This window comes from Microchirus variegatus (genome assembly GCF_963457635.1).
Source record: "Microchirus variegatus genome assembly, chromosome: 13".
Lineage (NCBI taxonomy): Eukaryota > Metazoa > Chordata > Actinopteri > Pleuronectiformes > Soleidae > Microchirus > Microchirus variegatus.
This window is the reverse complement of record NC_139814.1, coordinates 27,633,335-27,755,230: the sequence shown is the minus strand read 5'-3', so window position 1 is coordinate 27,755,230 and position 121,896 is coordinate 27,633,335. Positions and strand designations below refer to the sequence as shown.

Sequence of the window (121,896 nt, the reverse complement as noted above, 5' to 3'; positions counted from 1 at the left end):
AGCCAGAAAAGAATAGATAATACCAAATAAAAATAGAAACATAACTAGAAATAACTAAGTTAGCCAGAAGGAAAGATTGATAACTAGCAATAGGGAGTGATCCTGAAAGCTAGCTAACAAGCTAGCAACTTTGATAGATAGATACAAACAAAATATACATGTATAAATACAGTCAAATATTATGTATTATGTATGTATTTTACCTTCTGGTGATTATTTAATCCGTTTTGGTCTAAATGTTTAAGATTTAAACCAAAAATTATTATTCTGATTCGCTGCACAACTCAACTTTATTGACACACGCGATCATGAACAATGACAGTAAATACATGTAACTGTCTGTGTGGATGTTCAGTGACGAGGTTTTGCCACTAGGTGTCGTCCACTCCCATCAGAGTCAGATCAAGTCATCGTCCTCAGATTATAATCTGCAGTTTAAAAGAAAACTGAACTAAACAAAGATGTGTCAGTAAATTAAATTAAATTAAACATTTCCTGATATTCCAACAAATCTGTGTGAAATAAAATGTAGAAAAATGAAGTTTAAATAAGAAGCAGAACATATAAAGACATGAGATAAATAGCGTTGGTGTTTTATTTTCTCTGGGACTTTTTCTCCAAACAGCCACTGGGGGGCGCTGCAGTTTGAAATATCTGAGTGATAAAAAACATTAAAGGAGATTTTCATCATGAATCTGACATGAAATGATAAAAATGACAAAATAACTTTTCTCAAATTTCTATAAATTGTTTTTCTGAGTGACTCTTTTTCTGTAATAATATTATTATTATTTAAATTTCAGAATAATGTAACTATATTTTACATATATTATATGTTTACATATATTTTGTGAGCAGCTGCCGTTTTCTTTATTTTAATTTAATTTAATTCTAATTATTTCCTTTGATTTAATTTTTTTAGAATAAATAAGTCATAATTATGAAAATAATAGTTATTTGTTTTTTTCTCAAGAATAAAAAAAACGGTTCCTCCGTGGTGGGCGTGGCCAGGTGGATCCGCGTGCACGTCGCTCCTCTTTGCGCGCTCCCGGGTCGGTGTGTATGTGTGTGTGTGTGTCTCCTCCTCCTCCTCCTCCTCTCCGGTTCTCCTGTTGTTCTTCCAGTCCTCTCCCCCGGCCTCTGTGCTCTCCGTGTGGCCGAACATGCCTCTCCTCCCTCGGTCATGTCGCCGCGGTTCTCCCGCCGGACACTGAGCTCGTCAGCGGGCTGTGCCGCTGCCTGTGCCCGCCCTCTGCGCTCCTTCAGCGGGGGAAAGTCCGCAGCAGCCGCCGCCGCAGCAGCTTCGCTTTGAGCCTCTTTTTTTCTTCTGTTTTTGAATCAAAACGTTTCGTTAATTCATTTTTTTTCCCGCCGTCGCTTCGTTCATGGAGGAGACGAAGTGAGAGAGTGACGCAGCTGTCGGACATTTCCGTCATTTGAGCCGAAAATGGAGACGGTGATGGAGAGAGAGTGCAGCGCTCTGGGGGGGCTGTTCCAGACCGTCATAGCAGACATGAAGGTAGCACTCACTCATTCACTCATTAATTCACTCATTTATTCATTCATTCATTCATTCATTCATTCACTCATTTATTTATATATTCATTCATTCATTCATTCATTCATTCACTAATTTATTCATTCGTTCATTAGCTGCAGGTTCGCTGCAGTAAACGCCTTCATTAGATATAAACACCGACCGATGTGAGTTGTTTTAGGCCGATAATTCCAGCTTGTGTGTGTGTGTGTGTGTGTGTGTGATTAACACTTCCATGAGCATCACCAGAATGTTCAGTGAACGAGTTCTGCTCCTTTTTTTCTAAGATAACGTTCACTTTTTTGATATTATATTATATTATATTGACGGTTATTCAATCGTTACCGTAACCGTAACACAGTGCTGGTGAAGCTCGTCTGTGATTGGACGCTCGTTCCTCTGAAGTCCCGAGGTTCTGGCGTAATGACGATGGAGTACTTGTGCGCAATTAAAGCTCGATTTCGCTGTTTTTACGACATTTAACATGGCAGGGCTGTAGAGGGTGCTGTTGTACCAGTTTATGCATGAAATATTGGTATTTATCGGTATTCAAATCACAGGCTAAGAACTTAACTTAACTCTGGTCATAATATCTTAGCTAACTCTGGTCGTAATATCTTAGCTGACTCTGGTCTTAATAGGTTAGCTAACTCTGGTCGTATTGTTTTAGCTAACTGGTCGTAATAGCTTAGCTAACGCAGGTCGTAATAGGTTAGCTAACTCTGGTCATAATATTTAAGCTAACTGGTCGTAATATCTTAGCTAACTCTGGTCATAATATCTTAGCGAACTGGTCGTAATATCTTAGCTAACTGGTCGTAATATCTTAGCTAACTCTGGTCGTAATATTTTAGCTAACTGGTCATAATATATTAGCTAACAGGTCGTAATAGGTTAGCTAAATCTGGTCGTAACATCTTAGCTAAATCTGGTCGTAATATCTTAGCTAACTCTGGTTGTAACATCTTAGCTAACTCTGGTGGTAATAGCTTAGCTAACTCTGGTTTAACACCTTAGCTAACTCTGGTTGTAACGTCTTAGCTAACTCTGGTAGTAACATCTTAGCTAACTCTGGTTGTAACATCTTAGCTAACTCTGGTAGTAACATCTTAGCTAACTCTGGTAGTAACATCTTAGCTAACTCTGGTAGTAACACCATAGCTAACTCTGGTTGTAACATCTTAGCTAACTCTGGTAGTAACATCTTAGCTAACTCTGGTTGTAACATCTTAGCTAACTCTGGTAGTAACATCTTAGCTAACTCTGGTTGTAACATCTTAGCTAACTCTGGTAGTAACACCATAGCTAACTCTGGTTGTAACATCTTAGCTAACTCTGGTAGTAACATCTTAGCTAACTCTGGTTGTAACATCTTAGCTAACTCTGGTAGTAACACCATAGCTAACTCTGGTTGTAACATCTTAGCTAACTCTGGTAGTAACACCATAGCTAAAATCACTGGTTTTCTCTGTGGGCTTTGGTGTGGGAGAGTGAGTGAGTTCTTCTGTGTTCACTCGTTCATAGAGCAGTGGATTCCTGAAGGACATGATGATGATGATGATGATGATGATGAAGATGCTGTCACCTCCAGGTTGTTGCCACGGTGACAATTTATGTCCTCAGTGACTGATTGATGCATGTGTGTGTGTGTGTGTGTGTGTGTGTGTACTGTGTGTATAAATACAGTATGTATGTACTGCATGATATTAGTACATCAGGAAGATGGATGTGTGTGTGTGTGTGTGTGTGTGTTTGACCCTCCCCTCTGTCTCTGTCTGAAGCCTCTGCAGCAGCAGCAGCGTTACCATGGCAACGGTAGCCAGGCGATGACGCTGGGCATCATCCTCACACACACACACACACACATCCTCACACACACACACACACATCCTCACACACACACACACACACACATCCTCACACACACACACACACACACACACACACACACACACACACACACACACACACACACACACACACACACACACACACACACACACACACACACACACAGCTGCAGAGAGAGAGATTGATTTATTGATCACTTCAGATTATCAGCTGTATTTTATATCCACATATATATTATATCTATAATGATGTTATCTTGACAGTTTTTAGGCTTTTGTTTGTTTGTTTGTTTGTTTGTTTGTTTGTTCGTTTTGGCCTCTGGCCGGAGCTGGAGTGGGCGGAGTCAGTGCGGATCAATGTTATTGATCTGTCTCCTTGTTGTCTGTCGGCTCAACTTCATCATCATCATCATCATCATCATCGTACACAAACAAACTTTAGTTGTAGATGCTTTTATTGTGAGTTCACAAATGTCCACACCAAAGTCACTCACTCTCCCACACCAAAGTCACTCACTCTCCCGCACCAAAGTCACTCACTCTCTCGCACCAAAGTCACTCACTCTCTCACACCAAAGTCACTCACTCTCCCACACCAAAGTCACTCACTCTCCCACACCAAAGTCACTCACTCTCTCACACCAAAGTCACTCACTCTCTCACACCAAAGTCACTCACTCTCCCACACCAAAGTCACTCACTCTCTCACACCAAAGTCACTCACTCTCTCACACCAAAGTCACTCACTCTCCCACACCAAAGTCACCCACTCTCTCACACCAAAGTCACTCACTCTCTCACACCAAAGTCACTCACTCTCCCACACCAAAGTCACTCACTCTCCCACACCAAAGTCACTCACTCTCCCACACCAAAGTCACTCACTCTCCCACACCAAAGTCACTCACTCTCCCACACCAAAGTCACTCACTCTCCCACACCAAAGTCACTCACTCTCCCACACCAAAGTCACTCACTCTCTCACACTAAAGTCACTCACTCTCCCACATCAAAGACTGATTATAGTGAATTCGGCTTTTAAAATATTTACTTCAGTCTTAACTCAGTGACACAAAGTGACCACACGAGGCAGCAGAGGACCAGCAGCTCCTGTGTCCCTGTGAGCTAAAATCACTGGTTTTCTCTATGGGCTTTGGTGTGGGAGAGTGAGTGGTTCATAAACTTCAGTTTCCTGTTTGAAGATCGACTCAAACTGACACAGAATTTATGAAATATTTATTTTATATTTATTATTTATATTTTTACTTATCACATTTTTCATTTAATTTCTTTTATTGACTTGTTCTTCTTTCGTCATGATCAGGGCAGTTACCCTGTGTGGGACGACTTCATCAGCAAGGCCAGCAAACTGCAGTCACAGCTGAGGTAACACACACACACACACACACACACACACACACACACACACACACACACACACACACACACACACACACACACACACTCAAATTGTTTCCCTGCTGTGTTCCTCAGGATGACGGTCGTGGTCGTCGCCGCTTTCCTGGACGCTTTTCAGAAGGTGGCAGACCTGGCAACCAACAGCCGAGGTAGGAGAGCATCCTGTGTGTGTGTGTGTGTGTGTGTGTGTGTGCGTGTGTGTGCGCGCGTGTGTGTGTGTGCGCGCTGTGGTTGTTGCCGTAGCAACCAGCTTCCAGCTGTCACTGTTGGGATTCTCATTGGCTCTTAAAGGGCCGACGCTCTGACAAGAGACGTCAAGATGTCAACACCTGGTTACTGAGAGAGGAAGAGGAGGAGGAAAGGGAAGGAAGGAAGGAAAGGAAGGAAAGGAAGTGTGACAAAGAAGGGATGAAAGGAAGCGGCCGACATGGAAATACTGAAGAGCAGCAGGAATAAGAGTAAGGATGGAAGAGGAGGAAAGGATGGGAAAATATGAAAGAAGAGAAGGAGGTGGTGGTGTGTTCAGGTGCAGCTGGGAAATGTAATATCAGGGCTAGTTTAAACTAGCAGTTTAAGTCTACGATGTTCACGTCTTTATCTTCACTGTTAGACAGACTTTAACAACAGGAAACTGAAGTTTGTAAACCACTCACTCTCCCACACCAAAGCCCATAGAGAAAACCAGTGATTTTAGCTCACAGGGACACAGGAGCTGCTGGTCCTCTGCTGCCTCGTGTGGTCACTTTGTGTCACTGATGTCAATCTGAACAAAGATTTTCAAATGCCAAATTTATTTAATCAGTCATTGTAAGTTAGTGATGGAGGCAGCAGTGATGTTAAAATCACTGGTTTACTCTATGGACTTTGGTGTGAGAGAGTGAGTGACTTTGGTGTGGGACAGTGAGTGACTTTGGTGTGGGAGAGTGAGTAACTTTGGTGTGGGAGAGTGAGTGACTTTGGTGTGGGAGAGTAACTTTGGTGTGGGAGAGTGAGTGACTTTGGTGTGAGTGAGTCACTCACTCTTGGTGTGGGAGAGTGAGTGACTTTGGTGTGGGAGAGTGAGTGGTTTACAGACTTCAGGTGTGTTGTGTCAGAACAGGTGTTTTTAATAATCAGGATTCCTGTAAAAACAGTTAAATGAATGACGGTGTCCCTCAAGGCTCAGTTTTCAGTCCACTGCTTTTTTGGTCTCACTGACACTGAAGAAGCAGAGCAGCAGAAATGAGTGGAGGTCAAAGGTCACAGCAGCTGACAGCCACAGCAACAACTGTCAATCATTCTGTGACTGCATGTGCCCCCCCCCCCCCCCCCCAGGACACATGCAGTCACAGTAAAGGGTTCATGAACGTTTGGACTAAATTAAGTCTGAATGATCGTCTTATAAATAAAATAATAATATGTGTATATGTTTGAGTCTGATATAAGAGACATATGTGGATATAAAGCTGCAAACAAGCTGTAAATACACTGTAAATACATGCTAAATACATGCTAAATACATTATTAAATACATAGTAAAATACACTGTAAATTACACTGAAAATACACTGTAAAATGCACTATTAAATACACTGTAAATACATTATTAAATATAATATAAAATACATGGTAATTATGCTGTAAAAAGCACTGTGAATACACTGTAAATGCATGGTAAATACACTGAAATACACTCTTAAATATGCTGTAAATATGGTGAAATTACACTTTAACACAAATAATTAGGACTTAAAATGAAAGAAGTGACTTTTTAAAAATGTAATGCCGTTGATGTCGCATCTCTTTAGTCTGATAAATCTGATGATGATCAATGAAACAAACCTTTACTGATTATTATGATGAGATCACGTCCAGGTGTTAACTCTAAATAATAAAATAATCATCTGGGTTAGGATCAGGATCAGGATCAGGATCAGGATCAGGGAGGAGAAGTCCTGACATTCCTGAGAACCAAAGCCACAGTGTTAGCATGCCTGTGTGTGTGTGTGTGTGTGTGTGTGTGTGTGTGTGTGTGTGTGTGTGTGTTCTTTAAATAGAGCCATATTCCTGGTTTTCCGTCTCTCTTTCCTCTAAACTGTGACGATCGATCACTGATCAAATATTTAAACACTTTATCTCAGCATCTGTGAGGACTTTTCCTGCTTTTAATGAGAATAATCATCATATTTATTACATCAAATACACTAAATATAACATATATATAATTAAAATACTTGAGAAACGAGAAAATCTTCACACTTAAGAAGCTGATGCTGCACTTTTTAAAAATAGGACAAAAGCTGAGCTGACAGTGATTTACTGTGTGTGTGTGTGTGTGTGTGTGTGTGTGTGTGTGTGTGTGTGTGACATCACAGTCAGATTGTGGGCGGCGGCTTCACATTTAAATTCCTCTCTGAGATTCCAGGTCACTCCCTCGATGTCGTGGTTTTGATCTTTTATCGATCGATCACTTCCTGGTTTGTCATGTGATCACAACTTCCTGTTCCTGTGTGAGTGTCGGAGCGGGTCGTGTTCGGTCAGAGGAGTGAAGCTGCAACTGGGTCACACACACACACACACACACACACACACACACACACACACACACACACACACACACACACACACACACACACACACACACACAGCAGAATTGAACAGGAAGTCATTGATCATCAGTGACCTGTAAACCACAGTAAAACAAAACTATATTTACTCTGCTTTATCATATACAGGGTTCCATGGGTCTGTGAAGTCCTTGAAGGTTTTTGAATTTTAACCTTTTTTCTTTCAAGTTCCTTGAAAGTTTTGGAAAACAGACGTGGGTCATGGAAAGTGCTTGAATTTTGTCTAAGAAAGAAGTGAAGTTGATATTTTAGGTGAATGTCTCCTGACTCTGGTGTGTCCTCCAGGCTTCCCAAGGGTCCTTGAAGTCCTTGAAAGTTTGTGAATTAGAAAACATGGTTTTCAAGGCCCTTGAACGTTTCGGAAAACCATCTGAAACAAACATGGTCCCTTGAAGTCCTTGAAAGTTGTGAATTTTTTTCAAGGTCCTTGACAGTTGTTGAAAATGGCCCTAAACAGACGTGGATCCTTGAAATCCATGAAAGTTTGTGATTTTTTTTCAAGGCCCTCCCTTGAAAGCTTTTGAAAACTGTCTTAAACAGGCATGGGTCCTTGACATCAAAAAAATGTCTTTTCAAGATCCTTCAAAGTTTTGGAAAACTGTCTTAATTGACAGAGGTCCTTGAAATCCTTGAAAGTTTGTGAATACATTTTTTTTTCAAGGCCCTCCCTTGAAAATTGTTGGAAAATGTCCCGAGATAGACATGGGTCCTTGAAATCCTTGAAAGTTTGTGAATTATTTTTTTCAAGGTCCTTGAAAGTTTTGGAAAACCATCCCAAACAGACATGGGTCCTTGAAAACCTTGAAACATTTGAAAAAAATGTTTTTCAAGGTCCTTGAAAGTTTTGGAAAACCATCTTAAACAGACAGTTTTAACGGTTTGACAAAACATCATGACTCTTTACCTTAAACATGACTCAGCTGTTGTTTCTCAGTTTAACCACAGTTGTGATGTTAGTTATGGGATGTTGACGTTTGTGAGGAAAAAGAGGAGGAAAAAGAGGAGGAAAAAGAGGAGGAAAGGGAACATGAAGACATGAGAGGAGGGAAGAGCAGAGGAGGAGGAGGAGTCAGTGGTGCAATGCAGTGTTCTCTACCCCACCCAACACACACACACACACACACAACATGTTTAAGATAAAAATTGCAGTTTATAATCCACTCACTCTCCCACACCAAAGTCACTCACTCTCCCACACCAAAGTCACTCACTCTCCCACACCAAAGTCACTCACTCTCCCACACCAAAGTCACTCACTCTCTCACACCAAAGTCACTCACTCTCTCACACCAAAGTCACTCACTCTCCCACACCAAAGTCACTCACTCTCCCACACCAAAGTCACTCACTCTCTCACACCAAAGTCACTCACTCTCCCACACCAAAGTCACTCACTCTCTCACACCAAAGTCACTCACTCTCCCACACCAAAGTCACTCACTCTCTCACACCAAAGTCACTCACTCTCCCACACCAAAGTCACTCACTCTCCCACACCAAAGTCACTCACTCTCCCACACCAAAGTCACTCACTCTCCCACACCAAAGTCACTCACTCTCCCACACCAAACTCACTTACTCTCCCACACCAAAGTCACTCACTCTCCCACACCAAAGTCACTCACTCTCTCACACCAAAGTCACTCACTCTCCCACACCAAAGTCACTCACTCTCCCATACCAAAGTCACTCACTCTCCCACACCAAAGTCGCTCACTCTCCCACACCAAAGTCACTGACTCTGCCACACCATAGTCACTCACTCTCTCACACCAAAGTCACTCACTCTCCCACACCAAAGTCCATAGAGTAAACCAGTGATTTTAACATCACAGCACACAGGAGTTCACAGGAGTTGTTGATCCACTGCTGCCTCCATCACTTACTTACAATGACTGATTTTAGTGAATTCAGCTTTTAAAATTTTGACTTAACTCAGTGACACAAAGTGACCACACGAGGCAGCAGAGGACCAGCAGCTCCTGTGTCCCTGTGAGTTAAAATCACTGGTTTTCTCTATGGGCTTCCTGTTGTTAAAGTCTGTCTAACAGTGAAGATAAAGACGTGATCGTGTTCTTAAAGACGTCGCAGACTTAAATTTACGTATATATTTTATAAATTATAATAAAATCATATTCATAATTCATAATCTGATCTCAGGTCAGGACGACGACGATCGCTGCATCGATATTTTGCTGCAGCTCTGTTTATGAAGCCACAGTAACCTCATTTTTATGTCCTTCTGTTCGTGTGTGTGTGTGTGTGTGTGTGTGTGTGTGTTTGTGTGTGTGTGTGTGTGTGTGTGCAGGAGGGACCAGGGACATCGGCTCAGCTCTCACCAGGATGTGCATGAGGCACCGAAGCATCGAGGCCAAACTACGCCAGTTCTCCATGTGAGTGTGTGTGTGTGTGTATGTGTGTGTGTCTCCTCCCTCCTCGCCATGGCAACAAGCCCCTCCCTCTCCGTCCTCCATCTTTCTCTGTTCAGTCTTTAAATAAATGTGACTCATGATCACTCATTATAATGACTTCTGTTATTATTATTATTATTGATCACATGATTAACTCACTCTGTGTGTGTGTGTGTGTGTGTGTGTGTGTGTGTGCAGGGTGTTTCTGGATTGTTTGATCAATCCTCTGCAGGAGCAGATGGAGGAGTGGAAGAGAGTCGCCAACACTCTGGACAAAGACCACGCCAAAGGTACACACACACACACACACACACACACACACACACACACACACACACACGCACACACGCACACACACACACACACTGTGTCTCTTTTGTCCTCAGAATATAAAAAGGCTCGTCAGGAGATAAAGAAGCGCTCGTCGGACACTCTGAAGCTGCAGAAAAAAGCAAAGAAAGGTGATCGATCGACTCATTGATTGTCAATAATGACTTTATTTAAAACGCTCACGTGGACATTTTTAATAACAAACTGTGTAAGAAGTTAAATCTGCTGTGACGGCAGGAAAAACCTGACATTATTAAGAAAATTAAATAAAATGAATGACAGGTTTTTTTTTTTGTCACCTTTGCTCCGCCCCCCTGTCTCTGCTGTCCTGTTGGCTCCGCCCAGCTGATGTTTTTGGTAAGTTCACACTTACAAACAAAATCATCTTTATCTTCACTGTTAGACAGACTTTAACAACAGGAAACTGACGTTTATAAACCACTCACTCTCCCACACCAAAGTCCATAGAGAAAATCAGTGATTTTAGCTCACAGGGACACAGGAGCTGCTGGTCCTCTGCTGCCTCGTGTGGTCACTTTGTGTCACTGAGTTAAGTCTAAATTAAATATTTTAAAAGCAGAATTCACTAAAATCAACAACTCCTGTGTGCTGTGATGTAAAAATCACTGATTTACTCTATGGACTTTGGTGTGGGAGAGTGAGTGGTTTACAAACTTCAGTTTACACAGAGAAAACACATTTAAGTCACTTTATAAAAGTCACTTTAAGTCTACAACATCTTAAGAACATGTTCTCGTCTTTATCTTCACTGTTAGACAGACTTTTCCTTGTGTAAACTGAAGTTTGTAAACCACTCACTCTCCTACACCAAAGTCACTCACTCTCCTACACCAAAGTCACTCACTCTCCCACACTAAAGTCACTCACTCTCCCACACCAAAGCCCATAGAGAAAATCAGTGATTTTAACATCACAGCACACAGGAGTTGTAAATTATAGTGAATTCTGCTTTTAAAATATTTAATTTAGACTTAACTCAGTGACACAAAGTGACCACACGAGGCAGCAGAGGACCAGCAGCTCCTGTGTCCCTGTGAGCTAAAATCACTGATTTTCTCTATGGACTTTGGTGTGGGAGAGTGAGTGGTTTACAAACTTCAGTTTCCTTTTGTTAAAGTCACGTGAACGTGAGCGGCGTAGATGCAGATTTAATGAGCTGAGCTGGTTGTGGGCAGTATGTGACACTCGTGTGTGTGTGTGTGTGTGTGTGTGTGTGTGTGTGTGTGTGTGTGTGTGTGCAGGTCGCGGTGACCTTCAGCCTCAGCTGGACAGCGCTCTGCAGGACGTCAGCGATAAGTTTCTTCTTCTGGAGGAGACGGAGAAGCAGGCGGTGAGGAAGGCTCTGGTGGAGGAGAGGAGTCGCTTCTGCTGCTTTGTGACCATGTTGAAGCCGGTGGTGGTCAGTGATGCGTTCAAAGACACATTGAAAAAGAAGGAAAAACCATCAAAACACACACACACACACACACACACCATGTATTTCACGCATGTGTTTTTCAGGAGGAGGAGATGTCCATGTTGGGGGAGATCACTCACCTTCAGACTCTCACTGACGACCTGAAGACGTTGACCATGGACCCGCACAAGCTGCCGGCCTCCAGTGAGCAGGTAATAACGTCCTTTAATGTGTAAACAAACACAAACATGACGATAAATCCACTGAATCCGCGTGGAGAACACAGCCCTTCACAATAAGAGCTCTCCAGCAGCTCATTTTACTTTTTGAAAAGACAAAACCACCTCGTGTAACTTCCTGTTCCTGCAGGTGATCGTGGACCTGAAAAGCTCCGACTGCGCCTGGTCCTACCAGACTCCGCCCTCCTCGCCCAGCACCACTGCATCCAGGAAGTCCAGCATGTGCAGGTTGGTTACCGTGACGACAAACGCCCTCACAGAAAGCATTTAGAAGCAACAATGTAACAATATAAGTCAGTTTTATTTTATTTAGGTTCAGTGTTTTTATTTCACTGATTTGAAGACCTCATTTATTTTTTGGGGCTGTACTGCCTCCCTGTGGTTCAGTGTGGGAACTGCAGCTCTCATTGAGACCAGAGAATCGGTTCATTTTTTTTTTTTTTTTAAATGAAAGTGTTTTCTTCTTCTATTCTTTTATTTGTCAAAGTGTTTGCTCACATCAGGAAGTTTTAGAAAAACTGTCAAATCATCAGAAATAATCAGAATATCTGTGAAGTTTCTCTGAAAACATCACTGGAAACATTTTCTCTCAGTCACATGATCTTGTTTAAAAAAGGACTAGTGTAGTCTAAATTTAGAATGTCATCCAAAAAGTCAAAGAAATGAAAACATTTTGTATGTATGTATGTACGTTTTTGTCAAATTTTTGACCAAAATATTATTTTCCAGAAAATTAGTAGACTTTATTAGACCTCAGTGTAGTATTAGATTGAGGTCTACAACATAGTATACCATGATGTGTTGGTCACATTTTGGGCAAACATTTTTTTCAAAAAAATTGTCCAATTTTTGACGTTTTTGTCAAATTTTGGACCAAAATCTTTTTTTCCCAAAACAATGGTCGGATTTTGGACGAAATAGTGTAGTATGACATTGAGGTCTACGACATAGTTTACTATGATGTTTTGGCCACATTTTGGGCAAAATTCTTTTTCAAAAAAATTGTCCAATTTTGGACGACATAGTATGACGTTTTGGTCAAATTTTGGACAAAATTATTTTTTCCAAAAAAATGGTCAGATTTTGGACGAAATAGTCTAGTATGACATTGAGGTCGACGACATAGTATAGTATGACATTTTGGGCAAAACATTTTTTTCAAAAGAATTGTCCAATTATGACGTTTTGGTCAAAATGTGGACCAAACAAGTTTCTTGAAAAAACTGTCAGATTTTGTATGAAACTGAGGTCAACGACACAGTATAGTATGATGTTTTTGGACCAATATGCTTTTTTTTCTCTATTACTTTTGATGGCTTATTATCAGTCATTGTATATAAACATAGAGGATGATGTGTGACCTCAGAAATGTGCTGCCGAAACCCGGGATTGAACCAGGGAACTTCAGATCTTCAGTCTGACGCTCTCCCAACTTTTTGAAAAAAAATTGTTGACATTTTGGACCAAATTATATTTTTCAAAAAAATGGTCAGATTTTGGACGAAATAGTGTAGTATGACATTGAGGTCGACGACATAGTATAGTATGACGTTTTAGTCACATTTTGGACATTTTTTTCCCCAAAAAAATGGTCAGATTTTTGACAAAATAGTGTAGTATGACATTGTGGTTGACAACATAGTATAGTATGATGTTTTGGTCACATTTTGGGTAAAAAAAAATTAAAAATTTCTTTCCGATTTTGGATGACAGTATATAGTATGATGTTTTTGTCAAATTCTGGACCAAATTCTTTTTTTTCCAAAGAAATTGTCAGATTTTGAACGAAATAGTGTAGTATGACTTTTTGGTCTACGACATAGTATAGTATGACGTTTTGGTCACATTTTGGACTTTAAAAAAAAAATTCTAAATTTTTTCTGATTTTGGACGACATAGTATAGTATGACGTTTTTGTCAAATTTTGGACCAAAATTCTTTTTTTTAAAAAAATGGTCAGATTTTGGACGAAATAGTGTAGTATGACATTGAGGTCGACGACATAGTATAGTAAGACGTTTTGGTCACATTTTGGGCTAAAAAAAAAATTTCAAATATTTTTCCCGATTTTGGACGACATAGTATAGTATGACCATTTTGTCCAATTTTGGACAAAATGTTTTTTTTCATAAAAATGGTCAGATTTTGGACGAAATAGTGTAGTATGACATTGAGGTTGACGACATAGTATAGTATGACGTTTTAGTCACATTTCGGCCAAAAGAAAATTAAAAAAAAAAAATCCGAATTTGGACGACATAGGAAAGTATGTCGTTTTTGTCCAATTTTGGACCAAATTTTTTTTTTTCAAAAAAATTGTCAGATTTTGGACGAAATAGTGTAGTATGACATTGAGGTTTAAGACATAGTATAGTAAGACGTTTTGGTCACATTTTGGGCAAAACAATTTTTCAAAAATATTATCCAATTTTGGACGACATAGTATAGTATGACGTTTTTGTCAAATTTTGCACCAAAATGTTTTTTTCAAAAAAATGGTCAGATTTTGGACAAAATAGTGTAGTATGACATTGTGGTTGACAACATAGTATAGTATGACGTTTTGGTCACATTTTGGGGAAATTTTTTTTTTAAATTTCTTTCCGATTTTGGACGACATAGTATATAGTATGATGTTTTTGTCAAATTCTGGACCAAATTCTTTTTTTTCCAAAGAAATTGTCAGATTTTGGACGAAATAGTGTAGTATGACTTTTTGGTCTACGACATAGTATAGTATGACGTTTTGGTCACATTTTGGACTTTAAAAAAAAAATTCTACATTTTTTTCTGATTTTGGACGACATAGTATAGTATGACGTTTTTGTCAAATTTTGGACCAAAATTCTTTTTTTCAAAAAAATGGTCAGGTTTTGGACGAAATAGTGTAGTATGACATTGAGGTCGACGACATAGTATAGTATGATGTTTTGGTCACATTTTGGGCTAAAAAAAAAAAGTAAAATATTTTTCACGATTTTGGACGACATAGTATAGTATGACCTTTTTGTCCAATTTTGGACAAAATGTTTTTTTTCATAAAAATGGTCAGATTTTGGACGAAATAGTGTAGTATTTCGTCTACACTATGTAGTCGACCTCAGTTTCATACAAAATCTGACGATGTTTTTGGACCAATATGCCTTTTTTTCTCTATTACTTTTGATGGCTTATTATCAGTCATTGTATATAAATATAGAGGATGATGTGTGACCTCAGAAATGTGCTGCCGCAACCCGGGATTGAACCAGGGACCTTCAGATCTTCAGTCTGACGCTCTCCCAACTGAGTTATTTCGGCACATTTGGGTGTTTCGTTGTGAGCTATTTTGTGACTCTTTTTTTTACAATTTTGGACAGAAAAATTGTTGACATAGTATAGTATGACGTTTTGGTCAAATTTTGGACATTTTTTTTTCCAAAAAAATGGTCAGATTATGGAAGAAATAGTGTAGTATGACATTGAGGTCGACGACATAGTATAGTATGACGTTTTGGTCACATTTTGGACTAAAAAAATAAATTCTACATTTTTTTCCGATTTTGGACGACATAGTATAGTATGACCTTTTTGTCAAATTTTGGACCAAATTTTTTTTTTTCAAACAAATTGTCAGATTTTGGACGAAATAGTGTAGTATGACATTGAGGTTTAAGACATAGTATAGTAAGACGTTTTGGTCACATTTTGGGCAAAACACTATTTTTCAAAAATATTATCCAATTTTGGACGACATAGTATAGTATGACATTTTTGTCAAATTTTGCACCAAAATGTTTTTTTCAAAAAAATGGTCAGATTTTGGACAAAATAGTGTAGTATGACATTGTGGTTGACAACATAGTATAGTATGACGTTTTGGTCACATTTTGGGTAAAAAAATATTTTTAAATTTCTTTCCGATTTTGGACGACATAGTATATAGTATGATGTTTTTGTCAAATTCTGGACCAAATTTTTTTTTTCCGAAGAAATTGTCAGATTTTGGACGAAATAGTTTAGTATGACTTTTTGGTCTACGACATAGTATAGTATGACGTTTTGGTCACATTTTGGACTTTAAAAAAAAATTCTAAATTTTTTTCTGATTTTGGACGACATAGTATAGTATGACGTTTTTGTCAAATTTTGGACCAAAATTCTTTTTTTCAAAAAAATGGTCAGATTTTGGACGAAATAGTGTAGTATGACTTTTTGGTCTACGACATAGTATAGTATGACGTTTTGGTCACATTTTGGACTTTAAAAAAAAATTCTACATTTTTTTCTGATTTTGGACGACATAGTATAGTATGACGTTTTTGTCCAATTTTGGACCAAAATTCTTTTTTTCAAAAAAATGGTCAGATTTTGGACGAAATAGTGTAGTATGACATTGAGGTCGACGACATAGTATAGTAAGATGTTTTGGTCACATTTTGGGCTAAAAAAAAAAATTCAAATATTTTTCCCGATTTTGGACGACATAGTATAGTTTGACCTTTTTGTCCAATTTTGGACAAAATTCTTTTTTTCAAAAAAATGGTCAGATTTTGGACGAAATAGTGTAGTATGACTTTTTGGTCTACGACATAGTATAGTATGACGTTTTGGTCACATTTTGGACTTTAAAAAAAAAATTCTAAATTTTTTTCTGATTTTGGACGACATAGTATAGTATGACGTTTTTGTCAAATTTTGGACCAAAATTCTTTTTTTCAAAAAAATGGTCAGGTTTTGGACGAAATAGTGTAGTATGACATTGAGGTCGACGACATAGTATAGTATGATGTTTTGGTCACATTTTGGGCTAAAAAAAAAAAAAGTAAAATATTTTTCACGATTTTGGACGACATAGTATAGTATGACCTTTTTGTCCAATTTTGGACAAAATGTTTTTTTTCATAAAAATGGTCAGATTTTGGACGAAATAGTGTAGTATTTCGTCTACACTATGTAGTCGACCTCAGTTTCATACAAAATCTGACGATGTTTTTGGACCAATATGCCTTTTTTTCTCTATTACTTTTGATGGCTTATTATCAGTCATTGTATATAAATATAGAGGATGATGTGTGACCTCAGAAATGTGCTGCCGCAACCCGGGATTGAACCAGGGACCTTCAGATCTTCAGTCTGACGCTCTCCCAACTGAGTTAATTCGGCACATTTGGGTGTTTCGTTGTGAGCTATTTTGTGACTCTTTTTTTTACAATTTTGGACAGAAAAATTGTTGACATAGTATAGTATGACGTTTTGGTCAAATTTTGGACATTTTTTTTTCCAAAAAAATGGTCAGATTATGGAAGAAATAGTGTAGTATGACATTGAGGTCGACGACATAGTATAGTATGACGTTTTGGTCACATTTTGGACTAAAAAAAATAAATTCTACATTTTTTTCCGATTTTGGACGACATAGTATAGTATGACCTTTTTGTCAAATTTTGGACCAAATTTTTTTTTTCAAAAAAATGGTCAGATTTTGGACGAAATAGTGTAGTATGACATTGAGGTTTAAGACATAGTATAGTAAGACATTTTGGTCACATTTTGGGCAAAACACTATTTTTCAAAAATATTATCCAATTTTGGACGACATAGTATAGTATGACATTTTTGTCAAATTTTGCACCAAAATGTTTTTTTCAAAAAAATGGTCAGATTTTGGACAAAATAGTGTAGTATGACATTGTGGTTGACAACATAGTATAGTATGACGTTTTGGTCACATTTTGGGTAAAAAAATATTTTTAAATTTCTTTCCGATTTTGGACGACATAGTATATAGTATGATGTTTTTGTCAAATTCTGGACCAAATTTTTTTTTTCCAAAGAAATTGTCAGATTTTGGACGAAATAGTTTAGTATGACTTTTTGGTCTACGACATAGTATAGTATGACGTTTTGGTCACATTTTGGACTTTAAAAAAAAATTCTAAATTTTTTTCTGATTTTGGACGACATAGTATAGTATGACGTTTTTGTCAAATTTTGGACCAAAATTCTTTTTTTCAAAAAAATGGTCAGATTTTGGACGAAATAGTGTAGTATGACTTTTTGGTCTACGACATAGTATAGTATGACGTTTTGGTCACATTTTGGACTTTAAAAAAAAATTCTACATTTTTTTCTGATTTTGGACGACATAGTATAGTATGACGTTTTTGTCAAATTTTGGACCAAAATTCTTTTTTTCAAAAAAATGGTCAGATTTTGGACGAAATAGTGTAGTATGACATTGAGGTCGACGACATAGTATAGTAAGATGTTTTGGTCACATTTTGGGCTAAAAAAAAAAATTCAAATATTTTTCCCGATTTTGGACGACATAGTATAGTTTGACCTTTTTGTCCAATTTTGGACAAAATGTTTTTTTTCATAAAAATGGTCAGATTTTGGACAAAATAGTGTAGTATGACATTGAGGTTGACGACATAGTATAGTATGAAGTTTTGGTCACATTTTGGGTAAAAATTTTTTTTTAAATTTCTTTCCGATTTTGGACGGCATAGTATATAGTATGATGTTTTTGTCAAATTCTGGACCAAATTTTTTTTTTCCAAAGAAATTGTCAGATTTTGGACGAAATAGTGTAGTATGACTTTTTGGTCTATGACATAGTATAGTATGACGTTTTGGTCACATTTTGGACTTTAAAAAAAAATTCTAAATTTTTTCTGATTTTGGAGGACATAGTATAGTATGACGTTTTTGTCAAATTTTGGACCAAAATTCTTTTTCTCAAAAAAATGGTCAGATTTTGGAAGAAATAGTGTAGTATGACATTGAGGTCTACGACATAGTATAGTATGACGTTTTGGTCACATTTTGTACTAAAAAAAAAAATTCTACATTTTTTTCCGATTTTGGACGACATAGTATAGTATGACCTTTTTGTCCAATTTTGGACCAAATTTCTTTTTTTCAACAAAATGGTCAGATTTTGGACGAAATAGTGTAGTATGACATTGAGGTTGACGACATAGTATAGTATGACATTTTAGTCACATTTCGGCCAAAAGAAAATTACAAAAAAAAAATCCGAATTTGGACGACATAGTATAGTATGTCGTTTTTGTCAAATTTTGGACCAAATCTTTTTTTTTTCAAAAAAATTGTCAGATTTTGGATGAAATAGTGTAGTATGACATTGAGGTTTAAGACATAGTATAGTAAGACGTTTTGGTCACATTTTGGGCAAAACAATTTTTTCAAAAATATTATCCAATTTTGGACGACATAGTATAGTATGACGTTTTTGTCAAATTTTGCACCAAAATGTTTTTTTTCAAAAAAATGGTCAGATTTTGGACAAAATAGTGTAGTATGACATTGTGGTTGACAACATAGTATAGTATGACGTTTTGGTCACATTTTGGGTAAAAAAAAAATTAAAAATTTCTTTCCGATTTTGGACGACATAGTATATAGTATGATGTTTTTGTCAAATTCTGGACCAAATTTTTTTTTTCCAAAGAAATTGTCAGATTTTGGACGAAATAGTGTAGTATGACTTTTTGGTCTACGACATAGTATAGTATGACGTTTTGGTCACATTTTGGACTTTAAAAAAAAATTCTAAATTTTTTTCTGATTTTGGACGACATAGTATAGTATGATGTTTTTGTCAAATTTTGGTCCAAAATTCTTTTTCTCAAAAAAATGGTCAGATTTTGGACGAAATAGTGTGGTATGACATTGAGGTTGACGACATAGTATAGTATGACGTTTTAGTCACATTTCGGCCAAAAGAAAATTTCAAAAAAAAAATCCGAATTTGGACAACATAGTATAGTATGTCGTTTTTGTCAAATTTTGGACCAAATCTTTTTTTTTTCAAAAAAATGGTCAGATTTTGGACAAAATAGTGTAGTATGACATTGTGGTTGACAACATAGTATAGTATGACGTTTTGGTCACATTTCGGCCAAAAGAAAATTTCAAAAAAAAAATCCGAATTTGGACCACATAGAATAGTATGTCGTTTTTGTCCAATTTTGGACCAAATATTTTTTTTTTCAAAAAAATTGTCAGATTTTGGACGAAATAGTGTAGTATGACATTGAGGTCGACGACATAGTATAGTATGACGTTTTGGTCACATTTTGGACTAAAAAAAAAAATTCCACATTTTTTTCCGATTTTGGACGACATCGTATAGTATGACCTTTTTGTCAAATGTTGGACCAAATTTTTTTTTTTCAAAAAAATTGTCAGATTTTGGACGAAATAGTGTAGTATGACATTGAGGTTTAAGACATAGTATAGTAAGACGTTTTGGTCACATTTTGGGCAAAACAATTTTTTCAAAAATATTATCCAATTTTGGACGACATAGTAAAGTATGACGTTTTTGTCAAATTTTGCACCAAAATGTTTTTTTCAAAAAAATGGTCAGATTTTGGACAAAATAGTGTAGTATGACATTGAGGTCGACGACATAGTATAGTATGACGTTTTGGTCACATTTTGGACCAAATTTCTTTTTTTCCAAAGAAATTGTCAGATTTTGGACGAAATAGTGTAGTATGACCTTTTGGTCTATGACATAGTATAGTATGACGTTTTGGTCACATGTTGGACTTTAAAAAAAAATTCTAAATTTTTTTCTGATTTTGGAGGACATAGTATAGTATGACCTTTTTGTCCAATTTTGGACCAAATTTTTTTTTTTCAAAAAATTGTCAAATTTTGGACGAAATAGTGTAGTATGACATTGAGGTTTAAGACATAGTATAGTAAGACGTTTTGGTCACATTTTGGGCAAAACAATTTTTTCAAAAATATTATCCAATTTTGGACGACATAGTAAAGTATGACGTTTTTGTCAAATTTTGCACCAAAATGTTTTTTTCAAAAAAATGGTCAGATTTTGGACAAAATAGTGTAGTATGACATTGTGGTTGACAACATAGTATAGTATGACGTTTTGGTCACATTTTGGACTAAAAAAAAAAATTCTACGTTTTTTTCCGATTTTGGACGACATAGTATAGTATGACCTTTTTGTCAAATTTTGGACCAAAATTCTTTTTCTCAAAAAAATGGTCAGATTTTGGACGAAATAGTGTAGTATGACATTGAGGTCGACGACATAGTATAGTATGACGTTTTGGTCACATTTTGGACTAAAAAAAAAAATTCTAAATTTCTTTCCGATTTTGGACGACATAGTATAGTATGACCTTTTTGTCCAATTTTGGACCAAATTTTTTTTTTCAAAAAAATTGTCAGATTTTGGACGAAATAGTGTAGTATGACATTGAGGTTTAAGACATAGTATAGTAAGACGTTTTGGTCACATTTTGGGCAAAACAATTTTTTCAAAAATATTATCCAATTTTGGACGACATAGTTAAGTATGACGTTTTTGTCAAATTTTGCACCAAAATGTTTTTTTCAAAAAAATGGTCAGATTTTGGACAAAATAGTGTAGTATGACGACATTGTGGTTGACAACATAGTATAGTATGACGTTTTGGTCACATTTTGGACTAAAAAAAAAAATTCTACATTTTTTTCCGATTTTGGACGACATAGTATAGTATGACCTTTTTGTCAAATTTTGGACCAAAATTCTTTTTCTCAAAAAAATGGTCAGATTTTGGACGAAATAGTGTAGTATGACATTGAGGTTGACGACATAGTAAAGTATGACGTTTTAGTCACATTTCGGCCAAAAGAAAATTTCAAAAAAAAAATCCGAATTTGGACGACATAGTATAGTATGACCTTTTTGTCAAATTTTGGACCAAAATTCTTTTTCTCAAAAAAATGGTCAGATTTTGGACGAAATAGTGTAGTATGACATTGAGGTTGACGACATAGTAAAGTATGACGTTTTAGTCACATTTCGGCCAAAAGAAAATTTCAAAAAAAAAATCCGAATTTGGACGACATAGTATAGTATGACCTTTTTGTCAAATTTTGGACCAAAATTCTTTTTCTCAAAAAAATTGTCAGATTTTGGACGAAATAGTGTAGTATGACATTGAGGTCGACGACATAGTATAGTATGACGTTTTGGTCACATTTTGGACTAAAAAAAAAAATTCTACATTTTTTTCCGATTTTGGACGACATAGTATAGTTTGACCTTTTTGTCAAATTTTGGACCAAAATTCTTTTTCTCAAAAAAATGGTCAGATTTTGGACGAAATAGTGTAGTATGACATTGAGGTTGACGATATAGTAAAGTATGACGTTTTAGTCACATTTCGGCCAAAAGAAAATTTCAAAAAAAAAATCCGAATTTGGACGACATAGTATAGTATGACCTTTTTGTCAAATTTTGGACCAAAATTCTTTTTCTCAAAAAAATGGTCAGATTTTGGACGAAATAGTGTAGTATGACATTGAGGTCGACGACATAGTATAGTATGACGTTTTGGTCACATTTTGGACTAAAAAAAAAAATTCTACATTTTTTTCCGATTTTGGACGACATAGTATAGTATGACCTTTTTGTCCAATTTTGGACCAAATTTTTTTTTTTCTAAAAAATTGTCAGATTTTGGACGAAATAGTGAAGTATGACATTGAGGTTTAAGACATATTATAGTAAGACGTTTTGGTCACATTTTGGGCAAAACAATTTTTTCAAAAATATTATCCAATTTTGGACGACATAGTAAAGTATGACGTTTTTGTCAAATTTTGGACCAAAATGTTTTTTTCAAAAAAATGGTCAGATTTTGGACAAAATAGTGTAGTATGACATTGTGGTTGATAACATAGTATAGTATGACGTTTTGGTCACATTTTGGACTAAAAAAAAAATTCTACATTTTTTTCCGATTTTGGACGACATAGTATAGTATGACCTTTTTGTCAAATTCTGGACCAAATTTTTTTTTTCCAAAGAAATTGTCAGATTTTGGGACGAAATAGTGTAGTATGACTTTTTGGTCTATGACATAGTATAGTATGACGTTTTGGTCACATTTTGGACTTTAAAAAAAAATTCTAAATTTTTTTCTGATTTTGGACGACATAGTATAGTATGACCTTTTTGTCCAATTTTGGACCAAATTTTTTTTTTTCTAAAAAATTGTCAGATTTTGGACGAAATAGTGAAGTATGACATTGAGGTTTAAGACATATTATAGTAAGACGTTTTGGTCACATTTTGGGCAAAACAATTTTTTCAAAAATATTATCCAATTTTGGACGACATAGTAAAGTATGACGTTTTTGTCAAATTTTGGACCAAAATGTTTTTTTCAAAAAAATGGTCAGATTTTGGACAAAATAGTGTAGTATGACATTGTGGTTGATAACATAGTATAGTATGACGTTTTGGTCACATTTTGGACTAAAAAAAAAATTCTACATTTTTTTCCGATTTTGGACGACATAGTATAGTATGACCTTTTTGTCAAATTCTGGACCAAATTTTTTTTTTCCAAAGAAATTGTCAGATTTTGGGACGAAATAGTGTAGTATGACTTTTTGGTCTATGACATAGTATAGTATGACGTTTTGGTCACATTTTGGACTTTAAAAAAAAATTCTAAATTTTTTTCTGATTTTGGACGACATAGTATAGTATGACGTTTTTGTCCAATTTTGGACCAAAATTCTTTTTCTCAAAAAAATGGTCAGATTTTGGACGAAATAGTGTAGTATGACATTGAGGTCTACGACATAGTATAGTATGACGTTTTGGTCACATTTTGGACTAAAAAAAAAATTCTACATTTTTTTCCGATTTTGGACGACATAGTATAGTATGACCTTTTTGTCCAATTTTGGACCAAATTTCTTTTTTTCAACAAAATGGTCAGATTTTGGACGAAATAGTGTAGTATGACATTGAGGTCGACGACATAGTATAGTATGACGTTTTGGTCACATTTTGGACAAAAAAAAAAAATTATACATTTTTTTCCGATTTTGGACGACATAGTATAGTAAGACCTTTTTGTCCAATTTTGGACCAAATTTCTTTTTTTTCAAAAAAATTGTCAGATTTTGAACGAAATAGTGTAGTATGACATTGAGGTTTAAGACATAGTATAGAAAGACGTTTTGGTCACATTTTGGGCAAAACAATTTTTTCAAAAATATTATCCAATTTTGGACGACATATTTAAGTATGACGTTTTTGTCAAATTTTGCACCAAAATGTTTTTTTCAAAAAAATGGTCAGATTTTGGACAAAATAGTGTAGTATGACATTGTGGTTGACAACATAGTATAGTATGACGTTTTGGTCACATTTTGGACTAAAAAAAAAAATTCTACATTTTTTTCCGATTTTGGACGACATAGTATAGTATGACCTTTTTGTCAAATTTTGGACCAAAATTCTTTTTCTCAAAAAAATTGTCAGATTTTGGACGAAATAGTGTAGTATGACATTGAGGTTGACGACATAGTATAGTATGACGTTTTAGTCACATTTCGGCCAAAAGAAAATTAAAAAAAAAAAATCCGAATTTGGACGACAAAGTATAGTATGTCGTTTTTGTCAAATTTTGGACCAAATCTTTTTTTTTTCAAAAAAATGGTCAGATTTTGGACGAAATAGTGTAGTATGACATTGAGGTCGACGACATAGTATAGTATGACGTTTTAGTCACATTTCGGCCAAAAGAAAATTACAAAAAAAAAATCCGAATTTGGACGACATAGTATAGTATGACGTTTTTGTCAAATTTTGGACCAAAATTCTTTTTTCCAAAAAAATGGTCAGATTTTGGACGAAATAGTGTAGTATGACATTGAGGTCGACGACATAGTATAGTATGACGTTTTGGTCACATTTTGGACAAAAAAAAAAAATTCTACATTTTTTTCTGATTTTGGACGACATAGTATAGTATGACCTTTTTGTCCAATTTTGGACCAAATTTTTTTTTTTCAAAAAAATTGTCAGATTTTGGACGAAATAGTGTAGTATGACATTGAGGTTTAAGACATAGTATAGTAAGACGTTTTGGTCACATTTTGGGCAAAACAATTTTTTCAAAAATATTATCCAATTTTGGACGACATAGTAAAGTATGACGTTTTTGTCAAATTTTGCACCAAAATGTTTTTTTCAAAAAAATGGTCAGATTTTGGACAAAATAGTGTAGTATGACATTGTGGTTGACAACATAGTAAAGTATGACGTTTTGGTCACATTTCGGCCAAAAGAAAATTTCAAAAAAAAAATCCGAATTTGGACCACATAGTATAGTATGTCGTTTTTGTCAAATTTTGGACCAAATTTTTTTTTTTCCAAAGAAATTGTCAGATTTTGGACGAAATAGTGTAGTATGACCTTCTGGTCTATGACATAGTATAGTATGACGTTTTGGTCACATTTTGGACTTTAAAAAAAAATTCTAAATTTTTTTCCGATTTTGGACGACATAGTATAGTATGACCTTTTTGTAAAATTCTGGACCAAATTTTTTTTTTCCAAAGAAATTGTCAGATTTTGGACGAAATAGTGTAGTATGACCTTTTGGTCTATGACATAGTATAGTATGACGTTTTGGTCACATTTTGGACTTTAAAAAGAAATTCTAAATTTTTTTCTGATTTTGGAGGACATAGTATAGTATGACCTTTTTGTCCAATTTTGGACCAAATTTTTTTTTTTCAAAAAAATTGTCAGATTTTGGACGAAATAGTGTAGTATGACATTGAGGTTTAAGACATAGTATAGTAAGACGTTTTGGTCACATTTTGGGCAAAACAATTTTTTCAAAAATATTATCCAATTTTGGACGACATAGTAAAGTATGACGTTTTTGTCAAATTTTGCACCAAAATGTTTTTTTCAAAAAAATGGTCAGATTTTGGACGAAATAGTGTAGTATGACATTGAGGTCTACGACATAGTATAGTATGACGTTTTGGTCACATTTTGGACTAAAAAAAAAAATTCTACATTTTTTTCCGATTTTGGACGACATAGTATAGTATGACCTTTTTGTCCAATTTTGGACCAAATTTCTTTTTTTCAACAAAATGGTCAGATTTTGGACGAAATAGTGTAGTATGACATTGAGGTCGACGACATAGTATAGTATGACGTTTTAGTCACATTTCGGCCAAAAGAAAATTACAAAAAAAAAATCCGAATTTGGACGACATAGTATAGTATGTCGTTTTTGTCAAATTTTTCTCTATTACTTTTGATGGCATATTATCAGTCATTGTATATAAACACAGATGATGATGATGTGTGACCTCAGAAATGTGCTGCCGAAACCCGGGATTGAACCAGGGACCTTCAGATCTTCAGTCTGACGCTCTCCCAACTGAGCTATTTCGGCACGTTGGATAATTTGTTGTGAGCTACTTTGTCACTCTTTTTTTACAATTTTGGACAGAAAAATTGTTGACATAGTATAGTATGACGTTTTGGTCCAATTTTGGACCAAAATTCTTTTTTTCAAAAAAATGGTCAGATTTTGGACGAAATAGTGTAGTATGACATTGAGGTCGACGACATAGTATAGTATGACGTTTTGGTCACATTTTGGACAAAAAAAAAAAATTCTACATTTTTTTCTGATTTTGGACGACATAGTATAGTATGACCTTTTTGTCCAATTTTGGACCAAATTTTTTTTTTTCAAAAAAATTGTCAGATTTTGGACGAAATAGTGTAGTATGACATTGAGGTTTAAGACATAGTATAGTAAGACGTTTTGGTCACATTTTGGGCAAAACAATTTTTTCAAAAATATTATCCAATTTTGGACGACAAAGTAAAGTATGACGTTTTTGTCAAATTTTGCACCAAAATGTTTTTTTCAAAAAAATGGTCAGATTTTGGACAAAATAGTGTAGTATGACATTGTGGTTGACAACATAGTATAGTATGACGTTTTGGTCACATCTCGGCCAAAAGAAAATTTCAAAAAAAAAATCCGAATTTGGACCACATAGTATAGTATGTCGTTTTTGTCAAATTTTGGACCAAATTTTTTTTTTCCAAAGAAATCGTCAGATTTTGGACGAAATAGTGTAGTATGACATTGTGGTTGATAACATAGTATAGTATGACGTTTTGGTCACATTTTGGACTAAAAAAAAAATTCTACATTTGTTTCCAATTTGGGCGAAATAGTATAGTATGACCTTTTTGTCAAATTCTGGACCAAATTTTTTTTTTCAAGAGAAATTGTCAGATTTTGGACGAAATAGTGTAGTATGACTTTTTGGTCTATGACATAGTATAGTATGACGTTTTGGTCACATTTTGGACTTTAAAAAGAAATTCTAAATTTTTTTCTGATTTTGGAGGACATAGTATAGTATGACCTTTTTGTCCAATTTTGGACCAAGTTTTTTTTTTTCAAAAAAATTTTCAGATTTTGGACGAAATAGTGTTGTATGACATTGAGGTTTAAGACATAGTATAGTAAGACGTTTTGGTCACATTTTGGGCAAAACAATTTTTTCAAAAATATTATCCAATTTTGGACGACATAGTAAAGTATGACGTTTTTGTCAAATTTTGCACCAAAATGTTTTTTTCAAAAAAATGGTCAGATTTTGGACAAAATAGTGTAGTATGACATTGTGGTTGACAACATAGTATAGTATGACGTTTTGGTCACATTTTGGACTAAAAAAAAAAATTCTACATTTTTTTCCGATTTTGGACGACATAGTATAGTATGACCTTTTTGTCAAATTTTGGACCAAAATTCTTTTTCTCAAAAAAATGGTCAGATTTTGGACGAAATAGTGTAGTATGACATTGAGGTTGACGACATAGTATAGTATGACGTTTTAGTCACATTTCGGCCAAAAGAAAATTTCAAAAAAAAATCCGAATTTGGACGACATAGTATAGTATGTCGTTTTTGTCAAATTTTGGACCAAATCTTTTTTTTTTTTCAAAAAAATGGTCAGATTTTGGACAAAATAGTGTAGTATGACATTGAGGTCGACGACATAGTATAGTATGACGTTTTGGTCACATTTTGGACTAAAAAAAAAAATTCTACATTTTTTTCCGATTTTGGACGACATAGTATAGTATGACCTTTTTGTCCAATTTTGGACCAAATTTATTTTTTTCAAAGAAATTGTCAGATTTTGGACGAAATAGTGAAGTATGACATTGAGGTTTAAGACATATTATAGTAAGACGTTTTGGTCACATTTTGGGCAAAACAATTTTTTCAAAAATATTATCCAATTTTGGACGACATAGTAAAGTATGACGTTTTTGTCAAATTTTGGACCAAAATGTTTTTTTCAAAAAAATGGTCAGATTTTGGACAAAATAGTGTAGTATGACATTGTGGTTGATAACATAGTATAGTATGACGTTTTGGTCACATTTTGGACTAAAAAAAAAATTCTACATTTGTTTCCGATTTTGGACGACATAGTATAGTATGACCTTTTTGTCAAATTCTGGACCAAAGTTTTTTTTTTCAAGAGAAATTGTCAGATTTTGGACGAAATAGTGTAGTATGACTTTTTGGTCTATGACATAGTATAGTATGACGTTTTGGTCACATTTTGGACTTTAAAAAAAAAATCTAAATCTTTTTTCTGATTTTGGACGACATAGTATAGTATGACGTTTTTGTCAAATTTTGGACCAAAATTCTTTTTCTCAAAAAAATGGTCAGATTTTGGACGAAATAGTGTAGTATGACATTGAGGTCTACGACATAGTATAGTATGACGTTTTGGTCAAATTTTGGACTAAAAAAAAAAATTCTACATTTTTTTCCGATTTTGGACGACATAGTATAGTATGACCTTTTTGTCCAATTTTGGACCAAATTTCTTTTTTTCAACAAAATGGTCAGATTTTGGACGAAATAGTGTAGTATGACATTGAGGTCGACGACATAGTATAGTATGACGTTTTAGTCACATTTCGGCCAAAAGAAAATTACAAAAAAAAAATCCGAATTTGGACGACATAGTATAGTATGTCGTTTTTGTCAAATTTTTCTCTATTACTTTTGATGGCTTATTATCAGTCATTGTATATAAACACAGATGATGATGATGTGTGACCTCAGAAATGTGCTGCCGAAATCCGGGATTGAACCAGGGACCGTCAGATCTTCGGTCTGACGCTCTCCCAACTGAGCTATTTCGGCACGTTGGTAGTTTGTTGTGAGCTAGTTTGTCACTCTTTTTTTACAATTTTGGACAGAAAAATTGTTGACATAGTATAGTATGACGTTTTGGTCCAATTTTGGACCAAAATTCTTTTTTTCAAAAAAATGGTCAGATTTTGGACGAAATAGTGTAGTATGACATTGAGGTCGACGACATAGTATAGTATGACGTTTTGGTCACATTTTGGACAAAAAAAAAAAATTCTACATTTTTTTCTGATTTTGGACGACATAGTATAGTATGACCTTTTTGTCCAATTTTGGACCAAATTTTTTTTTTTCAAAAAAATTGTCAGATTTTGGACGAAATAGTGTAGTATGACATTGAGGTTTAAGACATAGTATAGTAAGACGTTTTGGTCACATTTTGGGCAAAACAATTTTTTCAAAAATATTATCCAATTTTGGACGACATAGTAAAGTATGACGTTTTTGTCAAATTTTGCACCAAAATGTTTTTTTCAAAAAAATGGTCAGATTTTGGACAAAATAGTGTAGTATGACATTGTGGTTGACAACATAGTATAGTATGACGTTTTGGTCACATTTCGGCCAAAAGAAAATTTCAAAAAAAAAATCCGAATTTGGACCACATAGTATAGTATGTCGTTTTTGTCAAATTTTGGACCAAATTTTTTTTTTCCAAAGAAATTGTCAGATTTTGGACGAAATAGTGTAGTATGACCTTTTGGTCTATGACATAGTATAGTATGACGTTTTGGTCACATTTTGGACTTTAAAAAAAAATTCTAAATTTTTTTCCGATTTTGGACGACATAGTATAGTATGACCTTTTTGTCAAATTCTGGACCAAATTTTTTTTTTCCAAAGAAATTGTCAGATTTTGGACGAAATAGTGTAGTATGACCTTTTGGTCTATGACATAGTATAGTATGACGTTTTGGTCACATTTTGGACTTTAAAAAGAAATTCTAAATTTTTTTCTGATTTTGGAGGACATAGTATAGTATGACCTTTTTGTCCAATTTTGGACCAAATTTTTTTTTTTCAAAAAAATTGTCAGATTTTGGACGAAATAGTGTAGTATGACATTGAGGTTTAAGACATAGTATAGTAAGACGTTTTGGTCACATTTTGGGCAAAACAATTTTTTCAAAAATATTATCCAATTTTGGACGACATAGTAAAGTATGACGTTTTTGTGAAATTTTGCACCAAAATGTTTTTTTCAAAAAAATGGTCAGATTTTGGACAAAATAGTGTAGTATGACATTGTGGTTGACAACATAGTATAGTATGACGTTTTGGTCACATTTTGGACTAAAAAAAAAAATTCTACATTTTTTTCCGATTTTGGACTACATAGTATAGTATGACCTTTTTGTCAAATTTTGGACCAAAATTCTTTTTCTCAAAAAAATGGTCAGATTTTGGACGAAATAGTGTAGTATGACATTGAGGTTGACGACGTAGTATAGTATGACGTTTTAGTCACATTTCGGCCAAAAGAAAATTTCAAAAAAAAAATCCGAATTTGGACGACATAGTATAGTATGTCGTTTTTGTCAAATTTTGGACCAAATCTTTTTTTTTTCTTCAAAAAAATGGTCAGATTTTGGACAAAATAGTGTAGTATGACATTGAGGTCGACGACATAGTATAGTATGACGTTTTGGTCACATTTTGGACTAAAAAAAAAAATTCTACATTTTTTTCCGATTTTGGACGACATAGTATAGTATGACCTTTTTGTCCAATTTTGGACCAAATTTTTTTTTTTCAAAGAAATTGTCAGATTTTGGACGAAATAGTGAAGTATGACATTGAGGTTTAAGACATATTATAGTAAGACGTTTTGGTCACATTTTGGGCAAAACAATTTTTTCAAAAATATTATCCAATTTTGGACGACATAGTAAAGTATGACGTTTTTGTCAAATTTTGGACCAAAATGTTTTTTTCAAAAAAATGGTCAGATTTTGGACAAAATAGTGTAGTATGACATTGTGGTTGACAACATAGTATAGTATGACGTTTTGGTCACATTTTGGACTAAAAAAAAAAATTCTACATTTTTTTCCGATTTTGGACGACATAGTATAGTATGACCTTTTTGTCAAATTTTGGACCAAAATTCTTTTTCTCAAAAAAATGGTCAGATTTTGGACGAAATAGTGTAGTATGACATTGAGGTTGACGACATAGTAAAGTATGACGTTTTAGTCACATTTCGGCCAAAAGAAAATTTCAAAAAAAAAATCCGAATTTGGACGACATAGTATAGTATGACCTTTTTGTCAAATTTTGGACCAAAATTCTTTTTCTCAAAAAAATGGTCAGATTTTGGACGAAATAGTGTAGTATGACATTGAGGTCGACGACATAGTATAGTATGACGTTTTGGTCACATTTTGGACTAAAAAAAAAAATTCTACATTTTTTTCCGATTTTGGACGACATAGTATAGTATGACCTTTTTGTCCAATTTTGGACCAAATTTTTTTTTTTCAAAAAAATTGTCAGATTTTGGACGAAATAGTGAAGTATGACATTGAGGTTTAAGACATATTATAGTAAGACGTTTTGGTCACATTTTGGGCAAAACAATTTTTTCAAAAATATTATCCAATTTTGGACGACATAGTAAAGTATGACGTTTTTGTCAAATTTTGGACCAAAATGTTTTTTTCAAAAAAATGGTCAGATTTTGGACAAAATAGTGTAGTATGACATTGTGGTTGATAACATAGTATAGTATGACGTTTTGGTCACATTTTGAACTAAAAAAAAAATTCTACATTTTTTTCCGATTTTGGACGACATAGTATAGTATGACCTTTTTGTCCAATTTTGGACCAAATTTCTTTTTTTCAACAAAATGGTCAGATTTTGGACGAAATAGTGTAGTATGACATTGAGGTCGACGACATAGTATAGTATGACGTTTTGGTCACATTTTGGACAAAAAAAAAAAATTCTACATTTTTTTCTGATTTTGGACGACATAGTATAGTATGACCTTTTTGTCCAATTTTGGACCAAATTTTTTTTTTCAAAAAAATTGTCAGATTTTGGACGAAATAGTGTAGTATGACATTGAGGTTTAAGACATAGTATAGTAAGACGTTTTAGTCACATTTCGGCCAAAAGAAAATTTCAAAAAAAAATCCGAATTTGGACGACATAGTATAGTATGTCGTTTTTGTCAAATTTTGGACCAAATCTTTTTTTTTTTCAAAAAAATGGTCAGATTTTGGACAAAATAGTGTAGTATGACATTGAGGTCGACGACATAGTATAGTATGACGTTTTGGTCACATTTTGGACTAAAAAAAAAAATTCTACATTTTTTTCCGATTTTGGACGACATAGTATAGTATGACCTTTTTGTCCAATTTTGGACCAAATTTATTTTTTTCAAAGAAATTGTCAGATTTTGGACGAAATAGTGAAGTATGACATTGAGGTTTAAGACATATTATAGTAAGACGTTTTGGTCACATTTTGGGCAAAACAATTTTTTCAAAAATATTATCCAATTTTGGACGACATAGTAAAGTATGACGTTTTTGTCAAATTTTGGACCAAAATGTTTTTTTCAAAAAAATGGTCAGATTTTGGACAAAATAGTGTAGTATGACATTGTGGTTGATAACATAGTATAGTATGACGTTTTGGTCACATTTTGGACTAAAAAAAAAATTCTACATTTGTTTCCGATTTTGGACGACATAGTATAGTATGACCTTTTTGTCAAATTCTGGACCAAAGTTTTTTTTTTCAAGAGAAATTGTCAGATTTTGGACGAAATAGTGTAGTATGACTTTTTGGTCTATGACATAGTATAGTATGACGTTTTGGTCACATTTTGGACTTTAAAAAAAAAATCTAAATCTTTTTTCTGATTTTGGACGACATAGTATAGTATGACGTTTTTGTCAAATTTTGGACCAAAATTCTTTTTCTCAAAAAAATGGTCAGATTTTGGACGAAATAGTGTAGTATGACTTGAGGTCTACGACATAGTATAGTATGACGTTTTGGTCAAATTTTGGACTAAAAAAAAAAATTCTACATTTTTTTCCGATTTTGGACGACATAGTATAGTATGACCTTTTTGTCCAATTTTGGACCAAATTTCTTTTTTTCAACAAAATGGTCAGATTTTGGACGAAATAGTGTAGTATGACATTGAGGTCGACGACATAGTATAGTATGACGTTTTAGTCACATTTCGGCCAAAAGAAAATTACAAAAAAAAAATCCGAATTTGGACGACATAGTATAGTATGTCGTTTTTGTCAAATTTTTCTCTATTACTTTTGATGGCTTATTATCAGTCATTGTATATAAACACAGATGATGATGATGTGTGACCTCAGAAATGTGCTGCCGAAATCCGGGATTGAACCAGGGACCGTCAGATCTTCGGTCTGACGCTCTCCCAACTGAGCTATTTCGGCACGTTGGTAGTTTGTTGTGAGCTAGTTTGTCACTCTTTTTTTACAATTTTGGACAGAAAAATTGTTGACATAGTATAGTATGACGTTTTGGTCCAATTTTGGACCAAAATTCTTTTTTTCAAAAAAATGGTCAGATTTTGGACGAAATAGTGTAGTATGACATTGAGGTCGACGACATAGTATAGTATGACGTTTTGGTCACATTTTGGACAAAAAAAAAAAATTCTACATTTTTTTCTGATTTTGGACGACATAGTATAGTATGACCTTTTTGTCCAATTTTGGACCAAATTTTTTTTTTTCAAAAAAATTGTCAGATTTTGGACGAAATAGTGTAGTATGACATTGAGGTTTAAGACATAGTATAGTAAGACGTTTTGGTCACATTTTGGGCAAAACAATTTTTTCAAAAATATTATCCAATTTTGGACGACATAGTAAAGTATGACGTTTTTGTCAAATTTTGCACCAAAATGTTTTTTTCAAAAAAATGGTCAGATTTTGGACAAAATAGTGTAGTATGACATTGTGGTTGACAACATAGTATAGTATGACGTTTTGGTCACATTTCGGCCAAAAGAAAATTTCAAAAAAAAAATCCGAATTTGGACCACATAGTATAGTATGTCGTTTTTGTCAAATTTTGGACCAAATTTTTTTTTTCCAAAGAAATTGTCAGATTTTGGACGAAATAGTGTAGTATGACCTTTTGGTCTATGACATAGTATAGTATGACGTTTTGGTCACATTTTGGACTTTAAAAAAAAATTCTAAATTTTTTTCCGATTTTGGACGACATAGTATAGTATGACCTTTTTGTCAAATTCTGGACCAAATTTTTTTTTTCCAAAGAAATTGTCAGATTTTGGACGAAATAGTGTAGTATGACCTTTTGGTCTATGACATAGTATAGTATGACGTTTTGGTCACATTTTGGACTTTAAAAAGAAATTCTAAATTTTTTTCTGATTTTGGAGGACATAGTATAGTATGACCTTTTTGTCCAATTTTGGACCAAATTTTTTTTTTTCAAAAAAATTGTCAGATTTTGGACGAAATAGTGTAGTATGACATTGAGGTTTAAGACATAGTATAGTAAGACGTTTTGGTCACATTTTGGGCAAAACAATTTTTTCAAAAATATTATCCAATTTTGGACGACATAGTAAAGTATGACGTTTTTGTGAAATTTTGCACCAAAATGTTTTTTTCAAAAAAATGGTCAGATTTTGGACAAAATAGTGTAGTATGACATTGTGGTTGACAACATAGTATAGTATGACGTTTTGGTCACATTTTGGACTAAAAAAAAAAATTCTACATTTTTTTCCGATTTTGGACTACATAGTATAGTATGACCTTTTTGTCAAATTTTGGACCAAAATTCTTTTTCTCAAAAAAATGGTCAGATTTTGGACGAAATAGTGTAGTATGACATTGAGGTTGACGACGTAGTATAGTATGACGTTTTAGTCACATTTCGGCCAAAAGAAAATTTCAAAAAAAAAATCCGAATTTGGACGACATAGTATAGTATGTCGTTTTTGTCAAATTTTGGACCAAATCTTTTTTTTTTCTTCAAAAAAATGGTCAGATTTTGGACAAAATAGTGTAGTATGACATTGAGGTCGACGACATAGTATAGTATGACGTTTTGGTCACATTTTGGACTAAAAAAAAAAATTCTACATTTTTTTCCGATTTTGGACGACATAGTATAGTATGACCTTTTTGTCCAATTTTGGACCAAATTTTTTTTTTTCAAAGAAATTGTCAGATTTTGGACGAAATAGTGAAGTATGACATTGAGGTTTAAGACATATTATAGTAAGACGTTTTGGTCACATTTTGGGCAAAACAATTTTTTCAAAAATATTATCCAATTTTGGACGACATAGTAAAGTATGACGTTTTTGTCAAATTTTGGACCAAAATGTTTTTTTCAAAAAAATGGTCAGATTTTGGACAAAATAGTGTAGTATGACATTGTGGTTGACAACATAGTATAGTATGACGTTTTGGTCACATTTTGGACTAAAAAAAAAAATTCTACATTTTTTTCCGATTTTGGACGACATAGTATAGTATGACCTTTTTGTCAAATTTTGGACCAAAATTCTTTTTCTCAAAAAAATGGTCAGATTTTGGACGAAATAGTGTAGTATGACATTGAGGTTGACGACATAGTAAAGTATGACGTTTTAGTCACATTTCGGCCAAAAGAAAATTTCAAAAAAAAAATCCGAATTTGGACGACATAGTATAGTATGACCTTTTTGTCAAATTTTGGACCAAAATTCTTTTTCTCAAAAAAATGGTCAGATTTTGGACGAAATAGTGTAGTATGACATTGAGGTCGACGACATAGTATAGTATGACGTTTTGGTCACATTTTGGACTAAAAAAAAAAATTCTACATTTTTTTCCGATTTTGGACGACATAGTATAGTATGACCTTTTTGTCCAATTTTGGACCAAATTTTTTTTTTTCAAAAAAATTGTCAGATTTTGGACGAAATAGTGAAGTATGACATTGAGGTTTAAGACATATTATAGTAAGACGTTTTGGTCACATTTTGGGCAAAACAATTTTTTCAAAAATATTATCCAATTTTGGACGACATAGTAAAGTATGACGTTTTTGTCAAATTTTGGACCAAAATGTTTTTTTCAAAAAAATGGTCAGATTTTGGACAAAATAGTGTAGTATGACATTGTGGTTGATAACATAGTATAGTATGACGTTTTGGTCACATTTTGAACTAAAAAAAAAATTCTACATTTTTTTCCGATTTTGGACGACATAGTATAGTATGACCTTTTTGTCCAATTTTGGACCAAATTTCTTTTTTTCAACAAAATGGTCAGATTTTGGACGAAATAGTGTAGTATGACATTGAGGTCGACGACATAGTATAGTATGACGTTTTGGTCACATTTTGGACAAAAAAAAAAAATTCTACATTTTTTTCTGATTTTGGACGACATAGTATAGTATGACCTTTTTGTCCAATTTTGGACCAAATTTTTTTTTTTCAAAAAAATTGTCAGATTTTGGACGAAATAGTGTAGTATGACATTGAGGTTTAAGACATAGTATAGTAAGACGTTTTAGTCACATTTCGGCCAAAAGAAAATTACAAAAAAAAAATCCGAATTTGGACGACATAGTATAGTATGTCGTTTTTGTCAAATTTTTCTAGATTACTTTTGATGGCTTATTATCAGTCATTGTATATAAACACAGATGATGATGATGTGTGACCTCAGAAATGTGCTGCCGAAACCCGGGATTGAACCAGGGACCTTCAGATCTTCAGTCTGACGCTCTCCCAACTGAGCTATTTCGGCACATTTGTGTGTTTTATCGTGCTATTTTGTTACTCTTTTGTCCAATTTTGGACAGAAAAATTGTTGGACTTTACAAGGATGGACAACATTATATAATTCGACGTTTTGGTCACATTTTGGACTAAAAAAAGTTTTTCCCAAAAATTGACACATTTTGGACGACATAGTATCGTGTGACGTGTTTGTCAAATTTTGGACAAATTTATTTTTTGGATTTTTTGGTCTCAATTTTGATGACACACTGACCTTTGACTATTTGGACGACAAACTATGAACGCTCTAAAATGACAGTTTCGTAGGTCGTCTTTGTTGCTGCAGTGTGAACAGTGTGTCGTCTTAGCAGTAACAGCGCCCCCTGTCTGTGTGTTTTGCAGCAGTCTGAACAGCGTGAACAGCAGCGACTCTCGCTCCAGTGGATCTCACTCTCACTCGCCGACGTCTCACTTTCGTTTCCGAGCGTCTTCTTCGTCTTCGTCTCTTCTTCCTCAACAAACTCCCGCTCGACTTTCCTCGGTGTCGTCTCACGACTCGGGCTTCGTGTCGCAGGACGCCTTCCAGTCCAAGTCTCCTTCCCCGATGCCTCCAGAGGCAGCACAGGTGAGCTGTGACCACAGGAGGGCGCTCTGACCTCATCACACTGACTTCACCTGACTTCATATTCTCAACGACAGAACATAGACAGATTTTTCATATAGCAAAAATAACAAAAGTCAATTTTAAATAGTTTAAAAACTTTAAAATAAACATTAAAGTCTAGTATTTTAAGTTAAAAAACTTTATTTCTGTAAGTTTAGCACAGAAACCTGAATTTGTATTTATATACATATATGTATGTATATATTTATGTATATATAAATTCAACAAAAATCGATTTTATATTTTATTAAAACCATAAAATGAAAACTAAATTCAAGTATAATAAACGATCAACTATATCTTTTAGATTTAAACAAAATCCTGAATTGTAAAATCTTGTTAAGAACAAAAATTCTACATTTTGCATTAAAACCGTTAAATTTAAAATCAATGAGAATTTGCAAATTTGCATTAATCTTATCTTATATATGCAAAAATGTATAGCATTTTTAAGTTGTAAAATTAATAAGTTTTTAGAGATTTCATAACCATTAAAACAATTACTGTAAAGTGTTAAAAAGATTGTGGCCAATAGAGGGAGCCACTGCAGCTGATAATCTGTCATAATATTCAGGTATAAATAAATATGTATATATATATATATGTATATATATATGTATATATATATATATGTATATATATATACACATATATATATATAGTGTCTGTATGGATTCGATTTTACATTTTTCAAACAACTTTCGCTTGTGAGAAATGTCTTTAGATGTATTTTTTCAACAAATATAGATTTTATATTTTCTTAAAACCATAAAATAAAAACTACACATAATAAACTCTATATCTTATAGATTTAGACAAAATCCTGAATTTTAAAATCTTGTTAAAAGCAAAAATTATACATTTTACATTGAAACAGTGAAATTAACATAATATTCTAGCCTTATATGTTATAAACTCTGTATTGGTGGGTTAAGGACAAAAACATGAATATTAAAAAAGTCAAATAAGAAATATATAATAACAATGATAATCTCAGAAATGAAGAAAACGTTCTCGTCTGAAATTTTTTAGCCAGAAAACAAAGACTTCAAATTTAATTATTTCTTTCGTTCCTAAATGTATTAAATGTCGACATTTTAAAAGTCACATTTTCACCTTCAGTTACACAATGGTTTCGAGCATTACGCTGCCCTCTGTCTGCACGGAGCAGTACTGCAGGCTCAGGACATGCCCCTCCACCCTCCATCCTTCACCTCCAAGATTTTTCAGTTATAGTAATGATAAGGAACGTAAAGGCTAAAATAATGCAAACACTGTGCAACCTCATTAGGCACAACGCAAATGTGTTAAATTGTTTTTTTTGAGAAACTCAGCTCACTGTCAAAGTGCATCAGGGCAAATGGATCATTTCATGATTTTCAAAAATTCATTAAAATGATTCCTTAAAAGATTTGCGAATATTTTCAACTGATCCTTGTTCAGGGTGATGCCGACTATTATGATGGTAAATTTCAAGTCATTCCGAGATACTTTTTGTTTTTTCAAAGAAACTCAGCTCACTGTTTAAGTGCATCAGGACTAATGGATAATTTCCAGATTTTCAAAAATTCATTAAAATTATTCCTTAAGAGATTTGAGAATATTTACAACGGATCCTTGTTCAGGGTGATGTCGACTATTATGATGGTAAATCTCAAGTCATTCCGAGATACTTTTTGTTTTCGAGAAGAAACTCAGCTCACTGTCAAAGTGCATCAGGGCAAATGGATCATTTCAGATTTTCAAAAATTCATTAAAATTATTCCTTAAGAGATTTGCGAATATTTTCAACTGATCCTTGTTCAGGGCGATACCGACTATTATGATGGTAAATTTCAAGTCATTCCAAAATACTTTTTATTTTTTCAAAGAAACTCAGCTCACTGTCAAAGTGCATCAGGACTAATGGATAATTTCCAGATTTTCAAAAATTCATTAAAATTATTCCTTAAGAGGTTTTCAAATATTTTCAACTGATCCTTGTTCAGGGCGATGTCGACTATTATGTTGGTAAATTTCAAGTCATTCCGAGATACTTTTTATTTTTTCAAAGAAACTCAGCTCACTGTCAAAGTGCATCAGGGCTAATGGATCATTTCCTGATTTTCAAAAATTCATTAAAATTATTCCTTAAAAGATTTGCGAATATTTTCAACGGATCTTTGTTCAGAGCGATGCCGACTATTATGATGGTAAATTTCAAGTCATTCCGAGATACTTTTTGTTTTTTCAAAGAAACTCAGCTCACTGTCAAAGTGCATCAGGACTAATGGATAATTTCCAAATTTTCAAAAATTCATTAAAATTATTTCTTAAGAGATTTGAGAATATTTTCAACTGATCCTTGTTCAGGTCGATGTCGACTATTACGATTGTAAATTTCAAGTCATTCTGAGATACTTTTTATTTTTTCAAAGAAACTCAGCTCACTGTCAAAGTGCATCAGGACTAATGGATAATTTCCAGATTTTCAAAAATTCATTAAAATTATTCCTTAAGAGATTTGAGAATATTTTCAACTGATCCTTGTTCAGGGTGATGTCGACTATTACGATGGTAAATTTCAAGTCATTCTGAGATACTTTTTATTTTTTCAAAGAAACAGATCACTGTCAAAGTGCATCAGGGCAAATGGATCATTTCATGATTTTGAAAAATTCATTAAAATTATTCCTTAAGAGATTTGAGAATATTTTCAACGGATCCTTGTTCAGGGTGATGTCGACTATTATGATGGTAAATTTCAAGTCATTCTGAGATACTTTTTATTTTTTCAAAGAAACTCAGCTCACTGTCAAAGTGCATCAGGAATAATGGATAATTTCCAAATTTTCAAAAATTCATTAAAATTATTTCTTAAGAGATTTGAGAATATTTTCAACTGATCCTTGTTCAGGGCGATGTCGACTATTACGATTGTAAATTTCAAGTCATTCTGAGATACTTTTTATTTTTTCAAAGAAACTCAGATCACTGTCAAAGTGCATCAGGGCAAATGGATAATTTCCAGATTTTCAAAAATTCATTAAAATTATTCCTTAAGAGGTTTTCAAATATTTTCAACGGATCCTTGTTCAGGGTGATGTCGACTATTATGATGGTAAATTTCAAGTCATTCCGAGATACTTTTTGTTTTTTCAAAGAAACTCAGCTCACTGTCAAAGTGCATCAGGACTAATGGATAATTTCCAAATTTTCAAAAATTCATTAAAATTATTTCTTAAGAGATTTGAGAATATTTTCAACTGATCCTTGTTCAGGGCGATGTCGACTATTACGATTGTAAATTTCAAGTCATTCTGAGATACTTTTTATTTTTTCAAAGAAACTCAGATCACTGTCAAAGTGCATCAGGGCAAATGGATAATTTCCAGATTTTCAAAAATTCATTAAAATTATTCCTTAAGAGGTTTTCAAATATTTTCAACGGATCCTTGTTCAGGGTGATGTCGACTATTATGATGGTAAATTTCAAGTCATTCCGAAATACTTTTTATTTTTTCAAAGAAACTCAGCTCACTGTCAAAGTGCATCAGGACTAATGGATAATTTCCAGATTTTCAAAAATTCATTAAAATTATTCCTTAAGAGATTTGAGAATATTTTCAACACATCCTTGTTCAGGGCGATGTCGACTATTATGTTGGTAAATTTCAAGTCATTCCGAGATACTTTTTATTTTTTCAAAGAAACTCAGCTCACTGTCAAAGTGCATCAGGGCAAATGGATAATTTCCAGATTTTCAAAAATTCATTAAAATTATTCCTTAAGAGGTTTTCAAATATTTTCAACTGATCCTTGTTCAGGGTGATGTCGACTATTATGATGCTAAATTTCAAGTCATTCTGAGATACTTTTTGTTTTCGAGAGGAAAGTCAGCTCACTGTCAAAGTGCATCAGGGCAAATGGATCATTTTGTGATTTTCAAAAATTCATTAAAATTATTCCTTAAGAGGTTTTCAAATATTTTCAACTGATCCTTGTTCAGAGCGATGAAGACTATTATGATGGTAAATTTCAAGTCATTCTGAGATACTTTTTATTTTTTCAAAGAAACTCAGCTCACTGTCAAAGTGCATTAGGGCAAATGGATCATTTCCTGATTTTCAAAAATTCATTAAAATTATTCCTTAAGAGATTTGCGAATATTTTCAACTGATCCTTGTTCAGGGCGATACCGACTATTATGATGGTAAATTTCAAGTCATTCCGAAATACTTTTTATTTTTTCAAAGAAAGTCAGCTCACTGTCAAAGGGCATCAGGACTAATGGATAATTTCCAGATTTTCAAAAATTCATTAAAATTATTCCTTAAGAGATTTGAGAATATTTTCAACGGATCCTTGTTCAGGGCGATGGCGACTATTATGATGGTAAATCTCAAGTCATTCCGAGATACTTTTTGTTTTCGAGAAGAAACTCAGCTCACTGTCAAAGTGCATCAGGGCAAATGGATCATTTCATGATTTTCAAAAATTCATTAAAATTATTCCTTAAGAGATTTGCGAATATTTTCAACTGATCCTTGTTCAGGGCGATACCGACTATTATGATGGTAAATTTCAAGTCATTCCGAAATACTTTTTATTTTTTCAAAGAAACTCAGCTCGCTGTCAAAGTGCATCAGGGCTAATGGATCATTTCCTGATTTTCAAAAATTCATTAAAATTATTCCTCAAAAGATTTGCGAATATTTTCAACGGATCTTTGTTCAGAGCGATGCCGACTATTATGATGGTAAATTTCAAGTCATTCCGAGATACTTTTTGTTTTTTCAAAGAAACTCAGCTCACTGTCAAAGTGCATCAGGACTAATGGATAATTTCCAGATTTTCAAAAATTCATTAAAATTATTCCTTAAGAGATTTGAGAATATTTTCAACTGATCCTTGTTCAGGGTGATGTCGACTATTACGATGGTAAATTTCAAGTCATTCTGAGATACTTTTTATTTTTTCAAAGAAACAGATCACTGTCAAAGTGCATCAGGGCAAATGGATCATTTCATGATTTTGAAAAATTCATTAAAATTATTCCTTAAGAGATTTGAGAATATTTTCAACGGATCCTTGTTCAGGGTGATGTCGACTATTATGATGGTAAATTTCAAGTCATTCTGAGATACTTTTTATTTTTTCAAAGAAACTCAGCTCACTGTCAAAGTGCATCAGGAATAATGGATAATTTCCAAATTTTCAAAAATTCATTAAAATTATTTCTTAAGAGATTTGAGAATATTTTCAACTGATCCTTGTTCAGGGCGATGTCGACTATTACGATTGTAAATTTCAAGTCATTCTGAGATACTTTTTATTTTTTCAAAGAAACTCAGATCACTGTCAAAGTGCATCAGGGCAAATGGATAATTTCCAGATTTTCAAAAATTCATTAAAATTATTCCTTAAGAGGTTTTCAAATATTTTCAACGGATCCTTGTTCAGGGTGATGTCGACTATTATGATGGTAAATTTCAAGTCATTCCGAGATACTTTTTGTTTTTTCAAAGAAACTCAGCTCACTGTCAAAGTGCATCAGGACTAATGGATAATTTCCAAATTTTCAAAAATTCATTAAAATTATTTCTTAAGAGATTTGAGAATATTTTCAACTGATCCTTGTTCAGGGCGATGTCGACTATTACGATTGTAAATTTCAAGTCATTCTGAGATACTTTTTATTTTTTCAAAGAAACTCAGATCACTGTCAAAGTGCATCAGGGCAAATGGATAATTTCCAGATTTTCAAAAATTCATTAAAATTATTCCTTAAGAGGTTTTCAAATATTTTCAACGGATCCTTGTTCAGGGTGATGTCGACTATTATGATGGTAAATTTCAAGTCATTCCGAAATACTTTTTATTTTTTCAAAGAAACTCAGCTCACTGTCAAAGTGCATCAGGACTAATGGATAATTTCCAGATTTTCAAAAATTCATTAAAATTATTCCTTAAGAGATTTGAGAATATTTTCAACACATCCTTGTTCAGGGCGATGTCGACTATTATGTTGGTAAATTTCAAGTCATTCCGAGATACTTTTTATTTTTTCAAAGAAACTCAGCTCACTGTCAAAGTGCATCAGGGCAAATGGATAATTTCCAGATTTTCAAAAATTCATTAAAATTATTCCTTAAGAGGTTTTCAAATATTTTCAACTGATCCTTGTTCAGGGTGATGTCGACTATTATGATGCTAAATTTCAAGTCATTCTGAGATACTTTTTGTTTTCGAGAAGAAAGTCAGCTCACTGTCAAAGTGCATCAGGGCAAATGGATCATTTTGTGATTTTCAAAAATTCATTAAAATTATTCCTTAAGAGGTTTTCAAATATTTTCAACTGATCCTTGTTCAGAGCGATGAAGACTATTATGATGGTAAATTTCAAGTCATTCTGAGATACTTTTTATTTTTTCAAAGAAACTCAGCTCACTGTCAAAGTGCATTAGGGCAAATGGATCATTTCCTGATTTTCAAAAATTCATTAAAATTATTCCTTAAGAGATTTGCGAATATTTTCAACTGATCCTTGTTCAGGGCGATACCGACTATTATGATGGTAAATTTCAAGTCATTCCGAAATACTTTTTATTTTTTCAAAGAAAGTCAGCTCACTGTCAAAGGGCATCAGGACTAATGGATAATTTCCAGATTTTCAAAAATTCATTAAAATTATTCCTTAAGAGATTTGAGAATATTTTCAACGGATCCTTGTTCAGGGCGATGGCGACTATTATGATGGTAAATCTCAAGTCATTCCGAGATACTTTTTGTTTTCGAGAAGAAACTCAGCTCACTGTCAAAGTGCATCAGGGCAAATGGATCATTTCATGATTTTCAAAAATTCATTAAAATTATTCCTTAAGAGATATGCAAATATTTTCAACTGATCCTTAATCAGGGCAATGTCGACTATTATGATGGTAAATTTCAAGTCATTCCGAGATACTTTTTATTTTTTCAAAGAAACTCACCTCACTGTCAAAGTGCATCAGGGCAAATGGATAATTTCCAGATTTTCAAAAATTCATTAAAATTATTCCTTAAGAGGTTTTCAAATATTTTCAACTGATCCTTGTTCAGGGTGATGCTGACTATTATGATGGTAAATCTCAAGTCATTCCGAGATACTTTTTGTTTTCGAGAAGAAACTCAGCTCACTGTCAAAGTGCATCAGGGCAAATGGATAATTTCATGATTTTCAAAAATTCATTAAAATTATTCCTTAAGAGATTTGCAAATATTTTCAACTGATCCTTGTTCAGGGCGATACCGACTATTATGATGGTAAATTTCAAGTCATTCCGAAATACTTTTTATTTTTTCAAAGAAACTCAGCTCACTGTCAAAGTGCATCAGGGCAAATGGATAAATTCCAGATTTTCAAAAATTCATTAAAATTATTCCTTAAGAGATTTGAGAATATTTTCAACTGATCCTTGTTCAGGTCGATGTCGACTATTACGATTGTAAATTTCAAGTCATTCCGAGATACTTTTTGTTTTTTTGAAGAAACTCAGCTCACTGTCAAAGTGCATCAGGGCAAATGGATAATTTCATGATTTTCAAAAATTCATTAAAATTATTCCTTAAGAGATTTGAGAATATTTTCAACTGATCCTTGTTCAGGGCGATGTCGACTATTATGTTGGTAAATCTCAAGTCATTCCGAGATACTTTTTATTTTTTCAAAGAAACTCAGCTCACTGTCAAAGTGCATCAGGGCAAATGGATAATTTCCAGATTTTCAAAAATTCATTAAAATTATTCCTTAAGAGATATGCAAATATTTTCAACTGATCCTTAATCAGGGCAATGTCGACTATTATGATGGTAAATTTCAAGTCATTCCGAGATACTTTTTATTTTTTCAAAGAAACTCACCTCACTGTCAAAGTGCATCAGGGCAAATGGATAATTTCCAGATTTTCAAAAATTCATTAAAATTATTCCTTAAGAGGTTTTCAAATATTTTCAACTGATCCTTGTTCAGGGTGATGCTGACTATTATGATGGTAAATCTCAAGTCATTCCGAGATACTTTTTGTTTTCGAGAAGAAACTCAGCTCACTGTCAAAGTGCATCAGGGCAAATGAATAATTTCATGATTTTCAAAAATTCATTAAAATTATTTCTTAAAAGATTTGCGAATATTTTCAACGGATCCTTGTTCAGGGCGATGGCGACTATTATGATGGTAAATTTCAAGTCATTCCGAAATACTTTTTATTTTTTCAAAGAAACTCAGCTCACTGTCAAAGTGCATCAGGACTAATGGATAATTTCCAGATTTTCAAAAATTCATTAAAATTATTCCTTAAGAGATTTGAGAATATTTTCAACTGATCCTTGTTCAGGGCGATGTCGACTATTACGATGGTAAATTTCAATTCATTCTGAGATACTTTTTGTTTTTTTGAAGAAACTCAACTCACTGTCAAAGTGCATCAGGGCAAATGGATAATTTCCAGATTTTCAAAAATTCATTAAAATTATTCCTTAAGAGGTTTTCAAATATTTTCAACAGATCCTTGTTCAGAGCGATGTCGACTATTATGATGGTAAATCTCAAGTCATTCCGAGATACTTTTTGTTTTCGAGAAGAAACTCAGCTCACTGTCAAAGTGCATCAGGGCAAATGGATCATTTCATGATTTTCAAAAATTCATTAAAATTATTCCTTAAGAGATATGCAAATATTTTCAACTGATCCTTAATCAGGGCAATGTCGACTATTATGATGGTAAATTTCAAGTCATTCCGAGATACTTTTTATTTTTTCAAAGAAACTCACCTCACTGTCAAAGTGCATCAGGGCAAATGGATAATTTCCAGATTTTCAAAAATTCATTAAAATTATTCCTTAAGAGGTTTTCAAATATTTTCAACTGATCCTTGTTCAGGGTGATGCTGACTATTATGATGGTAAATCTCAAGTCATTCCGAGATACTTTTTGTTTTCGAGAAGAAACTCAGCTCACTGTCAAAGTGCATCAGGGCAAATGGATAATTTCATGATTTTCAAAAATTCATTAAAATTATTCCTTAAGAGATTTGCAAATATTTTCAACTGATCCTTGTTCAGGGCGATACCGACTATTATGATGGTAAATTTCAAGTCATTCCGAAATACTTTTTATTTTTTCAAAGAAACTCAGCTCACTGTCAAAGTGCATCAGGGCAAATGGATAAATTCCAGATTTTCAAAAATTCATTAAAATTATTCCTTAAGAGATTTGAGAATATTTTCAACTGATCCTTGTTCAGGTCGATGTCGACTATTACGATTGTAAATTTCAAGTCATTCCGAGATACTTTTTGTTTTTTTGAAGAAACTCAGCTCACTGTCAAAGTGCATCAGGGCAAATGGATAATTTCATGATTTTCAAAAATTCATTAAAATTATTCCTTAAGAGATTTGAGAATATTTTCAACTGATCCTTGTTCAGGGCGATGTCGACTATTATGTTGGTAAATCTCAAGTCATTCCGAGATACTTTTTATTTTTTCAAAGAAACTCAGCTCACTGTCAAAGTGCATCAGGGCAAATGGATAATTTCCAGATTTTCAAAAATTCATTAAAATTATTCCTTAAGAGATATGCAAATATTTTCAACTGATCCTTAATCAGGGCAATGTCGACTATTATGATGGTAAATTTCAAGTCATTCCGAGATACTTTTTATTTTTTCAAAGAAACTCACCTCACTGTCAAAGTGCATCAGGGCAAATGGATAATTTCCAGATTTTCAAAAATTCATTAAAATTATTCCTTAAGAGGTTTTCAAATATTTTCAACTGATCCTTGTTCAGGGTGATGCTGACTATTATGATGGTAAATCTCAAGTCATTCCGAGATACTTTTTGTTTTCGAGAAGAAACTCAGCTCACTGTCAAAGTGCATCAGGGCAAATGAATAATTTCATGATTTTCAAAAATTCATTAAAATTATTTCTTAAAAGATTTGCGAATATTTTCAACGGATCCTTGTTCAGGGCGATGGCGACTATTATGATGGTAAATTTCAAGTCATTCCGAAATACTTTTTATTTTTTCAAAGAAACTCAGCTCACTGTCAAAGTGCATCAGGACTAATGGATAATTTCCAGATTTTCAAAAATTCATTAAAATTATTCCTTAAGAGATTTGAGAATATTTTCAACTGATCCTTGTTCAGGGCGATGTCGACTATTACGATGGTAAATTTCAATTCATTCTGAGATACTTTTTGTTTTTTTGAAGAAACTCAACTCACTGTCAAAGTGCATCAGGGCAAATGGATAATTTCCAGATTTTCAAAAATTCATTAAAATTATTCCTTAAGAGGTTTTCAAATATTTTCAACAGATCCTTGTTCAGAGCGATGTCGACTATTATGATGGTAAATCTCAAGTCATTCCGAGATACTTTTTGTTTTCGAGAAGAAACTCAGCTCACTGTCAAAGTGCATCAGGGCAAATGGATCATTTCATGATTTTCAAAAATTCATTAAAATTATTCCTTTAGAGATTTGCAAATATTTTCAACTGATCCTTGTTCAGGGCGATACCGACTATTATGATGGTAAATTTCAAGTCATTCCGAAATACTTTTTATTTTTTCAAAGAAACTCAGCTCACTGTCAAAGTGCATCAGGGCAAATGGATAAATTCCAGATTTTCAAAAATTCATTAAAATTATTCCTTAAGAGATTTGAGAATATTTTCAATGGATCCTTGTTCAGGGCGATGCCGACTATTATGATGGTAAATTTCAAGTCATTCCGAGATACTTTTTGTTTTTTTGAAGAAACTCAGCTCACTGTCAAAGTGCATCAGGGCAAATGGATAATTTCATGATTTTCAAAAATTCATTAAAATTATTCCTTAAGAGATTTGCGAATATTTTCAACTGATCCTTGTTCAGGGCGATACCGACTATTATGATGGTAAATTTCAAGTCATTCCGAGATACTTTTTGTTTTCGAGAAGAAACTCAGCTCACTGTCAAAGTGCATCAGGGCAAATGGATCATTTCATGATTTTCAAAAATTCATTAAAATTATTCCTTAAGAGATTTGCGAATATTTTCAACTGATCCTTGTTCAGGGCGATACCGACTATTATGATGGTAAATTTCAAGTCATTCCGAAATACTTTTTATTTTTTCAAAGAAAGTCAGCTCACTGTCAAAGGGCATCAGGACTAATGGATAATTTCCAGATTTTCAAAAATTCATTAAAATTATTCCTTAAGAGATTTGAGAATATTTTCAACTGATCCTTGTTCAGGGTGATGTCGACTATTACGATGGTAAATTTCAAGTCATTCTGAGATACTTTTTATTTTTTCAAAGAAACAGATCACTGTCAAAGTGCATCAGGGCAAATGGATCATTTCATGATTTTGAAAAATTCATTAAAATTATTCCTTAAGAGATTTGAGAATATTTTCAACGGATCCTTGTTCAGGGTGATGTCGACTATTATGATGGTAAATTTCAAGTCATTCTGAGATACTTTTTATTTTTTCAAAGAAACTCAGCTCACTGTCAAAGTGCATCAGGACTAATGGATAATTTCCAAATTTTCAAAAATTCATTAAAATTATTTCTTAAGAGATTTGAGAATATTTTCAACTGATCCTTGTTCAGGGCGATGTCGACTATTACGATTGTAAATTTCAAGTCATTCTGAGATACTTTTTATTTTTTCAAAGAAACTCAGATCACTGTCAAAGTGCATCAGGGCAAATGGATAATTTCCAGATTTTCAAAAATTCATTAAAATTATTCCTTAAGAGGTTTTCAAATATTTTCAACGGATCCTTGTTCAGGGTGATGTCGACTATTATGATGGTAAATTTCAAGTCATTCCGAGATACTTTTTGTTTTTTCAAAGAAACTCAGCTCACTGTCAAAGTGCATCAGGACTAATGGATAATTTCCAAATTTTCAAAAATTCATTAAAATTATTTCTTAAGAGATTTGAGAATATTTTCAACTGATCCTTGTTCAGGGCGATGTCGACTATTACGATTGTAAATTTCAAGTCATTCTGAGATACTTTTTATTTTTTCAAAGAAACTCAGATCACTGTCAAAGTGCATCAGGGCAAATGGATAATTTCCAGATTTTCAAAAATTCATTAAAATTATTCCTTAAGAGGTTTTCAAATATTTTCAACGGATCCTTGTTCAGGGTGATGTCGACTATTATGATGGTAAATTTCAAGTCATTCCGAAATACTTTTTATTTTTTCAAAGAAACTCAGCTCACTGTCAAAGTGCATCAGGACTAATGGATAATTTCCAGATTTTCAAAAATTCATTAAAATTATTCCTTAAGAGATTTGAGAATATTTTCAACACATCCTTGTTCAGGGCGATGTCGACTATTATGTTGGTAAATTTCAAGTCATTCCGAGATACTTTTTATTTTTTCAAAGAAACTCAGCTCACTGTCAAAGTGCATCAGGGCAAATGGATAATTTCCAGATTTTCAAAAATTCATTAAAATTATTCCTTAAGAGGTTTTCAAATATTTTCAACTGATCCTTGTTCAGGGTGATGTCGACTATTATGATGCTAAATTTCAAGTCATTCTGAGATACTTTTTGTTTTCGAGAAGAAAGTCAGCTCACTGTCAAAGTGCATCAGGGCAAATGGATCATTTTGTGATTTTCAAAAATTCATTAAAATTATTCCTTAAGAGGTTTTCAAATATTTTCAACTGATCCTTGTTCAGAGCGATGAAGACTATTATGATGGTAAATTTCAAGTCATTCTGAGATACTTTTTATTTTTTCAAAGAAACTCAGCTCACTGTCAAAGTGCATTAGGGCAAATGGATCATTTCCTGATTTTCAAAAATTCATTAAAATTATTCCTTAAGAGATTTGCGAATATTTTCAACTGATCCTTGTTCAGGGCGATACCGACTATTATGATGGTAAATTTCAAGTCATTCCGAAATACTTTTTATTTTTTCAAAGAAAGTCAGCTCACTGTCAAAGGGCATCAGGACTAATGGATAATTTCCAGATTTTCAAAAATTCATTAAAATTATTCCTTAAGAGATTTGAGAATATTTTCAACGGATCCTTGTTCAGGGCGATGGCGACTATTATGATGGTAAATCTCAAGTCATTCCGAGATACTTTTTGTTTTCGAGAAGAAACTCAGCTCACTGTCAAAGTGCATCAGGGCAAATGGATCATTTCATGATTTTCAAAAATTCATTAAAATTATTCCTTAAGAGATTTGCGAATATTTTCAACTGATCCTTGTTCAGGGCGATACCGACTATTATGATGGTAAATTTCAAGTCATTCCGAAATACTTTTTATTTTTTCAAAGAAAGTCAGCTCACTGTCAAAGGGCATCAGGACTAATGGATAATTTCCAGATTTTCAAAAATTCATTAAAATTATTCCTTAAGAGATTTGAGAATATTTTCAACTGATCCTTGTTCAGGGCGATGTCGACTATTATGTTGGTAAATTTCAAGTCATTCCGAGATACTTTTTATTTTTTCAAAGAAACTCAGCTCACTGTCAAAGTGCATCAGGGCAAATGGATAATTTCCAGATTTTCAAAAATTAATTAAAATTATTCCTTAAGAGATATGCAAATATTTTCAACTGATCCTTAATCAGGGCAATGTCGACTATTATGATGGTAAATTTCAAGTCATTCCGAGATACTTTTTATTTTTTCAAAGAAACTCACCTCACTGTCAAAGTGCATCAGGGCAAATGGATAATTTCCAGATTTTCAAAAATTCATTAAAATTATTCCTTAAGAGGTTTTCAAATATTTTCAACTGATCCTTGTTCAGGGTGATGCTGACTATTATGATGGTAAATCTCAAGTCATTCCGAGATACTTTTTGTTTTCGAGAAGAAACTCAGCTCACTGTCAAAGTGCATCAGGGCAAATGGATCATTTCATGATTTTCAAAAATTCATTAAAATTATTCCTTAAGAGATTTGCAAATATTTTCAACTGATCCTTGTTCAGGGCGATACCGACTATTACGATTGTAAATTTCAAGTCATTCCGAGATACTTTTTGTTTTTTTGAAGAAACTCAGCTCACTGTCAAAGTGCATCAGGGCAAATGGATAATTTCATGATTTTCAAAAATTCATTAAAATTATTCCTTAAGAGATTTGAGAATATTTTCAACAGATCCTTGTTCAGGGCGATGTCGACTATTATGTTGGTAAATTTCAAGTCATTCCGAGATACTTTTTATTTTTTCAAAGAAACTCAGCTCACTGTCAAAGTGCATCAGGGCAAATGGATAATTTCCAGATTTTCAAAAATTCATTAAAATTATTCCTTAAGAGATATGCAAATATTTTCAACTGATCCTTAATCAGGGCAATGTCGACTATTATGATGGTAAATTTCAAGTCATTCCGAGATACTTTTTATTTTTTCAAAGAAACTCACCTCACTGTCAAAGTGCATCAGGGCAAATGGATAATTTCCAGATTTTCAAAAATTCATTAAAATTATTCCTTAAGAGGTTTTCAAATATTTTCAACTGATCCTTGTTCAGGGTGATGCTGACTATTATGATGGTAAATCTCAAGTCATTCCGAGATACTTTTTGTTTTCGAGAAGAAACTCAGCTCACTGTCAAAGTGCATCAGGGCAAATGAATAATTTCATGATTTTCAAAAATTCATTAAAATTATTTCTTAAAAGATTTGCGAATATTTTCAACGGATCCTTGTTCAGGGCGATGGCGACTATTATGATGGTAAATTTCAAGTCATTCCGAAATACTTTTTATTTTTTCAAAGAAACTCAGCTCACTGTCAAAGTGCATCAGGACTAATGGATAATTTCCAGATTTTCAAAAATTCATTAAAATTATTCCTTAAGAGATTTGAGAATATTTTCAACTGATCCTTGTTCAGGGCGATGTCGACTATTACGATGGTAAATTTCAATTCATTCTGAGATACTTTTTGTTTTTTTGAAGAAACTCAACTCACTGTCAAAGTGCATCAGGGCAAATGGATAATTTCCAGATTTTCAAAAATTCATTAAAATTATTCCTTAAGAGGTTTTCAAATATTTTCAACTGATCCTTGTTCAGGGTGATGCTGACTATTATGATGGTAAATCTCAAGTCATTCCGAGATACTTTTTGTTTTCGAGAAGAAACTCAGCTCACTGTCAAAGTGCATCAGGGCAAATGGATCATTTCATGATTTTCAAAAATTCATTAAAATTATTCCTTTAGAGATTTGCAAATATTTTCAACTGATCCTTGTTCAGGGCGATACCGACTATTATGATGGTAAATTTCAAGTCATTCCGAAATACTTTTTATTTTTTCAAAGAAACTCAGCTCACTGTCAAAGTGCATCAGGGCAAATGGATAAATTCCAGATTTTCAAAAATTCATTAAAATTATTCCTTAAGAGATTTGAGAATATTTTCAATGGATCCTTGTTCAGGGCGATGCCGACTATTATGATGGTAAATTTCAAGTCATTCCGAGATACTTTTTGTTTTTTTGAAGAAACTCAGCTCACTGTCAAAGTGCATCAGGGCAAATGGATAATTTCATGATTTTCAAAAATTCATTAAAATTATTCCTTAAGAGATTTGCGAATATTTTCAACTGATCCTTGTTCAGGGCGATACCGACTATTATGATGGTAAATTTCAAGTCATTCCGAGATACTTTTTGTTTTCGAGAAGAAACTCAGCTCACTGTCAAAGTGCATCAGGGCAAATGGATCATTTCATGATTTTCAAAAATTCATTAAAATTATTCCTTAAGAGATTTGCGAATATTTTCAACTGATCCTTGTTCAGGGCGATACCGACTATTATGATGGTAAATTTCAAGTCATTCCGAAATACTTTTTATTTTTTCAAAGAAAGTCAGCTCACTGTCAAAGGGCATCAGGACTAATGGATAATTTCCAGATTTTCAAAAATTCATTAAAATTATTCCTTAAGAGATTTGAGAATATTTTCAACTGATCCTTGTTCAGGGCGATGTCGACTATTATGTTGGTAAATTTCAAGTCATTCCGAGATACTTTTTATTTTTTCAAAGAAAGTCAGCTCACTGTCAAAGTGCATCAGGACTAATGGATAATTTCCAGATTTTCAAAAATTCATTAAAATTATTCCTTAAGAGATTTGAGAATATTTTCAACGGATCCTTGTTCAGGGCGATGGCGACTATTATGATGGTAAATTTCAAGTCATTCCGAAATACTTTTTATTTTTTCAAAGAAACTCAGCTCACTGTCAAAGTGCATCAGGACTAATGGATAATTTCCAGATTTTCAAAAATTCATTAAAATTATTCCTTAAGAGATTTGAGAATATTTTCAACTGATCCTTGTTCAGGGCGATGTCGACTATTACGATGGTAAATTTCAATCATTCTGAGATACTTTTTGTTTTTTTGAAGAAACTCAGCTCACTGTCAAAGTGCATCAGGGCAAATGGATAATTTCCAGATTTTCAAAAATTCATTAAAATTATTCCTTAAGAGATATGCAAATATTTTCAACTGATCCTTGTTCAGGGTGATGCTGACTATTATGATGGTAAATTTCAAGTCATTCCGAGATACTTTTTATTTTTTTAAAGAAACTCAGCTCACTGTCAAAGTGCATCAGGGCAAATGGATAATTTCCAGATTTTCAAAAATTCATTAAAATTATTCCTTAAGAGATTTGAGAATATTTTCAACTGATCCTTAATCAGGGCAATGTCGACTATTATGATGGTAAATTTCAAGTCATTCCGAGATACTTTTTATTTTTTCAAAGAAACTCACCTCACTGTCAAAGTGCATCAGGGCAAATGGATAATTTCCAGATTTTCAAAAATTCATTAAAATTATTCCTTAAGAGGTTTTCAAATATTTTCAACTGATCATTGTTCAGGGTGATGCTGACTATTATGATGGTAAATCTCAAGTCATTCCGAGATACTTTTTGTTTTTTTGAAGAAACTCAGCTCACTGTCAAAGTGCATCAGGGCAAATGGATAAATTCCAGATTTTCAAAAATTCATTAAAATTATTCCTTAAGAGATTTGAGAATATTTTCAACGGATCCTTGTTCAGGGCGATGCCGACTATTATGATGGTAAATTTCAAGTCATTCCGAGATACTTTTTGTTTTTTTGAAGAAACTCAGCTCACTGTCAAAGTGCATCAGGGCAAATGGATCATTTCATGATTTTCAAAAATTCATTAAAATTATTTCTTAAAAGATTTGCGAATATTTTTAACGGATCCTTGTTCAGGGCGATGGCGACTATTATGATGGTAAATTTCAAGTCATTCCGAAATACTTTTTATTTTTTCAAAGAAACTCAGCTCACTGTCAAAGTGCATCAGGACTAATGGATAATTTCCAAATTTTCAAAAATTCATTAAAATTATTTCTTAAGAGATTTGAGAATATTTTCAACTGATCCTTGTTCAGGGCGATGTCGACTATTACGATTGTAAATTTCAAGTCATTCTGAGATACTTTTTATTTTTTCAAAGAAACTCAGCTCACTGTCAAAGTGCATCAGGACTAATGGATAATTTCCAGATTTTCAAAAATTCATTAAAATTATTCCTTAAGAGATTTGAGAATATTTTCAACTGATCCTTGTTCAGGGTGATGTCGACTATTACGATGGTAAATTTCAAGTCATTCTGAGATACTTTTTATTTTTTCAAAGAAACAGATCACTGTCAAAGTGCATCAGGGCAAATGGATCATTTCATGATTTTGAAAAATTCATTTAAATTATTCCTTAAGAGATTTGAGAATATTTTCAACGGATCCTTGTTCAGGTTGATGTCGACTATTATGATGGTAAATTTCAAGTCATTCTGAGATACTTTTTATTTTTTCAAAGAAACTCAGATCACTGTCAAAGTGCATCAGGGCAAATGGATCATTTCATGATTTTCAAAAATTCATTCAAATTATTCCTTAAGAGGTTTTCAAATATTTTCAACTGATCCTTGTTCAGGGCGATGTCGACTATTATGTTGGTAAATTTCAAGTCATTCCGAGATACTTTTTATTTTTTCAAAGAAACTCAGCTCACTGTCAAAGTGCATCAGGGCAAATGGATCATTTCATGATTTTCAAAAATTCATTAAAATTATTCCTTAAGAGATTTGCGAATATTTTCAACTGATCCTTGTTCAGGGCGATGTCGACTATTATGATGGTAAATTTCAAGTCATTCCGAGATACTTTTTGTTTTTTCAAAGAAACTCAGCTCACTGTCAAAGTGCATCAGGGCTCATGGATCATTTCCTGATTTTCAAAAATTCATTTAAATTATTCCTTAAAAGATTTGCGAATATTTTCAACGGATCTTTGTTCAGAGCGATGCCGACTATTATGATGGTAAATTTCAAGTCATTCCGAGATACTTTTTGTTTTTTCAAAGAAACTCAGCTCACTGTCAAAGTGCATCAGGACTAATGGATAATTTCCAAATTTTCAAAAATTCATTAAAATTATTTCTTAAGAGATTTGAGAATATTTTCAACTGATCCTTGTTCAGGGCGATGTCGACTATTACGATTGTAAATTTCAAGTCATTCTGAGATACTTTTTATTTTTTCAAAGAAACTCAGCTCACTGTCAAAGTGCATCAGGGCAAATGGATCATTTTGTGATTTTCAAAAATTCATTAAAATTATTCCTTAAGAGGTTTTCAAATATTTTCAACTGATCCTTGTTCAGAGCGATGAAGACTATTATGATGGTAAATTTCAAGTCATTCTGAGATACTTTTTATTTTTTCAAAGAAACTCAGCTCACTGTCAAAGTGCATTAGGGCAAATGGATCATTTCCTGATTTTCAAAAATTCATTAAAATTATTTCTTAAAAGATTTGCGAATATTTTCAACGGATCCTTGTTCAGGGCGATGGCGACTATTATGATGGTAAATCTCAAGTCATTCCGAGATACTTTTTGTTTTCGAGAAGAAACTCAGCTCACTGTCAAAGTGCATCAGGGCAAATGGATCATTTCATGATTTTCAAAAATTCATTAAAATTATTCCTTAAGAGATTTGAGAATATTTTCAACTGATCCTTGTTCAGGGCGATGTCGACTATTATGATGGTAAATTTCAAGTCATTCCGAGATACTTTTTATTTTTTCAAAGAAACTCAGCTCACTGTCAAAGTGCATCAGGGCAAATGGATAATTTCCAGATTTTCAAAAATTCATTAAAATTATTCCTTAAGAGGTTTTCAAATATTTTCAACTGATCCTTGTTCAGGGTGATGTCGACTATTATGATGCTAAATTTCAAGTCATTCTGAGATACTTTTTATTTTTTCAAAGAAACTCAGCTCACTGTCAAAGTGCATCAGGGCAAATGGATAATTTCCAGATTTTCAAAAATTCATTAAAATTATTCCTTAAGAGATATGCAAATATTTTCAACTGATCCTTAATCAGGGCAATGTCGACTATTATGATGGTAAATTTCAAGTCATTCCGAGATACTTTTTATTTTTTCAAAGAAACTCACCTCACTGTCAAAGTGCATCAGGGCAAATGGATAATTTCCAGATTTTCAAAAATTCATTAAAATTATTCCTTAAGAGGTTTTCAAATAATTTCAACTGATCCTTGTTCAGGGTGATGCTGACTATTATGATGGTAAATCTCAAGTCATTCCGAGATACTTTTTGTTTTTTTGAAGAAACTCAGCTCACTGTCAAAGTGCATCAGGGCAAATGGATCATTTCATGATTTTCAAAAATTCATTGAAATTATTCCTTAAGAGATTTGCGAATATTTTCAACTGATCCTTGTTCAGGGCGATACCGACTATTATGATGGTAAATTTCAAGTCATTCCGAAATACTTTTTATTTTTTCAAAGAAACTCAGCTCACTGTCAAAGTGCATCAGGGCAAATGGATCATTTCATGATTTTCAAAAATTCATTAAAATTATTTCTTAAAAGATTTGCGAATATTTTCAACGGATCCTTGTTCAGGGCGATGTCGACTATTATGATGGTAAATTTCAAGTCATTCCGAAATACTTTTTATTTTTTCAAAGAAACTCAGCTCACTGTCAAAGTGCATCAGGACTAATGGATAATTTCCAGATTTTCAAAAATTCATTAAAATTATTCCTTAAGAGATTTGAGAATATTTTCAACTGATCCTTGTTCAGGGCGATGTCGACTATTACGATGGTAAATTTCAAGTCATTCTGAGATACTTTTTATTTTTTCAAAGAAACTCAGATCACTGTCAAAGTGCATCAGGGCAAATGGATCATTTCCTGATTTTCAAAAATTCATTAAAATTATTCCTTAAGAGGTTTTCAAATATTTTCAACTGATCCTTGTTCAGGGCGATGTCGACTATTATGATGGTAAATTTCAAGTCATTCCGAAATACTTTTTATTTTTTCAAAGAAACTCAGCTCACTGTCAAAGTGCATCAGGGCAAATGGATAAATTCCAGATTTTCAAAAATTCATTAAAATTATTCCTTAAGAGATTTGAGAATATTTTCAACTGATCCTTGTTCAGGGTGATGCTGACTATTATGATGGTAAATCTCAAGTCATTCCGAGATACTTTTTGTTTTTTTGAAGAAACTCAGCTCACTGTCAGTGCATCAGGGCAAATGGATCATTTCATGATTTTCAAAAATTCATTAAAATTATTCCTTAAGAGATTTGCGAATATTTTCAACTGATCCTTGTTCAGGGCGATACCGACTATTATGATGGTAAATTTCAAGTCATTCCGAAATACTTTTTATTTTTTCAAAGAAACTCAGCTCACTGTCAAAGTGCATCAGGGCAAATGGATCATTTCATGATTTTCAAAAATTCATTAAAATTATTTCTTAAAAGATTTGCGAATATTTTCAACGGATCCTTGTTCAGGGCGATGTCGACTATTATGATGGTAAATTTCAAGTCATTCCGAAATACTTTTTATTTTTTCAAAGAAACTCAGCTCACTGTCAAAGTGCATCAGGACTAATGGATAATTTCCAGATTTTCAAAAATTCATTAAAATTATTCCTTAAGAGATTTGAGAATATTTTCAACTGATCCTTGTTCAGGGCGATGTCGACTATTACGATGGTAAATTTCAAGTCATTCTGAGATACTTTTTATTTTTTCAAAGAAACTCAGATCACTGTCAAAGTGCATCAGGGCAAATGGATCATTTCATGATTTTCAAAAATTCATTAAAATTATTCCTTAAGAGGTTTTCAAATATTTTCAACTGATCCTTGTTCAGGGCGATGCCGACTATTATGATGGTAAATTTCAAGTCATTCCGAGATACTTTTTGTCCTCAGGCGTCTGTGGACAAAGTTGATTATTGATGTTTAAAGAGGACTGAAGTGGACTCATGTGTTTCTCTGAAGGACTGGACCAAACCAGGTCCATACGACCAGCCCATGGTCAACACTCTGAGGAGGAGCAGAGACAGGAGAGAGACAGCAGAGGGTGCTGATGTCACCACTCCGGGGGAGGAGCCACAAGGGCTGAAGGGAGGTCACGCTCTGACATCAGCAAAGGTCAGATGACGACAGCGTTTGTTAACGTCGATACAGTGAAATATCGCAATATTTTTGATTTATCTTTAAATAAACCATGTTACTTTTTAAATGTACAAATAAACATATAAAAATAAAAATAAGCTTTTTATGGATTAGCATTAAGAAAATTAATAATTGAAGCTTCAGTCCACTCGATGGCGCCAAATACTCACTCTCAGTACAGCTGGTGTGTGAGTAAATCGCAATTTCGCAAAAATATAGTATTGTGCAATCGTTACATCGTGATAATATTAATCGTGATATTTTTTTTTATTTTTTTTTAAATCATAGGCGACTTAATTTTGCGATGAAATTGTATCGCGGCTTAAATATTGTGTGACATCATGATATCGGCGATAATATTGTGATAATATTGTATCATGACTTAAATGTTGCGATATTGTATCCCGACATCGCAACAATATCGTATAAATCTCGAAATAATATTATCGTGACTTAAAAATTGTGACATCACGATAATATCGTAAAAAATATCGTGACTTAAATACCATAATTGTGTTAAACTAGTTGACGATCAATTTAGTAATCGATTAATAATCGTTGCTGTTGACAAACTGCATTGTGGGTCATTTGCTTTTTGTTTGCTCACAATGTGTGAAGTCGAGAAATGACGACGAAGCCCCGCCCACCGTCAACGCATTTAAACGCGACTAAAAAAGTGTTTAAACATCTTCTGTTTTTCTTTGCTGATGATGTCGAGTTTTTCTTCATGGACGTCCAACATGAGACGGATCATTTGTGTCCTCAGGAGGACAGAGACGCCCATGAGGAGTTGGTCAGAGTTCTGGCCCGAGGTCTTCGCCTGGACATCCACGGCTCCTGCAGAGACTCGCTGCAGAGCTCCAGCGGCTACAGCAGCCAGACTAACACCCCCTGCTGTTCGGAGGACGCCATCCCAGCACAAGGTACACGGGCTAATAATGCGGGCGTCGCCACAGGCGTCTTTGAAGGACGCGTCGTTGTCGACGTCACATAATTTTTCCGATGTTCAGCTCCAAAATGTTGTCGTTCTCTTCTTCCCTCTAGTGTCAGACTGCGACTACTACACCATGGCCGTGGATCCGGAGCCGCACTCGTCAGACTACGATAAATCCTGCACCATCCCGAGGAACAGCGACGTCAGCCAGTCGTACCGCCGCATGTTCCAGTCCAAGCGTCCGGCGTCCACGGCCGGTCTGCCGTCCAACCCGTCGGCCGTCGTCACGCCGGGAGTGGCCACCATACGCCGCACGCCGTCCTCCAAACCCAACCTGCGGCGACCCTCCGGAGGCCTGAGCCTGGGCCCGATTCCCATCCGACCTCCCATGATCCCCGTGAAGACCCCGACGGTGCCCGAACACCCCGGCTTCCCCGGCAGGTCCGCGTCGTCGGAGGACGCTAGTTCGCCGCGGACTCCGCTTAGTCCCGTGACGCCCGGCGGCGGCGGCAGCGGGCCGCTGTCGCCAAAGACCGCTCCCTACGACAAGGGCACGGATCCCCCGACTCCGCCCCCGCAGCCTGGGGGGCGGGTGCCCGAGCGCGAGCGCCGGCCTCTGCCGGAACTCCTGGAGGAGACGGAGTACGGCGACGTGGAGGATTATCTGGTGGCCATACGACGAGGAGTGAAGCTCAAGAGGACGACGACCGACGACCGATCGGCGCCGAGGATTCACTGAAAGACGCGCCGGCTCCGCCATTTTGTGTCCCTGCGTGAATTTCGGGATGTGGACTCTTGAAGGGACACAAAATGGCCGCCGACGAGTGAACGTTAACGGGAACTGCGACATCGCTAGGATGAAAAGAATAAGAGGAAGTCGCTGGTTGGATGTCGCAGGATTAGCCACAATGTTCTATTGTTACGGATCAGAACCAAAACCAAAACAAGTACTGGATCAGGAAGTGGACTCAAGGGTTTGTTAACGGTGCCAAAAGCTGTCGGTCAGGATGACGAAGAGCGATCCTGGATTTGAAAGAAACTCGTTTGTCAGGTTTCGCAAGTTGAAAAAATTAGAATTTTAACTTTCGCTTGAAGGTCACGACTGCGATAAAAACGAGAAATGAGCGAAAGATTTTCTCGTTGGACGTCAGCGACGACACACAAGAACTTTTCTTGTAGCAGAACCGACTGAAATTAGACTAAAATTGAAGTGTTGGATAAAAACGTGGAAAACGGTAATTGTAAATACACATATTTATAATTTGACGTGTTTGTACGTTGTTTTTTTTCGGGGTGTCATATTTTACGCCCTGTTGTTCTCCAGTTTTCCACTGAAGGTGCCAAAAGCTCATGTGCCAGAGTTTTTATTTCATAGAAACGATGCTGGATTTTTTTTTATTTCTTTTTTTTTTTAACATAAGTAAAAATAAAAATTAGCCTGAAGAAAAAAAAAGAAACGCAATCTTATAGCGAAGTGAAGAGCGAACTTTTTAAAAGTCGCAGTTGTTAGCGCAACGTACAAGTATTTTTACCTGCGTGTTTTTCGCAGAATCATCGTAAACCGAACAAACTTCCGACGCACCGCGACTTCCTTAAAGTCTGCGTTTAGCTTTACGAAACAAATCAACGTCCTGACGAGGGACGACTAAACGAATTTAAACAAACTTAACGTAAACCGGCAACTTTGTCAACATTATCGGAACGTTATAATTAACTTGATACTCATCCCTCGTCATGACTTTCGTAACCAAGAATCGAAAATATTTTAGCATCTGTTAAAAATCGTCGATCAGTATTTTTTTCACAACAAATTTAAACTAATTTAAACCCGACCAGCGCTAGCTCTCGCGACTTACGATTCTAGATTCTGTGAGTTTGAAAGCGTCGTTCTTCTTCGCAAACACGTCGCAAACTTTCCACCCAACGTAGCAGCTGTACAGAGCGCGTTAGCGTACGTGGTTCGTAATAGAAAACTGTTACGACTTCAGACGTCGTGAATGTGAGTGAAGTTTGTCGTGAAGTTGAAGCCGTGATATCGGGAAAATGTCCCACAATTGCGAATATTTGCTTCTTGTCAAACGTATAGAGGCAAACTCCCCGCTTTTGACGTAGCGTCCAGTCGTGCCTCCGAATTTACGCAAGAAATCAACACGCAAACGTAGAAAACGGTTAAAAAATATAATAAATAAAAAAAAGAGCCACAATTTCTGCTTTATTTTACCAAAATAATTTCTCGTTATTCAATTATAATGAAAAACATTATTTTGATCGGGTTCTAAAAACAAATAAACGTTATATATATTTCGTTAGCCAGTTTATCGTTAGCTTAAAATTTATATTCAAATAAATGTATTTAAAGCAGTTTGTGGATGCTAGCAATGTAGCATATGTCGAATCTTATCCGTTTTGACGTTTGCTAACTGCGATTTTAAGCTAGGTCTCCATTAACGGCGCCCCGTGAAATGCTAGCTGCGGCTAAAGCGACCGTAACAGCGGTGCCTTGTACGAATTACTTGTGTAATAAACGTATATAAAACCCAGTGAGAGCTTGTACGTGCTAAATGTCAAGTAGCCCGTGTTAACGGATTAGCGGCACGGCGCATAGCGAGCTATAGTACACAAAAAAACCCACCACTGTTGCTACTTAGAAACGCGCTAAATATAGACGAGTCATGTCCCCGCCCCCTTGTTGGAGTGAAAACGTAACGTTAAAAGTACGATAAGTCGTACAGCTATCGAGCTAAAATATGGTGGTCGTTCAGGCAAAAAAAAAAAAAAAAAAACGTGACATACAAAATGTCTGCGCTCATTTTTTTAATTAATATATTTATTCAAATTAATGTTAGAACTGATTTTTATTTTTTTGTCGTGAACCACGTTTCTAAAGTGTATTGATCGCGTTCCACATATAAACAAATGTATTTAATACGCATGTTGTTATTAGCATTTTTTAGCAAATCGCAGGTTTTTTTTCTACCGGAATTTTTTTTCCGTCTGCGTCAAAAAAAGACAGACGTTGAAAATCGGCCGTCATCGTTAACGTTTTTCTTAATCTGTACGTGTTTCGTATTCTCGATCTTTGTCGTGACGCTGACGCGTTTATAACGACGCGCGTGAAGCTGAACGTTCGAGTCTGCGACAAATCTGTAACTTGCGTTGTTTTGTTTTTGTTTAAATCGGTGATTTTAAAATGACGCGCGCTAACGCTCGCTGAGAATCACCGGGAATAATTCACTCAATTATTTCAAATTTTTCATTTTAAATTTTGCCATAAGTTGCCATAATTGTTTTTTACAGTGTAAATGCAGAATAAATGCTTATTATGGCTGTTATTATTATTATTATTATTATTATTTTGGAGATTAGTTTTTCCTCATTAGCTTTGTGCCAAATTTTTAATTTTCTCTCTCCAAATTAATAACGTCAGCAGTTTTTCTCCAAATATATTTATTTATTTATTTAATTAATTAATTAAATTGAGCTTAAGTCGTTTACCTTTTTTTTAATTATTCTCATTTCTGATGATAAACTGATCAAATTTTTCGTTAAATCAACGTGAATTTATTTGATTTTTCAAAGACACTTTAGAACCGAAAAGTGAGAGAATCAGAAAATATTAACGTTTACGTCGGCACATGAATGTCAAGTGTTTGTTTTTTGTTGTTATTTTAAAACTTAATCCGAAGAATTTTACTAACGAGAATTAAAACCATCGTCACATTTATGTCGAACTGTTGTTTATGTTTAAACTGTCTCTTATTTTCTATGTAAAGCAACTGTTTTTGTTCAATAATAAAAGTCGTAGCAGACGAAGTGGATCACGTGACCGAGGACACGCCTCTTTTTTTACTCACTAAAAAAATCTGTTCACGATCGTTAAACGACTTAAACTGAAACAGAAGAATTACATTAAAAAACGAAACGTTTGAATGTAACAAAACTAAAAAAAAGATTGCGAACTCTTCGCAACTCTTCAGTTAAATCACGATATTATTTAAATAGCTGTAAAAAATTTCTTTCAGAAAACTGTTGCAAACTTTGACACATTTTTTTTTACGCTTACAAGAAATTTTCTGTTACCAAAAATTTTACCGATGCTTTTCCAATGTTCACGTCAATTGTTGATAAACGTTACATTTACAAAAAGTTAGCCAAGTTACTGTAACAATTACACCGTTTTTTAAATAAAAAACGCTGCTAGCGTCACAAAAAATAGCTTTTGAATTTTTCTAAATTTTTTTATTTTTTTAACTTTGTCAATATTTAAAAAAAAATTTTTTTTAAACTTTTGTTAGATTTTTACCCCCAAATTTAACGCAAAGACAACATGTTGATAAAATTACAAAGAAAAAAATTAAGATTTTTTTTTTTACAAAATGTTAAAACAACAAATGTTAGGTTTTCTTAATTTAAAAAAACCTAAACGTTTTAAATAAACTCTGAAGCCACAAAAATGTGCGATTTCAGCGTCATGTATATATATATATATATATATATATTTATTATTATTTATTTATTAACGCCGCAACAATTTAATCAATAATTAAATTATTTTTCCTTTTCAGATTTTCCAGTTTCTTTTATGTGAATATTTGATGTTTTCCAAGTTTTTTAATTTTAGAAAAACAAAGAAAAAACATCTAAACGAACTTTAAATGAACTAAATCTACTGTGGATCAGTTTTAAAAAGAAAAAAAATCAAATGCTTACTCACCAACACATAGGGGGCGCTCTGACTCTGTTTGCGAGTGGAATGAGGTTCTGAGATGTATCCTGACCACCTGCAAACTCCGCCCCCCACCCCTCCCCCATCCAATGACAAGTGTGGGGGGAGGGGCACACACTCATTTGCATATAGCAATAAAAAAATAACCACATCGTTGTGACACGCCCACATTTTAATTATAATCGTAATTTAAATGACATTTAACGTTTTAACAAAAATACAAACATCAATCTCCCGTGTTAAGCTGCTGCTGTTGCTCACACTGACCACCAGGGGGCAGCACAGCAGCATCTAACAGTTCTTTAAACATGAGACGATTGAGGAAAAACAAAGAGAATCTGAATTCATTCATTAAAAAATCATTGAAACAATAAAATAAAAACATTTGTGTAAAAAAACTTTTGCCACTGTTTTTTTTTTTAATCACATACAGAATATAATTTAGATTTGTTGGTGCAGAAATAAGCAGATTGTTCAGTTCTTCATGCAAAAACCACAGAAATCAACGACGCGGACGTTTTCCCCGTTTGATTTGATTATTATTTACATTTAAATCTTCAGCTGTCAATCAAACGTTAGCGTCTTTAGATTTGAAGATAAATCACGACAACGAATCATCCGTGATTTAATTAAGCGACTATTTTGATCATCGAATAATCACTTTAAGTGTTTGTTTCTTTAACGCCAATATTTCTTGTTTTCTTTGCGACGTACGACGCGATAATGGACGTTTGGCCGATATATAAAATATATACGTTAAATATTATAATTGACTTTATTTATATCAGAAATGGACGAATTAGTGTTTGTGATGAAAATGGACGTCGTCTTCTATACGCATGCATATATGTATGTACCTATATACATATATATATGTATGTACCTATACACATATATATGTATGTATATGTATATGTATGTGTATATATATATATATATATATGTATATACATACTAACATATATCCATACACATATCTATAGACCGATATAAAGACATACATATATACACGTATATATATATATATATATATATATATACATACAAACACATGTATATATATATATATATATATATATATATATATGTATATATATATATACATATATATATATATATACATACAAACACATGTATATATATATATATATATATATACACACACACAAACATACATGTATATAAATATTTATATATACACATACACATACACATATACATGCATACATATATACACACATGTATAGAGGCTAACCTTTACATATTCCTACTTCCTGGTTAGCTTCATCTTGTAAACAGGAAGAAGACGACGCCCACTTTTCATTCGCGCTCATTCGGACGTAAATAAAAATAAAAACATGAAATAGTGTTTGTTTCTAATTGTGTCGGCGTTTCCTGCGGCATCATGGGAAATAAATAAATAAGCACCTGTGTCCACCCGTGGACGTTTGACCCTGTTCTGATTTAGCAGCTAACGCTAACGACGAGCTACGTGCATGTGCAGCATTCACGGGAAGAAAAAAAACCTCCGATTGATTCTTCACATCAAAGACTTGGTGCTTTGTGGTCTGCGAGGGCCACCGTAGTCGTCTGAGTTTAGCTGCAGCAGACGATGCTGCGATGATGGAAAAGCACTCAGCGAGGAGCTAACGCTAACGTTTATTGCTACGAGAAGAGGAAGACGAGGATCGATGTGAAGAATCAATGAGAGCAAAGAGATTTGAATCAGAGTGAGACCTCCTGTCTCTGAGTGTGTGAACGCTGCCATAAATACTTGTTCATAAAGAGCTCGTCTGTCTTTGTTCGTCTTCGTTTGTCTTCAGTGTGAGACGGAGACGACGAAGACGTTAGGACGAGTCAGACGACGACGACTCGCCGTCTTCACAGACTCGCGCTTCTTTTTTCTCGTCTTTGTCGTCGTCCAGAAAAAACAGCGGGAACATTCCCAGGATGCAACCGATGGAGACGCCGATGGCTTTACCCTGTGACGACAAAGAGAAGAGACGTTTGTTTACGTTTAAAAAACCTCTTTATTTCACCGTCAGACAGACTCTCACTCTCCCACACCAAAGTCCAGAGAGAAAACCAGTGATTTTAGCTCACAGGGACACAGGAGCTGCTGGTCCTCTGCTGCCTCGTGTGGTCACTTTGTGTCACTGAGTTAAGTCAAAATTTTAAAAGCTGAATTCACTAAAATCAGTCATTGTAAGTTAGTGATGGAGGCAGCAGTGGATCAACAACTCCTGTGAACTCCTGTGTGCTGTGATGTTAAAATCACTGGTTTACCCTGTGGACTTTGGTGTGGGAGAGTGAGTGACTTTGGTGTGGGAGAGTGAGTGACTTTGGTGTGGGAGAGTGAGTGACTTTGGTGTGGGAGAGTGAGTGACTTTGGTGTGGGAGAGTGAGTGACTTTGGTGTGGGAGAGTGAGTGACTTTGGTGTGGGAGAGTGAGTGACTCTGGTGCGAGAGAGTGAGTGACTCTGGTGCGAGAGAGTGAGTGACTTTGGTGTGAGAGAGTGAGTGACTTTGGTGCGAGAGAGTGAGTGACTTTGGTGCGAGAGAGTGAGTGACTTTGGTGTGGGAGAGTGAGTGACTTTGGTGTGGGAGAGTGAGTGACTTTGGTGCGGGAGAGTGAGTGACTTTGGTGCGGGAGAGTGAGTGACTTTGGTGTGGGAGAGTGAGTGACTTTGGTGTGGGAGAGTGAGTGACTTTGGTGTGGGAGAGTGAGTGACTCTGGTGCGAGAGAGTGAGTGACTCTGGTGCGAGAGAGTGAGTGACTTTGGTGTGAGAGAGTGAGTGACTCTGGTGCGAGAGAGTGAGTGACTTTGGTGTGAGAGAGTGAGTGACTTTGGTGCGAGAGAGTGAGTGACTTTGGTGCGAGAGAGTGAGTGACTTTGGTGCGAGAGAGTGAGTGACTTTGGTGCGGGAGAGTGAGTGACTTTGGTGTGTGAGAGTGAGTGACTTTGGTGTGTGAGAGTGAGTGACTTTGGTGTGAGAGAGTGAGTGACTTTGGTGTGGGAGAGTGAGTGACTTTGGTGTGGGAGAGTGAGTGACTTTGGTGTGGGAGAGTGAGTGACTTTGGTGTGGGAGAGTGAGTGACTTTGGTGTGGGAGAGTGAGTGACTTTGGTGTGGGAGAGTGAGTGACTCTGGTGCGAGAGAGTGAGTGACTCTGGTGCGAGAGAGTGAGTGACTTTGGTGTGAGAGAGTGAGTGACTTTGGTGCGAGAGAGTGAGTGACTTTGGTGCGAGAGAGTGAGTGACTTTGGTGTGGGAGAGTGAGTGACTTTGGTGTGGGAGAGTGAGTGACTTTGGTGCGGGAGAGTGAGTGACTTTGGTGCGGGAGAGTGAGTGACTTTGGTGTGGGAGAGTGAGTGACTTTGGTGTGGGAGAGTGAGTGACTTTGGTGTGGGAGAGTGAGTGACTCTGGTGCGAGAGAGTGAGTGACTCTGGTGCGAGAGAGTGAGTGACTTTGGTGTGAGAGAGTGAGTGACTTTGGTGCGAGAGAGTGAGTGACTTTGGTGCGAGAGAGTGAGTGACTTTGGTGCGAGAGAGTGAGTGACTTTGGTGCGGGAGAGTGAGTGACTTTGGTGCGGGAGAGTGAGTGACTTTGGTGCGGGAGAGTGAGTGACTTTGGTGTGTGAGAGTGAGTGACTTTGGTGTGTGAGAGTGAGTGACTTTGGTGTGAGAGAGTGAGTGACTTTGGTGTGGGAGAGTGAGTGACTTTGGTGTGGGAGAGTGAGTGACTTTGGTGTGTCAGAGTGAGTGACTTTGGTGTGAGAGAGTGAGTGACTTTGGTGTGAGAGAGTGAGTGACTTTGGTGTGTGAGAGTGAGTGACTTTGGTGTGTGAGAGTGAGTGACTTTGGTGTGAGAGAGTGAGTGACTTTAGTTTGGGAGAGTGAGTGACTTTGGTGTGTGAGAGTGAGTGACTTTGGTGTGAGAGAGTGAGTGACTTTGGTGTGTGTGAGTGAGTGACTTTGGTGTGAGAGAGTGAGTGGTTTACATACTTCTGTCTGACAGTGAAGATAAAGACATGATATCATAGACATAAGACAGAGTGTAAATTAAAGCCTCACCATGTGAGAGCTGACTCTTGTTTGCCACATATCAGCCTGTTTAGGTGTCAGATCTGGACCCTGCATCCCCAGTTTAGAGGACAGAGCCTCCACGTAACCTGCCAGACTGAACATCACACACTGGAGTTCACAGAGAGCTTTAAACCTCTTTAAGACGTGATAATGAGACCAAACAACAACAATATCAACATTCAATATTTATGCAGAAATAATAACTGAGTATTTTAAAATTCCTTATAGGAAATGTTAGTTATTATAAGTCAATGTAATGACGTGGAATTATGAGATAAGAAACTTTAAAATAATTAAGTTGGTAATTAGAGTTTTTAAAAACACAGTGTTTCTTACCCGAGGCCTGCTAAATCTGACACCAGGTTACCGAGAGCAGCAGCTGAATAAAAACACAGAGACGAAGAGGAAACTGTGATTCTACACAAAAAGACATCATAGCAGTTTACTGTTGATAACTGTGTGTTTACATCTGACACGTTATTTATACATGGTTCAAGTCTCTGAGAAAACTGAGATTTAACAACCTCACTCTCCCACACCAAAGTCACTCACTCTCCTCACACCAAAGTCACTCACTCTCCTCACACCAAAGTCACTCACTCTCCTCACACCAAAGTCACTCACTCTCTCACACCAAAGTCACTCACTCTCCTCACACCAAAGTCACTCACTCTCCTCACACCAAAGTCACTCACTCTCTCACACCAAAGTCACTCACTCTCCTCACACCAAAGTCACTCACTCTCTCACACCAAAGTCACTCACTCTCCCACACCAAAGTCACTCACTCTCTCACACCAAAGTCACTCACTCTCCCACACCAAAATCACTCACTCTCACACACCAAAGTCACTCACTCTCACACACCAAAGTCACTCACTCTCACACACCAAAGTCACTCACTCTCCCACACCAATGTCACTCACTCTCCCACACCAAAGTCACTCACTCTCTCACACCAAAGTCACTCACTCTCCCACACCAAAGTCACTCACTCTCTCACACCAAAGTCACTCACTCTCCCACACCAAAGTCACTCACTCTCTCACACCAAAGTCACTCACTCTCCCACACCAAAGTCACTCACTCTCTCACACCAAAGTCACTCACTCTCCCACACCAAAGTCACTCACTCTTTCACACCAAAGTCACTCACTCTCCCACACCAAAGTCACTCACTCTCCCACACCAAAGTCACTCACTCTCACACACCAAAGTTCGTTGATCCACTGCTGCCTCCATCACTAACTTACAATGACTGATTTTAGTGAATTCAGCTTTTAAAATATTTACTTTAGACTTAACTCAGTGACACAAAGTGACCACACGAGGCAGCAGAGGACCAGCAGCTCCTGTGTCCCTGTGAGCTAAAATCACTGGTTTTCTCTGTGGGCTTTGGTGTGGCAGAGTGAGTGGTTTATAAACTTGTGTGTGTTTAAGATATTCCTGGCAGCAGGTGGCGCTCTCAGTGTGCTAACCAGGCCTCAGTGGCCTCATACGAGCACCAATCCATTCATCAGATCTTCAAAGATCCAAACACAGATGGAGATTCAGCTCCACAGTTTTCTTCAAAGCGAAAATGAAAAAGTCAACTTTTGGACAGTGAGAGGAAACGTCCACAGCAGAAGGTAGAGAAGTGTCTTCAGTGAGGATACGACAGAAGAACTCTGCAGAGGGAGAAGCTGGAGCCAGGTTTCCATGGAAACACAATATTCTGGCAGAGCTCGACTTCTCATGGTGTAATAAAACACAAGAGTGATAACAGATCTGTGACCAACACACAGCATCTTCATCAACATACTTCTGTTTCACTCCAGAGAGACTTTATCATAGATTCAGCTGATCGTTATCACCGTTTGGTCCAAGAAATGTCAATAATTATCGCTTTAAAATGATTAAAAATGAAAAGACACGTTGTGTATTATTAAAATTATTGTCGGGGCTGAAACGATCGATCTTTTCATAAATCAATGAAACGACTATATTTATAGTTATTTTCACAGATAATAAACGAGTCGTTTGGTTCATGAAAATGACTGAAAATATATATAATATAATAATATATGAAAATGTCGTTCAATGATTTCTTTGTTTTATGGAGCAAAGTAACACGAAAACATTCACATTTAAGAAGCTGAAAAATGACAGAAACTGGTTGAATGATTAACCCAAATGATTGAAAACTCTTAGTATTTGATTAATAATCAATGAATTGTTGCAGTTTTGGTCTGAAACCAAAACCTCCTTCAGTGAGTGTGTGTGTGTGTGTGTGTGAATCTGTGATTTTTTAATTTCAGAGGAAACAGACCGAGGTTTTACTAAATCCCGGATAAATGAACTAAAAAAAGCCGCCCGCAGTTGAAAAGAGGCTAATGCTAATGCTAACGAAACCTGGTGACTTTGAACACAAATGTGAGGACATTTTCACATTTACACGAGCGTTAAAAACTAAATCATCCGACGTAAACCACGTTAACGGTGAATTCTTACCGGCCATGGTGGAGATTCCCAGAGTGACTCCGATCGACAGCTCGATCTGTGTTCCCTGAACAACAAGAGAAGAAGAACGTTAACGTTCAGCAGGATTAACAACGTCTGAACTTTAGATTCTGTTTGATTTGATCTGTGAGCAAATGATCCTGAGTTTGGATATCTGCCGATACCGATACGGTATGATGCTCCGTTTGCTTTAATATTAACATCATTATTGTTGATTTTATATAAGGCTTTAATAAACTCCTTTATACAGACAAGTATGATATGCACGACTTTACAGGGACTTTACAGGGATTTTAAAGCAACTTTACAGCAACTTTACAGCGACTTTACAGCAACTTTACATCGACTTTACAGCAGCTTTACAACACATTTACAGCAGCTTTACAGGGACTTTACAGGGACTTTACAGCGACTTTACAGCAGCTTTAAAGCGACTTTACAGGGACTTTACAGCAGCTTTACAGGGACTTTACAGCGACTTTACAGCAGCTTTACAGGGACGTTGCAGCAACTTTACAGCAGCTTTACAGGGACTTTAAAGCAGCTTTAAAGCAGCTTTAAAGCGACTTTACAGGGACTTTACAGGGACTTTACAGGGAGGTTGCAGCGACTATACAGCAGCTTTACAGGGACTTTACAGCAGCTTTAAAGCAACTTTACAGCAGCTTTACAGCAACTTTACAGCACCTTTACAGCGACTTTACAGCACCTTTACAGCGACTTTACAGCACCTTTACAGCTACTTTACAGGGACTTTGCAGCGACTTTACAGCAGCTTTAAAGTGACTTTACAGCAGCTTTACAGCGACTTTACAGCAGCTTTACAGCGACTTTACAGCGACTTTACAGCAGCTTCACAGCACCTTTACAGCTACTTAACAGGGACTTTACAGCTACTTTACAGGGACTTTACAGCCAGCAGAGCAGTCAGGGAATGACTGGTGGAGACATTTCAGCAGACATTAAAGCACAGACGGATCAGATCAGAATTCTCTACAGTTTGATCGGATATTTCCGATCCGTGAATTACGCCTGGATCAGAACCCGATCCCTCGTCGTGTTAGCGTTATATCAGTTATATCAGATCCTGACTTACTGCTGCGATCATGATGGCGTTGTCAAGGAAACCGAATCCGACAAAGGGGAGAGCGTTATGGAACAGAACTGAGAGAGAAAAAAGAGAAGAAAAAGTTTTACAAGAGTCAAAACAAAGACAAGAGTGTGTGTGTGTGTGTGTGTGTGTGTGTGTGTGTGTGTGTGTGTGTGTATGTGAGTGTGTGTGTGTCCTCTCACCATATCTGATCTGTGCTGCAGTCGGTGGTGAAGTCTCCAGAGTCTCTGTGAAGAAGAAGAAGAAGAAGAAAACATGGACTCATTAACTGACGTTCACATTTAAGAATCGGAAAAATGACAGAAATTGTCTGCAGCGACGACGAGAAGAAGAAGAAGATGATGAAGACGATGGACAACAGTCAAGTTGACGAAGAGCAGAAAATATCTCTGACATGATGAGTTACCTCTGTATTCTACATCAAATGATCTTCACACAGAAATCATCTTCTCTGTTTCATCATGTTCTTAATCTCAGTGGGATTTTCACGGTTAAATAACGGCTGATTCAAATGTTAAAGTTTGCAGATAGATTGTGTGAGAGGTGAAGAACTGTGTGTGTGTGTGTGTGCGTGTGGGGGTGTGTGTGTGTGTGTGTGTGTGTGTGTGTGTGTCCACACCCCACCACGTTACTGTGTTTCTGTGGACGTGAACATCAACACAAGCCCACGCTCCTCCTACACATTCATTATTTATACATTTAAAATAAGAAGAAATAAGAAGAAAGAACGTCTCCCTGGAGACGACTTCTTACGTGAGCGCCACCTGCTGCCAAAAACTACTTGGCAAAAGTCAGTTTAAGTCGACGACGTCTTAAGAACATGTTTTTACGTCTTTATCTTCACTGTTAGACAGACTTTTCCAACAGGAAACTGAAGTTTGTAAACCACTCACTCTTCCAAACCTTCGTGGTGCGTTCACTGTCTGTGCTTTGTGGTGCGGTGCGTTCACCGTCTATGCTTCGTGGTGCGTTCGCCGTCTTTGCTTCGTGGTGCGGTGGGTTCACTGTCTGTGCTTCGTGGTGCGTTCACAGTCTGTGCTTCGTGGTGCGTTCACAGTCTGTGCTTTGTGGTGTGTTCGCTGTCTTTGCTTCGTGGTGCGTTCGCTGTCTGTGCTTCGTGGTGCATTCAGCTTCATGGTGCGTTCACCGTCTGTGCTTCGTGGTGCGTTGGCCGTCTGTGCTTCGTGGTGCATTCACTGTCAGTGCTTCATGGTGCATTCACTGTCAGTGCTTCATGGTGCATTCACTGTCAGTGCTTCATGGTGCATTCACTGTTTGTGCTTCATGGTGCGTTCGCTGTCTGTGCTTCATGGTGCATTCACTGTCAGTGCTTCATGGTGCATTCACTGTCAGTGCTTCGTGGTGCCTTCACTGTCAGTGCTTCGTGGTGCGTTCACTGTCCGTGCTTCGTGATGCGTTCGCCATCTGTGCTTAGTGGTGCGTTCACTGTCCTCCTGTTCTCTGCTGCCAAGAAAACCTCCTCACCGTGGTCACTGGTGCAGCACGGTTTACGCTGTGTGTGTTTCTGTGTGTACTCTGTGTGTACTCTGTGTGTACTCTGTGTGTACTCTGTGTGTACTCTGTGTGTACTCTGTGTGTACTCTGTGTGTACTCTGTGTGTACTCTGTGTGTACCCTGGAGTTTTCACACCCAGGTGTTGACAAACACACCTGCAAATGCAGCTGTTTTTGTTAGAAATAAACAGCAAAATAATACAATAGCATTCCTGTTTACTTGTACTTGTTGGTTAATAATGAATGCGTCTTTAGAGTTTTTTTATTCTTATATGGAGGAAAGAATAATGTTTATTTACTGCCTTACATAGAAGATTCATGCTGAATAATTAAAAATGATGCCCGCGCTGATTTGAGTCGTAAACACGAGAATGAAGGAATAAAAGAGAAAGCTCAGAGAGTCACAGTCTGCAGAGCGTTCGTTAGAAGACGTTTTCCTCAGAACGTCTTCACTAATAAGAGTCTGTCTCATTATCACCAGCGTCTTCTCCCTCTGTTACTTCACTGCTAATGAGTCGAGCTGCTGAGAAACTGACGCTGTGTTCACTGTTCACTGTGCAGCCAGAAAAACTGTCATCACCACCATGTTCAGCTGTCACTGTGATTTTATATATATCTTTAAGTGTTCTTAATATATCGTAGACTTTATAACAAGAGTGGCTAAAATCTGTTTTCCACTCTCCCACACCAAAGTCCATAGAGAAAACCAGTGATTTTAGCTCACAGGGACACAGGAGCTGCTGGTCCTCTGCTGCCTCGTGTGGTCACTTTGTGTCACTGAGGTTAATCTGAACAAAGGATTTTTAAAGCTGAATTCACTAAAATAAGACGTCATAACTCAGTGATGGAGGCAGCAGTGGATCAACAACTCCTGTGAACTCCTGTGTCTCTGTGCTGTTAAAATCACTGGTTTTCTCTATGGGCTTTGGTGTGGGAGAGTGAGTGGTGTGTCTAAACAGTTTTTTGCCACTAAACAAAATACTTGGTTAATAAAATCGGAGTCAATTTAAGTCTACGACGTCTTGAGAACATGTTCACTTCTTTATTTTCACTGTTAGACAGACTTTTCCTTGTGTAAACTGAAGTCTGTAAACCACTCACTCTCCCACACCAAAGTCACTCACTCTCCCACACCAAAGTCACTCACTCTCCCACACCAAAGTCCATTGATCCACTGCTGCCTCCATCACTAACTTACAATGACTGATTTTAGTGAATTCAGCTTTTAAAATATTTAATTTAGACTTAACTCAGTGACACAAAGTGACCACACGAGGCAGCAGAGGACCAGCAGCTCCTGTGTCCCTGTGAGCTAAAATCACTGGTTTACGTTATGGACTTTGGTGTGGGAGAGTGAGTGGTTTACAAACATCAGTTTCTTCCTCTTAAATCTGCATCTCTGTCATCTTCAAAGGTCCAGAATTATTCCCTTTCCCGAGACGCTCGAGGAATTCTCTTCTGTTCTCGTTCTGCTGCTTCACAAATGAGTCAGAGTGGTTTGGTCCACGTGGAGACAATTATCCTCCTTTTAGACAAAGTCAGGGCGACGCTGGTGACTCAAGAGAGGAGCTATTCACACACACACACACACACACACACACACACACACACACACACACACACACACACACACTTAAAGTAAAGTAAAACAAACAGTGTCTCCGTTCTGGAGCTAATTAAATCTTGACGTTTTTCAGTTGAACAGATGCTGGAGCAGCTGTGAAGTGACAAGGAAACACCTTCACTATCCACACACACACACACACAAATAATGAGGGGAAATAAAAACCATAATCCTCCACAATCCATACCAGGGAGGGCACAGATACAGATACCAATATCACAAACATAAGTATCTACGATACCGATATCACAAACGTGAGTATCTGCCTAAACCGATATTACAAACTCGAAAATATACCGATATCACAAACTTGAGTATCTGCCGATACCGATATCACAAATTCCAGTATCTGCTGAGACGGATATCACAAACTCCAGTAGCTTCCGATACTGATATCACAAACGTAAGTATCTACGATACCGATATCACAATCACAAGTATCTGCCAATACTGATATCACAGACCTAAGTATGTATGTAACCTAAGTATCTGCCGATAATGGAGTTTTTCATATCTGCCGATACCGATATCACAAACTCGAGTATCTGCCAATATTGATATCACAAACCTAAGTATCGACGATACAGATATCAAAGTATCCGATGTGATATCTGCCGATACCAATATCACAAACTTGAGAACCTGCTGATATCGATGTCACAAATGCAACTATCTGCTGATACCGATAGCGCAAACTCGAGTATCTGCCGATACTGATGTCACAAATGCAAATATCTGTCGATAACGATATCACAAACGTAAGTATCGGTCGATGCTGATATCACAAAGGCGTGTATCTGCCGATACCAATATCACAAACTCAAGCATGTGCCGATATCGATATCACAAACACCAGTAACTATGTTATAGTTAATTATATGGACCAAAATGCATGAAAATGCATCATTTATCAGCCATAAAAAACAAACATATATCGGTCAAACTATACTTTTTGTCGGTCAGTATCGGTCTGTGTGTGTGTGTGTAGGCAGGTGACACGTGACCTCTGACCTCGTACCTTGAGCGATGGCCATGGACTCGAAGCTTTGCAGCTCCTTCAGCAGACACGTCCTCTCGTTGGAGTGGAGCCGGTAGATGAACTCCTTGGCTCTCTTCGGGGAGTTGAGCGGCTCCCTGGGCTCGTTCCTGCCGTGTGTGCCCATCCCACGGCGGGTCGCGTGAGGCGCTGTCCCCGGCGGCGGCGGCGGCGGCAGCAGCGGGAGCTCCGGCGGTGGAGTCCGCCTCAGTCCCGACGGTAACTGCAGCAGAGCGGGAGAGCGGACTCTGTGGAGACACAGCCTCAGCATTGTGCTTCAGTTCACCGCAGTCCCGGCGCGGACACGTCGGTAAACCTGGTTGTTCCTCGGCGGCTCTGTGAGCGCCGTGTCCCGGCTCTGAATGCGTCTGCTGCCCGAGCTCAACTTGTGCTTCCCTCGGTCTCAGCAGCTCAGCGGGGAAAAGGAGGCGGGGAAGCGAGCGACGACTTCGGACGAACTCTCCGCTGAAAGTCGGGTTTTAACTTTAACAGCCGGACATTTCCCCGTGTGTTTGGACCGCGGTGACCCGTTCTAACCCGTTCTAACCCGTTCTAACGTCGGTGTTCCGTCCACACGGTGTTTCTATGAACTTCAGGCTAAAACAACCGAGCCACAGTAAGCTAGCTGCAGTTTAACAGTGAAGCTTCCGGTGGAGATTTCCAAGAGAAAAGCGCCTGCTTCCGGTTGTAGTTTTCATATTAAAGCAAGTTAGCCTAGCCTAGCCTAGCTAGCTAGCTAGATAGATAGATAGACAGACAGACAGACAGCTAGTTAGCTCGCTAATTAGATGGATATATACACAGTTAGACACCCAACTAGATAGATAGATAGATAGACATACATACAGCTAGTTAGCTAATTAGATGGATAACTACACATTTAGCCACCTAACTAAATAGATACAAAGACATCTAACTATACCTATAACTAACTTAACTAGTTAGCTCGCTAATTAGATAGATGGGTAACTACACAGTTAGCCACCTAACTAAATAGATAGCTAGCTAGACCTATAATTTTCTAATTATATAGATACCTACACAGCTCGTTAGCTTGCTAATTAGATACACAGTTAGCCACCTAACTAAATAGATAGATAGATTTTCATGTTAATCGTTCATAACGTTATATGTTATGAACGATGGGTTTTTCAAAAGATTTTCTGTATTTTTTCCACAATATTTTTCTACTTATCCTCGTATTTTCATTAATAATGAAATATATATACACATACATATATATACACAATATATGTATATATAGTATATATACATATGTATGTATGCATGTATACACATACATATAACTAACCCACATAAATATAATCGTGTTTATTTTTACATTCTCAGGTCCAGTAAAAGCTCAAACTGGACCTGAGAAATAAAGAAACTTATATAGAACTGGCGCCATCTCCTGGTGCAGAAACGTAACTGCGTTTGGACGCTCATTAAACATTTATAAGAAGAGTCCAAAGTCGATATCAAATATGATTTTATTTACATAAATCTTCTATTAGAACAAAAGCCAGAATCAGCAGCTTTTCACCTTTTTTGCTTTTCAGAACAAATCAAGCGAATAATAATTATAATAATAATTATTATTATAATAATAATCATCATCCTTCATGAGTTAAAGCACAGCTTTCTATTTGTCGCTGTCGTCGTCGTCGTCGTCGAACACTTGTTTGCGCTCTGGTCCGACAGAACGCGCCCCCCGCAGCTTAGACTAGGTAATTACAACAGTAATGAGTAAAGGAGTTTGTTTGTGGTCAAACCCTAAAGACGTTCAGGCTGTGAAAGTCTAAACAGTGTTAATACTCAGCAGTTGTGCTTCTTTTTTTTCTTTTTTTTTAAAGAAACATGACAAACTCACACCGACCGAACGTCTGCACACGACGACGACGACGCCGTCGTCACGTGACGTTAAAGACAATCTTTTAAAGCCTGGGATCTGTTTTCAGTGAGTTGAAAAAGTGCATTTTCCAGACGACAAACACCCGGCCCTGAGGAAACAAAACATCAGGAAACAAAAGGAAAAGGTGCAGTCATCATCAGTGTGGTCGGTCGCCTGAGTCGGGAAAAGTCAACAACAAACAAAACAAACAAAACTAACGTGTCAATCAGGGAGATTTACGTGCTTTTAACGTCGCGTTTAGACTGAAGATGAACTGAAGCAGTTCTTTCATTTACCAACAGCATCATCAGCTTCTGAAGCGTCCGGTGACAAAGGTTCAGTGTGTGAAATCTACCACTTTAACTTCTGAAAACATCATACAACACGTGTTTATGGTGCGTTCCAGTTTGACGTCGGAACTTGGAATTCCAGATGTTTCAGGGGAGTCAAACTGGGAATTTATAACTCGGAAACTTAATTCCCCCCAGGACTTCTGATGTAAATCCCATAAAGGGTAAAAGTTAAGTCCCTGCGACCGTTCTGTCGTACGTCTCATTACCGTAAATCGCTAATAGACGGATGGACGGAAAAGCAGAGACACTGGTCATTACGGTAAGACCTCGGGACGTCACGGGCGTTTTGCGACGCCGGCTTCTCGTCCCAAACGGTTGAATAAATAAATAATTGCCAAATACGGAAAAAGTGATGAAAGTTATCTTGGGGGGGGGGGGGAAGAGGAGGAGAAGAAGAAGAAGTCAATGAACTTCTATTTCTGTGACGATTCTACGGCCACAAAATAAGAAAGAAGAAGAAATCCCCACAACGCTCATCAGAGGCTTAAAGGCAACCGTTTCAACATGGTGGCACAAAATGGCCGCTCACCGCAGAGCTGACCCCTCTCTGCGGTATGTATATATACATACACATATACATATATACACACATACATACACACATACATGCATATATGTATATATACATACACGTGTATATATACATACACATATATATATATAAACATATATATACGCATATACATACATACATCATTAATTTCCAACCTAAATTTTACACACTGAACCTTTAACGAAACTCATAAAAAAGTCGTATTAAATGTACAATAACGTACACAAATGGAAGCGAGGTCACACAAAGGGACCAGTAGCATTGACAGAGGTATTTTAGCGATTTTAACGTTAGCACAGAGTCGACGTCGAGATCGCTCACGACTTCGCGCTCGCCAGGGAAACACGGTTAAAAAAAGGTTAACGTGAAATTAACGTGAAAGACGACCGAAGTATTACGTTTGTTTACTTCTTCACTTCCGGCAGCTGTTAACGTCGATCATAAATACGAAGGGTTTTTTCAACTCCGATCGCGTGGTTCCGTTTATGCTAATGAGCGTCATCTTTAAGACATCGTTGACACGCGCACACACACACACCGCACACACACACACTAATGTGTTTTCAGTGATTAATGAAGATTTTCACTTCTAAATCAAAGCGACTATTGTTTTTTTTATCTTTTGCCTTTTTCTAAAAACAATAATAATTCAATCCAGTTTCTGTGATTTTCCAGCTTCTTAAATGTGAAAATCTTCTTCATCGACATCGACTGATTTTAAGCTTTTATTTTGATAAGGCTTTGGCTCTAATCTCCCAGCCCCACTTCCTGTGGAAATAATTCTTTTTTTTTTTATCCGTTTCTTATAAATCACTCCAAAAGTCTACTACGTGCGCTCGGCGGGCAACATCATCGGGTTCCTGTTCGGCGTCATCATGTTCGGTAACGGCGCACACACACACACACATTCTTGTACTTGCTGCATACTGAGGACCGGGTTGCTGACAAAGTGAGGGACAGAATTTCCACTTTATAAATCAACACAATTACAAATATCTACTTCATGAATGGCATCTATAAAGAACTACTGGGTGCAGTACCATAACATGTCTGCAGGTGGAGCCCCAGAGCAAAAAGTGTGTGAAACACCAGGGCTGGAAAACGGGTTTTTGTACCAAATTGAGGAGCTCAGCATGTTTACAACCTGAGGAAGTAATTTGAATGAAGACAAGGTGAGGACCGGCCAAAATGTCCTCACTTTGTAAAAAGGACCTCACTTTGTTGGTTAAAAACCCCTCACCGGTCCACAGTATGCCGCAAGTACTAGAACACACACACATTCTTGTACTTGCTGCATATTGAGGACCGGGTATTAGTGCTGACAAAGTGAGGACCAGCATTTCCACTTTGTAAATCAACACTATTACAAATATCTACGTCACGAAGAACGACTGGGTGCAGTACCATAACGTGTCTGCAGGGGGAGCCCCAGAGCAAAAAGTGTGCGTGAAACACCAGGGCTGGAAAACTGGGTTTTTGTACCAAATTGAGGAGCTGTTTACAACCTAAGGAAGTGATTTCAATGAAAACAAAGTAAGGACCGGCATAAATGTCCTCACTTTGTTGGTTAAAAACCCTCACTGGTCCTCGGTATGCTGCAAGTACAAGAACACACGCGCACACACACACACACACACACACACACACACACACACACATATACAGAGCCCTTTCAGAGTAAAACTCCAAATCAAATGAAAAGAAACTAAAGAGAAAACAGACGTGACTTCCCTGACGTTTTTTTTTTAAGTTATTTTAACTTAAATATAATAAAGACATAATTTCCTCTCTGTAGATCCTCAGTCCTCGGTGGAGTCTGTGTCGTCGTTGATATAGTCTTCTTCTATCGTCGCGCTGCCGTTTATCGTCAGCCACTCGTCCTCGTCGTACTCTATGCTGTCGTTGTCCTCCAGGAGCTCCGCCTCCCCTCCCCCTGTGGCCTGTGCGACGCCAACGCCGCCGGCCGCCCCGCCCTCTGCCGGCAGTTCTGCGGCCAGCTGGTCGCCGTCGCCGTCGCCGGGCGCCTGCGGGGCGGCGTCGGCGTCCTGCGGCGCGGCGTACGCCCCGTTGTTGTTGGAGAAGGCGTCCCTGTCGCGGCTCTCGTCCTCCACGTAAACCCTCTGGTGGCACATGGGACACGTGTCCTGGATGTAGAGCCACTTCCTCAGACACAGCGCGTGGAAGTAGTGGTGGCACGGCGTGAGGCGCGCCGACGTGGCGAACTCCTGGTAGCAGATGGCGCACACGTCCTCGATGTCGCTCAGCTGCTCGCCGTGGATCTCCGGCAGCGAGTTGATCTTCTTGACGGCCGTGCGGCGGTTGATGAAGGTCTTCCAGCCGTTCCTGGCCTGCAGGTAGATGTTGAAGTAGGCGTGCAGGCACATCATGCACGCGCGGATCTTGCTGCCCGACTCGAACATCATGGTGTAGGCGCCGTTACCGAACATGATGACGCCGAACAGGAACTCGATGATGTTGCCCGTCGAGCGCACGTAGTAGACGTAGTCGTCCAGCTTCTCCCACAGAACGTTGGAGAAGCTGTCGGCCATGAAGAGGCTGTAGACGGTCAGCGACACCACCACCTGGTGGAGAGAGGGAGAACGGCAAGGAGGATAAGATTATTCGATTCGAGGCTTTAGGTCTACGATATCTTAAGAACACGTTCACGTCTTTATCTTCACTGTGAGAAAGACTTTTATAAACCACTCACTCTCCCACACCAAACCTCATAGGGAAAATCAGTGATTTTAGCTCACAGGGACACAGGAGCTGCTGGTCCTCTGCTGCCTCGTGTGGTCATTTTGTGTCACTGAGGTAAACCCAATTGAAGATTTTTAAAAGCCGAATTCACTAAAATCAGTCATTGTAAGTTAGTGATGGAGGCAGCAGTGGATCAACAACTCCTGTGAACTCCTGTGTGCTGTGATGTTAAAATCACTGGTTTACTCTATGGACTTTGGTGTGGGAGAGTGAGTGACTTTGGTGTGGGAGAGTGAGTGGTTTACAAACTTCAGTTTACACAAGGAAAAGTGTGTCCCACAGAGAGATAAAGACGTGAACATGTTCTTAAGATATAGTAGACTTAGTCTGACACAGAATTTATCAAGTTCCAAATTCTTAACCATTCTTACCAGGAAAATTAACTTTATAAACCACTCACTCTCCCACACCAAAGTCACTCACTCTCCCACACCAAAGTCACTCACTCTCCCACACCAAAGTCCATAGAGTAAACCAGTGATTTTAACATCACAGCACACAGGAGTTCACAGGAGTTGTTCATCCACTGCTGCCTCCATCACTAACTTACAATGACTGATTTTAGTGAATTCAGCTTTTAAAAATCTTCATTCAGGTTTACCGCAGTGACACAAAGTGACCACACGAGGCAGTGGTCGACCATCTCTTGTCTCATGTCACCACAGAGATATAATATCCATACGTAGCCCTCGATGTAACACAGTGAAGACCGACCGTCATGGGGCGCGTGTCATTATGAACCCGACAGCATAGGCTCCGCCCCCCTCACCTTGAGACAAAGCTCCACGCAGAAGGCGGTGACGGCGAACAGCCAGGTGTTGAGGGCGTAGTGATGCCACAGGGTGTAGCTGAGCGCCACAGGCAACACGAAGAGCGCCACAGACACCAGCAGGACGGGGACGTGACGGCGGACCGAGGACACCTGTGAGGCGCTGAGGGACATGAGGACCGGGTCCGTCATGCCCTGGATGAAGTGGAGGATGGCCGTCAGCAGGAGGCACATGTTCCGGCTCAGTCGCACCTGTGAGGGGGAAGGTTAGGGTTTAGTGAAGCGTTAACAGCGCCACCTACGGTCCCGTCACACGTGCTACAGCGTTTTTTGACGCACCAGACGTTCCTCTGGGTCCAGGCTGCTCAGGCCCGTCTGCAGAGCCAGGATGAAGAACAGAACCGGGGCCACGAAACCTAAACGCTTGTCCTCCTCCTCTGTGGAGCCTGAAGATACACAATGAGGTGTTCAGGAGCAGTTTAACACACACAGAGACACACACATATACAGAGACACACATACACACACACACAGCGCATAATATCTACTCCATGAACGACATCTATAAAGAACTACTGGTTGCAGTACCATAAAATGTCTGCAGGTGGAGCCCCAGAGCAGAAAGGGCTTGAAAAAATTTTTTATTTTTTTTTTGGTCCAAAATTTGACAAAAACGTCATACTATACTATGTCGACCAAAATTTAAAAAAAAAATTTGACCAAAAATTTTTGGTCCAAAATTTGACAAAACCGTCATACAATAATTATTATGTCGTTCAAAATTAAAAAAAAAAAATTGACCCAAAATTTTTGATCCAAAATTTGTCAAAAACGTCATGTCGTCCAAAATTTGAAAAAATCTTTGACAAAAAATGTTTGGTCCAAATTTTGACAAAATACTCATACTATACTATGTCGACCAAAATCTTTAAAAAAAATTGACCCAAAATTTTTGGTCCAAAATTTGACAAAAACGTCATGTCGTCCAAAATTTGAAAAAATCTTTGACAAAAAATGTTTGGTCCAAATTTTGACAAAATACTCATACTATACTATGTCGTCCACAATTTGAAAAAAAAAATGTACCAAAAATTTTTGGTCCAAAATTTGACAAAAGCATCATACTATACTATGTCGTTCAAAATTTTAAAAAATCTTTGACAAAAATGTTTTGGTCCAAAAATTGACCAAAAACTCATACTATACTGTGGTCCAAAATTTGAAAAAAAAATTTGACCAAAAATTTTCCGTCCAAAAATTTGACAAAACCATCATACTATATACTATGTTGTTCAAAATTAGAAAAAAGAATTTGACTTCGTAAAAATGACCTCACTTTGTTGGTTAAAAACCCTTACTGGTCCTCAGTATGCCGCAAGTACAAGAACACACACACACACACACACCTATGAAGGCCAGGATGCTGAGGCCGAGGTAGTGCGCCACAGAGGAGATAACGGCGCTCATTCCCAGCACAGTGAGCGTAGAGTCACAGCCAGAGATGATGAGGTTGCTGGTTAGATCCCAGAAAACGTCCCAGCTCAGCATGTAACCCTGACAACAGGAGGAGGTTCAGGTCATTCACAGAGAGGTTAACGCATCACTGTGGGCATTCCTAGCTAAAAATGCTATACGCATTTTCTAAAACTAAAAGCGAACATTCACAGCGCGTTAAGCTAAAGAGATGCATTCAATGACCCTGGTAAATGTCATCACTGCTGCAGGATCTACGGTGTGTGTTGAGCTCAGAGCAGCAGCTTTAAAGATGCATTCAAGAAACCTCGTAAAATGAATATTTTTAAACGAGTTTTTCTTCGTACCGGCATTTAATCCACATGAAACTGTGTTTGGTGAGCAGTGAAAGGCTATGTTCTTTTCTTTATCTTCTATTTTTTTCCTCCATAGTCGTCCTGACTCTGATTCTGTAATTGTAACTTTCACTTGCATCTGGTTCTGTAACAGCGCCACGCACAGGCCTGGCATATGTACTACAGTGTTTCCAGTGGTTCTGGTGGATGAAGAAAAGAAAGTTTCCGTGTGAACAGAGCCTTTCTATCCCTGCTCCTCACTCTTGATAAATCCAGATTTTTTTTTACCTGCGAGTCCGAGCTCCCGTCTACGGCTCCACCCGTGGCGTCGCCGCTCTCCCTCCTCACCGCCCGCACCACGTAGACCAGGATCAGCGCCTGCGCGGTGACCCGGGTCAACCAGAACACCCGCAGCACGTCGGGGAACCTGATCCTCTTCCACGTGTCCTCCAGCAGCAGCTGCAGCCCGTAGATCCTGTACATGTGTCGCACGAGCAGGTAGACGTAGCGGCACGAGTAGTAGAACCACTTCAGCCTCATGGCGAGGCACACGGCCGTGTTCAGGGCCAGCGCCAGGCCCGAGAACGTGGCCACCACCTGCCGCACGTCGGCGGGCAGCTCGATGATCAGCCCCCACAGGGGGATCATGATGTCCAGCACCATCAGCGCCGCAAACGCCGACTGCAGGTTGAGCAGGAAGACGTAGCCCACGCCGAACGCCAGCTGCACGGCGGCCATGCCCAGCCACAGCGTGGGCCCGTTCCTGGGCAGCAGCCGGAAGCCCAGCGCCGCTTTGTAGTAGGCGCTGTAGAAGTCCATGTGGGAGGTGGCGTGGTAGTTGATGAGGACGGCCGCCACGCCCAGCAGCACGGCCGAGAAGAGCGTGTAGAACTTGAACAAGGCTTTCTGAGAGAGCAGCAGCACCACAGTGGAGACCAGGACGCCTTCAACACAACAACAAGACACAATTGACACAACAACAACAGGACTGAGTCATGTGTCTTATAAATACTGTGTGAATATGTTGTCTGTAAATACACTGAAAATACACTGTAGAATACAGTATAAATACACTGTACAATACAGTGTAAATAATTGTAAAATACACTGTAAAATATACTGTAGAATACAGTGTGAATACAGTGTAAATACACTGAAAAATACAGTGTAAATACACTGAACATACACTGTAAAATAAATGGTAAAATGCACTGAAAGTACATTGTAAAATACAGGTTAAATACATTGTAAAATACACTATAAAATATACTGTAGAATACAGTGTACACTAAAATATACTGTAAAAACACAGTATAAATACACTGTAAAATACAATGTAGAATACACTGTAAATACACTGTATAATAAAGTATAAATACCGTGTAAATACACTGTAGAATACACTGCAAAATACACTGTAAATACACTGAAGAATACACTGTAAAATACACGGTAAAATGCACTGAAAGTACACTGTAAATACAATGTGAAATGGAGTGTAAATGCACTGTAAAATACGCTGTAAAAAAACTGAAAATACACTGTAAATACACTGTAAATATACTGAAAATACACTGTAAATACACTGTAAAATACAGTGTGTCACCATAAATAACATGAAACATTATGTGGTGTAAAAGTCCAATTAAAAGTAACCGGAGCTGAATTATTCTTGATCAATTACTAAGTTAATAAACTATTTTGATAATTGTTTTAGTTAATAAAAAAAAAAAAAAATCAAAACCAGTTTCTTTGCTTTTTCAGCTTCTTAAATGTGAATATTTTTTATTTGCTCCATAAACAAATAAATCATTCAACACGGTCATTTCCACGTTTGACAAACACTGATCGTCATTTTTCTACACTTTATGAACCAACTTTCTTCTGCCTGAGAGCGTTTGTGCTCCAGGTCAAAGTCAAACACCGGATCAACTTTGTTTTGAAGTAAACTCAGCTCTTTGTCATTTTAAATCCAGGTTTAGATCATTAATGTGGATTTATGAGCTGAGACGTAGACGTGAATAACCCTCACATTATTCGGCCTCTTCAACCTCTGAGCCAACAGTCCACGTTCAAAAGTCCACAAACTGTGCGTTTGTTACATAACCTGCAGCTTGTTTAACCTTTTTACAGCGTTTTTCTACATATGTGAGAGGACAGGAGACGAAAGAGGAACCTGAATCATAACTCTAACGCAGCAAGAACAATAATAAACCTGCTGAACCCTGCTTTCATTTAGAGGAAATTATAGTTTTTATATATAGACACGGTCAAATATCACCCACAACTGTATAAGAAGAATTCAGGACGAGAAGTGAAACTTCTTTATCTCAACACGTCGATCAGTGTTTGTCAAACGAGGAAATGATGATGTTCTCAAACGTCTTGTTTTTGTCCACAAACACAAAATGATTCCGTTTGAATGATTTATTTGTTTTATGGAGCAAAAGAAACCAGAAAACATTCCCATTTAAGACGCTGAAAAGTGGTTTTAACAACACATTTATGCCGAGTCATTTCAAAGACAGGGAACAAATATTGTTCTCCCAGAAAGAACAAACAAACAAACAAACAAACATGACTCAGCTAAAATGCTTAGTCTGTGCGTAGAGAAGCATGCGATATTTATACGATATCCGATCCAGTGATTTTCACCAGTATCAGACCGATACCGATACTGACCGATTCCCATTCCTATTAAAAACATAACACAACAGTATATTTGTCGTGTACAACTGATTTACTGAAGTGCTACTTACAGTAAAAGTACAGTATGCGACGTTGCTACGAGTTACCGGTTACTGGACTCAAACTACAAATGGAACGCAGCATTAGCTCCTGACGCTAGTGACCAGGACGATAAACTACATTAGCGTTGTACGCAAAACCCGGGGGTTGCGATATTGGTTTCAGTATCGGTTTAACATCGGTATCGGTCGCCCTAACGAAACGTAAACAGGTCCCGGAAGCTGCGTCAGGTGAAGGCATGCTAGCAGCTGTTAGCCTCTGTTAGCTCCCCGCCGTGGCCGTTACTAACACCTGTGTGTTTGCTGGTTGAAGTCTCACCTGTGGCTCTGAGCAGCACCTTCAGCACCGTCCCGGACCAGCCCGAACCGGGCTCGTAGTACGAGTTAAAGATGGCGTCAATGATGAAGATGCAGGGAACTCGCAGAACCACGTCCAGCACCGCTAAGGCCTGCTGTCCTAGCCGGGCTTGAGTGGACGCCATACGGCTTCAGGAGGGGCGGCACCGAGTCCTGCCGAGCCCCGGTTAATCCATGGAACAACGGACACGAGTGAACGCTGTCTTCGCTTTGGCTTCAAGTGACGTTTATTTGATCCTGGAGGTGTCCGCCATGACAGCTCAGCTACACCTCCTGTTGCTCCTTCTTCTTCTTCTTCTTCTTCAGTTTAACGTGGTCCGGTTCAAACCGGCCGCTTATTTACAAACAAACAAACAAACAAAGAGGAAAAACAACACCGTTTGTCTCAGATTCCAAGAACCGGGCGCTTCTTCCTGTTGCTCCGGTAGAGAAGACAGAAGGCAGAAGTTGTTAGCAGCAGTTCTTCCGACGTGACGTGACGTGACAGACGCAACGTAACGTGCAGCGTCAGAGGGCGTGGCCCCTGACGTGTCACGTGTGACAAAAACTCTCCAAAACCGGTTAAAACGGGGACAGCGGTGTGTTTTAAAGTTGTCGTATTTCAATAACGGTCGATGATAGAGAGTAAATGTTTGGTGTGTGAGCATCAAAAGGCTTTCAGCAACTCCCACACTTACATTCGTGAAAAACGGCTGTGAATTGACAGAGAAATTAGAGTTTTAAAATCACCAGAGCTGAGTTTTAACATGGGAGTCAATGGGAGGTTTGAGCAGAAACTGGGCGTTTCTCCATTAGTGTGTGTGTGTAAATTATATTATAATAGTGTGTGGAGAAAAAAAACATTTTAACATACAGTATTAAACAATCTTGAGATATATTTAAATACAAAAGTGATAATGAATTTTTGTGGGGAATCACATTCTGCTTTGGGCCCCATAAAGGCTCTGGCCGGCCCTGATTATCAAGGTTTGTTTAAAAAATAACACATTAATGTCTGTTTTCATACCTTTCCATCCTTTTACAACAGTTTTAAATTATATTTTTGTGAATTAACAAGTTTATAGACAATAAAAATGATTATTTCACTTAAAAAAATATATTAGTGTTCTATTTATTTATTTTTTTGTGGACAGTGGAATAAGTATAGGTTTGATGAAGTAAAATATTGTATTTTCTTTTTATAAATTGAAAATAAAAAGTGATATTTAATACTTTATTTTGAAGGACACACACACACACACACACATCAATAAGGTCTTCATCGCCCTCTGCTGGAGGACTTGGGAATTACTTCAAAGTGGAAGAAAAAAAAAGTGCAACAATATAACTTCTCTTCAGTTTATTTTTTAACGTCAACATTTACGATGAGTCGGCCGATCCGACCTCCGTCAGCTGGAGCTGAAGAAGACTTTGACGGTGTTGTTGTAGATGGTGTTCGCCAGCTCCTGAGGCTCCTCCTCCCTCGCCGCCGCCATCACCTCCAACACTTGTCTGTAGACGAGACACAACACGTTCATTCATTCCTTAATTCATTCATTCATTCACCTAACCCGAGGACGTTGCACCACATCTCGTTAGCTGTTCACTGTCGTGATTCTCATTCACATGGACTCAATTTGACCTATTTGTACTTTTATCGATTGTTTTTTCCTTAAAAAAACAGATTGTCTGGTTGTATTTGGTCAATAAAGTTATATATTTTTCATTCATTTATTTATTGTTCACTCCTTAAAAAACTAGATTGTAAAGTTGAATTTGGCCATTAAAGTTATATATTTTTCATTTATTTGTCGTTTTTCCGTAAAAAAATGGATTGTGCAGTTGAATTTGGTCAATAAAGTTCTATATTTTTCATTTATCTATTGTTTTGTCCTTAAAAAACTAGATTGTACAGTTGAATTTGGTCAATAAAGTTATATATTTTTCATTTATTTATTGTTTTTTTCCTTAAGAAACTAGATTTTACGGTTGAATTTGGTCAATAAAGTTATATATTCTTCATTTATTTATTGTTCACTCCTTAAATAAACTTGATTGTACAGTTGAATTTGGTCAATAAATTATATATTTTTCATTTATCTATAGTTTTTCTTTAAAGAACTAGATTGTACAGTTGAATTTGGTCAATAAAGTTATACATGTTTCATTCATTTATTTATTGTATTCTCCTTAAAAACTTGATTGTAAGGTTGAATTTGGTCAATAAAGTTGTTTTTTTCATTTATTTATTGTTGTTTCCTCAAAAAACTAGATTGTACTGTTGAATCTGGTCAATAAAGTTATGTATTTTTCATTTATCTGTTTTCTCCTTAAAAAACTAGATTGTACGGTTGAATTTGGTCAATAAAGTTATACATTTTCCATTTATTTTTTCCTTAAAAAACTTGATTGTATGGTTGAATTTTATCAGAAAATGTATTATTGTGCCACTCACATGATGTGACACGGCTCGTTCCTGTCTTTCAGACAATGCCCCGCCTCCCATTTCTTCTTTGTGGGAAACGTAGTTTGGACGTATTTGGAGCCTGCGTGAGTGTTTTTCACGCCGCACCACGGAGCGTCTGTGGAGACACAGACAGACAGACAGACAGACACACAGACAGGAGTTAGTGTGTAAATATGAACAGACAGACAGTTTTCAGCCTCACCTGTTTCGATCATGAGTCTCTCACTGGGAACAGACTTCATGGCTTCAATGTTGGCTTCTGTTTTCAAAGAACTGAAAAACAGAAATAACACAATGTGGGTTTGGTTTTATTATTTATATATATAATTCACTCCATGCCGTCAAGAAGTAAAGAAAAACTGTTTTTCAACACACCAAAGTCCATAGAGAATATCAGTGATTTTAGCTCACAGGGACACAGGAGCTGCTGGTCCTCTGCTGCCTCGTGTGGTCACTTTGTGTCACTGATGTTAATCAGAATTAAATATTTTCAAAGCCGAATTGACAAAATAGGGCATTATAAGTTAGTGATGGAGGCAGCAGTGGATCAACAACTCCTGTGAACTCCTGTGTGCTGTGATGTTAAAATCACTGGTTTTCTCTATGGACTTTGGTGTGGGAGAGTGAGTGACTTTGGTGTGAGAGAGTGAGTGGTTTACAAACTTCACTTTCCTGTTGTTAAAGTCTGTCTAACAGTGAGATAAAGATGTGAACGTGTTCTGAAGACATCATAGACTTAAACTGACATAGATTTTGGTTCGTTTTAAGGACTAAAATATGTTTTTCCTTCACATAAACTTCATGCATTCATGACACACCAAAGTCACTCACTCTCCCACACCAAAGTCACTCACTCTCCCACACCAAAGTCCATAGAGTAAACCAGTGATTTTAACATCACAGCACACAGGAGTTCACAGGAGTTGTTGATCCACTGCTGCCTCCATCACTAACTTACAATGACTGATTTTAGTGAATTCAGCTTTTAAAAATCCATCGTTCAGATTAACCTCAGTGACACAAAGTGACCACACGAGGCAGCAGTAGACCAGCAGCTCCTGTGTATCCGTGAAATCACTAAAATCACTGATTTTCTCTATGGGCTTTGGTGTGGGAGAGTGAGTGGTTGGGGTGAAAAGTAACCGTAATTAAGAGAGTAAGATTATATCACGAAAATCCATCACTATATCACAATATAACCTGTATATTGCGACATGTCGGCAAAATCCACTCACCAGCCATTTATTCCGATGTAGAGGTCGAGGTCGACGAGGGCGGCGGCTTCCTCCGCCGTCCCGTCAAACGAGTGAACCTGGAAAATGACAGTAGTATACATATATATATGTACATATATATATATATATATTATATATAAGAGTAGTACAGTTTTCTCACCACTCCTCCGACACATCTGTCTCGATTTCTCTTCATGATTTCTGTCAAAACAGAGACATTTTAAACTGAGTACGTAGTGTTTTGTGTAGCAGAGACGATGAGTTGTGCAGTGTTTGGTTGCACACACGTACCCATGAAGTCCTGATGGGAGTTCCTGCAGTGGAGGAACATGGGCAGCCTGGTCTCCTCAGCCAGATCAAACTGCTTCTCAAAGTATCTGCGACACACAGAGAAAACAGGCTGAACGCTGCAGGACGAGAGTGACACTGAAACATGACCTTCATTCACTTACTTCAGCTGAGTGTCTTTAGGGCAGAACTGCAGTCTGTCAAAATCTGCAAGAGGAAACATGTTAACATGTGTGAAAACACATTACACTTTTGTGTATATACTGTATATACAACAATAACACAACGCAAAACACTCACTCTCCCACACCAAAGTCCATAGAGAAAACCAGTGATTTTAGCTCACAGGGACACAGGAGCTGCTGGTCCTCGGCTGCCTCGTGTGGTCACTTTGTGTCACTCAGTTAAGTCTAAATGTAAGATTTTAAAAGCTGAATTCACTAAAATCAGTCATTGTAAGTTAGTGATGGAGGCAGCAGTGGATCAACAACTCCTGTGAACTCCTGTGTGCTGTGATGTTAAAATCACTGGTTTACTCTATGGACTTTGGTGTGGGAGAGTGAGTGGTTTACAAACTTCAGTTTACAAAAGGAAAAGTCTGTCTAAGTGAAGATAAAGACGTGATCATGTGATGTAGATATCGTAGACTTAAATTCTATTTTGACGTGTCTTTTGTTCAGTGGTTAAAAAATTTTCAAACCACTCACTCTCACACACCAAAGTCACTCATTCTCTCACACACTCACTCTTCCACACCAAATTCACTCACTCTCTCACACACCAGTCACTCACTCTCCCACACCAAAGTCACTTACTCTCCCACACCAAAGTCACTCACTCTCCCACACCAAAGTCACTCACTCTCCCACACCAAAGTCCATAGAGTAAACCAGTGATTTTAACATCACAGCACACAGGAGTTCACAGGAGTTGTTGATCCACTGCTGCCTCCATCACTAACTTACAATGACTAATTTTAGTGAATTCGTCTTTTAAAATCCTTCATTCTGATTTACTGCAGTGATGCAAATTGACCACACGAGGCAGCAGAGGACCAGCAGCTCCTGTGTCCCTGTGAGCTAAAATCACTGATTTTCTCTATGGGCTTTGGTGTGGGAGAGTGAGTGGTTCACAAACATCAAATCAACTTAAACAACAGACTTGAGCCACTTTTAATGTTAAATTTGCCCAAACACAACTCGTTCAATGTAGAAAATAGCACCCTATGAATCAATAAACAGTATAATCTAGACGATACAACAGTTTCCTGTTGTTAAAGTCTGTCTAACAGTGAAGATAAAGACGTGAACGTCTTGTTAAAGGTGTCGTAGACATTAAACTGACTTGCTTGAGCTTAACCAGAGCCTCATAAATGGGACGTGGCCCTGAGGCCTGAACAGAATCCTCCACTCACCCAGTCCACACTCTCCGATGGCCACCACCTTCCCTCTGTGCTGCGACGCCACCTCCTTCAGAGCAGAGAAGTATTCAGACGCTCCGCTCTGCTCAAACTCACCACAGCGGGTCGGGTGGCAGCCGACGGTGCAGCAGAACTCGTCTGGAAGAGGACGCAGCGAGGTCAATCAATCAATCAATCAATCAATCAATCAATCAATCAATAAATACATCAATAAAGAAGTGTCACACGTGCGTCAGTGTGTCGTCACCTCTGGTCGTTGCTAACTTCAGAGCTTCTCTGCTGTCGTCCAGACTTCCTCCTGTGATCATGAACTGAGGAGACACACTCTGAGTGTAAATGCTGTTTTTCATGTCACGGTCGCTCACGTCACAGGTTTTACCTTCTCCACTCCTGTTCTCAGAGCTCTGTCGATGATCTGATCAAAGTCGTCTGAGGAGGGAAAAACACACACAATCTGACGCCATCTTTGTTTTTCATTTGAGTTTCACCACATTTAAATGTCTTTAAGGACACATCAACATCAAGGGAAATCATAGGGTTAGGATTAATCATAATCTCAAACTTCTGCTTTTTCTCAGAATTCCGACTATCTGATATTAATTTCAGAATTCCAACTTTCTGACTTAATCTCAAAGTTCTGATTTTTCTCAGAATTCCGACTTTCTGAATTTACTCTCAGAATTCCAACTTTCTGATTTTAATCTCAGAATTCAGACTTTAATCTCAGAATTCAAACTCTGACTTCAATCTCAAAATGATGCTTTTTCTGAGAATTCTGACTTTCTGATTTTAATATCAGAATTCCGACTTAAATCTCATAATTCCGACTGTCTGGTTTTAATCTCAAAATTCCAATTTTCTGATTTTAATCTCAGAATTCTGACTTTCTGACTTTAATCTCAGATTTCCGACTTTAATCTCAGAATTCCAACTTTCTGAATTTATTCTCAGAATTCCGACTTTAATCTTAGAATTCCGACTTTCTGAATTTATTCTCAGAATTCCGACTTTCTGAATTTATTCTCAGAATTCCGACTTTCTGAATTTATTCTCAGAATTCCGACTTTAATCTTAGAATTCATGCCGTTTCTTTGTTGTTGTTTTTTAACATGTGGTCCTGATCCTCTCCCGTACCGTATCGTGAGTTAACTCACCGTCATGTTTCTGCTTCCCTCTGTAGTTTCCTCTGAACATGGAGTCGGTCAAGTTCACAGCGATGTCTGCAGAGGGCGACGTTTACTTTAGATTATTATGGTGCAACAAAACATCATTTCAACGTCTGAGCGCGCTTATCGTACCGACATTGAAAAAATGCGAAAATGTGTACGACGCGTCAAAGGTAATAATTTATGGAAAGGTTTTGCGGATTCCAAAGTACTGAAACGTATTTCTGCCACACATACAACAAAAAGTGGAGTGCTCAGTATCACGTTATAACGAGAAACTATCACGTTATTATGAGATAACATTGATATGTGTGGAAACAATACGCTTCCGTACAAAAGCACGCAGCTACAGAATTTTGGCGAATTTTGATCATTCGCCATAAAACAGGAAGTGCCCAATAACTTCGCCATACATCGACTGATTGCCTCAAAACGTAATTCGTGACACAAACTTTTTCAATTTGAATGTTTTCTTTGTTTTATGGAGCAAAGAAACCAGGAAATATTCTCATTTAAGAAGCTGAAAAATCACACAAACTGCTAAATTATTATAAATAATTACTGAAGCTGGTTTATCGATTATCAAAACAAGCGACTATTGTTTGAGGCTCCTTTAAATCAGGGAAAACATACAGCTGTCAGTACAGCTAACTCACTAGCGTCCATGCTAACATGCTAACACGCTAACAACAGCAGCAGCAGACAGAGTTCGTGACAAAGCGTCTTTTTCCTCTTCTTCTGCGGAGACTTGAAGACACAAAAACACTCGTGTTTCTTACCGATAAACCTGAGTTGAGTCATTTTGAGACGAGTTTGTGAGTTTGTGAGAAGAGACGAACACGAAGCTCTGACTGCGAGCATGAAGCTGTTAGCACCGTAAACACTGGAGCACACGCGCACTCTCATTCTCACTGACACCGATATGAGTCGATTATTGATGGAAAACTCTCTTCATCGACAACTCAATTTTTTTCATTTTTAAACAAACAATGAATTTAAATCATTAACACAAACATCAATTATCACCTCTTTTATACCCCGGCCTTCAAAATAAGAGCTACGGGCTTCTTTTGCAAGATGTAAGCACTCCACTGCTTCTAGAAATAAGATTTTAAGCCGTTTAAGACGTTTTTTTTTTTTTAATCAATATCATTTTTTTAAATCAATAATCAATATTGAATCAATTGTTTTTCTGGCAATTATTTATTTGTCCTATTTGAAATATACAATGAATGAATGAATGAATTCGTTTGCGCAGTTTCTCGGCGTTTTACGGCCACCGCGTCTGAACGTCACAAAGTCCCAGAATGCTCCGCGGCGCAGGAAGGAGAAGGTGACAGGGACGGCGAACATGGCGGCCGCTTACCTCACTCACCAGCAGAAGGTGATGCGGCTTTACAAGAAGTCTCTGCGACACCTGGAGTCCTGGTGCATCTTCAGGTGAGAGAAGTAAACAAGTAGACAAACAAGTAAACAAACAAACAGACGGAAACATCGCTGCTGCTGCTAGCTGCTCGTTGAGCTAACTGCCAAGCTAACTGCTAACCAGGTCACTCGTTCCCAAAGTCACTGAAATCTAAACGAAAACACTGACTTTTCCTTCTCTCGAATTCTTCCGAGACAAACTGACAGAAAACCAGGACTCTGTCTGCGTCAAAGACGAATTTTATCGCATGTTAGGTTTGAGTGAAGTTGTTGTTGTTGACGCGGATATTTACCGGGCTGTCAGCTAGCATCACAGTGTCATTCGCAACCTTTATTTATCTCCGTAAGATTCAAACAACCTTTGAATTCTGTCCACTTACGTCACTCAAATCTATCATTTAAGCTTCTATGTGTTTGTGTTGATGCTGTCACGTGATTAATAACATAATTACTGCGTTATTAAACTGTCAGTTGTACAGTATCTTCTAGATTATGCTGTGTACTGTTTTCTATATTGGACGAGTTGTGTTTGGTCAAATTTAACATTAAAAGTAGCTCAAGTCTGTTGTTTTAGTTAATTTGAGGTTTGTAAACCACTCACTCTCCCACACCAAAGCCCACAGAGAAAACCAGTGATTTTAGCTCACAGGGACACAGGAGCTGCTGGTCCTCTGCTGCCTCGTGTGGTCACTTTGTGTCACTGACGTAAATCTGAATGAAGATTTTTAAAAGCTGAATTCACTAAAATCAGTCATTGTAAGTAAGTGATGGAGGCAGCAGTGGATCAACAACTCCTGTGAACTCCTGTGATGTTAAAATCACTGGTTTACTCTATGGACTTTGGTGTGGGAGAGTGAGCGTCTCTGTCTAACAGTGAGATAAAGACGTAAACATGTTCTTAAGATATCGTAAACCCTCTGTTACAGAGACAAGTATCGCTTCTTCGCGTGTGTGCTGCGCGCTCGCTTCGATGAGAACAAGACTGAGAAGGACATGGTGAAGGCCACCATGATGCTGAAGGCGGGAGAGGAGGAGTTCTGGACCAATCAGCATCCTCAGCCCTACATCTTCCCCGACTCTCCGGGAGGAACGTCGTACGAGAGATACGAGTGCTACAAGGTCGGGCAGAGAGAGAGAGAGAGAGCGCCACCTGGTGTTTTACGTCGTCAGACGACTGGTGTCGTCATTGATTGTTGTTCTTTTTCTTCTTCTTGTTTTTGCTGCTCTGCAGGTTCCTGAGTGGGTGCTGGATCACTGGCATCCGTCAGAGAAGGCCATGTACCCCGACTACTTCTCTAAGAGGGAGGAGTGGAAGAAGCTGAGGCTGCAGAGCTGGGAGAAAGAGGTGAGTGTACAACAACAACAACAACAACAACAACAGCAACACCTCTGCTGTTCCTGTTTCACTTCTTCTCTTCATTACATACTTGTCGATAAACTATTTCCCAGTGATTCAATCTGTAAGAAAGTCTGTCTCATGTATGACCATTTATATCCACCAGGTGGCGCCACAGTGTCACAACTGCACATGTGCTTATATTCTTAAGGGAACCTTTAAAATCACAGCGTAAAACGTTACAAATTAAACTCGTTCTCTGACTAAACTAAACTGAGGGTTTGAGAACAAAAACAAGACTTTTGATAAGAACAACATTTTGAGGTTTTATGACATTTTATGAACCAAAGAACTCTTTGATTAACGTAGAAAACATTTTGATGGAAGGTTCTAAAGATAAACGCAGCTAATGCAATGAGGAAACTTTTCCTTTTTGACATTTGGAAGCTTCAAAGTCAAAGATGATTATTTTCCTAATTGTCGAGACTGGAACGGCAACAATTTAATTGATTATGAATCAGTAACAGCTTCTTAAATGTGAATATTATCTGCATTCTTTGCTCCAAAAAATGTTTGTGTTTGTGGACAAAAACAAGACGTTTCCGATTCCCAGGTTTAACAAATACTGATCAATGTTTTTGCACATTTTATGAACCAAACCTCATCCTGTTTGGAAATTGTTCTTAACCATTAATTCAGATTAAATTGAGAGATTAATTGCAGAGCTCTATGTTGACAGCTGGATCTAAAATCACACGCACACACCAAACAAAATCAGAGAGTGGGAGGATTGAGTGTTTAGAGCAGTTTGTATGAACATACTTTAAATCTTAGTCTTTGTGCTCTGGTTGCAGGTGACTCAGCTTCAGGCCGAGACTCCAGCAGCTGGACCCAAGAACGAGGTCCTCCCTCCTGCACGCAAGGAGGGCGACCTCCCCCCTCTGTGGTGGCAGTACGTCACCCGTCCCAAAGAGATTCCCTCGTAAACACCTTCCTCCTCCTCTTCATCATCATCATCATCCTCTGCAGCGTGAGAGGGAAAACACACACACACATAGTGTAAGTGTGTGTGAGGGACGAGTCGTTAGAACCGTCTGAAAATCCTGTACATGTTTCACTAAATAATAATAAATAACTGTTCAATAAACGTCTGATCAAAGTGATGTGTTACATTTATGTGAACTTGTTTACGTGATAAAACGACATCAGGGCATTAAATACTGTAGTCTGTAAACCACTCACTCTCCCACACCAAAGTGATTTTAGCTCACAGGGACACAGGAGCTGCTGGTCCTCTGCTGCCTCATGTGGTCACTTTGTGTCACTGAGTTAAGTCTAAAGTAAATATTTTAAAAGCTGAATTCACTAAAATCAGTCGTAAGTTAGTGATGGAGGCAGCAGTGGATCAACAACTCCTGTGAACTCCTGTGTGCTGTGATGTTAAAATCACTGGTTTACTCTATGGACTTTGGTGTGGGAGAGTGAGTGACTTTGGTGTGGGAGAGTGAGTGACTTTGGTGTGAGAGTGAGTGACTTTGGTGTGAGAGAGTGAGTGACTTTGGTGTGGGAGAGTGAGTGACTTTGGTGTGGGAGAGTGAGTGACTTTGGTGTGGGAGAGTGAGTGAGTGACTTTGGTGTGGGAGAGTGAGTGACTTTGGTGTGAGAGAGTGAGTGACTTTGGTGTGGGAGAGTGAGTGACTTTGGTGTGGGAGAGTGAGTGACTTTGGTGTGAGAGTGAGTGACTTTGGTGTGAGAGAGTGAGTGACTTTGGTGTGGGAGAGTGAGTGACTTTGGTGTGGGAGAGTGAGTGACTTTGGTGTGGGAGAGTGAGTGACTTTGGTGTGGGAGAGTGAGTGACTTTGGTGTGGGAGAGTGAGTGGCTTTGGTGTGGGAGAGTGAGTGACTTTGGTGTGAGAGAGTGAGTGACTTTGGTGTGGGAGAGTGAGTGACTTTGGTGTGGGAGAGTGAGTGAGTGACTTTGGTGTGGGAGAGTGAGTGACTTTGGTGTGGGAGAGTGAGTGAGTGACTTTGGTGTGGGAGAATGAGTGACTGGTGTGGGAGAGTGGGTGACTTTGGTGTGGGAGAGTGAGTGACTTTGGTGTGGGAGAGTGAGTGACTTTGGTGTGGGAGAGTGAGTGACTTTGGTGCGAGAGAGTGAGTGACTTTGGTGCGGGAGAGTGAGTGACTTTGGTGCGGGAGAGTGATTGACTTTGGTGTGGGAGAGTGAGTGACTTTGGTGTGGGAGAGTGAGTGACTTTGGTGTGGGAGAGTGAGTGACTTTGGTGTGGGAGAGTGAGTGACTTTGGTGTGGGAGAGTGAGTGACTTTGGTGTGGGTTAGGGACAAATATGGACTAACGTAGACAAATGTGGACAAACAGACAAAAACATGGAGAAACATGGACAAATACGTGGATAAACGTGGACACACAGGTGTCTCCAGTGTCTCAGTCAAAGCAGCAGCAGTGAAACAGGAGACTCTGAGTCAAACCTCTGAATTTCCTCTTCTTCACCGTGACGACACACACACCTGTGTTAATCCACACAGATTACAGTAGATTACATTTCAGAGCTGCTGATTGGTTCAGTGAGACGACAGAAGACGCTTCATTAGGACTCAGGTCACCGTCTTTGTCCATCACAAGAACAACAAAGTGACTCATCGCACAGTTTCCTTTTGTTGTCGCTGAAGAAAACTGAAGAAAATAAAATAATACAAATAATACAGATTAAATAATACAGATTAAGAAAAACTACAACTTTATTTTCCAAAGATTTAAATATTCTTTCTTCAGTTTGGCTCTAAAACTAGAAAATAATTAAAACTGTGTGTGTCCGTGTGTGTGGCTGTGTGTGTGTGTGTGTGTGTATGTGTGTGTGTCTGTGTGTGTGTGTGATGAAGAGAGAAGGTCGCTGTGTGTCATTGATTTTCCAGGTGATTTTTCACCGTGAACGAGAGATTTCAGGTGATGACGTCGCACTGTGTGTGTGTGTGTGTGTCTGTGTGTGTGTGTGTGTGTGTGTGTGTGTGTGTGTGTGTGTCTGTGTGTGTGTGTGTGTGTGTGTGTCTGACAGTATATAAAATGGTCGTCAGTCGTTTGAACAGAAACAGCGACTTTAATCTTCGTCCATCGACCGACCGACAATAAAACAGCAGAGAGACAGAGAGGTGAGCATCATCTGTTATTATCTACTAAATTTAGATTATTATTGTTTTACACACACACACACACACACACACACACACACACACACACACACACACACGTTACAATTGTTACAATTATTTTAGCGCTTAAATTTAGATTCAAATTAAATCTTTCATGTAAAATTTACTTAGTCAGAGTTTTGGAGCCAAACTGAAGAAAGAATGTTTTAATCTTTGGAAAATAAAGTCGTCATTTCACGAGAATACAGTTCCGATAATAAAGTCGTAATTGTTAACTTTAACTTCAACGTTATTGGACAAATAGAGTTCAATGAACGATGTGATGAGAGGCTTTTATTTTGTTAAAGTGGTAAAACAGCGTGTGCGTATGTGTGTGTGTGTGTGTCTGTGTCAACAGGAGAATGTGTCCTGTGTGGCTATTGGTTGCTGCGACGGTGATGGGCGTGGCCAGAGGATCCACCACCAACCAGTGCTGGGAGCATCCGAGCTGTCAGGAGGTCAACGATGAGAGGAGCATGATGGTAACACACACACACACACACACACACACACACACACACACACACACACACACACACACACACACACACACACATTCTTGTACTTGCTGCATACTGAGGACCAGCATTTCCACTTTATAAATCAACACAATTACAAATATCTACTTCATGAATGACATCTACAAAGAACTACTTGTTGCAGTACCATAAAATGTCTGCAGGTGGAGCCCCAGAGCAAAAAGGGCTGGAAAACTTTTTCTATTTCATTTCATTTTTTTAATTTTTGGTCCAACATTTGACAAAAACGTCATACTATACTATGTCGACCAAAATTTAAAAAAGAATTTGACAAAAAAAGTTTGGTCCAAAATTTGAAAAAAAAATTTGGTCCAAAATTTGAAAAAAAAATTTGGTCCAAAATTTGAAAAAAAAATTTGGTCCAAAATTTGAAAAAAAAATTTGGTCCAAAATTTGAAAAAAAAATTTGGTCCAAAATTTGAAAAAAAAAATTGGTCCAAAATTTGAAAAAAAAAATTGGTCCAAAATTTGAAAAAAAAAATTGGTCCAAAATTTGAAAAAAAAATTTGGTCCAAAATTTGAAAAAAAAAATTTGGTCCAAAATTTAAAAAAAAAAAATTTGGTCCAAAATTTAAAAAAAATAAATTTGGTCCAAAATTTTAAAAAAAAAATTTGGTCCAAAATTTTAAAAAAAAAATTTGGTCCAAAATTTGAGATAAAGTCGTCCAAAATTAAAATTTTTGACAAATTGAGTATAGCATGTTATAGCAACCTAAGGAAGTGATTTCAATGAAAACAAAGTGAGGACCGGCCAAAATGTCCTCACTCCGTAAAAATTACCTCACTTTGTTGGTTTAAAACCCTCACTGGTCCTTAGTATGCTGCAAGTACAAGAACACACACACACACACACACACAAATAAACACAATTTTGACAGACTGGCCAAAATGTCCTCACTTTGTAAAAAGGACCTCACTTTGTTGGTTAAAAACGCTCACTGGTCCTCAGTATGCTGCAAGTACAAGAACACACACATACACAGACACACACACACACACACACACACACACACACACACACACACACACACACAGATTCGCAATACTTCATGAAATGAATGACATCTATAAAGAACTCCTGGGTGCAGTACCATAAAATGTCTGCAAGTGGAGCCCCAGAGTAAAACACCAGGCCTGGAAAAAAATTTTTTTATGTTTTTTTATTTACCATATTGAGGACCTCTGTTAAAATCAGAGTATAACATGTTTACAACATGAGGAAGTGATTTGAATGAAAACAAGGTGAGGACCGGACAAAATGTCCTCACTTTGTAAAAAAGACCTCACTTTGTTGGTTTAAAACCCTCACTGGTCCTCAGTATGCCACAAGTACAAGAACGCACACACACACACACACACACACACACACACACACACACACACACACACACACACACACACACACACTTACAATGACTGATTTTAGTGAATTCAGCTTTTAAAATATTTCATTTAGACTTAACTCAGTGACACAAAGTGACCACACGAGGCAGCAGAGGACCAGCAGCTCCTGTGTCCATGTGAGCTAAAATCACTGGTTTTCTAGTTACTTTGGTGTGGGAGAGTGAGTGACTTTGGTGTGAGAGAGTGAGTGACTTTGGTGTGGGAGAGTGAGTGACTTTGGTGTGAGAGCGTGAGTTACTTTGGTGTGGGAGAGTGAGTGACTTTGGTGTGAGAGAGTGAGTGACTTTGGTGTGGGAGAGTTAGTGAATTTGGTGTGGGAGAGTGAGTGACTTTGGTGTGGGAGAGTGAGTGACTTTGGTGTGAGAGAGTGAGTGACTTTGGTGTGGGAGAGTGAGTGACTTTGGTGTGTGAGAGTGAGTGACTTTGGTGTAGGAGAGTGAGTGACTTTGGTGTGTGGGAGAATGAGTGACTTTGGTGTGAGAGAGTGAGTTACTTTGGTGTGGGAGAGTGAGTGACTTTGGTGTGTGGGAGAGTGAGTGACTTTGGTGTGAGAGAGTGAGTGACTTTGGTGTGGCAGAGAGAGTGACTTTGGTGTGAGAGAGTGAGTGACTTTGGTGTGGGAGAGTGAGTGACTTTGGTGTGTGAGAGTGAGTGACTTTGGTGTGAGGAGAGTGAGTGACTTTGGTGTGAGAGAGTGAGTGACTTTGGTGTAGGAGAGTGAGTGACTTTGGTGTGTGGGAGAGTGAGTGACTTTGGTGTGAGAGAGTGAGTGACTTTGGTGTGGGAGAGTGAGTGACTTTGGTGTGAGAGAGTGAGTGACTTTGTGGTAGATGAGACATTTGAACTTGAGATAAAGACGTCGTAGAGTTGAGCTAAAGTGCATTTTATGAACCCAGTGTTTTTGTCCGTTGGTTCTCAAAGTGCGGCCCCGGGGGCCGATTGCGGCCCGCAGAAACATTTCTGGTGGCCCACAGTGAATTACAGCTGATAGTTTTAAGGTACTTGAGTTACTAAGCTTGTTAAATGTTTTTGGACATTACTGGATACAGACCGATAAGTGTAAACAGTAGAACTGCAATCTGGTCATTAACATTTCCTTTGGTGGTTCTAAGAACAACGTTGGGTTCCTAAATTGGCCCTAAGGTATGAAAACTCTGTGAGCCCCTGGTTTAAATGATTAAATCAGTGGTTGTGTGTCCGTCCTCAGCAGTGTGTCCAGCTGTGTCGCTCAGACCTGACCGACGAGGAGCCTCTGGTCCCAGGAGACGCTCACCTCCAGCCTCCTCCTCCTCCTCCTCCTCCTCCTCCTCAGGCCTCCCTCGCTCTTCCTCAGGCCAAACGTGCCTACTCCATGGAGCATTTCCGCTGGGGGAAACCCGTGGGTAAAAAACTCAGCCCGATCGACGTCTACGGCTCCAACAGCGAGGAGGAGGTTTTCCCTGAGGAGGTTTTCCCTGAGGACGTTTTTCCCGCAGACGCTCAGAGGCCGGAGCTCGTCAGTCGCAACGTCCACGAGAAACGTGACAGTGCGTACAAGATGAAGCATTTCCGCTGGAGCGGCCCGCCCACCAGCAAACGCTACCACGACCCCAGGGGGCGCCGCGCGCCCATGCTAACGCTCTTCAGGGACGACGGCGAGGAGGCGGAGCAGGAGGCGGAGCAAGGCAGGAGATAGACAAATGATGAGCAGACAAAAAAAAGCTGTAAATTAATTCACGATCGTTGTTGTTTTTGAGGGGTTAAACATTAAAAATCTCTCTCAATATATATATATATATATTTATGTATGTAGATTTATTTTGTGATTGTTTATTTGGAAAGTTTGTGTTTTTCAGTTTTCAGGTTTTTCTAAACACGTGAATCATGTGACGGAAACAAAGAAACAATAAAAACAAGTTCAGTCAGACTTTGAGTGTTTGTGCTTATTTAATAAATACGTAAATAAGTGTTAATGTACGCACACATTTAAGTTCATTTTTTAATTCTTTGACAGACATTGACAGTTAATCTCCTAATTTGTTCAATTTAGAGATAATTTGGAAAGTAAGATAACATTAATTAATTAATGAATGAATTCATTAAAGGTGCATTATGTAATAAATGATAAAATCCTAATATGTCACAGAGACTCAGGAATAATGTTCATATAACAAACTGAACTCACCAACAACAACAGTACAGACAAAATATTTGCATTCAAAAAAATATTTTTATGTTTTGAAATCATGTTTTAGCGTCATGTGGCGCCACCTACCACCGTCTACCAATCATTGCAGTCAGTAGAGTCTCAGCTGCCGAGCAACCACGGGTTGAACCAGTTACGTCAGAAAACTAAACCTAAAAGACCTCGGTGTTTTGAATTTGAATGTAGTAACTGTTTTTGGCCACATTCTTACATATGGCGCCTTTAATTAAGTCATTTATTAATTAATTAAGTCATTAATTAATTAATTAAGTCATTAATTAATTCAATAAATCAGTCACAGAATCGTCCTCTGACGACACGCTGGGATTTTAATCTGATTTCACATGAAATGTTTTCTCTCCTTTTTGCAGATCAAATCTTTTCCAAATGTTAAAAACAACAAAAATTTCACCACAATTTTTATTAAATTATCATTATTAGTATTTTTTTAAAGAAAACAAAACTTCGAGGGAGTGCATTTTCAAACAATAAAATATTTTTTAATGATTAAATCAATATTTTATTTGCTTCTTAAAAAGTGTTGTTTGATGATAATGAAATACACATATTTATCTTTATTATCACAGCGACATCGTTTTCAAGTTTTCTACTCAACGTGTTATTTTTATTGTAAATAAAAAAAATCTATTGATTTTTTTTAATGAAACTGAAAAATCTCTATTATGTGAAAAAGTTGAGTCATCGTGAGCGAGTTGTTATGTGATTTAATCCAATCCAAGACTTGATGACATCAGACGTCTTTTTTGCTGACATTTTAAAAAGTCATTTGTAAATTGTTAATGATTTATTTCTCTAAAGTTGATGATGTTTGTTCACCCTGATGTCATTAAAATGTCACTTTATAATAACAAGTCCATGGAAACAGGTTTTTTTTTTCAAATGAAACACAAACAAGTTTATTATGTGAAGAAGTTGAAAGCGTCAGGATCGTCACGAGCGAGAAGTTTTCAACGTTTAAAGCATTGGTTCTCAAAGTGCGGCCCGGGGGCCAATGGCGGCCCGCAGAAACATTTCTGGCGGCCCTGCAGTGAATTACAGTTGATAGTTTTAATCCAGGAGCGACTAAGCTTGTTAAATGTTTATTGGACATTACTGGATACAGACCAATAAGTGTAAACAAAAATACTGGGTATTTACCTGGTTTCTATATGGTATATATTTTAGTGTATTATTGTGTTATAAGCTGGTAATAAGCAGGTAGCTACAGCCCCCAATTACTAGCTATTTACCCAGTAAATATATGGTAACAGAAATGTGTTACTTGGTATTAACCTGTAATTAGAAGGTAAGAACAATGGCCAAAATACTGGGTAATTACACAGTAAATTATAAAGAGTTATTATATTAATGCTTATATTACTTAACGCTAAACTGTAGAACTGCAATCAGGTCATTAAAATTATTACAAATGGGATTTATTTCTGTTTTTTTTCCCTTTGACGGCCCTCAGTCCAATGTTGGGTTCCTAAATTGACCCTCAGGTATCAACACTTTGAGAACCAATGATTTAAATGGTGAAAAGAGACAGAAAAGCAGAGTGAAAGCAGCAGCAGCAGCAGCAGCAGAGAGTCAGTGACTCAGGACGAGGAACACTGGTCCGTCCTCAGAGTCTCTGACAGAACCTGTGATCCCTGTGTGACCTCACAGCTCACTGAGTCCACCTTCATCCACTGCTCAGCAGAAAGCTTCAGGACGCTGCTCCAGCTGTAGAGACCGTCCTTCTGCAGGAGCCCACGACTGCTGCTGCTGCTGCTGCTGCTGCTGCTGCTGCTGCTGCTGCTGCTGCTGCTGCTGCTGCTGCTGCTGCTGCTGCTGCCGTCCAACTTCCAGGACAGAGTCCAGTCTGAGGGGAAGCCCTTGTCGGCCAGACAGGTGAGCGAGGCCTTCCCCTGCTGCAGCTCCTCACTGGAGGGAGGCAGCACCGTCAGTGTGGGCTCAACACGACCCACTGCAGAGAGAACACAGAGAAACTACTGAGAGTCTGGATCAAACTGCTCTGCACTGTTTCACTTCCCTGTCAGAGCCTCCGTCGCCGTGGCAACAGACAGGCGTCGCTGCCGGAGCGTGACAACAGACAGGTTTCAGTGCTAAAAATGGAACGCTAAAAATGCTCACATGGGGAAAAAAAAGATGTCGAAGAAAAAGCAGAAAAAGTGACGTGGAGGTTGTTCACGTCAATAAATATGGAATCAACAAACATCACTCTGATCTAATCACTTTATTCATATTTTATTATTTTCTGCAGAATTGAACACAATAAAAACATTTAGTGACTTTACGTTTTTACGTGATTGAGGAGTTTCTTCAACAGTGTTTTTGCAACGAACACATTTTAATACAACTAATGTTTTAAGACGTTTAGTAAAGTCTGTGAAAAGGTTCCGTGTTTGAAAGTGTCCAATATATATATATATGTATATATACATATATACATATATATATGTATATATGTATATATGTATATATACATATATACATATATATATGTATATATGTATACATACGTATATATGTATGTATATATATATATATGTATATATACTGTATGTATGTATGTATATATATATATGTATGTATATATATACTCCTATACATATACATATACATATACATATACATATATATGTATATATATGTATATATATACATATCTACATAAATATATATATATGCATACATATATATATATATATATATTAAGTCCAATTTAAAAACTGTAGAAATAGTTTCTGCACAGATAAAACATTCTGGATCATTTACCCACAGGATTATATAGAGACATGTTTTCCAACTCAATCATCACTGAATATGTTAAACGATGTCAAATATTATATATATATATATAAACCTGACGATCGTTTCTAGAATTAAGAAATAAAAAAGAATAAAACACAGATACTTTGTTGTCAAAAGAGTAAAGTAAAAGTACTCACTGTTCACGTTGAGTCTGGTTCCTCCACCAAACGTGAGCCACAGTGACTCTAAGTCTCTGAGGCGTCGCACAAAAACCTCTGAGTGTCTGTGAAACTAACTCTGATTGTAAAGATTTATCAGCTGATTTTAAAATCACAAGAGGAAAAACAACCACAGGTTTGACGAAATAAACTCATGTTTAACATTATTAAATGAGAAAATAAAATCTTTAGAGAAAAATCTGAATCAAAAAGTGTCGTCACGTCCTGATCAATCCTCTGATAAAGTGATCGACAGGATCACGACGTGGATGAAAGTGAGACCAGTGAGATCATTTCCATAGAGAGTGACTTTGCATCAGCAGCATCATGCTCCAGTGCTCTGGGACACTTTAAGACTGGAGGACAGACATCTGTCCTTCAGGACAACACAACACACACAGACATCATGACTTTGACCTCCGTCCTCATCTGGACTCTCCTCTGCTGCTGCTGCTTCACAGGTAAAGTCCACAGAGTCAAACTCCTTCTGAAATGAAGCCGAACTCAGTCTGGAGCAGAGACGTCTGCTGTGGGACGATCTGCCACCATCTCATGTACAACCAGTCAGGATGTTTTTCTGGATGATGATGGTGACAGCGCTCTATCCTGGTACCAACAGAGAGACGGAGAATCTCCTAAACTCCTCATTAAATACGCTTCCACTCTAGCATCAGGGATTCCAGCTCGTTTTACAGGCCGTGGATCACGTTCTTCCTTCACTCTGACCATCAGTGGAGTCCAGGCTGAAGATGCTGCACTTTATTACTGTCTGGGTCGTCACGAGATCAACAGTAAATATGTGTTCACACTGTGAAAAAGCCTCGTACAAAAACCTCCTTCAGTCACAGTGAACAGGAAGTGAAGTGACTGCAGAGACTGATTCACTGAGGACACACACACACACACACACACACACACTGATTTAACACACTTTATTACACTGTTTCACTGAAGCTCACTTCTTTACAAGTGATTATACTTTATTATTATTAGTTAATAATAACTTATTTGTCTCAGTCTTCACATTTTCAAAAAGCATTTTCAAGCAGCTTCTTTAACTCACATCATTATAAATCAGACTCTAGTGCTGATGACGTCCTATGACTCATGGAAAACATCCACGTTTTTTATGGTCACTCTTGTTTATTTATTTATTTATTTATTTATTGATGTTGTTGTAAATGTGCAACAAACATTTCCATATATTTTGGAATCGACAGATAGTTAAAAATGTTCTTTAAACGTGTTCAAGTTACACTTTTGTCGAATATTCTTCACGTCACATCATCATAAATCAGCCTTTGTGATGACGACGTCCTTTGATAAATTATAAAATAAATAAATGTTCTTTTATGTTTTAATCTCATCACTCTTGTTTTAAATGTGCAACAAACATTTTCATATATTTTAGAATCAACATTAAACTGAGAAACTAGAGAAAATGTCAACAACTCAAGTTTTCTCGTAAATCACTGAGTCAGATGTTTCTCTACGGACTTTTAAAAAGCATTTATATCTAATATAATAATCACTAATGAATTTGTTCAAACACTCACTTGAAATACATCAATTACCTAAAACTTTAGAACAGGCGCTGATGACGTACTATGATCATAGAAGACAGAGAGAAGCTGAGATTAGCAATAAAATCATTTTAACAAACAATCCAGTAATAGTTGAGCAGCTTCTCAAGTATTTTACCAAATAAACACATTTGTTTTTCCTAAAAAATGAATTCACGCTGCATTTTGGCCTTTGATTTGAGCGACTGAGTCACAAAATATCTATATAAAATATAGGAAGTAGTACTAGTGTAGTTTGTTTTTGATAGAATTTATTTCAAAAGTTACAATTTGAATTAAAACAGAGTAAATAAGAGCAGTTTGTGAAAACGTTGACTCTTTTCGTGGTGTTTTACATGACGTCGTCAGCAAAGATTTATTATTGTTGTCAACGAAAAAGTCTTAGAGCTGAGTTTCATGTGACGTGAAGAATATTCGACAAACATGTAACTAGAAACAACGTTTAATGGACATTTGTGATCATTTGTTGATTCTGAAATACGTGAAGATGTTTCTTGTGCACATTTACAACCACACCAATAAATAAATAAACAATAAATAAACAAGAGTGACCATAAAAAACGTGGATGTTTTCCATGAATCACAGGACGTCATCAGCACAGAGGCTGATTTATAATGATGTGAATTAAAGAAGCTGCTGATGGATTTGAGACAAATAAGTTATTATTAACTAATAATAATAAAGTATAATCACTTGTAAAGAAGTGAGCGTCAGTGTAATAAAGTGTGTTAAATCAGTGGTGTGTGTGTGTGTGTGTGTGTGTGTGTGTGTGTGTGTGTGTGTGTGTGTCCTCAGTCACTTCACTTCCTGTTCACTGTGACTGAAGGAGGTTTTTGTACGAGGCTTTTTCACAGTGTGAACACACCTTTACTGTTGATCTCGTGCAAACTCTTACAGTAATAAAGTGCAGCATCTTCAGCCTGGACTCCACTGATGGTCAGAGTGAAGGAAGAACGTGATCCACGGCCTGTAAAACGAGCTGGAATCCCTGATGCTCGAGTGGAAGCGTATTTAATGAGGAGTTTAGGAGATTCTCCGTCTCTCTGTTGGTACCAGGATAGAGCGCTGTCACCATCATCATACAGAACAATGTCCTGACTGGTTGTACATGAGATGGTGGCAGATCCTCCCACAGCAGATGTCTCTGCTCCAGACTGAGTCACTGTGACTTGTCCTCTGGACTCTGAGGACACAGAGACAGAGACATAAAGCAGAGTTCGGCTTCGTTTCAGAAGGAGTTTGACTCTGTGGACTTTACCTGTGAAGCAGCAGCAGCAGAGGAGAGTCCAGATGAGGACGGAGGTCAAAGTCATGATGTCTGTGTGTGTTGTGTTGTCCTGAAGGACAGATGTCTGTCCTCCAGTCTTAAAGTGTCCCAGAGCACTGGAGCATGATGCTGCTGATGCAAAGTCACTCTCTATGGAAATGATCTCACTGTGACTTTAACTGGTTTTACTCTGTTCTCTACATTTCTGTGTCGTATAAACAGAAAAAATAAGACAATATTTACTTGCTTTGAATAATATTATTTGTACCTTTTTTGGATGTTTTCCATGAATCACAGGACGTGATCAGCAAAGAATCTCTGAACTGCTGATGGATTTTATTTTGAATTTAAATGTTTTAACAAACTTGAAGAATATTAAACTTGACCACGTCTATCGGACATTTGAAATGATATCAACGTACAAAATAGTTGAATAAACTTTAATAATAAACCAATAAACTGGTGTGTGTAATAAGAAAATCATAAAAAATAAAAAGTTTTTCAAAGACTCAAATCTGTTTCTTTTCTTTTTAAACTCACATTTACATTTTACAGTGTGTCGACTTCCTCAGTTCTCACACACACACACACACACACACACACACACACACACACACACACACACACACACACACACACACACACACACACACACACACACACACACACACACACACACACACACACATTTGACCTCTCTCTATCTTCATGTTTTGCCTTAAAATACACTTTGTACCTTTAGCTTATCATATGGAGGAATTAATTAATAGTAAACACTCGGGCCACAAGTGCCAAATTTAAATTAATACATCATTTGATAATTAAATAAATAAATAAATTAATTAATTAAAATGAGAAATAAATATATAATTAGTCAAAGTAACATATAATACAAAATAAATTAAAGTCATGATGCACAAGTGCTGAAAGTACCATCATTAAATAAATAAAAATGGTAACAATTTAGATCCAATCAACATTAACTACATGCTTACTAACATGCATAGAATTGACAGATTTTATTTAATTAATTATTTAATTAATTAATTACTTAATTAATTATTGAATGAATGCATTCTATCTCTTTTTTAATGTGATAGAAACAGTGAAATTATCTTTATAAGTGAGGACATGTTTGTGAGGACATGTTTGTGTTTGTGAGGACATGTTTGTGTTTGTGAGGACATGTTTGTGTTTGAATAAAGGACACGTACGTGGACACGTGGTCATATATTGGTACTTAGTCTTTAAATGATGGGAAATGAAAATGTGAAACAGTTGAACTGTTGATGCGTGAACATCAGCAGCTGCAGGTGAATTCACTGAGACGTGGAAATAACCTTCACATTTAAATAAGTGATGGTTTCACTTTATTCTTCTTCTCGGAATCTTTCATAAAAAACAAAAAAAGTCCCTGTTTATCTTCACCAACATCTTTATGATCATTATTATTGTTTTTAACAGCATTATTGTTCCTCACTTTATTATTTATATTACATTACAGTTTCACATCAGTCCAATCAGATGCATTTAAAGCCACATTTCTAATCAGCAAAGATTGTTCTATGTATTCTACAGAGGAGCAGCGCCCCCTGCAGGCCCTGAGTGGTTATTACACCTGTGTGTGAAGAAACTCTTCTGTAACAGCAGCTTGTTTCCATGATGATGAGTCACTGCCACCTACTGGAGTTAGAAACTCCTACAATCATCTTCCTGTTCTTCTCCTGTGTTTATACAGCAGCTTCATCCATGATGGTGCAATACTGCCACCTACTGGAGTGAGAAAACTCCTGCACTAAACAGTCTGTCACACTCCTTCCTGTCTTCTTCTTCTTCTTCTTCTTCTTCAGGATGTAGATGTAGAGTAGAACAGCCACCTTCTGTCTCCTCAGTCTCATCTTCTTAGTTTTTTCTTTAAATGCTACTTTAAGTTCCAAAATCTATTTAATGTTTGAAAATCTACTTATATTTCTAATTTCTACTTATTATTCCAAAATCTACGTATAATTCTCAGTGTTTGTATTTGATTGTAAATAAAGCAGAAACTAAAAGGTTCCCTTACTGGGACTTTTATTTTGAAACACAGTTTCCAGCTGTGTGGAAGGGGCGGGGCTTAAAGAGAAGTCACTCTTTTTTCCTTAAATTTTCTCTGAAGAAGAAGAATCTGACTTTTGTCTCTGAGTCTCAGTGATGTCTTCAAACGGAGGATCAGCGGCTTTTGACGGTTTGTACTCGAAACTGGACGAAGACAATAGAGAGTATGAGGACAGTCATGGTGAGACACGCACACACACACGCACACGCACACGCACACGCACACACACACACACACTTCTAACTGTATTATGTAACCACAGTGGTCCTGACCGTGTGTGTTTGTGTGTACTTGTATGTGTGTCTTTGTGTGGACCAAGAAAACCGAGTGAGGACATGTTTGGTCCTGTGTGTGTGTGTGTGTGTGTGTGTGTGTGTGTGTGTGTGTGTGGTCCTCACCTTCTGTCTCTCCTTAAAATGTCTTTGTGATGGTTAGGACTTTGTTTTAGTGTGTGTGTGTGTGTGTGTGTGTGTGTGTGTGTGTTCTTGTACTTTTTTTACCAACAAAGTGAGGTCATTTTTACAAAGTCAGGACATTTTGTCTGGTCCTCACTTTGTTTTCATTTAAATCACTTCCTTAGGTTGTAACCATGTCCTCAGTTTGGTACAAAAACCCTGTTTTCCAGTCCTGGTGTTTCACAGACGTTTTGCTCTGGGGCTCCACCTGCAGACATGTTATGTTTTGTTGTTTTTTTTCAAATTTTGGACCAAAAATTTTGGGTCACATTTTCTTTTTTCAAATTTTGGACGACAGTAAAGTATAACGTTTTTTTTATTTTTTATTTTGGACCAAAAATTTTGGGTAAATTTTTTTTTTCAAATTTTGGACAACATAGTATAGTATGACCTTTTTGTCAAATTTTGGACCAATTTTTTTTTTTTTAATTTCAAATTTTGGATGACAGTAAAGTATGACGTTTTTTGTTGTTTTTTTTCAAATTTTGGACCAAAAATTTTGGGTCACATTTTTTTTTTCAAATTTTGGACGACAGTAAAGTATAACGTTTTTTTTATTTTTTATTTTCGACCAAAAATTTTGGGTCAATTTTTTTTTTCAAATTTTGGACAACATAGTATAGTAGGACCTTTTTGTCAAATTTTGGACCAATTTTTTTTTTTTTATTTCAAATTTTGGATGACATAGTAAAGTATGACGTTTTTTGTTGTTTTTTTTCAAATTTTGGACCAAAAATTTTGGGTCACATTTTTTTTTTCAAATTTTGGACGACAGTAAAGTATAACGTTTTTTTAATTTTTTATTTTGGACCAAAAATTTTGGGTCAATTTTTTTTTTTCACATTTTGGACAACACAGTATAGTATGACTTTTTGTCAAAAAAAATGCACATTTTTTTTTCAAATTTTTTTTTCAAATTTTTGATGACATAGTAAAGTATAATTTTTTTTTTTCAAATTTTGGACCAAAAATTTTGGGTCAAATTTTTCTTTCAAATTTTGGTCGTCATAGTATAGTATGACATTTTTGTCAAATTTTGGACCAAAAATTACAAAAAAAGTGAAAATGCTGGTCCTCACTTTGCCAGCAACCCAGTCCTCAGTATGCAGCAAGTACAAGAATGTGTGTGTGTGTGTGTGTGTGTGTGTGTGTGTGTGTGTTTTCCCACTGTCCAGATGAGTTCCTGTTATTGTGTTAAATCAGCTGACGCACGCACAACCCTGTAAGATCCCAGCGTCCAAACATCGTTTTACTCTGAATAAAGTCTCTAAAAATGGATATGATTAGATTTTTGTCTCTGTGAGTGAGGACTTTTCATAAAGTGAGGACTTTTCATAAAGTGAGGACTTTTCATAAAGTGAGGACTTTTCAAAAAGTGAGGACTTTTTGGACAGTTTGCTCTCCTGCCAGAGGGGGCGCTACCTTGGTTGTGTGTGTTCTGTGTTATTTTAAGAATGATAAATATCTCTGTGTTGTCTTGTTGTCGTTGACGACGTCCAGCTCCGCCCGTCTTCTCCGTCAGACTTGGTCCCAGCAGGCCGAGCGGTCCCGGGCCGTACCGTCTCGCCACCGCGTGCCTCGCCACGCTCTGCGTCGTCCTGCTGGTGGCGCTCATCGCTGTGGCTGCTCACTGTGAGTATGAAGCTGTCGCTCTACTGTTTATTGGTGTGTGAGTCACGTTTACCCTGTTAGAGATCACACAACTGAAGGTCAGGACAAACCAATAAGTCCATGGAACCAGTGAGGACTTTTCAAAAAGTGAGGTAATTCAAAAAAGTGAGGACTTTTCCAAAAATGGGGACTTTTCAGAAAGTGAGGACTTTTCAGAAAGTGAGGACTTTTCAAAAATATGAGGACATTTAAAAAAGTGAGGACTTTTCAACAAAGTGAGGACTTTTCAAAAAAGCGAGGACTTTTCCAAAAATGGGGACTTTTCAAAAAAGTGAGGACATTTCAGAAAGTGAGGACTTTTCAAAAAGTGGGGACTTTCAAAATACTGAGGACTTTTTAAACAGTGAGGACTTTTCAATTCAAATGTGATCATTTCTGCTCATATTGTGTTTTTAATTTTTGGGACTGTATTTTACACTGTTTGTCATATTGTTCAAAAATGTTCTATAAATAAAGTTGGAAAAAAAAAAACTGAGGACTTTTCAGAAAAATGAGGACTTTTCAGAAAAATGAGGACTTTTCAGAAAAATGAGGACTTTTCAACAAAGTGAGGACTTTTCAACAAAGTGAGGACTTTTCAGAAAGTGAGGACTTTTCAAAAAGTGAGGACTTTTCAAAAAGTGGGGACTTTTCAACACAGTGAGGACTTTTCAAAAAGTTAGGACTTTTCAAAAATTGAGGACTTTTCAAAAAGTGAGGACTTTTCAAAAAGTGGGGACTTTTCAACAAAGTGAGGACTTTTCAAAAAGTGAGGACTTTTCAAAAAGTGGGGACTTTTCAACAAAGTGAGGACTTTTCAGAAAAATTAGGACTTTTCAAATAGCGAGGTCTTTTCTGAAAGTGAAATCTTTCAAAAGTTTTGCTCATGTGCTATTTGAACACTGATCTCAGATCTTTGCTCTAACTGTGGTCAGGTCACTGTGAACAAGGTGAGGATTAAAAGTGACCAAAAGTGTCTCTTAATGTCACACGGTGCAGGCACTAGGGGGCGGCAAATTCACATGTATCACGCACATACTCCACGCTGCTGCTGCTGCTGCTGCTGCTGCTGCTGCTGCTGCTGAAGCTGCTGCTCGCACAGATCTGTGCGTTGGGCTTTTAAAAGTTTTGCAACGTTTTCCAGTGAAGTGTGGGAAGAAAAAGTGATGATGTGATGATTCAAAAATGTCGAACGAGTGGTTTTCAGGTTTAAAAAGAGGATGTTGTGGTTAAAGCCTTACGACACAATCTGTGATAAAGATACACAACACTTCACAACGGCCCTCACTGTTCCTTATTTTACAAAAAAGAATATGTGTGCAAAAGCTCCAGTTGTTAGTTAGGAATTCCTAAATTACACTTAAATATTGTGATGTTTCATGGTGATGTATTGATTCTTCAAAACACTGCATATTAATCACAGTGATGTGATTGTGTCTGTATTTAAGCCTCCGACCACTAGGTGGCAGCAGGTTTGAGCTGCTTAACTCTACTCCTCTCACGAGACAAAGGAAATTGTTTTGTCTGATTGTTCTGTTTTCGTTAGCTCGACAATTTAACAAAATCGGGATATGTATCGCACACCTTTATGTTGGAAGTCGGCGAATGTGGATGCAAACGTATATCGGGCTAATCGTTGTCAATAACACTGCTAATTAGCAAATGCTAGCATGCTAAAAATGGTAAACGTATTAAAATGATTGTTGTTCGTCAAACTTAACCCGCTGTGTCGTTCCAAAGATAAAAACAAGCCTGATGGCGGCGACGCCGACGCCTCCGCACAGATTAGCAAACAGACGCAGGACGAGGACGTAGCGTCGCTAACCGCCGCCGTTCAGTCTCTGGAGGAGGAGAAGCAGCAGCTGCTGAAAGAGAAGGAGGAGCTGCTGCTTAAACTGGCCGCTACCAAAGGTAAAGCTCACGTACGCTCAGTGTTTACTGTGCGGTGAGCGCCCCCTGCTGCTGAAAAAAACCAGCGCCAAGACTCACTCACAATAAAATCCACGTCAGGTTAAGTCTGCGATGTCTTTAAGAACACATTCACGTTTTTATCTTCACTGTGAGACAGACTTTATAACAGGAAACAGGAAGTTTATAAACCACTCACTCTCCCACACCAAAGTCACGTTAACTGCTTCCTATTAACAATACATATTTTTTTTTTTTTTTGTGGTTTAATTGTGTTAAAATGTTTCCACTCAGCGTTCAGTCTCTGTGTCTCAGACTGGTTCTTGGCAGCAGGGGGCGCTAACAGCACAGTCAACTGTCAGATGTGTATTTGTTCTTTCTTCTTCTTCTTTGTGAATTTAACTCTCTTTATTTTTGCCTCTGTGTGTGTGTGTGTGTGCGTCGCTCGTCAGCTCCTGAGGTGGCCACAGCGCCCCCTGTCGTCTGCCCTGTGAACTGGTATCTGTTCAACAGCAGCTGTTACTTCATCTCCAGGGTTTCCAGAGAGTGGGACAAGAGTCAGTCGTTCTGTCAGAGCAAAGGAGCTCATCTGGCCATTATCCACACGGCTGAGGAGCAGGTACAACAACAACAACAACAACAACAACAACAACAGCACACTTCCTCTATATTTACTTTAAATTGCATTCATTATATCACTTCATCATAACCTACTGTAAATCTGAAGCAGTTTACTGAAGTTTGTAAACCACTCACTCTCCCACACCAAAGTCCATAGAGAAAACCAGTGATTTTAGCTCACAGGGACACAGGAGCTGCTGGTCCTCTGCTGCCTCGTGTGGTCACTTTGTGTCACTGAGTTAAGTCAAAAATTTAAAAGCTAAATTCACTAAAATCAGTCATTATAAGTTAGTGATGGAGGCAGCAGTGGATCAACAACTCCTGTGAACTCCTGTGTGCTGTGATGTTAAAATCACTGGTTTACTCTATGGACTTTGGTGTGGGAGAGTGAGTGACTTTGGTGTGGGAGAGTGAGTGACTTTGGTGTGAGAGAGTGACTTTGGTGTGGGAGAGTGAGTGACTTTGGTGTGGGAGAGTGAGTGACTTTGGTGTGGGAGAGTGAGTGACTTTGGTGTGGGAGAGTGAGTGACTTTGGTGTGTCAGAGTGAGTGACTTTGGTGTGTCAGAGTGAGTGACTTTGGTGTGGGAGAGTGAGTGACTTTGGTGTGGGAGAGTGAAGGACTTTGGTGTGGGAGAGTGAGTGACTTTGGTGTGAGAGAGTGAGTGACTTTGGTGTGGGAGAGTGAGTGACTTTGGTGTGGGAGAGTGAGTGACTTTGGAGTGAGAGAGTGAGTGACTTTGGTGTGGGAGAGTGAGTGACTTTGGTGTGGGAGAGTGAGTGACTTTGGAGTGAGAGAGTGAGTGACTTTGGTGTGGGAGAGTGAGTGACTTTGGTGTGTCAGAGTGAGTGACTTTGGTGTGTCAGAGTGAGTGACTTTGGTGTGGGAGAGTGAGTGACTTTGGTGTGGGAGAGTGAGTGACTTTGGTGTGGGAGAGTGAGTGACTTTGGTGTGGGAGAGTGAGTGACTTTGGTGTGGGAGAGTGAGAGACTTTGGTGTGGGAGAGTGAGTGACTTTGGTGTGGGAGAGTGAGTGACTTTGGTGTGGGAGAGTGAGAGACTTTGGTGTGGGAGAGTGAGTGACTTTGGTGTGGGAGAGTGAGTGACTTTGGTGTGGGAGAGTGAGAGACTTTGGTGTGGGAGAGTGAGTGACTTTGGTGTGGGAGAGTGAGTGACTTTGGTGTGTCAGAGTGAGTGACTTTGGTGTGGGAGAGTGAGTGACTTTGGTGTGGGAGAGTGAGTGAGTGACTTTGGTGTGGGAGAGTGAGTGACTTTGGTGTGGGAGAGTGAGTGACTTTGGTGTGGGAGAGTGAGTGACTTTGGTGTGGGAGAGTGAGTGGTTTACAAAGTCAGTCTAACAGTGAAGATAAAGACGTGAACACGTTCTTCAGAACTTTTGGACTCAGGCAGTTTTCTTGAATCAAAGTTTGTGTGTGTGTGTGTCTGTGTGTGTGTGTCTCTGTGTGTGTGTGTGTGTGTCTCTCTCTCTGTGTGTGTGTGTGTGTCTGTGTGTGTGTGTCTCTGTGTGTGTGTGTGTGTGTCTCTCTCTGTGTGTGTGTGTGTTTGTGTGTGTGTGTCTCTCTCTCTGTGTGTGTGTGTGTGTCTCTCTGTGTGTGTGTGTGTGTTTGTGTGTGTGTGTCTCTCTCTGTGTGTGTGTGTGTGTGTCTCTCTGTGTGTGTGTGTGTGTGTGTGTGTGTGTCTCTCTCTGTGTGTGTGTGTGTGTGTGTGAGTGTGTGTGTGTGTGTGTGTGTGTGTGTGTGTGTGTGTGTGTGTGTGTGCAGACGTTCCTGTGGAACCTCCTCCCCAGAGGTCACTGGAACGCCTTCTGGTTCGGGATCACTGACGGACACACGGAGGATCAGTGGAAGTGGGTCGACGGAACGCCGCTGGTCGGAGGGTGAGTTCACTGACGTGTCTGTAGTGTTTGTGCTGACTGTGCCTTTAAGCATGAACAGAGTTAATGGTTCAAACTCCAGATGTGAGGTAACAGCTGAGTCCAGCTGCAGGGCATTGACCTCTGACCTCTGACCTCTGACCTCTGACCTCTGAGCTGAAAAACAAACTGTGTTAAATCCACAGAGGACGTTTGTCTCCTCTCACGTCCTCACGTGGTCAGAGTTTAAAAAGAAGTCACTTTTATTTTGAAAGAGAATTGATTGTGAGGTCGATGTGACCTTTGACCCTCAGGTCGTCGTTGAGTCAAAGTGAAGAGTTTAAACTCATCTGAAGACGTTTTATCTCCTCAGAGGAGTTTTCAAGAATACGTCGTCAGATTTTTGCAAATGTTGCAAATTTTCTAATCTCATCAAATGTATCTTCCTCACATACGTGTGTGGTCGGTGACTCACTTCCTGTCACTTCCTGTCACTTCCTGTCCTTCAGTGGGATATTTAAGACAAGAAGTCAAAAAAAGAACTCTTACAAAAAAGTCAGAATTTTGTGAAAGAAAAGTCAGAATTCCGGGATTAAAGTTAAAATTGTTAAACTCAGCAAAGACGTCTGAGATTTAATTCAGATTAGATTCAGATTGATCAGATTTCATTCTGAGATTATTCGGATTGAGCAAAACAAGCGTGTGTGTGTGTGTGTGTGTGTGTGTGTGTGTGTGTGTGTGTGTGTGTGTGTGTGTGTGTGTGTGTGTGTGTGTGTGTGTGTGTGTGTGTGTGTGTGTGTGTGTGTGTGTGTGTGTGTGTGTGTGTGTGTGTGTGTGTGTGTGTGTGTGTGTGTGTGTGTGTGTGTGTTAGTTTCTGGGAGGTTGGTGAACCTAACAACCACATCAATGAGGATTGTGGTTACATCATAAAGACCAATGTGTTGGAGCGCGTCGCCATCAGGAGCTGGTACGACGCCCCTTGCTCGATGGCTAATCCCTTCATCTGTGAGAAGGAGATGGTCGCCGGCACCAGCACCGCCACGCCACACTGAGGCGCAGTGACGCGCGCTCACCACAGGGGGCAGCAGAGGATGTTCTCTGTGGACTTTGGTGTGGGAGAGTGAGTGGTTTCTTTTGTCATAAATGTCTGTAAAAGCAAGAAAACAAGGACTGTGTGTGTTTTACAGTTGAATATATATATTTTAACTGTATACAAAGTATTTTTTGATGTTTTATCGTAAAAGAAAGATCGTTTGCCTCAAACCTCATGAATTATATAGATTTTTAATGATTTTTTAAATCAGGGATTAAAGACGAGTGTTAATGTCTTTAATGTGAAGTTAACTTTTGTACAAATGAATTTGTGTCATTTATGTGATCATGTGATTAATGTGATCATGTGATTTATGTGATTTTGCTCAGTTGATTTGAGCCTTGATTTAATCAATGATGACGGAGGAATGTCTTCTGAGAATAAACCAATATTTTTCTATTTCAATGCAACACACGTCAGACTTTTATTGTGAAAGTCTCATCATTTCATTATTATACTTCATTAAATGTAGTAGTTAATTAGTACTTTTTATTTATTTATTATTTTCACTCCTAAATAATAATATTTAGGAGTGAAAATAGTCATAAATATTTTCCTATAGGCCAGTTTACCATAAATAATCTGTCAGATTAAAAAATAATATATGGCATTTGCTGCCCCCAAGTGGCCAGAAAATCAACTAGTGCTTTTTAAATTTGAAACTAGTTTTATGGAAATTATTAACTCTTTTTTTAAAGATAGAAAGTAAGTAAGTGTGTGTGTGTGTGTGTGTGTGTGTGTGTGTGTGTGTGTGTGTGTGTGTGTGTGTGTGTGTGTGTGTGTGTGTGTGTGTGTGTGTGTGTTCTTGTACTTGCAGCATACTGAGGACCAGGGAGGGTTTTTAACCAACAAAGTGAGGACATTTTGGCCGGTCCTCACTTTGTTTCCATTGAAATCACTTCCTTAGGTTGCTATAACATGCTTTTCTCAATTTGTCAAAAAAAAAATAAAATCTAATTTTGGACGACATAGCATAGTATGACTTTTTTGTCAAATTTTGGACCAATTTTTTTTTTTTCAATTTTTTTTTCACATTTTGGACGACATAGTATAGTATGAGTTTTTTGTCAAATTTTAGACCAAATTTTTTTTTTCACTATTTTTTTCAACTTTTAGACGACATAGTTTATGACATTTCTGTCAAATTTTGGACCAAATTATTATTTCTTTTTTCAACTTTTGGATGACAGTATAGTATGACGTTTTTGTCAAATTTTGGACCAATTTTTTTTTTCAATTTTTTTTTCAATTTTTAGACTTAGTTTATGACTTTTTTGTCCAATTTTGGACCAAATTCTTTTTTCCTAAATTTTTTTCAACTATTGGACGACATAGTATGACGTTTTTGTCCAAAAAAATTCAAAAAAAAAGTTTTCCAACCCTTTTTGCTCTGGGGCTCCACCTGCAGACATGTTTTGGTACTGCAACCAGTAGTTCTTTGTAGATGTCATTCATGGAGTAGATATTTGTGATTGTGTTGATTTATAAAGTGGAAATGCTGGTCCTCACTTTGCCAGCAACCCAGTCCTCCATATGCAGCAAGTACAAGTGTGTGTGTGTGTGTGTGTGTGTGTGTGTGTGTGTGTGTGTGTGTGTGTGTGTGTGTGTGTGTGTGTGTGTGTGTGTGTGTGTGTGTGTGTGTGTGTGTGTGTGTGTGTGTGTGTGTGTGTGTGTGTGTGTGACAGCAGGTGGCGCTGCTCACACAGACTGTCCACAGTCAGCATAAATAAAGAGAAACTCCAGTTAATCTGAACTGTTTTAATATAATCTTATAATTTAAAGAAGGGAGGGAAAAAGAGAGATTTCCAAGAGAAAAAAACCTGGATTATTTCTGTAATCTATGATGAAAAAAGAAATATTAAAAAAAAAACAATCACAATAATAATGTAAATAACTGAACAATTGAAATAAATGAAGATAAACTGTTTGTTATGATAGAAAACTCTGGTGTGGACACAGGAGAAGGTTTTCTGACTCTTTATCGCTGGTTAATCTCAGTTCTCAGGACGTTCACTCGTCCTCTTCTGTCACACTTCATTAGTCTGGATTAACGTCCTCAGATTAAAACATCAACCAATG

General features: G+C 37.3%; 8 protein-coding genes across 9 annotated transcripts; 4 read left to right on the top strand and 4 right to left on the bottom strand.

Annotated features, from left to right (window-relative positions):
* Positions 1-1,447: 1,447 nt before the first annotated feature.
* Positions 1,448-60,550, top strand: LOC310935700 (protein MTSS 1-like; the record flags this gene model as incomplete). Its single annotated transcript, XM_083899634.1, has 13 exons — positions 1,448-1,519; positions 4,712-4,773; positions 4,882-4,955; positions 9,721-9,805; positions 10,022-10,113; positions 10,210-10,284; positions 11,416-11,573; positions 11,675-11,782; positions 11,940-12,037; positions 37,040-37,262; positions 58,701-58,853; positions 59,644-59,800; positions 59,922-60,550. The coding sequence occupies 13 exons, from the start codon at positions 1,448-1,450 to the stop codon at positions 60,548-60,550; spliced, it is 1,986 nt and encodes a 661-aa protein (XP_083755760.1).
* Positions 60,551-66,384: 5,834 nt separating this feature from the next.
* tmem65 (transmembrane protein 65) lies at positions 66,385-76,678 on the bottom strand (the record flags this gene model as incomplete). Its single annotated transcript, XM_083899633.1, has 7 exons — positions 66,385-66,519; positions 68,612-68,717; positions 68,960-69,002; positions 71,114-71,168; positions 72,219-72,286; positions 72,416-72,460; positions 76,390-76,678. The coding sequence occupies 7 exons, from the start codon at positions 76,676-76,678 to the stop codon at positions 66,385-66,387; spliced, it is 741 nt and encodes a 246-aa protein (XP_083755759.1).
* Positions 76,679-80,268: 3,590 nt separating this feature from the next.
* Positions 80,269-87,958, bottom strand: rnf139 (ring finger protein 139). The gene is made up of 6 exons (XM_083900035.1): positions 87,611-87,958; positions 84,833-85,488; positions 84,143-84,290; positions 83,076-83,182; positions 82,737-82,988; positions 80,269-81,789 (listed from the first exon to the last, which is right to left on the bottom strand). The coding sequence occupies exons 1-6, from the start codon at positions 87,771-87,773 to the stop codon at positions 81,007-81,009; spliced, it is 2,109 nt and encodes a 702-aa protein (XP_083756161.1). The 5' UTR covers positions 87,774-87,958; the 3' UTR covers positions 80,269-81,006.
* A 1,046-nt stretch (positions 87,959-89,004) lies between these two features.
* On the bottom strand, positions 89,005-95,065 carry tatdn1 (TatD DNase domain containing 1). Of its 2 annotated transcripts, XM_083899272.1 has the most exons (12): positions 94,983-95,065; positions 94,192-94,257; positions 93,417-93,466; positions 93,285-93,348; positions 93,032-93,175; positions 91,782-91,824; positions 91,621-91,706; positions 91,490-91,530; positions 91,330-91,406; positions 90,297-90,367; positions 90,083-90,209; positions 89,005-89,139 (listed from the first exon to the last, which is right to left on the bottom strand). In XM_083899272.1, the coding sequence occupies exons 1-12, from the start codon at positions 95,062-95,064 to the stop codon at positions 89,037-89,039; spliced, it is 954 nt and encodes a 317-aa protein (XP_083755398.1). In that variant the 5' UTR covers position 95,065; the 3' UTR covers positions 89,005-89,036. The 2 variants fall into 2 exon arrangements, with proteins under 2 accessions (XP_083755398.1, XP_083755399.1); XM_083899273.1 differs by lacking the exons at positions 93,032-93,175; positions 93,285-93,348; positions 93,417-93,466; positions 94,192-94,257; positions 94,983-95,065 and adding an exon at positions 91,928-91,961.
* A 449-nt stretch (positions 95,066-95,514) lies between these two features.
* Positions 95,515-98,115, top strand: ndufb9 (NADH:ubiquinone oxidoreductase subunit B9). Its single transcript, XM_083900275.1, has 4 exons — positions 95,515-95,643; positions 96,555-96,747; positions 96,860-96,973; positions 97,819-98,115. The coding sequence occupies exons 1-4, from the start codon at positions 95,555-95,557 to the stop codon at positions 97,948-97,950; spliced, it is 528 nt and encodes a 175-aa protein (XP_083756401.1). The 5' UTR covers positions 95,515-95,554; the 3' UTR covers positions 97,951-98,115.
* A 2,417-nt stretch (positions 98,116-100,532) lies between these two features.
* Positions 100,533-103,788, top strand: LOC310935698 (pro-opiomelanocortin-like; the record flags this gene model as incomplete). The annotated part of the gene is made up of 2 exons (XM_083899632.1): positions 100,533-100,652; positions 103,321-103,788. 2 exons carry the CDS (start codon positions 100,533-100,535, stop codon positions 103,786-103,788), a joined length of 588 nt encoding a protein of 195 aa, XP_083755758.1.
* A 2,108-nt stretch (positions 103,789-105,896) lies between these two features.
* Positions 105,897-112,022, bottom strand: LOC310935697 (immunoglobulin lambda-1 light chain-like; the record flags this gene model as incomplete). The annotated part of the gene is made up of 4 exons (XM_083899631.1): positions 105,897-106,023; positions 106,144-106,267; positions 109,723-110,040; positions 111,899-112,022. The coding sequence occupies 4 exons, from the start codon at positions 112,020-112,022 to the stop codon at positions 105,897-105,899; spliced, it is 693 nt and encodes a 230-aa protein (XP_083755757.1).
* Positions 112,023-112,314: 292 nt separating this feature from the next.
* LOC310935696 (uncharacterized protein) lies at positions 112,315-119,973 on the top strand (the record flags this gene model as incomplete). Its single annotated transcript, XM_083899630.1, has 6 exons — positions 112,315-112,399; positions 114,175-114,306; positions 116,065-116,235; positions 116,685-116,851; positions 118,633-118,748; positions 119,596-119,973. The coding sequence occupies 6 exons, from the start codon at positions 112,315-112,317 to the stop codon at positions 119,774-119,776; spliced, it is 852 nt and encodes a 283-aa protein (XP_083755756.1). The 3' UTR covers positions 119,777-119,973.
* Between the last annotated feature and the right edge of the window lie 1,923 nt (positions 119,974-121,896).

Bases quoted from the DNA above. Each gene is read 5' to 3' on its own strand.
- rnf139 (XM_083900035.1), bottom strand. From the start codon at position 87,773: ATGGCGTCCACTCAAGCCCGGCTAGGACAGCAGGCCTTAGCGGTGCTG. The intron at 84,291-84,832 runs GTAAAAAAAAAT...TCCTGTTGTCAG, and splicing joins ACGGGAGCTCGGACTCGCAG to GGTTACATGCTGAGCTGGGA. The intron at 81,790-82,736 runs GTGAGGGGGGCG...TCTCTCCACCAG, and splicing joins GCGTGGAGCTTTGTCTCAAG to GTGGTGGTGTCGCTGACCGT.
- tatdn1 (XM_083899272.1), bottom strand. From the start codon at position 95,064: ATGCTCGCAGTCAGAGCTTCGTGTTCGTCTCTTCTCACAAACTCACAA. The intron at 94,258-94,982 runs GTAAGAAACACG...CGCCCTCTGCAG, and splicing joins GACTCAACTCAGGTTTATCG to ACATCGCTGTGAACTTGACC. The intron at 91,825-93,031 runs GTGAGTGGAGGA...TTCCTCTTGCAG, and splicing joins CATCGGAGAGTGTGGACTGG to ATTTTGACAGACTGCAGTTC.
- ndufb9 (XM_083900275.1), top strand. From the start codon at position 95,555: ATGGCGGCCGCTTACCTCACTCACCAGCAGAAGGTGATGCGGCTTTAC. The intron at 95,644-96,554 runs GTGAGAGAAGTA...CCTCTGTTACAG, and splicing joins GAGTCCTGGTGCATCTTCAG to AGACAAGTATCGCTTCTTCG. The intron at 96,974-97,818 runs GTGAGTGTACAA...CTCTGGTTGCAG, and splicing joins TGCAGAGCTGGGAGAAAGAG to GTGACTCAGCTTCAGGCCGA.